Source organism: Mustela lutreola, chromosome X, assembly GCF_030435805.1.
Source record: "Mustela lutreola isolate mMusLut2 chromosome X, mMusLut2.pri, whole genome shotgun sequence".
NCBI lineage: Eukaryota > Metazoa > Chordata > Mammalia > Carnivora > Mustelidae > Mustela > Mustela lutreola.
In genome coordinates this window covers 14,207,419-14,343,033 of record NC_081308.1, presented here as the reverse complement: position 1 = coordinate 14,343,033, position 135,615 = coordinate 14,207,419, and the positions used below count along the sequence as shown (strand labels likewise).

At 39.5% G+C, this 135,615-nt stretch overlaps 1 protein-coding gene across 3 annotated transcripts; it reads left to right on the top strand.

Annotated features, from left to right (window-relative positions):
* The first annotated feature begins 28,020 nt into the window (after nt 1–28,020).
* On the top strand, nt 28,021–133,664 carry SCML2 (Scm polycomb group protein like 2). Of its 3 annotated transcripts, none has more exons than XM_059158004.1 (14): nt 28,021–28,122; nt 54,511–54,576; nt 60,804–60,874; nt 61,741–61,975; nt 66,520–66,608; nt 78,122–78,365; nt 111,971–112,179; nt 116,771–116,894; nt 119,069–119,272; nt 119,993–120,172; nt 126,344–126,454; nt 127,113–127,364; nt 130,698–130,849; nt 131,941–133,664. In XM_059158004.1, the coding sequence occupies exons 2-14, from the start codon at nt 54,516–54,518 to the stop codon at nt 132,067–132,069; spliced, it is 2,061 nt and encodes a 686-aa protein (XP_059013987.1). In that variant the 5' UTR covers nt 28,021–28,122; nt 54,511–54,515; the 3' UTR covers nt 132,070–133,664. The 3 variants fall into 3 exon arrangements, with proteins under 3 accessions (XP_059013987.1, XP_059013989.1, XP_059013988.1); XM_059158005.1 differs by having other exon boundaries at nt 28,022–28,122; nt 54,511–54,558; XM_059158006.1 differs by lacking the exon at nt 130,698–130,849 and having other exon boundaries at nt 131,941–132,034.
* Nucleotides 133,665–135,615: the final 1,951 nt, after the last annotated feature.

Sequence of the window (135,615 nt, the reverse complement as noted above, 5' to 3'; positions counted from 1 at the left end):
CTCTCAAACTGTCCTGGGCTGTATATAAAATACTCTGGTCATCCCACTTATATGTCTTTGTTTTGTATATTTTTATCCTCTTTATTTCTGTCTCTCTGTCCCTCTCTCCACGGGCGTGTGTACATATATACATATACTGAATGTTTTGTGTTCTCCCAAAATTCACAAGTGGAAGCCTGATACTGCAGGATGATGGCATCAGGAGATGGTACCTTTGAGAAGTAATTAGGTTTAAATGGGGTCATAAGGGTGGACCCCCCCCCCATGATGTGATTATTACCGTTTTAAGAAGAGGAAGAGACACCAGAACTGCTTCTCTGCCATGTGAGCACATAGCAAGAGGGAAGCTCTCTGCAAACCAGGAAGAGGGTCCTCACCAGAACCCAGCTATGTCAGCATCCGGATCTCAGGCTTCCAGCCTCCAGAACTGTGAGAAAGAAATTTCTGTAGTTTAAGCCACTGACTCTGTGGTATTTTATTACGACAGCCCAAGCTAAGTAGTACAGATATATATGTCCCATAGGACATTATTATATTGTTTCATGCAGTCAATATTCATTTAGATTTCCCCATCTATTTACCATTTCATCAGCCTTCAGTCCTTTTTGTATCTCTGCTTTTCCATCTGGGGCCACTGGGGAGGCCACTGCAGGGCTCAAACTCACAACCCTGAGATTAAGAGTGACATGCTCTACCCACTGAGCCAGCCAGCTGCCCCTGGGATCATTTTCCCTCTGTCCAGAGAATTCACTTTATTTATTTATTTTTAAGATTTTATTTATTTGATGGAGAGAAGGAGCACAAGCAAGCACTAGCAGCAGAGGGAGACATGGAAGCAGACTCCCTGCTGAGCAGGGAACCCAAGGTGGGACTCAATCCTGACCTGAGCCGAGGGCAGATGCTTAACCAAGTGAGACACCCAGGTATCCCCAGAGAATTCACTTTAGTATTTACTTTAGTGCAGGTCTTCCAGAAGCTCTTTTTCCCAGCTTCTGTTTGTCTTCAATCTTGAAGAATAGTTTCAGTGGGCGTAGAATTTTAGGTTGGCCAATATTTTATTTCAGCACATTGAAAAGGTCTGCCTTCCAGGTTTTTGTTTGTTTGTTGAAAACTCACCTGTCAGTCTAGCTACTACTCCATTGAAATGGTCTATATCTCATTTTCTTTGCTGCTTTTCAGATTTTCTCTTTTTGGTTTTCTGCAGTTTTGCTATGATGTGACTGCTTTGAATTTCTTTCCATTTATCTTGTTTAGGATTCACCAAAGTTTTAGAATCTATGGGTTGTTATCTTTCAACAGGTCCAAAAGATATTTAGCCAACACCTCTTTATTTATTTATTTATTTTTAGGGGGGGGAAATTAACATATAATGCATTATTTGTTTCAGGGGTACAGGTCTGTGATTCATCAAGCTTACACAATACACAGCACTCACCGTAGCAATACCCTCCCTAATGTCCATCACCCAGCCACCACATCCCCTTACCCCCCTCCCCTCCAGCAACCCTCAGCTTTTGTCCTAAGATTAAGACCCTCTTATGGTTTGTCTCCCTCTCTGGTTTCACCTTGTTCATTTTTCCCTCCCTTCCTCTATGATCCTTTGCCTTGTTTCTTAAATTCCACATATCAGGGAGATCATATGTTAATTGTCTTTCTCTGATTAACTTATTTTACTTAGCACAGTACCTTCTAGTTCTATCCATGTTGTTGCAAATGCCAAGATTTCATTTTTTGATGGCTGTGTAATATTCCGTTGTATATACCAGTATATCTTTTTTTTTTTTTTTAAGATTTTATTTATTTTATTTGACAGAGAGAGATCACAAGTAGGCAGAGAGGCAGGCAGAGACAGAGGGGGAAGCAGGCTCCCTGCTGAGCAGAGAGCCCAATGTGGGGCTCGATCCCAAGACCCTGAGATCATGACCCGAGCAGAAGGCAGCGGCTTAATCCACTGAGCCACCCAGGCGCCCCTATACCAGTATATCTTTAAATAATACATTTACCCCATTCTTTTTTCTTTCTGTCAAGAGCTATAATTAAATGTATGGAATCTTCTTCCTCTATCCTTTACCTCTCTTAATTTTTCTTCTATATTTTCCATCTTTTTGTCTCTCTGTGCTAAATTCTGGTTAAATTCTTCTGATGTTTCTTCTAGCCCAGGAATTGGCCAACTTTTTCTATAAAGGACCAAAGAGTAAATATTTTAGACTTAATAGGTCATGCAGGGTCTCTCACAACTTCTCCACTCTGTCCGGCCATAGACTATAAGTAAAGATATAGGTATGGCTCTGTTACAATAAAATTTTGTTTATAAACACAGGCAGGCCAGATTTTACCCACAGACCATAGTTTGCCAACCACTGTTCTATCCAAAAAGTCTTTTTTTTTTTTTTTACTATGTCTAATCACTGTCCAATTTGAGCTTTTAATTTCAGTTACTATTTTTTCATTTCTAGAGGATTTTTTATTATCTGCTATTCATTTTTTTATCTTTTTTTCTAGAGATAATTTAAAATTTATGTTTTTTTTAAAAGAAAGTAAACACAGGTTTGTTTGTTTGTTTAATATGCACTAGATGACCACACATCTGAAGTTGGTTTCTGCTGTTTTTTGTTCATGATTCTTATTTTCTTGTGTCCTTGATTATCTTTGACTGGACATTGGTTGGTGCCTCTGAATATTTATGTGTCAGGATTCCCTGACAGTCTAAGACAACAGAAACTCCCTCCGGTGAGAATTTGCTTTTCTTTTGTCTGGGGCTTAAGGGCATTTGGAGTCTAGTATCTGATGGTCAAAACCTATATTTATGACTTGAAGTTTTTGTGGACAGCCCAGCGATGTGAATTTGGGCTGCAATTCCCTGCATGGGTCAACTGGTGGATGAAACCTCCTTATCAAGTTTTCTACTCTTTTTTTCTTCCTGTTCTTTCTTGAGTCAAGGCAAGCACCGCTACATGCTCTTGGAGGTAAAAGCGGCGGCAGGTTTACTGCTGGTCCTTTTGTCCCAGTTTAATGTGGCCAGGGTCTCCTACTGGATTCCTCACCTTTGGTTTCCAAAATGAAATTCTGATTAGGCAACTTGATGTTTTGAGGAATGCTTTTTGTTTAGGGCAAAAGCAGCAAAAAATGCCCTGTTTACCCCCCTTGATTCCTCTTAAATTTTCACCTGATTCTGGGGCACCTGGGTCATTCGGTTGGGCAACTGACTCTTGATTTCTGTTCAGGTCATGATCTCAGAGTCGTGAGATGGAGCCCAGAATTGGGCTCTGTGCTCAGCAGGAGTCTGTTAGAGATTCTTTCTCCCTCTCTCTCTGCCCCTTCCCCCCCCATGCTCTCTGTCTCTCAAATAAATAAGTAAATTTTTAAAAGAATGTATTTAGTTATTTGAGAGAGAGAGCAGAGTGAGAGAGAGAGAGAGAGAGAGAGAGCACTAGTTGGGGGAGGGGGAAAAGGGAGAGGGAGAAGCAGATGCCCCACGGAGCAGGGAGCCTGACCTAGCTCCTGATTCTAGGACCCTGAGATCATAACCAGAGCCGAAGGCAGACACCCAGCCAACTAAGCCACCCAGGTGCCCCAATAAATAAAAATTTTTTAAGATTTTGTTTATTGGGGAGACTTGGTGGCTTAGTCATTAAGCATCTGCCTTCGGCTCCAGTCATGATCCCAGGGTTCTGTGATCCAGTCCCGCATCAGGCTCCTTGCTCAGCGGGGAGTCTGCTTCCTCCTACCCAACTCCCACTGCTTGTGTTCCCTCTCTTGCTGTCTCTCGGTCTGTCAAATAAATAAATAAAATCTTTTATAAAAAAGATCTTTTTTAAAAAAAGATTTTATTTATTTATTTGACAGACTGAGATCACAAGTAGGCAGAGAGGCAGGCAGAGAGGGGGGAAGCAGGCTCCCTGCCGAGCAGAGAGCCCAACTCGGGGATGGATCCCAGGACCCTAAGATCATGACCTGAGCGGAAGGCAGATGCTTAACCCACTGAGCCATTCAGACATCCCTGATTGTTTCATTTTAATTCCAGTATAGTTACCATACAGTGTTGAAACGAATGTTATAAATTTTTTTTTTTAAGATTTTATTTATTTACTTGAGAGAGAGACAGTGAGAGAGAGCACGAACGAGGAGAAGGTCAGAGAGAGAAGCAGACTCCCCATGGAGCTGGGAGTCTGATGCGGGACTCGATCCCGGAACTCCAGGATCATGACTTGAGCCGAAGGCAGTCGTCCAACCAACTGAGCCACCCAGGCGTCCCACAAATGTTATAAATTTTTTAAAAAGATTTTATTTATTTATTTGACAGAGAGAGAAATCACAAGTAAGCAGAGAGGCAGAGAGAGGGGGAAGCAGGTTCCCCAACGAGCAGAGAGCCCGATGCAGGGCTCAATCCCAGGACCCTGGGATCATGACCTGAGCCGAAGGCAGATGCTTTAACCCACTGAGCCACACAGATGCCCCTAAAATTTTTAAAATTGAGATATAACATACATAGAGTGCACAAATCTGTAACGTACAGCTTGGTTAATTTTTACTTGTGTCTACACTTGTGTTACCAGGACCCAGATCAATACACGAGATATTTCCAGAACCTCCGAAGTTCTTCTCATCTCCCCACTCAGTATCCCTTCTCCCAAAAGTAACTACTATTCTGACTTCTGGAACTATAGATTAGTTTTTCCTAAAAAAAATTAAAAAGAAGGGCGTGTGGGTGGCTCAGTTGCTTAAGCCTCTGCCTTTGGCTTAGGTCATGATCTCAGGGTTCTGGGATCCAACTCAGCATCATTGGGCTCTCTGCTCAGCAGGGAGTCTGCTTCCCCCTCTGTCTCTCTGCCTGCCTCTCCGCCTACTTGTGATCTCTTTTTCTGTCAAATAAATAAATAAAATGTTAAAAGAAAAAGCCAGACATCGCTGATAGTCTCCTAGTTACCTAAATATAGTGGAGTTTTCTCGGGGTTTGATTGGTGGATAACACCTCCTACTTGCAATTCCAACTTTATTTACTTATTTTTAAAGATTTTATTTATTTTTTGGGAAGGGGGACAGAGAGCAGGACCAGAGGGAAGGGCAGAGGGAGAGGCAGTCTCCCCACTGCGCAGCGAGCCTGATGTGGGACTCCATCTCCAGACTCTGGGATCATGCCCTGAGCTGAAGGCAGAGGCTTAACCAACTGAGCTACCCATGCGCCCCATTTTTTTTTTTTTTTAAAGACCGAGTTTATATTGTTTCTTGTCTAGCTTCTCTTTCTCCCATCCTCTTAAGTTTAGATGAATACAAATATCCCTGTTATTAATTTATTCACTCAGGGCTTCAAGGCTACCCTTTTCCCCCCCTACTTGGTAAAACTGGAGGGGGTCCCTGCAAACCACATTTTCTCCTTTGGCAGCGGGCTCTAGGTTTGGCTCTGTCAATAGGGGGCGCCGAAGGACTTTTCTGCTTCCTGTTTGCGTATTTGTTTCTCCTTCGCAGCGTGTGATAGGCTTGCCTGGCTCCCAGCGCAACTGGTCCCAGCAGGGTTCTGTGTCCTGGGCTGCTCCGATCGGTTCCGCGGAGCTAGTTTCTTCCTCTTGCGGTGGCTGGTGCGTGTTCCTGCAGCAGCGGTACCCACTCTGCAGAGGTCTGAATCTTAGCTCTGCGGGGTGGGGGTTGGGGGACTCCTGGAATTTTCTGAGGGACTTTGTTCCCTTTTCCCTCAGCCCTGCTCTTCCCGCAGTGGTTATTTCTGTTACACCTTTAAGGTCTCTACATTTCAGTAGTTAACCACCCTTTGCTTAGTTAACAATTCTTATATTCAGTTTTCACTGTTGGTATCACTGGTGTGGTTCCTGTTTCCTGCTCAGACCCAGAATCTTCTTTTGATCTAGCCTCCTCTTTCTTTGTATCTCTCCCTTGTAAATCTACCCCAAATCCATGACTTTGAAATTCATGTCTGCATTTGTACCTTTCTCTAAGATCCCACCTTGGCAAGATCAGTTGTAAGCTGGCTCTGATTTTCCCCCACCATCCTCTCCTGCTCTGATACTGTGATTTATAGTAAGAAGTATATATTTGGTCTTCATGGATCCTGGCACTGAGCTTCTAAAGCCCTTGGAATTTCCTGTGATAAGAGCCTCTAAAGGTATCTTTAGTTATGTTAATGAGTTGCTTTGGGAAAGCCCTTAGGTAACTGAAATGGGGGCTGGTTGCCAGGGGAACCAAACTGTGATTAGAGGGTTGGAACTTGTAATACCCCCCCCCCCCGCCCCCCAAACTTCAGGGAGGGGAGAAGGAGCTGGAGGTTCATGACCTCCAGTTGTGATGACCAAGCCTAGGTAATGAATCCATAAAAACCAAAGGGTGGGAGCACCTGGGTGGCTTGGTTGGTTAAGCCTCAGTCTTCTCCTCAGGTCATGATTCCAGGGGTCCTGGGATCAAGCCCCTGCATGGGGCTCTCTGCTCAGCGGGAGCCTGCTTTCTCCCTCCGCCTGCTGCTCCCCCTGCATGTGCACGTTCTCTCTCTCTCTCTCTAATAAATAAATAAATAAAATCTTTAAAAAAAAACCCCAGCAACCCCAAAGGATCGGGGTTCAGAGATCTTCCAGTTTTGTGGACATGTGGAGGTACGGAAATAGTGGTGCCCTGCAGAGGGCAAGGGAGCTCCGTGCCCTTTCCCCGCGTCTTGCCTCCATTGGGCTGTTCCCAACATATATCCTTTTATAATACCCCTGCACTCAAGTGAGTAAAATCTTTCCTGAGTTCTGTGAGCCTCTGTAGCAAATTAATTGTACCAAGGAGGGGGTCCTAGGAAACTGATTTATAGGCAGTCGGTCAGAAGTACAGGTAATGATCTGAATTTGCAGTTGGCTTCCTGAATGGCAGATGGTCGTTGGAACCTCCAGTTTGTGGCCGGTGGGGCCAGAAGCGCAGGTGGTTTTTCGAGCGGCACGGGAAGTGTGGTGGCAGGGTGGCGGGGGTGGGGGGGTGGGGAGGGGTGGGCATTCCTGTAGGACTGAACCCGTTCACCTGTGGAATCAATGCTACATCCAGGTACATCGTGTCAGGATCGAGTTAAATTGTACGATACCCAGCTGGAGTCCACACCATTTGGGGGTGTGTGTGTGTGTGGGGGGGGAATCTACCCACAAACATTGAAATTGATGACCAGAATCCTAATCATCTGAATTCCTTATTTCTGTCAAATATACAGTACTGGTTTGCAAGTCACAAACCTATGTCATCTATGAATATTGAAACCAAAGAAGAGGGAAGTGTCAGTTATGGCAACCTACCCTTTAATTCTGTCTCCTCTAGTACTCTTGTGATTGTCCCTCCCTTTCCCTTCCCACTGTGACCATTTTAAGTTGGCTGTTTATTACAGGTCTCCAGTATATAAACTCGACACATACTCCAGATACTGGAAAAGAGCAGCTGTAATCATACCATTTTTAAAAGCCTATAATGGCTCCCCATTTTCTAGTGAGTAACATCCAAACTCCATTGCCTGTCATTCAAGGTCCTCCACAAAATGGAATCAGCCCGCTTTTACCAGATCGCTCTGCTCTATGTTCTTGGCTGTAGCCAAATGGATTGATTTGCTGTTTCCTAAGCATCTCACCAATTTCTTCACTTTCAAGCTTTTGCCTGAAAAAGCCCTTTGGAGCTTCCCCCATGAAGTCTTCCCCATCCTTTTGTCTAGAAAGAAATCCCTGCTTCCTTTGCTTAACTCTCTGTGAACTCTTGACCTGTACCTGTTTCAGCATTTGGAGTCATAGCGCAGTATTCAGTGGGGACAGGGGCAGTTGTACCTGGCTGGCCGGGAGGTGGGGCCTGGAGCTGACCCCTCCCTAGCAGTGGGAGCACAGTTGGGGGGAGTTGGAATGACTGGAGAGTGGACATGTGCAGGAGCTTAAGGTCTAAGAAGAGTTATGGTTGAGTCGGACAGAAACGGGGCACTGGGGACCTAGGATGAATAGGAGTCATCCTTAGTAAGTCACAGTAATCCCAGGAAGTGCATACAGGTAGCATCAGAGAGTGTCATCAGGAAGAACTAACAAGCCTCCTTCTAGAAGCTGCCCTTCTGGGACAATTTGGGGGCAGTTTTCCAGTTCAAGGAACCCCAAACTAAAGAAAAGACATTATACTGTGAAAGTTACTAGAATCGGAAATGAGGGCAGAGGCCAAGGTAGAGTCCATTGATAAGGCCTGGAGCTCCAGTAGCAGACTGAGATGTTAAGCAAGTTTCCAGAACAGGAACCTGGGTGTAGTGAAAACGTCAGAATCCTATACATAAGGATTAAGGCTCCACAGCAGAACCAAATGAAGAGGAAAGTCCCCTGGGTGCTTATGTCCAGCCTTCCTGGGGCCAGAGTCTGTTAATTTCTTCCTGCCTTAAGTCAGATTCATCCTGGGATCTGAATCAATGTTGGTTTTATAGGTGTGGGCAAGACTTGACACATTCTTTTCTCTCTTATATTTACTTCTGCTATATATATTTATCTCCTCCACTGATCTGCGTGTTTCTGAGGCCAGGGTTTCCTCTGGTTCTCTGTAGGAGAACCATTTACCTAATTTCTGCATTTACCTAATTCAGCGCATTGCGCATAGTGAGAGGGTCTGGCAAATATTTGTTGAGCTAGGAAAGGAATAGACCTGGCTCTCTGGACTGGAAAGATGGGGAATGGGGGTGTGGTTGTTGGGGGATAAAGAAGGAGCTGTGGATTCAAAGAGTATAGTCCTTGGGCGCCTGGCCGGCTCAGTCCATAGAGCATGTGACTGTTGATCCCGGAGTCGTGAGTTCAAGCTCCCCTTTTGAGGGTAGAGTTCAAATAAAATGACATGTCATGACATGATATGAAGAAGAATACCCAAAGAGCATAGTTCCGGTCCCAAAGACCTGCACAAACATTGAGATGAGTTGAGAAACCAGAGCCAGGGAAGAGTGAGAGAGATGCCAGTCTAGAGGAGGGTAAGTTGTGTTGAGGGGATAGAAACCCTACTCTGGCAAAATGGGGAGAGAAAGGGACTTGCGTGGGGTCACCCTGGGTAGCTATGTGTGTGACGGAGATTATGTATATAGAGGTTTTTATGTGTGCGTGTGTACACACACACACACACACACAAACATGGAGTGAGAGATGTGAGAAAGTGGCTACAAGGGAAAACTTACTAAATATGTAAGTTAGAAGATAGTTACATGCACAGCACGGTGATTATTTACCTTCAGAAAAGATCTGTTATAAGGCTGCTATTAAAAACAAAAACAGGGGTGCCTGGGTGGCTCAGTTGGTTAAGCATCTTCCTTCGCCTCAGGTCATGATCCCGAGGTCCGGGGATCAAGTTTCGCATGGCTCCCTGCTCTGTGAGGAGTCTGCTTGGCCCTCTGCCTGCCACTCTCCCTGATTGTGTTCTCTCTCTCTCTCAAATAAATACAATGTTCAAGAACAAAACAACAAAAGGCAAGGTCTAGTAAGATATTTGAAATTTGATTTCAATACCAGTGGCAAAAAAAAAAAAAAATCTGTGTACGGTTTTTCAGAAATACATCCACAATTTCAGTGTGTTCTTATTTTCCCATTTTCTTTAATTATAAAATATTTGACATGGAATATGTTCTCAGTGGACTTTTGGCACACAGATTTGGATTAATTATAGTCCTTGGTTGAAGACAACTCTCATCATTGGTCCATTCATAACCCTTTCCAACTCTGTCTTTCTGTCTATCTATGTATTTATCCCTCCATCTATCTAATTAAAATTATAGATAAATAGGGGCGCCTCATTGTGGAGCACGAAACTCTTGATCTCAGGGTCTTAAGTTCAAGCCCTACTTTGGGCATAGAGCTTTATACTGAAGAAAAAATTACAAGCAGATAAGCACGAGTGAACCTATCACACACTGTGAAATCTACGACTTAGTCAACAATGTTCGTCCAACTGCAAGGTCTTCAACCATTTTATCACTCTGCTCCTGAGCTGAGGTAACCATCTGAATCCTATGTTAATCATTCTCTTGCTTTCCTTGACCTATCTATATTTAGACCTAAAAGTCCATCTTTAATTTTAATTGTTTTTAACTTCTTGTTAAGTTTTTTTTTTTTTTTTTTTAAGTAATCTCTATACCCAATGTGAGGCTTGAACTCATGACCCTGAAATCAAGAGTCACATGCTCTTCTGATGGAGCTAACTGGGAGCCCCAGTTGTTTTTAACTTTTAAGATTTTATTTATTTATTTGTTATAGAGAGAGCACAAGCAGGCAGAGTGGCAGGCAGAGGCAGAGGCAGAGAGAGAAGCAGGCTCCCTGCTGGACAAGGAGCCCGAAGCGGGACTCAAACCCAGGACCCTGGGATCATGACCTGTGCTGAAGGCAGCGGCTTAACCGACTGAGCCACCCAGGCATCCAAGGTTTTTTTTTTTTTGTTTTTGTTTAAAGATTTTATTTATTTATTTGACAGAGAGAGATCACAGGTAGGAAGAGAGGCAGGCAGAGAGAGAGAGGAGGAAGCAGGCTCCCTGCTGAGCAGAGAGCCCGATGCGGGACTCGATCCCAGGACCCTGAGATCATGACCTGAGCCGAAGGTAGCGGCTTAACCCACTGAGCCACCCAGGCGCCCCCAAGGTTGTTTTTAACTTTTAAAAGAATATTGAATTGTATGGAGTATTTGCGGACTTGATCTCTTAGTATTGTGTTGCTAAGACTTGTCCTTGTGAGTATGTGTTGCTGTAGTTTATTTTGACGGGGTATAATAATCCATTGTATGAATGTGCTATGGTTGGTCAGTCCCTTTTTCTGTCAATGAATATTTAGGTTGTTTTTGGATTTTTGCTATTGAGAACAATACCACTGTGATCATATGTGTATGTGTCTCCCAAGATAGAGGGGTTTCTCTGTAATATATTTAGGAGTAGAATTACTGGATCATAGGGAATGTGACTGTTGAATTTTGTGATATAAGATCAAACAATTTCCTAAGATGGTTATATTGATATGCTTCTAACAGTAATATATAAAGGATTCTCTTGATCTATATCCTTTTTGGTAGTTGGTATTGCCAGACTTTTAAAAATTTTTGCCAACTGATGGGTGTAAAGTAGCATCACATTGTGATTTTCCTGTGAATTTCCCTGATCATTACTGGTGTTTAGTATCTATTAACATGTCCATTGGGCGTATGTGTTTTCTCTTCTGCAAAGTGTCTGTTTATGCCTGTCTTAGTCCCTTCTGGCTGCTATAGCAGAATACCATAGACTGTGTAGCTTATAAACAACAGAAATGTATTTCTCATGGTTCTGGAGGCTGAGAAGTCCAAGATCAAGGTGCTGGCAGATTTGATGTCTGGTGAGAGTCTACTTCCTGTTTTGTATATGACCATCTTCTCACTGTGGATGGAAAGGGAGTTCTCTGGGATCTTTTTTTATGAAGTCACCAATATCGTTCATGAGGGCTCCACCCTCATGACTTAATCACCTCCCAAAGGCTCTATATCCTTATACCATCACATTGAGGGTTACAATTTCAACATTCAAATTTTGGGGGGACACATTTAGTCCGTAACAATGAATTTTGTCCATTTTCTGTTGGGTTGCTTGTGTCGTTCTTATTCACTTGTAGGGGTTCTTTATATATTCTTGTTGTCTTAATTGCAAATATTTTCTGCCAGTTTGTAATTCAGGAGGAGGACTATATCTGGGCTTGCTGGTCTATTCTAGTACCATATCATTGTCCTAATTACTATAACTTCATAATTAGTCCTGAGATCTGGGAGACCAATCTGTTCTACTTCAGAAGTATTCTGGCTATTTTTGGTTCCTTCCTTTTAAAGCTGTAAAGACGTTGTTCTCATCTGGGAATGATATGATATCACCCCCTCCCCCTGAGACATTGGCAGTGTCTGTAGTCATTTTTGATTGTCCAACCTGGGGTGGGGGACAGATTTGTCTGGGCATAGCTAGGTAGAGGCCAGGGATGCTGTAAGACATCCTACAATGCAACAGTACAACTCACCAGGACAAAGAATTATTTGGCCCCATTGTCAACACTGTCAAGGGTAAGAAGCCCCGATACAAAGTTTAGAATCAGCTTATCAGGAAAGGAACCCTCTGGATTTTTTTAAAAAAAAAGATTTATTTATTTATTTGAGAGAGCGAGAGAGCAAGTGGGGTGGTGGGGGGAAGGCAGAGGGAGAGGGAAAGAGAGTCTCCGGCAGACTCCCTACTGAGCGCGGTGCCGATGTGGGGCTCAACCTCACCACCCCCCACCCCCCACCAGATCATGACCCGAACAGAAACTCAGAGTCCAGAAACCAAGAGTCGGATGCCCAACCAACTGCACCACCCAGGTGCCCCCTGCCCCTACTGGAATTTTTATTGGAATTGCAATGAATCTACAGATACTAAGTATGTGAATCATTTCTAAGTGTGTTTCCTTTTTTTCCAAGAGCCAACTTTCAGCTTTGTTAGTCTATTCTATCTTTGTTTTTGATTTCATTGATATTCATTCTCACTTGCTTTTATTTTTTCTTCTGCTTTCCTTGGATTTATTCTTTCTGTTTTTTAACTTAAGTTGGATAATTAATTAATTTTAAGCCTTTCCTGTTTTCTACCCTAGGCATCTAGGGCTATAAAAGTTGTTATAGTGCATAACAATAAAATTAATATCTGGGAACTAAATACCTATCTTTTGTTTTCTGATTCTGAACACTTCCTTTTCATCTTTTCTTTTTTAATAGCATATTTTGCCACTTCTCTTTTTGTTACCCATTCCTGATCTTTACAGGACTGTTATTTCTTTATACGTGGTCTTTTGTCTGGGGGTTTCTTCCCCACCCCCCCAAGGATCTTAGAGAGAGAGAACACATGCATGTGTGAGGGGGAGGAGCAGAGGGAGAGGGAGAGAGAGAAAAATCTCAAGCAGACCCCACACTGAGAGTGGGGCCCAATGCAGGGCTCAACCCCATGACCCCAAGACCATTATCTCAGGTGAAATAAAAAATCAGATGCCCAACCGACTGAGCCACCCAGGCACCCCTTGTCTGAGCATTTCTTCCTTCCTTCCTTTCTTTCTTTCTTTCTTTTTTTTTTTTTAAAGATTTTATTCATTTATTTGACAGAGATCACAAGTAGGCAGAATGGCAGGCAGAGAGATGGGGGTGGGAAGCAGGCTCCCCACTGAGCAGAGAGCCCGATGCGGGGCTCAATCCCAGGACCCTGGGATCATGACCTGAGCTGAAGGCAGAGGCTTTAACCCTTTGAGCCACCCAGGCACCCTGTCTGAGGGTTTCTTATCTGCTTGCTGTTGCCATTAAAATACTGTGACTTTGTCATATCTGGGTCTCATTATTGGTTAGAGTCAACAAATATGTATTTTATGGTAGGAGTTATAGTGCTCAAAAAAATTAGAAAACCTCATTTTTATCCTCAAGGAGGTAATAATTTTATTCAGAAAGCTGATACTTAAAAAAAAAATAGATAACAAAACCAGAAAAATGACGTCTAGAATTCTGTCTAGTTATGTAAGCTAGAAATTGGCAAAATTCTCAGCCAAAACCTCACATCAATACTTCTTGTTTTGGTTCATGGAATGTAGAATAAGGTGATCTTTAGCTGAGTTTCTAAGATGCACAGACTGTTAGATTTACTTATAATGTCATTTCATTTTTCCTCTTTTAAAAATCTAATATTCAATTTTAAGACCAGAAGCAGTTTTGAGATAAGATCATTTGTAGAAGTGGTGCTTAACTTTGGCTGCCCATCAGAATCCTAGGGAGTTTTAAATACATATCAGTGCCCAATTCCAGGGTAATGAGAATCACCTAGAGTGCTTGTTTAACATAGAGATTTCCACACACCTGCTCTGAGAGTTAAATTTAGTAGGTTGGGGGCAAGGCCCTGGACTCTGAATAATTAGTGAGTGCTCTAGGTGATTCTTGGGATCAAGCCAGTTTGGAAAACACTGACTTTTTTTTTTTTTTAAGATTTTATTTATTTATTTGAAAGACAGAGATCACAAGTAAGCAGAGAGACAGGCAGAGGGAGAGGAAGGGAAGCAGGCTCCCTGCTGAGCAGAGAGTGGGGCTCTATCCTAGGACCCTGGACTCATGACCTGAATTGAAGGCAGAGGCTTTAACCCACTGAGCCACCCAGGCACCCCATGGAAAACATTGATTTAGACCAGTGCTTCTCAAAACTTTCATATGCACATGAATTGTCTGGGCCTCTTGTTAAAATGAAGATTCCGATCAAGTGGGTTTGTGGGGGGCATGAGAGTCTATGTTTTGGACAAACACTTGGATGTTGCTGAAGTTGCTAGGCCACCCTTTGAGTAGTGAGGATTTCGAACAATTTTGTTCGGTATGACTTGCTTTGAGATAGAAATGTTCTACACTGTCCAATACCACAGCCACTAGGCACATAGAATTGTACATCCCTGAAATGAGGCTAATAGCACTAAGGGACTGAATTTTAAAGTATTTTATTTCATTTTTTTTTTTTTTTAAAGATTTTTTTATTTATTAATTTGACAGAGAGAAATCACAAGTAGACGGAGAGGCAGCCAGAGAGAGAGAGGGAAGCAGGCTCTCTGCTGAGCAGAGAGCCCGATGCGGGACTCGATCCCAGAACTCTGAGATCATGACCTGAGCCGAAGGCAGCGGCCCAACCCACTGAGCCACCCAGGCGCCCTTTTATTTCATTTTAATTCATTGAAATTGAAATTGAAATAGCTACGTGTGGCTAGTGGCTACCATTCTGGCCAGATTTAGAACAAACATTCTTCAGGGGAAACTTGGTGAAAGAAGTCTAGAATCATTTCAGGCTAGTAAAGTTAGGCTCGTTAGTCAAAACTTTGGTTTAGAAATCAGTATTCTCATATAGTAAAAACTGTGGGTGTATCTTATTCCTGGAAGCCTCAATAGGCATGTTGTCTTTATAATGCACTTTCTAGGAAATTTCTATTTATCTCAGCCTTGGCAATTTGGCTAGTAAAATTTGTTTCAAAAATTTGTTTCTCATTTACAAAGTCTTCCAGAGTCCTCAACATTTAAGAAAGGGCACATCAGGATAACTCATTTATTGAAATAGTTGTTGTTGAGAAAAGTCCCCCTAAAATCATCCTGAATGTCCGATTCAGAACTGGTAAAACATGTTTGGGACTGTTGGCAGCTCTGTTTACCAAGGATTTAAAATACTTAAGGCTGTTCACACCAAAAAACATTTTCTGTCATTTCCTTAGAGAGGCCGCCAGAAAGTTGGCTCATCCTGCACTGCCAAAATGTTTTATGAAAATTGAGAGCTCGCCTGTTATTTGTGGAAACTGTGCTAGCAAATGGATAGACGACAAGGACCTGATTGTTCCTGACACTAAACCTTTAATGCATTGTGTCGTGCTTTGGAAGCTTGTGGACTCAGGCTTGGTATATTTTTTCCCCCTTTCCTAGCTGACACTATGTAATAAAAAAGGTTTGGCTCACTGGGTTTCCACAAAGCATCTGAACAAAACCACAGCTTTCCATCTTCTTTTCTCAGGCACCTGGATTGAGGTCCCTGGCACTAGAGGGGAGAAGAGAGGCCACTGAGAGCACCAGGGCATTCAAGACCTGCTGGACCCCAGGCTTTAGACCATGTGGTTAACTGACTTCCTCCCCCTAGATGCCTAGAGGCAAGGTTTGGAAAGATGGCTTGCTGAGAATGTGTGAAGAAGAGTGCGGTGGAAATTTCCAGAAGCCAGGAGCTATAGAACTTCTTTAAGAAAAGGAGGAAAATGTTCTCTAAGTGAATTTCACGTTAGCTTGTCTAATTTCACTGTGTCCTATATTGAAAGTTTGTAGGATTTTACATGAAGGGTTATTTTTATTCATTTATGTACACATGTAAGGGTCCATTTGCTCAACAAATGAATACCCATGGGTGCCTATAATCAATGTGTTAACCTCCCCGATAGATCGCTTGTTTGTCTGTGGACTGTATGCTTCTAGCACAGGACCTGGCATGTAGTAGGCTCAGTAAATACTTCTGGCCCGAATAAGAAATGAACGTGCAAGGTGTTGTGTAGCTGCATTACGATGCCAGATACTGGCTTTAGGCAGATTGTCTGGACCAGCCTGAGAGGGGTTATGGCTGGCTCACCGGTGGGGTGGTTTTCCACTCACTGTATAGTCCAGTGCACTTTAAATTAGTCACAGTCCCAGAAAGGGGCAGAGCCAAATGTAATCCAGATCGCCCAACTCCTCATGCTTTTCTCTCTTATTCTCTATTGAGGCACTGTGTACGTTGGAAACAGAGGTACTACTATAAAACATGTACGGAATAATTTGAACTGTGGTTGTATCTTTCTGAATTCAAGCCTTTGAATGCCACAGTGCCTAAAGCATTGCCTTTTATTCTTTCCATCTCCATGTTCATGAACTTGACATTACTGTTGCTCTCCATTTAAAAAAATCTTGACCAGAGGCTGTAGATTCTAAAGCATTCTTAATTTATCCTATTATTTCAAAGAAGTAATTTAAAATATTTTAAAAGAGTAAGGCTTTCTTTTCGAGTTTCTCTGTTGTGTTTTTTTTTTCCCCCATGGGTTTAGACAGTGTTTCTCGATCTTTTGTTTTCTTTTTCTTTTTATTGAGGTGTAATTGACATGTGATGTTATATTAGTTTCAGGTGTAAAACATAATGATTCAATGTTTGCATATATTGCAAAATGATCGCCACAATAAGTCTAGTTAACCTCCATCACCACATACAGCTATAAAATGGGTTTTTTTTTGTGATGCAAACTTTAAGATCTGCTCTCTTAGCAACTTTCAGATATGCAACATAGTATTAGTAACCAGAGTCAGTACACTGTACATTATGTCTCCAAGACTTGTTTATCTTATAACTGGAATTTTGCACCTTTTGGCCACCTTGACCCATTTCAGCCTTCCTGGATCCCTGCTCCACAGCCACCAATGTGTTCTGTTTATGAGTTTGGTTTTCCTAATGTGTGTTTTTCAATGAAGCGGTGTTGATTCCACATTTACGCCTTTTGAATTACTTAAAAAATATGTTTGCTCTTCTGGCTGCCTCTTTTGAGCATGGTCTTTTTTCTGGAGGTTTTTCTTTATTTTGCCTAAACCCTTCCGAGTTATTGTCAGTCTTAAATATCTGCTTTGGGCAACCTTGATGAACTAACAGTGAGGCATTGCAAACTTTAACCTTTATCAAAACCCCCTAGAGGACTTGCTAAAACTTGGATTGCTATCCTCCACTTCAGTGGCATTTCTGGTTTAGTGCATCTGGGGTGAGGCCTGAGACTTGGCCAGCCTGCCTTTTTTTCTTTCTTTCTTTCTCTCTCTCTCTCTCTTTCTTTCTTTTTTAAAGATTTTATTTATTTATTTGAGAGAGAGAGAGAACATGAGCAGAGAGAGGAGCAGAGGCAGAAGAAGAAGCAGACTCCCCACTGAACAGGGAACCCAACGTGGGGTTCAATCCCAGGACCCTGAGATCATGATCCGAACCAAAGGCAGATGCCCAACTGACTGAGCCACCCAGGTGCCCCAGAGACTTGGCATTTCTGACAAATTTCCAGATGAAGCAGATACTGCTGGTCTGAGGACCACACTTGGAGAACTGCTGACCTCGAAGATTGAGGCACTGCACATCATAAAATGAGAGACAACCAGGCATTATGTGCTTCCTGATGGAAGGACATAGTATGTACCACCCAGGAAGCAATCTTGCAGGGGGAAAGAAAAAAAGAACTTGAATCTTACCAAGCTCTAAATTACCAGTGTCTAGGAAATACAGGGGATAGAGTAACACATTAAACTATGGGGATGCAATTAGCAAAGTCTAGACCATGGGAAACCAAGATTGTTCAACTAATAAATTGCAAGAAAAAAGAGAGAAGAAGGAGAGACCTCAAAGGTATATCATTCAATTGCAGTGGGTGGGCCTTATTTGCATCTTTTTTTTTAAACCTAAGGTGTAAAAAGATACATTATATTTTATCCGACAACTGAGAATTTGAATAGTGAATGGATATTTGACGATGTTAAGAAATTCTTTATAATTATGTACTGAAATATAATTATTTTAAATTACGGTATTATGGTAGAGAGGATAATGCCTTTCCCCTACATCCTAATCCCTGGAACCTGTGAATATGTGGCAAAAGGGATGTTGCAGATGTGATTATGGATCTTGAATGGGGATATTATTTGGATTACCTGCTGTGTCCAGTATAATCACAGGGTCCTTATGAAAGAAAGAGGGGTTAGGAGAGTCCAAGTCAGAGCAGATGGGACAACTGAAGCGAAGGTCAGGGTGAGAGAGAGGGAGATTGGAAGATGCTACACTCTGGCTTTGAAGATGGAGGAAGCAGCCACAAGCCAAAGAATGCAAGTGGTGTCTAAAGCTAGAAAAGGCAAAGAAACTTATTCTCCTCTAGAGCTTCTGAGAAGAACACAGCTCTTCCTACCCATTTTGGACTTCTGACCTTTGGAATTATAATATCATAAACTTCTGGGGGTTTTCTTTGTTTTGTTTAAAGATTTGATTTTGGGGGTATCGGGGTAGCTCAGTTGGTCAAGCAGCTGACTCTTGATTTCGGCTCCGGTCACGATCTCCATCCTCCTGCACTCAGCGGGGAGTCAGCTTGAGGACTTCTCTCTCTCTCTCTTTCTGCCCCTCCCACTGCTCCTCAAGCATTCTCAAATAAATAAATCTTAAAAGGTTTTAGAGGTGCCTGGGTGGCTCTGTCGGTTAAGCATCTGCCTTCAGCTCAAGTCGTGATCCCAGGGTCCTCTGCTGCCCCTCCCCACTGCTTGCATGCTCGCGCACACTTTCTCTCTCAAATAAATAAAATCTTCTTTTAAAAAAATATTTAATTAATTTATTTGACAGACAGAGATCACAAGTAGGCACAGAGGCAGGCAGAGAGAGAGAGAGGAGGAAGCAGGCTCCCTGCAGAGCAGAGAACCTGATGTGGGACTCGGACCCAGGACCCTGAGTAAATAAAATCTTTTTAAAAAAATCTGGTTTAGAAAAAGATTTTACTTTTTAAAAAGTTTAGAAAAATGTTATTTATTCATTTGATAGAGAGAGAGAGAGAGAGCACAAGCGGGGGAGCGGGAGAGGGAGAAGCAGGCTCTCCATGGAGCAGGAAGCCTGTTGCAGGCCCAATCCCAGGATTTTTAAGTGATTGAGCCACCCAGGTGCTCCAAAAAGATTTTATTTTTAAATAGTCTCTACACCTAACAGGGCCTTGAACTCACAACCCCCGGATCAGGAGTCAGAGGCTCCACCCACTGAGCCAGCCATGTGCCTCTAAACTTCTGTGGTTTCAATCTGATAAGTCTGTGGTAATTTGTTATAGTAGCAATAGAACAGTAATACAGTTAAGTATAGAGAGTCCACTTTTACTACTTAAAAAAAAATTTTTTTAAAAGAGAGTGTGTGTGCACATGCATGAGCAGGGGGCGGGGAAGAGAGGGAGAGAGAATCCTAATCAGACTCCACGCTCAGCTCAGAGCACTGTGTGGGGTCCAATCTTATGACCTGAGCTGAAACCCAAAGTCAGATGCTTAACTGATCGAGCCATCCAGCTGCCCCTAAGGAGTCATCTTTTAGTGATACACAACTAAATGTTTACAGAATCAATGATACAATGTCTAGAATTTGTTTCAAAATACTAAGGGTCAGGGTAGATTACAGAGGGGTTTGGATGGGACAGGATTGTCCATAATTGTGGGCTCTCAGTGATGGGTGCATAGGGTCTATTATACTATCCTACTTTTGTGCATTTAATGTATTTATTTTTATTATTTTATTTATTTTTATTTTTATTTTTTTTTAAATTTTCTCCACTTCTAAATTTTTAAAAAATGTATTTATTTTTAAAAGATTTTATTTATTTATTTTAGAGGGAGAAAGGGAGGGCGAGTGGGGGGAGGGGCAGAGGGGGAGGGAGAGAGAGAATCTCAAGTAGGCTCCATGCCCGGTGTGGACAGAGCCCAACACAGGGCTCGATCTCATGACCCTGAGCTGCAATCAAGAGTCGATCACTTAACTGACTGAGCCACCCAGGTGCCCCTTTATTTTTAAATTTTTATATTTAAGTAATCTCTACACCCCACTGGGGGCTCAAACTCACAAACCCAAGATCAAGAATTGCATGCTCCACTGACTGAGCCAGCTAGGTACCCCTACTTTTGTGTATTTAAAAAATTAAACACACATACACACATAAGAAAAAAAATAAATGAGTCGAAGTATTATGACTTAAAAGACTAAGAAGACTTAGGTTGGTGAAATCCAAGCTGTACTAGGAGTGGTAACACAGCCAGAGTGAAAGTATTATTAAGACCAGTAGTGGGAGGGGCCATTTATCAGGGTGGCACGGAGACTGAAGAGGACCAAAGGAGACCAGCCCTGGAAAGACAGGGGATGGAAGGGGAATGAATGGTGTGAGACCCCTGGGAAGTGGAAGATGTAAACCAGCGAAGATAGCAGTATGTCCAGAAGAGCGAAAGAGTGAATTGAGCCAGTCAGGGAGCAAAGGCACTGAATACTTCACAGGGCAAAAAAAAAAATGCTGCTGTGTGCTCTTAGGCTCCCAATCACCTTGGCCTTCAAGTGTAGGCAGGTGACTACTTCTATCCATCATTTTTCCAGTGCTCTTGAATTCATACTCCCCCAATCGTACTCTTCTTTTTGTCGGATACCGTGGCCTCCTATATCCATTATTACCTATGTTAGTTTGCCTTTCAACTTTTCCAGTCAATTTCGCTTGGTTGTTTGCTTTAGTTTTCACTTGCGTGTTTTTGGCAAGGCAAGGGCAAGCAACAAACAAAAGCCCAAATCTGTGGGATATATGGAGTGCAAAGAGGTCTCCCAACTACCATGTTTTTGTTTTTGTTTTTAACAAATCTGTATTTAGACAGCGGACCCAAAAGAGAAGGGTCAGTAGTTTACCTAGACAGTAGCTGGCACAGGTATGAGGCGAAACCTGCCCTTGGCTTCGAACAAAGCAAAGCTTTCACTGTCAGAATAATAAGGTTTAACATAATTGGAGGCCAAATTACTGCCTTAAAGAGAACTCATCATAAGAAGAAGAGAAAATAATTGTAAGACAAATTACAGTAGCTTTAATAAAGAACAGCTTGGGGACGCTTGGGTAGCTCAGTTGGTTAAGCAGCTGCCTTTGGCTCAGGTCATGATCCCAACATCCTGGGATCGAGTCCCACATCGGGCTCCTTGCTCAGCAGGGAGCCTGCTTCTCCCTCTGCCTCTGCCTGCCTGGGCTCGCTTTCTCACTCTCCCTCTCTCTGACAAATAAATAAATAAAATCTTTTAAAAAAAAAATAAAGAACAGCGTGTGGAAAAGAGGGGACAGCGAGATTGTCTGCAAGACTTGGTAAGTATGAGGGTGGGGCTTCAACATCAGGGCCGAATCTTGGAGACATGCCTTAAAGTGAAAGAAGCCAGACACCAAAGAGGATATACCGTGTACCGTGTAAGTCCATTGACAAGATAGCCAAGAACAGGCAAAACTAATCTATAATAACATAAGCCAGAATAATAGTTACTTGGTTGGCAGGGGCGGGGGTGGGGGGAACAGGGGTTGTTCTTGACTGGGAGGAGTCATAAGATTTTCTGGGGTGCTGAAAATTATACCTTGATGTCAGTGTGAGTACATTAGTATGTAACTGTGTACAACTTAATTGAGCTGTACATTTATGATTTGTGCACTTTATTGCATGTAGGTTAAAGTTCAGTTAAAAAAAATGTCCAGGACAATACCATACTTGTTTTTTTTTTTTTTTAATTAAAAATTTTTTAAAAAAGATTTTATTTCTTAGAGAGAGAGAGAGAGAGAGAGAGCGCATGCGCATGCGAGAGAGCATGAGCAGGGGGCGCAGTGGGGATAGGGGCAGAGGGAAAGGGAGAAGCAGACTCCCCGCCAAGCAGGGAGCAGAACATGGGGCTGGATACCAGGGTCCTGGGATCATGATGGGAGCCAAAGGCAGATGCTTAACTGACTGAGCCCCCCAGGAGCCCTGCTAGTGGACTGGTTGGAGTGCCCTTAGGAGGTTGTCAGTCCAGCTGGCTCAAGTGCTTGCTCTGGTCCTCATCCGCCTCCCTGTGACCATCAAACCCTAACCGCTCTGACTGTTCCCAGCCTCTGCCCACTGCAGCCCAGGCTCTCCAGGTCGACGACTGGTGGCCCGCTACCACTTGCCTCATGTCAGGCTGATCTCAGGCTGCAGAGGTGTGACTTCGGTTGGGAGAGGAGAGCAGAACGTTCCCACGTTGCCGCAGCAGCTGGCGGAGTTAGTTGCAAGGATGTGCAACCCTCTACCACTTTTCTTTTCTTAAAAAAATATTTTATTTATTGATTTGACAGAGAGAGAGAGAGAGATCACAAGTAGGCAGAGCAGCAGACAGAGTGAAAGTGGGAAGCAGGCTCCCCGCTGAGCAGAGAGCCTGATGCGGGGCTCAATCCCAGGACCCTGCGATCATGACCTGAGCTGAAGGCGGATGCTTAACCCACTGAGCCACCCAGGGGCCTCCTCTACCACTTTTCTTAAAGGTGCCCCGTCATTCACTGAATAAGGTTCAAACACGTTAGCCTGGCCCTCAGCGTCCTCTCGAAACAGACTCCTTATTTTGTTTGGCACAATGAACCTTTTACTGTTCAAACACCAGGCAAGAACTTCATTACTTTGCACACATGCTGTCCCCTGTGACCTTCCACATCTCTTTGGCACACTTTTCATTTTCCCCTTTTCAGTTCAAATGTCACCTTTTACCCTCTTAAGAAAGAGGCACGTAGGGAACTAATAATTGTGGGGTGAATCAACAGGCGGCTTTTAGGTGCTTTTCATACATTTCCTTCTCTCACCTTCACTCTAAGACAGTTTCTCCAGTTCATTTTATCACTCTCATTTCACAGTATTGTAGCGACTTGATTCCATATAACGGGCTGTGAAACCTGTAGTTGCCATACACAGTGCCTTAAAAAAAAGATTGTATTTATTTTTTATCTGAGAGAGAGGGATCGAGAGAACAAGTGGGAGGAGGGGAAGAGAGAGAAGCAGGCTCCCTGTGGAGCAGGACCCTGGGATCATGACCCGGGCCAAAGGCAGTTGCTTAAGCGACTGAGCCACCCAGGCCCCCCACACAAGTGCCTTGAATATAAATTCTCAAAGGCCTTACAGAAATGTTTGCAGACCCTACCGTGTCATCTCAGTCGGTTGGCTCGATATATGAAAAGAAGCATTTCAATAATGGTCCCAGCAGGAACAGGAAGTACAGGCACATGCGATTTTGAAGAGAATTGAATGAATTATTTACAGACGTGTGGGGAGGTTTAAGGATCTAGCAAGGGATGCTGAAATTGCTCAGGGATTGGGAAAAACTGTTCCTGTTCCTCCCACTTCCTGAAGACCCAGTGAGGACAACCCCAGAAAGGGGAGCCTTTGCTCAGAGCTGTCACGGAGCCACTGCTGACTGCCAGACTGAGGTCCTAGGCAGGAAGTGCTTGGGAAAGAACTCTGCGCCTCCCTCCTCCCCAATTCGTGACTTCAGTTACTCCTGATGGTACATGCCATTGGCCAAACCAGCTGTGGAGTGTGATACACTACTGAAGGTTAAGTCCCCTGGTGCACAGAATAAGGCAAAGAAGGGTGGAAATTCATGGGGGTGGAGGGCGGCTCCAATGCAGAATAACCAGCACAGAAAGTATAAAATCAGAAGTAATAAATGTTTTAATTAAATATGCAAAGGACTGTCAACTGACCAGCTGCAATTTCATTCATCTAGTTATACAATATTACATGGGACATCTAAAAATGTTTGCTATGAGGCGGCTCGGTTGGTTAAATGTCCAACTCTTGGCTTTGGCTCAGGTCATGATCTCAAGGTGGTGGGGTCCGGCTCAGTGGAGAATCTGAATCTCTCCCTCTCTCTGCCCCTCCGCTGCACTCTCTCTCTCTCTCTCAAATAAATAAATCTTTAAAAAATGTTTGATATAATGAAGGGTGTGATAAGAGACCGTACTTTTGAACATCTTAAAATCTCTGTGAGCACTTTCTCTCTCTCTCTCTCTCTCTCTCCTCTTTGGACTGAGTGTTAAGATCCTGGAGTGTTGAATTTGTCTTAGACATTTTGGTATCCTCACCTGTAGCAGGGCTGGATACAACAAGCATTCAATAAATGTTTCATGTTTGAATGAAGGACTGAGTGAATGTAATAATGGCCAAGTGTAGTGTATAATGTTCATTGAGTTTATGCCAGTTTTCAGGGCATATAAAATACTTGACTTAGCCAAAGTCAGCTTCATATATTTTTATATATTTCATATATTTAATTGGTAAAAGGCTAATTTATGTTTTTTTAAAAAGTGTGGGATCGGGATGCCTGTATGGCTCATTTGGTTAAGTGTCTGCCTTCAGCTCAGGTCATGAACACAAGGTCCTGGGATCGAGTCCCACAATGGGGTTCTTGCTCAGTGGAGAGCCTGCTTCTCCCTCTCCTTCTGCAGCTCCCCCTACTTGTGCTCTCTTTCTCTCTTGCTCTGTCAAATAAATAAATAAAATCTTAAAAAAAAAAATGTGGGATCCATTAAGGAAAGACCATGTTCATTTGTTTTTTTTTTCTGATGGATTTGAATAGCACTTTCTCATCCGTGAAGTAAGTGTGACAGACTCTATTATCTTTAGTTTTAAAATGAAAAAAAAAAAAAAAAAGCTGAGGCATGGAAAGATTCTAAGGAAATCTAATTAGTGGATGATAAACTTAAGATTCAAGACAAGCGTTCAGATCTCCTGATACAGCTTTATCCTTCGGCAAGACCGTCTTGTTAGACTAGAGTCTTTCTTCACATCATGGACTTCAATGTTTTTCCAAGGAAGTTACTATTTTGAAGTTAGGAAAAGAGGTTTAATGTAATGATCAACAATAACACTAGAAACAACTTATATCTTACTGAAAAGTGTTATTGGTTTAATAGGGGGAAAAGGGCAATTTATTAGAAACAAGGATCTGAAGATGTTTGTCAACTCAATTACTATGCTAATTTGTTATTTAGTACCTACTATATGGATTTTTTTCACTAAAGTGAAAGTACGACTGGTGAGTTTACCAGGAATAACTCAGATCTCTCGCCTCTGCCAGGTTTAGTTAGGTTTCTGTGTTTTGAGGAGAAAGCAGTACATGAAGTGGGAAAACTAGAGGGAGCCTTCACTAATCATCCTGACACGTTAACTTTACCTATGCAATATCATTTCAGTATAAACAGGTGTGCTGACGGAAATCTAGATTCAATTTTGCTTATCTAGGAAAGAAGACCATCTTTTTATTCTGATGGACTACTATTAAATTCTAAAGAAATGTACAAAAGGAAGTAATCAAACGCACTTTCAATACAGGGGTATTTTGCTTTGGGTTTGGGCAGGGTGAGGATGACCTCTTTAAAGGTTGTCACACGTTTTGGGCTGAGTCAGAACTATAGGAGCAAATGGGCAGAAACAAATCTGAGACTTGAAAACTAATCATGAAAATTTGGATTTTATCTGCCTTAATTCTTATTCTTTCGTTCAGGTACTCTCCTTCTCATATTTTCATGGCAAAATTAATTGAATGTCCTAATAGTAAGTACTCATTCATCCATTCAGTCATTTAACAAATATTTACCAAATTGCTGTTATGTTCAAGGTGCTGCCGTATAATGTAAAAGAAACAGTGATAGTCTGACCTATGCTAACAGCATTAAAAAGCAGTCTAAAGTTTATTTTGGCAAAGTGGGAAAAGGAAAGGCAGAGTATAAGTACATAAAAGAATTATTATTAAGTGCTTATACACATAGTCTATGATGAAAATATATGATTCAGGACAGGGTAAAAGGGATAGGAAAGGTTTAGGTATGTGTATGTTCAGAAGCTGATTCGGCCGCTTATTTGCCTTTTAATACTCAATTTCCTCATCTATAAAATGAGAATAAGGGCACCTACCTCAAGACCACTGTGAAAGAATATGATGAGAATTGACAATTATGTATGTAAAGAGGCTAGCAGAATTCTCAGCACATGGTAGCTGTCATCATTATCAATAACTCATAGTTAATGTAACAGAGTTACACTTCTATACATGCTTTGATGAACATAGTTACTGATAAGATGTTCTGATACAATGTGAAATACGTTTTTAGAGAAAGGGCTTTAGTAATTTCTTATTAAAAACAGGAATATGGGAAATAGATGAGGTGCCTGTCAGATAAGCGATTGAACAGAGTAGTATTTCTACAACTTGATAGAGTCCATAGATGTAAAAAATGCGTAAGTGATGACCCAAGTCTTTCTAATATAGAATGTAGAGATGAATTTCAAATATTTCCATTGCATCAGGATTAGAAAGACAATGGCCAGTAGTTAAAAATTTAAGTCCCCTCATCCCTCCAAGCCCTGCTCTAGTCCATACTAAGGGTCTGCTTAGATTTAACCTGTTTTAATTTTTTTTCACTTAAAGATACCTTTCTGGCTTTTAAAAACATTTTTGAACCTTCATCTTGGACCATTTCAACATTCCCCTCTATATGGTATATATTACACAATCGCTGAGGCCAAATCTTTTTTTAATATTTGCATAACAGTGGCGTAGGTTTTCTGTTTCACTTTAAAGTTTCTATGAAATTTGCACTAACATTTATTTTGGCTGTTTGATTTTGTGCCAGTCGTCCATCCTTAGATACAATTAAAAAATCCTTGGGGCGCCTGGGTGGCTCAATGGGTTAAAGCCTCTGCCTTCAGCTCAGGTCATGATCCCAGGGTCCTGGGATCGAGCCCCATGTTGGGCTCTCTGCTAAGCAGGGAGCCTGCACGCCCCCTCCGTCCCCACCCCGCTTCTTTCTACTTGTGATCTCTGTCAAATAAATAAAATCTTTTAAAAAAATCCTTTAATTTGGCCTTTAATATAGCAAAAGTCCTATATGAAAATAATTTCTGTGTTGTGGAAAAATGAATATGTTTTGCTTTTTTTTTTTTTTTAAGTTTTAGGCTTCAGTTTCCTAATTATGACTTTAAAAATACAGTATGCCCTATATACTAAGTTAAGGCGCTCACAAATGAAAAGCCCACAGCCAGCTTTTCAGAGTTGGAGAGAGAAGGCCTGCCAATGGGTTACCTTTTGCTAACACAGCACATTGTATTATTTTTCAAACAAAAGTTTTAAATCTGCTTATATCCAACCTCACAACGAGGGATGTTTTTCTCGTTTTGTTTGCTACATTCTGTACTGGGAGAGTCATGGGCTGTTTCGGGGTTATTTTTGCGACCGCCCCTTCCCCTCCGTGCGACCTCCACCACCTGCACAACCGCTTTCCTCTGGGCAAGGAAGTTAATGCAGAGGAGACCCCAGAAGGCATTCTCGAGGACGCTCCCAAGCACTCTCAAACCAGCGAGCAAATTACTTCCCCCTCCGGGTTAACCTAGTCCCGTTAGCTCAAGCATGGGTTTAGAGGAACAACTAAATTCAGACTGTGGAGCTGGAGGGGAATGCGTGGCAAAAGCCCATGGGGGGAAAAACTGTTTCAAGGAATATGCGGCAGCCCGCGGAGGAGTGGCTTTGCTCAAGCTGCTCTAAAGTTGCATTTTCCTTGTTCATCGAACTTGGTTCAGTTCCTAGGGAAGAGCCTGGCTTTTCGGTGCGTGGCCAGTGTGGGTGGTGACCGAAGAGTCAAAGGCGATAGCCAAGGGGAGCGAGTTCCTGCGATGGAACTTGACGCGGACCCCGGGGTCTCAGCTGGGGGCCCATCATAGTCTTGGGTGCAAGCCACGGGCTTCTTTTTGGCGGGAGGGCAGATGGTGGGGGGGAGGATACAGGAAAACTACCCAGGGCTTTCCTGGGTTTGCAGCGTCCCCGTCGCCAGCCGCCGCTCACGCTGCCTTCCGGCGAAGCCCCCAGCTCGGGCCCCGCACGCGGCAGCGGTCATAGGGCATGTTTGCGGCAACCGCAGGGCACGCGGGCCAGCCGGGGCGGGGGCGGGGCGGTGGTGGCGGTTGCGGGGCATGCGCGGCTCCGCGCGCGGCTTCTCAAACATGGCGGCGGCGGTGTGAAGACCGGTACCGGCTCGCGGGACCAGTGTGACAATTTGGCTCCTTTCGCTGGCGAGACCCGAGGTGCGTGGCGACTCCGGGCCCCGTGAGGAGCAGAGAGGCGGAGCCGTGGCATCCGGTCTCTGGTCGTTGTCCGAGGGCGGGCGGGTGGCCGGGCGCCCTCCGCGGCGCGTCCCGCGCGAGTAACGCCCCCTTACCGCCCCGCGGGGTCCGGCCTTAGCTCGGCCCCGCACCCCAGTTGCCCACCTTTGGCAGCCTCACCCCAGAGGCCAGGGCTCCCCTGCCCCACCTAGCGCTCTCCACGATGCCCCACAGCTGCTTTTGCGCAGCCCCTCGCATTCCCCCGGGGCCCCGTCGCCAGTCGCGGGCCCATCCCTTGCGCGGCGTTTGGTTGCCGTGCTGCTCTCTAGCCGCCCCCTGCCCCGAAGCGCGGACTGCACGATCCTGAGCATCTTCTTGCTGTTGGAGAAGCTGGGCTGGGGGGCCGACCTGGGGCCCCGGGGCAGCGCGGGTGGGCGGTGGGGCTGAGGAGCAGCGATGACTTTGCGTGGTCTGGGCTAAAGCCCGCCGATTGCCTTCTGAGGAGTTGTGAGATAACTTTTGGAGTTTGGGAGGGAAACGTTAGCCCGGAAGGATGCGCCTGTGGCGGAGCGCGGGCTCGGTCCCGGTGCCAGGTGCCGGTCGGACTCGCGCCCCGGGGCTCTGGGCGGCTGAGGCTTGGGTGGGGGGTGGGTGGCGGCGCCTATGGCTCGCCCTGGGGGAGAATTGGGGTGGGGGGGGGACGGCCCTCCTTGCTTGTGTGTGTGAGGGGGAGGTGGGGCAGAAAGGGGGGGCTCCAGCTCTTCGGAGGAGCTACAGGGCAGCGCTGTGCTCTCGCGGCATGACCTGGTCTAGGGACCATTGGTGCTTTTAAGGCGCAGCGTTCTTGCTTTTTCCACCTGACTAGTGGTTGTGCTGCATCCTGGTGTAAATCGCCAAATCGCTAGAGGAAGAGCGAGAAGGCGAATTTAATAGATTTTACGCCTTGAGGTTATACAGAGCTTTGAGGTCTGTAATTTGCCCCCTCCCCCGAGCCCCAGTGTTTGGCCCGCACCGGTATTTACGCATCCCCATTTAAGACTATTGATGTTTTTAAAGATTGTAAAGCATTTGTTATTCTTTACAAGGTGTGATTATAATTTGAATTTAGCCTTTATCTTGAAGAATTAGATTAGCTTTTATGAATGATGTGTTAAGGTGACTTTAGGATATCTCTGGAAAGTGAATGGATCTGTGAGTAGGGGGAAGGTAAGGCAGGGAAAGTGGATACTTATGATCATATGATTTACAAAATTTTCAGGGATAGTTTCCTTTACCAAAACAACTGCACATGCTGCTGCATTTTTAATGCTCCCAGAGCTATTCATATTTCTGCTTTGGGGAAACAGTATTATATGATGTATATCATTTATGGAATAAAACTTTCTATGACAAGCAGTTGTATTATAACAATAGTTCATAGATTGATCTAATTCTTTTCAAAAGCAGGGCTTGGGATGTTCTTCAGTAATCACAATTTTGCCTTTCTTGCCGTTCTTTTTTAAAATTACTCATTAAATAACGTATTTCCAGGGATGAAATTTTTTTTGGTCAGTCTTTGGTTTTGTATATTTAATGGAAGGAATGCAAAAATAAGCTTTTGGAAAAAAGTCCAGTTGGGATTTTGAGAAAGGAGTGACTTTATGAGCACTCACCTGATGCTTTGTATTTGTTTGGCTATAGTTTTATCCACAGTCTTCAAAACAGTCTGAAAGATCTTTTTAAAAACGTAAACATATTTAAAACAGCTCTGAAACTTTTAAATGAATATCACATGTATCACACAACCTTATAAACTTAAGGATGTGTGCCTGTTTCCTTTAGAGAACCTGATTTGTTTTGAAATTGGAAAAAAAGATTAATGTAACTCAACTACATTATGTGAGGTTGCTTTAAAGCTAATGATGTCATAATATGTACAGAAATCATTGGAGTCAGTATTAAAGAGGTGGTATCAGTTTTTCTCATGAGGCAACTGGTTAGTCTTTTTGTTTCAATCAATTCATCTTTTTGAAGTGCCTGTGTTGTCTGTAGTATGGAGTTTAGTTCAAGGTGCATTTATTCAGAGGCTGTGAATGTTGGCTTCTGGGTGTTTAAGGCTACCCATCAGCAGTTTATTCCTGAAAATTTCAAAGTTGTAGCTAAGAAAATGAATATGAATGTAAAACAAGTAGTTACTTTGTTTCAAGGGCAAATTCAGGGAATCGGTATTTTGGATATAATTCTCCAAATAAAATTCTGGGTGTAACTGTGAATTATTTCTTACTTGGGTTGATATTAACTTTGTGTGTCTTTATGATTAAATAAAGCTATATATTTTCGTGAGATTATTTTCTAGGTCAAACATAAATACAATGTTTAGGCTTGGGAAGAAAAATGAATTATTGGTATAAATTGAAATCTGTGTGCTCTGGGGATTGAGTGTTTTTTTTTTTTTTTTTAATGCTAAACAACTTCACTTCTATGACCAAGTAAGTAGTTTAGTTTATAACTAAATATTAACTGACTCATAATTTAGAGCATTTTCTTTTTTCAAAATGTTTCAAAAATCTCTGAGCTAAAAAGTAACAAGGGTTAAGATGGCCAGCTATAAACCAGATGTGACTTTCATTTTATTTTGGGTTTGTTCCTTTTTAGCTGCCTGACTGTTCCCCCCAGATGCTTCCTATCTCCCCTCTTCCTGCCCCCCCCCCCCATTCCCTTTGCTGTTGGTATCTGTTTCCGCATCAGTGAAATGATCAGGGTAATCCTGCGCTGCCTCCTTGAGAAATAATTGATGATAATAAAGTGCCTTGAAAGGGCTGAGTAAATACCAAGTCTTTTGAATGAAAATGACGTAGCCTCTTGTTGCATTTAAGGAAAATCCAAATCCCAATTTTAGTTTGAGCTCTTGGTGGGGGCATTTCACTTGAGTATTTTATTGCCCTTCTCTTTTGGGTTAAATGGAATGCTTGTGTAACTTTAGTAACTGGAACACTGGAGGATGCAAGGGATCCTCTGCTATTTGAGTTATTAGTCGTCTCTAGTCTTTTTTTTTGCCAGGTTACCCTGTCCGCTCCCCTTTTCCCCTTTATGCCAGCTCTAGTCTGATTCCAGCTGTGAATGGAAATCTGAGATCATTTTTCTCTTTTAGTTCTCTCTTTCTGGAAGTTTCTTTGTCTCCTCATAGTCATATTCCTGGTTTATAGGATACACAAGATAGAACAACGTGAGCTCTGCCAGCCATCAGTGTTAGAGCTGTGAGGCTGTGGTTGTGAATATAGGTCTGGCATTTGTAGCTTGGAGTGAGTGAATCGAGTACCCCTAAGAATTTTAAGAACATTATTGATGTCTGAAAATTACTGCATAATATCTTAGGATTTGAAGGGATAGATAGTTAATTTCAGGAACCAAAATCCTGGAAATTTTGGAAATGGCTGATGTTGATGATTTTAAAAGAAAAAGTTCACCCTTCCCTGGCTTAGGGTTTTAATATTTGTGATCCTTTTTTCTTCGGGAAATAGTTGAAAGAAACCACTGCTGTTTATCTTATATTAGAATGGGTTGGTATAATTTAGTGGTAAGTGTTCTAAGGCTTTAACTAGTTTGGGCTTTGGTTACTCTAAGTAGAGAAATGCCTTTATTACAGTGATAACACCTCATTTTTAAAAAGATAGCAGAAGTGATGGTTCTTAAAGCCAGATAACTTGAAAAAAATATTAAAAACCATCTGAGATTTACAATGTGCATATATATAGTCTTTATTTTTTGTGAGTAAGGCATTTTTGCTTATTTTGTCTATATGTTGTCTGATTTAAGTAAACCTTGGCTACCTTGGAAATAATAATGCAAGTGATTTTTATGCTAAATGGTTTCTACTAGACATAGATCCCTTAACCTTCCCCTACTTTCATTTTTTGGGCATGTGGTGGAAAGGTTTTGACAAAAAATGAGGGATATCTTGTTGCCTGAGAAGTGAAAGATTTGAGAATCCTTTAAGCAGTTTATATGGTGGTGCTGTTCAATTTAATTTTGTACTCATTTCCTTAAGCTGGATGAAGTCCTTATTTAACCAAGGAGAAAAAAAAAAAAAGAATAAGCTTTTATTATGAGTAAAGAGCTGAGAAACATTTGAAGATAACATTTGACTACCTACTACTTGTGACCTGTGTTTATGGCTGTGGTTCTGCCCCTTCCTAAGTTTATAGGAGCAAATTGTTGTAAGAGCGGAAAGAGAGTGCCCACCTTTTGTGGTAATGCACCATTGTAAACTTCAGAAGGGACAGGGATATATTGCAATTCTAGGGCATACCTTTAGGGTACTTTCTTTTCTCAGGGAAAAGTTGGTGGCTGTCTTTGTTTTTTGTCTTCAGAATACATATTTGATTTTTCTCAGCCTCCGTTTCTCATAAGAATTAACGAGTGCAGAATTGTAGTCATAAAGAGCTTCATTTGCTTGGTATGTACCTTGTAACCTTGATGTAGTCTTTTAAATTCATTATTTGTAGTGAGAGAGTTCTTATTTTCTTTATCATTTGGTCAATTTTCTCACCTTTCATCATTCTTAGCTAGTTTAAGATTGTGTTTATATTTTTAGTTCTAAGTTGACTGTGATTGAATCATGTGTTTTTTCTGTTGTCTTGCTTCTCTGTACAGTTGTAAACATGAGGTTTTTGCTGTGAAACTGTTGTCTTTTTTCTTCCATTTGAAAGGTTTAAAGTATTATTTGGAGTAATTCTCAATATACTTTAATGTTATTTGAAAAATAATGATCAATATTATCTTTATTTTTTATTGACTTGGTAGAGTTTCATAAATCTATTCAAATGAAACACAGTATCTTTGGTAGTTATTAAAGGTATTAAAATGCACTACTTGATACTGGTAAGTACCTTTACATATTGTTTTGTTTTAGATTAGAATCTGTTTTGAGATTTTTTTGGGTTGAGATTTTGAGAGGTTCTAGAAATACTTAAATGAATAATTTACTGACACCTGCCTCACGTTTTAAGTATTGTCAGGGATGTTTAGTTTTCTGGTCACTTCAGACTGTGGTTTATTGCATGCTTTTCTGTAGTCTGTTGTCTAGCAGGGATTGTTGTTGTCATCATTTCCATTACTTCTTGTAGGGCTGGTGTTAGAAACCATAAATCTAGACTGCTGTGATAATAGGAACAGGCTGTAACCTGACCCAGTTCTTTTGTCAAAGTGTCGCACTGAGAGCTGCCTGTAGTAAATTGACATGCCCTGCTATTAACTTCAGTCCTCTGCACATGTTGGTGGGCAGCAGGTCTTTGGGACATTAGCCTGTGGCTGTGCTTTAAAACCTTAGGAATTTACAACTATAAACTGGGATTTGGGCAACCCTTGACTTGTCTTTCATTTATCTGTTTTCTGACATAACATACTTAAGTAAATGCATAACTTTCAGATAAATTGTTTTAAAATTGCAAGTAATTATTTCAATTGTAAGCTATAATTTTTGAGATAAATTAAATATTCTTAAAAATAGTTATTTTCTTGGGTTTGTTTTATAACAGAAAAAGATTAATTTCTAATTTTTGGGGTGCTCTTTACTAAAGCATAATTAAAATTGCTCCTCTAGAAATCCTAATTTCCTCTAGGAGGCTAGATTTGATGAATCCTCACTACCAAAAATGTTCATTCTTAATATTGGTTATTCACAATTCAGAGATGGAATTTTATTGTTAAAGGTAATTAGACCATTGGAATTGAGAGGTTTTTTTCCTGATTACTTTTATAGATATATCAGAGAATGGGAAATTTGATTATTTACTTGAGTGAATTGAGTGGGTGTTTGTGAAATCCTTAAGTAATGAATCATGTCCAATTCCAACAAGTTATATATGGCTATATAATGGATATATAATTTTTTTCCTATCCTCTATTAGGATAATAACTATTACCAGAAACAAAAAAAAAGTTAAAAGAGCCAGCTGCTCTTTGTAAAAGAAAAATATACAACTCTAATGTATTTCACTTTAATCAGTCTGAGTTTTTGCATTTAGGTAGAAATGTGAAGTACTTTTTGCAACCAAAGTAATAAACTATTTTCAAGTCAAAATGAAAAAGTTAAAGGTGCTATCTTAATGCAGTTAACTCAGACTTCCCTATCATTCTCTTATATATTGACTGGGCAGCAAAAAAGAGCTCTTTTGTTTGTTATTCAATTTTGAAAACAGTGTCTTTATAACAAGATAGATTAAGAAAGAAAAAAAAGTTCTACTTATGCTATTTCATTAGTATTTTCTGGTGAATTATGTGTGTGTGTAACTTTATCATTTATTCCAACATTTTCATTAAAACTACCAGCAAGCCTCTGTCAAATAAATAAATAAAATCTTTAAAAAAAAAAGGGAGGGCACCTGGGTGGCTCAGTCATTAAGTGTCTGCCTTTGGCTCAGGTCATGATCCCAAGGTCCTGGGATCGAGCCCCGCATCGGGCTCCCTGTTCAGCGTGAAGCCTGCTTCTCCCTCTCCCACTCCCCCTGCTTGTGTTCTCTCTTTTGCTGTGTCTCTCTCTGTCAAATAAATAAATAAAATATTAAAAAAAATACCAGCAAGCATATTTGTGACCCTTTCCTGGCCTTGAAACTTCTTATACTATTGATATACTCAAGGGAATATAATGAAATATTTATGCAACCAAGTTATTTTTTGTGTAGGGACAGTCTCTTTTCCTTTTTGTATGTGTGAATATTGGTTTAAACGATGTAGTTTAGTTCTGACTGTAATGTAATTGGAATTTATAAACTGAATTCTGGTACAGCATATATTCCTAGCTGTTCTTCTCCCTAAAAAACCACTTATAGTAGTGACCAATTTACACTAAGTACTGACTTTTTGAGAACTCAAATATCCTAGAAATCAAATTCAGAGTAAAAAATTAAAGGTTTATCAGATGTGGGGAGGGAAGATGATGTGAGGAATAGGGGACTATCTTAGATCTCACAGAATTTTCTCCTTGGCCCGTTGACCTAGACTTGTGTAAATTAGACCATAGTAGATTAAACACTGCAGGAAGCAACAGAGAACGACAGCCAGCACCGCCCCCGTCCCACACCTCTGCAATTTTTTTAAAACCACAATGTCCTGGGACTGTATGGTTTAGGTGTAAGTAGCCAGTAGCACAGCAGATTATATTTACCTATTTAACAAATATTTGGGGGGCCCTACATGTGAAAGATACTGTAGCTAGACAATGGAGAATACAAAGATGAACCAGACATAATACTGCCCCTAAAAGCTTGTTTCTACCAGGGGAGATAAAGCATGTACACAAATGCAGCAGAAGAAATTTTAGCAAAAATGGTTAGGTATTCAGGGACTTATGTCCAATCTAACTGGGTGATCTTGCAGATCTTTGAGCCTTGATAATCTTAACTTTCAAGTGGACATTAATAACAGTAACAACCCTACAGGCTTTAGATAAGACAAATGTATATAAAGGCCCTAGTAGGGTACCAGACACTTAGCAAGAGTTCAGTAAGTGCCAACTCATAGTATTTATTTTTACCATTTTCATCACTACCATCATTAGACCCTAGGGACCATAATTTTTATTTTCTTGTGCCTCATGGATCCATTCTATCCAAAGTGCATGGTATGTTTCTTTCTCCCTTTCAAAGCATGGACAGTGTATGGAAACCCTGTCTTTTGGGTTTGAATCATTTTTCTTTCACTTTCAGCTTTCTGATCTTTAAGGATCAGCAGAACTTGGTAATTGCCAAGATACTGGACAAAGGAAGAAGAAAATCAAAGATGACTTCTAATTCAGAAGGATTGGGTATTAGTAATGCTTATTAAAAAAGGAAGCAGAGGAAGAGTCACTTATTTTGAAAGGCAAAAGAGTTTGATTTCTTAAATATGTAATGTTTGAAGTGGCTGTGAGGCATTTAGACTGATGTTCAGTTGGCCAGACTAGAAATTTTGGAGAGAGTTTGAGATTAGAGTTGCTGATGTACATTTGTTTCTGAGCCTTTCTTTAAAGAAGTAATAATAAAATCAAATGTTTGAGAATTCAAAAAAAAAAAAAAGAGAGAGAGAGAGATGCTGATGTAGGAGTCATCCACATAGGGATGGTGCATCACCGTGGAATAGAATGAGAGTCTAGACTCTAAAATTACTAGCATCTAGAAGAAGATACTGACTAGAGAAGATCAATGGCTAAGGCAGGAGGAGGAAGTAGACATAGAGGGATAATAGAGGCAGGACAACCAGAGAACCTGGGGCTCAGAGATGAGAGGTGTCTGGAATGAGGGCTGACCTATCGCTCTTGAAGTGTCAAGAGAATAAGGACTGAAACACTGAAATGGGGTCTGATGCTTGGGAGGTAAATAGGGTTTTGGAAAGCAGTTGTGGGAAAAGAAGGAGGGTAGTGGCCAGATTGCAAAAAGTAAAGTATCCCAGCAAATCTTTGTATTTTGAGTGTTGTTATATTTATTACCAAAATCTTAGTTATCAGGAGACGGTTATTCTGGTAAATGTATAATGTAGTAAGTAGACAATCTTTTTTACACTGATAAAAATTTGATGTTGTCTCAATTTAAGCTAACTTTGCTCTTTCAGAAAATGTGGATTTTAATATCTGCCAGATGGGAGGTTCAGTGAACAAGTCTAATAATAAATGCTTAAGTTTGGACATTATGTATTCCCACCTATGGGACTTCTGTCTGGGAACTATGCAGCAAATTTTGCTGTTGGTAGAGGAACAAACTTTCTTCTTCAACTGTATTTTGTTTGTTTTTATACCTTCTCAGGTTGAAATTCCATATAAATTCCATCCATTTTATAACATCTGACCAATGGCTTAAAGTTGAAAAGGGCCCTGGGAGATTTTTTCCTTGTCAGACTTGTTAAGTTCCTGTCCGGGTCAAAATATTTATCCTTATTGACTCTTCACATAGTGGTCTCTAATTAGAGACTCAAGGTGTATTACCTTATCTTCAAAATGAAACAAAACAAAAAGAAAAGAAAAGAAAAACAATCTGAAACAAACAAGTAATGGAAAGGCTCTGTAATGGTAAAATTATAGACCTATTAACTTGCTAAATGTGCTAAATAGTTCTTTCTCGAAGAGAGAAAAATAACCACCTAGAACTTCCTCCAGAATCATATAAGATCAATGGGAATTTTAGATTTAATAATTCTACTGTTGGGGCGCCTGGGTGGCTCACTTGGTTGTGTCTGCCTTTTCAGGTCATGATCCCAGGGTCCTGGGATGGAGCCCCTTGTTGGGCTCCCTGCTCAGTGGGGAACCTGCTTTTCACTCTCCCTATGCCTGCTGCTCTGCCTGCTTGTGTGTGCTCTCTCTCTTTCTCTCTGTCATGTTAAAAACAAATAATTAATTAATTAATTCCACTATTATTCATTGTTTAATCGTACTGAGAAAATGGCCGAAGACAATGCAGGAATTTTTAAAGCATTTGTTGATCTCTTATCAGCTCTTAATTCTATAAGATACATTCTTCAGAACAAATGGTTTTATAAAAGATCCCAGAATATCAATGCTTGTTCAAAGTTTGCTTAGATACAGCAACTAGATTTAGTGTAACTGTGGTATGTTGGTAAAGGAGATGTCAGTGTCAGACACTTACTATAAAATAGTGCTAACCAGGGGCGCTTGGGTGGCTCAGTGAGTTAAGCGTCTGCCTTCTGCTCAGGGCATGATTCCAGGGTCCTGGGTTGGAGCCCTGCAGTGGCTCAGCAAGGTGTCTGTTTCTCCCTCTGCCCCTTTCCCTGGCTCATGATTGTGGTCTCTCTCGAATGAATAAATGAAATATTAGAAAAAAAAATAATGCTTACCCAATACTTTTCTTTTGGCTGATTTATATTTAAAAAAAATTATTTTTTTCACACAGTGGAGTTGCTTCCTATATGCATTCAGTGAAGCAACTTCTCTGTATGCTGGCAAAAAGAAAACAAAGCTTTTAATTTTTTTTTCTTGCCCAAATTTTCTTTCATATAACATGGAGAACTACTTTGGGAGTCTTGAGTCTTTCTTAAAAGTGCTGAAGCAGTTCAAAGTATACTGAGAACAAAATTAAGCTTTTCTGTTGTTTCCTGTGCAGACGATGACTTTGTGAGGCGCGTTTGTATTTCTAAAAGAATGTTAGGCTCTTAATTTTTTCCAGAAAGACAGCAGCTGTGCTATCTGCATATCTGGTATGTAAGTCATATAGATATGTTGTTAGCTTCATGGCATATCTTTATTTGTGGCACTGGGGATTCAACTCTGAGTTGATGCTAGCAGTATTTACCAGTAGACCAGTCTATTCCTTTGGCTTCTATCTATAATCTCTACCTTTGTATTGTGACAAAAAACATAGTTGAATTACAGTGAAGTGCTGGGGCATTTTAAGAGGGATAATAGAACTTTCATGTTTTCTTAAATTACACTCAAAAATAGTTTCTATTAAATTAACCAGCATTCCTTTACCTCAAGATCTCTACATATTCCTTCTAGTACTCAATCCTAGGAAAAGGTTTATCTTTCTCATTGAATTTGCAATTTTATCTTGTAGTAAAACTTATATAGACAAGAGAGAAATTAACCATTCAGGTTGAGTACTGATTTTTTTCCAACTAGTATCTTTTTATTTGATTTTTTTTTTTTAAAGGGGTGGGGAGGGGTAGAGAGAGAAAGAATCCCAAGCAGGCCCTATGCCCAGCACAGAGCCCAACACAGGGCTGGATCTCATGACCCTGAGATCATGACCTGAGCCCAAATCAAGAGTTGGTCACTTAACCAGCTGAGCTACCCAGGCGCCCCTATTTTCTCTTTTTAATAATAAAAACCCCATCTTTCTCTAAGTATGTTATTATGTTAGAACCACTAATCCTTTTTAAAAAACAGCATGGTATAGGGATCCCTGGGTGGCTCATTCTGTTGAACGGCTGCCTTTGGCTCAGGTCCTGATCCCCATGTCCTGGGATCAAGCCCCACAGGGAGCCTCCTTCTCCCTCTCCCTCTGCTTGCTGCTCCCCCTGCATGTGCTCTCTCTCTGTGTCAAGTAAATAAATAAGATCTTAAAAAAAATAGCATGGTATAGGACATAACAATTGTATAGAAATGGTGAAAGGTTTTGGTGATCAAACAATATTAAAAATGATAAATATGTCATAAACTTAAAAATTAACCCAATGCCCTAGTAAATATAACACCATGTAACTTGGTGTTTACCACTTTTTTTTTTTAAGGGGCAGGGCAGAGGGAGAAGGAGAGAGAAACTTCGGCAGGCTCCACTCCCAGTGCAGAACCTGTTACAGGGCTTAATCTCATGACCCAGGGATCATGACCTGAGCTGAAATTCAGAGTTGGAAGCTTAATGTACTGAGCCACCCAGGTGCCCCAGTGTTTGTCACTTTTTAGATTACAAAATAAGCACTAATTTTTCTCCTGTTTTGAGTGTAATCTTGAGAATAGTGGAGTTTTTCCTTAAGGCATGAACTTTTTTTTTTATTTTGAAGATTTTATTTATTTATTTGAGAGAGACAGAGAGAGAGAGAGCATGAGTGGGGAGGGAGAGAGAAGCAGACTCCCTGCTGAGCAGGGAGCAGATGCAGGGCTGGATCCCAGGGCTCTGAGATCATGACCTGAGCTAAAGGCAGATGCTTAACTCACTGAGCCCCCCAGGCACCCCAAGGCATGAACTTTTAAAAGGCATTATTGTCCAGTTTTTTTTTCTAAAAATATTGGCTTTATGAATTATAATATGGGCAGAATTTTATTAGATTGTTGATATATGGAATTTGGAAAGTATATATTTAAAAGCGGTTCAGGGATGCGTGGGTGGCTTAGTTGGTTAAGCATCTGCCTTCAGCTCAAGTCATGATCCCAGGGTCCTGGGATCCATTCCCACACTGGGCTCCTTGCTCTGCAGGGAGCCTTCTCCTTCTGTCTGCTTTTCCCTCTGCTTGTGTGCTCTCTCTCTTTCTCTCTCTGACAAATAAATAAATCTTAAAAAAAAAAGTGGTTCAAATGTATATTATGTATGGATTTACATATGTGATTTTTAACAGTTGAAGGGATATACACCAGATGGTTAACAGCAGTTACTGTTTTATGGTAAGGTTATAGGTGATTTTTTTTCTCCTTTTCTTATCTTACAATTTTATTTTATTTTAATTTATTATTATTTTTTAAAGATTTTATTTGACAGAGAAACACACAGGAAGAGAGGGAACACAAGCAGGGGAGTGGGAGAAGCAGGCTTCCCGCTGAGCAGGGAGCCCAATGCAGGACTCCAAACCAGGACCTTGGGATCATGACCAGAGCTCAAGGCAGACGCTTAGTGACTGCGCCACCCAGGTGCCCCATCTTATAATTAGAAAAAAAAATTAAAAATGAAGGAAGGTTAATCATTCATTTGATTTTACATCTAGTGCCTAGATTGAATGAGAATTTACACATTTGCGTGGTGCCTGGGTAGCTCAATCAGTTGAGCATCCTACTCTTTGATTTCAGAGGGTGCTCAGATTGAGTCCGCATTGGGCATCTGCACTAGGGGTGGAGCCTGCTTAAGATTCTCTCTCTCCCTCTTCCTCTGTTCCTCCCTTACCACTGCCCCCTGCGTTCCTCCCCAGCCCCACGCAGTGCACTCTCTTTTTTTTTTCTTTTGAAGATTTTATTTATTTGAGAACACAGGGGGAGAGAGAGAGAGAGAGAGAAAGAAAGAGCACAGGTAGTGGAGAGGGGCAGAGGGAGAGGAGTAGCAGACTCCCTGCTGAGCAGGGGACCCCCCCCCCCAACCCCAACACACACACACACACACACACAGGGCTCCCTCTGGGATCATGACCTGAGCCAGAGGCAGATACTTAATTGACTGAGCCACACAGGCACCCTTCTCTCTCTTAAAAAGAAAAAGAAAAAAGAATATATACATTTGCATTGCCAAATATAAACCTTTGATAGTAGAAATACTGGGGAGAGTTGGGAAGGAAAAGTGAATCAAGGAAATATATGAATTTCAGAATATTTGAAAAGAAATATTTTGGGGCGCCTGGGTGGCTCAGTGGGTTAAAGCCTCTGCCTTCAGCTCAGGTCATGATCCCAGGGTCCTGGGATCAAGCCCTGCATCGGGCTCTCTGCTCCGTAGGGAGTCTGCTTCCTCCTCTCTCTCTCTGCCTGCCTCTCTGCCTACTTGTGATCTTTGCCCGTCAAATAAATAAATAAAATTTAAAAAAAAAGAAAAGAAATATTTTAGAGTGATTCAACAGTTCCATACATCACCCAGTGCTCATCATGACAAGTGCACTCCTTAATCCCCATCACCTATTTCACCCATCCCCCTACTCACCTCTCCTCTGATGACCTTAAGTTTATTCTCTATAGCTAAGATTCTGAATGGTGTCTTCAAACAACTCACTGCACTTTAACACCATGAGGACTGAAAGGGAAAGCTTACTGAGTCCCTGACGCATGTACTCATAAACAGTTTGAGTTCTTTTTGTGTATTGAAGGCTTTATTTGGCATGACTTTGGACTTTAAAAGAGATATATCTGCTCACAGGTACTGAGTGACTACGATAACTGAAAAGGAAAAGTTCCAAACTCTGAAAGAGTTGATCTTATTTAATATGGCTAATCTCAAACTAAAGGGATCTGGAATTCTTCCAGTCTTTATCTGGGGATAAGTAGATAAGTAGATCCTTGGTCTGTGGTTCTACCTTTAAAATAAGTGGTTTGGATTCCAGAGCATTGGTTTTAAAGTTAAGAATATTTGCATTGCATTTAACTCCCAAGAAAGTTCTGTTTTTATAGAAGTACTTATTTTGGGGGCACCTGGGTGGCTCAGTTGTTAAAGCATCTGTCTTAGGCTCGAGTCATGGTCCCAGGGTCCTGGGATCAAGGCTGGCATCTGGCTCCCACTCTCTCTTGCTTGTATTCCCTCTCTCGGCTGTCTCTGTCTCTGTCAAATAAATAAATAAAATCTTTTTAAAAAGTTTATTAAAAAATACTTATTTTATGGGCACCTGGGTGGCTCAGGTCATGATCCTGGAGTCCTGGGATTGAGCCCCATGTTGACTCTGCACTCAGCGTGGAGCTTGCTTCTCCCTCTCCCTCGGCCCCTCCCCAGTCATGCTCTCTCTGTCACTGTCTCTCAAATAAATAAGTAAAATCTTTAAAAAAGTTATTTTATACCCACCAGCAGTGTATGAGAGTTCTAGTTGTTCCACATCCTCATCAATGTTTGGTATTGTCAGTCTTTTTAATTTTAGCCATTTTATGAGTTGTACCTCACTGTGATTTTAATTTGTGCTTCCCCAAATAGTAATGATGTTGACCATCTTTCACGTGCTTCACAGGCCATTTGTGTATCTTCTTTAGCAAAGTGATCGCCCAAATCTTTTGCCAATTATGTTTTTATTGGGCTGTTTGCCTTTTAAAAATTGAATTGTAAGAGTTCTTTATATATTCTGGATGCAGAATATATAATATATATTCTGGATGCAGATATATATAATATATCGGATACATATTTTGCAGGTATTTTCTCCTATTTTGTGGCCTATCCTTTTCTTAACAGTATCATTTGAAGAGCAGTTGTTAGTTTTGATAAAGACCAGTGTATCAATTTTTCCTCTGATGTGTTGTGCTTCTTTGTGTCATATTTAAGAAGTCATAGCTTAACTTAGAGTCACAAGGTCTCTGTTTTTTTCTAGAAATTTTATAGTTGTGGGCTTTACATTAAATTTGTTATCTTTTCTGAGGTAATTTTTATGTATTCACTTCTAAGATAAGAGTTGTTTTTCTTTTCTTTCTTTTTTTTTTTTTTTTTTTGGTACATGGAAATGTTTCAGTACTATTTGTTGAAAAAAGAAAAAAAAACCCAAACGTATCCTTTCTCCATTAAATTACCTTGGCACTTGTGTTAAAAATCTATTCACCATATATATGTGCATCTTTGGGGATTTTATTCTGTTCCATTGGTCTATATGTCAATCCTTATGCTAATACCACTGTTTTGATTAAATATTGCCTTTGGATACATTATTAAGTACAGTTTATTATTTTCTTTTATGGTTAGTGCAGTTTTATGCCTACTTAAGAAATCTTCAACTTATGTGCATGGTAGGTCGATTTATTTATCTAAGTCTTCAAAGATTTACTTTTAATCATTTCTATACATGTATCTTCACCTTCAAGGATTGTAGGATTACTTACTCAACTAATGGGAGCAAGGGATAACAGTTGAGATCAAGAATTCAGTTATGGGGGGTGCCTGGGTGGCTCAGTTGTGAACTGTCTGCCTTCGGCTCAGGTCATTGATTCCAGTGTTCTGGAATGGAGCCCTGCATCAGGCTTCCTGCTCAGTGGGAGGCCTGCTTCTCCCTCTCCCACTCCCCCTGTTTGTGTTCCCTCTCTTGCTTTGTCTCTCTCTGTCAAATAAATAAATAAAATCTTAAAAAAAAAAACAAAACCCGAAGAATTCAGTTAATGGTTTAGAGATTTGAGAGAAGGGCATAGGAACCTGGATGTACCCTCTGTGTGTGACGCATCCCTCAGTTTTTCAACTGAGCCCCTATGTATAGTAGTAGAACTTATTTTAATGTAATTCACAACTTTTTACTCTCTGACTCCCTACCTGGATTATAGCTCATTGCCCTTTACTTTCAGGATTTTCACTTTGTCTTCTTTTTCTGTTTTTTTTTTTTTTTTCCCTTTATCTTTTTTTTTTCCCCTTTGGCTTTGTTTCTTGTTTTCAAATTTTGTTTTTAAGATTTTTGTTTGTTTATTTGAGATAGAGTGAGTAAGAGGGAGAGAGCACGAGTGGGGTAGGGGGGCAGAGGGAAAGGGATGCTGAGCAGGGATCCCAATGTAGGCTTGATCCCAGGACCCTGGGACCATGACCTGAGCCAAAGGCAGAGGCTTAACCATCTGAGCTACACAGGCGCCCTCACTTTGTCTTTTTCTTTAGCCACTCCACTATGGTCTTTAATTGAAAACATCCTCACTCACAGTAGTATTGAATATTTAATTCATTTGATTATTTCAGTCTGACTTTCAGGGCTGATGTCTCAGAAGGGGTTTGTGGATCATCTCTGTACAGGTGGCTTCTGAGGGCATGGACCATGAGAGACTGTAGAGGGAAATAAGAGCTCAGTAGAAAACTGAGCAACTCTAGCATTTCATAATCAAATAAAGGAGGCAGGATCCTCTTTAGTGTCCACTCATTAGTGTCCACTCATAGTGTCTTCAGCCTGAAATTCCTCTCTTTGTCTTCTCTGCTCATTGAAATACTCATCTTTAAAGGACCAGTTCAAGTGCCACTTCTTTTGAAAAGGCTTTTATATTCCCAGTTAATTGTGTTTTTGTTTTCGCACAGAGCACCAATTTTACCTCTATTAATAGAGCTTGTATTTTATTCTTTGTTCAATAATTACTTGTTAATATGTCTCTCTCACTAGATTTCCAAGGTCATTTGTAGTAGATTGTGTTTCTTCTGTCTACATAGTACCAAGCTTATAGGAATTCTTTAAATATTTGTTAAATGACTGTATCACACCTGGAAACAGATGGTGGTGATATAGAAAGCACCAAGAAAGTCTTTAAGAAAGAGGTGGGATTTATGTTTGGTCTTAAAGGATGGATAGGGTTTCAAGAAGCAGCAGAAGAAAGGGTATTCCATGCGGATAGAACAACATGATGAGTTTTGAGCTAGGCCACAGGATACCTGTAGGTGGTAGATGATCAGGTGGCTTTGCAATTGTGAGGGACCTTAAATAGGCCCAGCAGAAGATTTTTTGTTCAATTCAGTACGCAGTGAAATCACTGAAGCAGGTAGATGATTTGGGCAGAAATCAGCTTAGTCCATATCTGACATGTATTGGGTAGGTCGTGGCGGGGAAAGACCCTTATGGGAAAAGAAGTTAGGTTACTATGGTATTAGACCAGGCAGGAGCTAATGAGCATATAAACTAGTTAGTGCCAGGGGGAAGAGATACAAGAGAGTGCATGTTGGCTACTGATTGAATGTGTGAGTGAAAGAAAAGAACCTCACACATTCAGTCATACCTGAGGTTTTAAATCCCAAGCACCTGGAATAGTAGTGTGTTGGTAGAAGAAACAAAAATGTCAAAAGGAGCATATTTTGAGGAGATGATGCTTGAGTTTTTAAGTCTTTAGAGTCAGAGATACAGAAGGTGTTCTGGGTAGCTTAATGAATGTATTCTTCATGGGCTTCTTTAAATAACAAATTATCTTCCATTATACACATTATCATGTTCTGACCACAGGCACACAGAGTAATGGGAGATGGATATCTTATTGCTATATTAAATATTTCTGTGTACGTACCTCTTCTATAGCTTTCATATTGTGTTTTATTCATAAGCCTATTTCTGAACGGATGGAGCGTTTGGAGGGCAAGGACAGTGTATTATTTGTCTTTGCTGTAGATTGCCAGGCATATTGAGGACATGCAGGAAAAGTCTGAATTAATGAATGAATTAATGGCTCACAATACATAGGTCTTTGAACAAGTAATTATCTTGTTAGAAGACTTGACTCTTATAGTTCTTAAAAGTTTTATCAACACAGTCATGATTCTTCCACCTCTCCATAATATGGGCTTATTAAGTGGGTTTTGGGATAGGCCTCAGATTAAATCCTAACTCTATCAATTTACCATCTCCTCTTTTTAATTCATTTAACCATAAAATTCACCCTTTTGAAGTGTTATAATTCATTTGTTTTTAGTGTTTTCACAAGGTTGTATAACTATTACCACTATTTAATTCCAAAATATTTTCATCACCACAAAAAAGAGACCCCCTAACCCATAGCCATTAGTAGTCACTCCCCCAGTCCCTCTTTTCCCAGCCCCTGCCAACTACAGATCTGTTGAACTAATTTTTATTCAAGAGAAATAAATTAAAATGATCTAAATCTATAACCGATTTCTAATAATAATGCCTTTCAGAAATAAGCTAAAAGGAGGCATTAATTGATCTTTCTCCTTATAGGAGAGTACCAGAAAACAATATCATGGGGCAAACAGTGAATGAAGGTTAAGATTTACTTTCTAAACATGATGATTTTTTAGTTATTCATTTGGGATGAGTACCTTCTGCTAGACTAAACTTTTGAAAAAGAAGTCCTTTTATTTTTTATATATTTTTTTAAAGTTTTTTTTCTTTTTAAGATTTTATTTATTTATTTGACAGAGAGAGAGAGATCACAAGTAGGCAGAGAGGCAGGCAGAGAGAGAAGGAGAAGCAGACTCCCCACTGAGTAGAGAGCCTGATGCGGGGCTCGATCCCAGGACCCTGAGATCATGACCTGAGCCAAAGGCATTGGCTTAACCCTCTGAGCCACCCAGGCGCCCCAAGAAGTCCTTTTAGAAATAAAGTTATAGGAGGCGCCTGGGTGGCTCAGTAGGTTAAGGCCTCTGCCTGCCACTCAGGTCATGATCCCAGGGTCCTGGGATCAAGCCCCCCATCAGGCTCTATGCTCAGCAGGGAGCCTGCTCCCCCCCGCCCCGCCTGCCTCTCTGCCTACTTGTGATTTCTCTCTGTCAAATAAATAAATAAAATCTTGAAAAAAAAAAGAAATAAAGTTATAAGAGATGTTAGGTGCTTACAATTGGGATTTCAGAACTGAGTAGCTATTAAAGATAATTTTGTTTTTCCTTCCTAGTTTTTTTAAATAAGATTTTATTTATTCATTTGGCGGGGAGAGAGAGAGAGAGAGAGAGAGAGAGAGACAGAGACACACAGAGAACAGCAGGGGGAACAGCAGAGGGAGAGGGAGAAGCAGGCTCCCCATTGAGCAGGGAGCCCAATTTGGGGCTTGATCCCAGGACCCTGGGATCATGACCCAAGCCGAATGCAGATGCTTAACCAACTGAGCCACCCAAGTGCCCCTTCTTCCCGGTTTTATAAGTGAGAAAACTGACACTCAGGGATTTTAAGTGAACAGGTCATACAACAGTCTGTGATAGAGTCAAAATCAGAATCCATATATTCTAACTCTAATACGATTGGTTAAAAAATGCTTCATCCTGAGGTGCCTGGGTGGCTTAGCTGCTTAAGCGACTGAGCTTTTTTTTTTTTTTAGAGAGAGAGACAGAGAGAACAAAAGCTGGGGAAGGGTCAGAGAGAGAGGGAGAAGCAGACTCTTTGCTGAGCAGGGAGCCTGATGTGGGGCTCGATCCCAGGACCTAGAGATCATGAACTGAGCCAAAGGTAGATGCTCAACTATCTGAGCCACCCAGGTGCCCCAAGCGACTGGCTCTTGATTTTGGCTCAGGGCACAATCTCAGGGTCATGAGATTGAGCCCCATCTTGGGTTCCATGCCAGGCATGGAACCTGCTTAAGATTCACTCTCTCCCTCTGCCTTTGTGCCTCCCCGATAAACAAACAAATAAATTTAAAAAAAATGCTTCATCTTGTCTTGCTTTAGTGAAAAGTCTGCTCACCTTGCCTTGGATATACCACAGTCATTTTCACTCTCTCTTTTGTGTCGTGTAGTTGGCCTTTGAACAACATGAGTTTGAATTGCATAGATCCACTTAATATGTGGTTTTTTTTTCTTATAAATATGTTAGGAAACTTTTTGGAGGTTTGTGGCATTTTGAAAAAACTCCTAAATGAACCATTTCTAGATTATTAGTAGTTAAGATTTTAGGGAGTCAAAAGTTATTTGTGGATTTTCGACTATAGGTAATAGGTACCCCTAACTTCCATGTTACTCAAGGGTCACCTGTATTTTCTTTTGTATAATACATCCTACACACCTTTGCCATCCTAAATCCTGTTCTTCCTTCAAGACCCAGTTCAAGTCCTGTGTCTCTTATCAGCTTTTCTGTGGCTGACTGCTAAATGTTGTCCTCTGCTATTCTCAGTTTTGTCAGGTGTTTAGTGTAGTCTCTAACTAGATTCTCAGCTTCTCTAGAGCAGGAACCATGCCTTTACGGTTTAACTTTCTCTCCTATTAGAAAGTCTTGCTGTAGAACTATTTAGTAAATACAACTCTGTACTTTCTTTGTACATTTAATTTTTGTACATTAATTTTATACATTTAAACTTTGTACATTCAAATCGTTTAAATAGAAAGCACCTTATATATCCGTCTTAAATGTTCATACATCTTGAAGAGGCGCACTGAGTCATAACCAGAAAGTAGATCTGTTACCTTAAATTGTATACCTGGTATCATTCATAGATCCTTCTTTGAGAAGCTTGTCGTTTGACAATTTGGGCATCAGTAAGAGAAAACAGTGATAGATTGGCAACACATTAAGTGTGGTTAAATTCATGAGCTCATGTTTGAGCAAAACAAAACTCACTGGTCATCTGTGGAGAATGCTTGGGATCCAGCTAATTATTTTGAAAATTAGAAAGTAAAGGAAAGAAAAGAAGTGTTGCTTGTGACTTTCCTATGTGATATGTACCTCAGGTAATTGAATATTTAAAGAGGAGAGGTTTCTTTCTGTTTAAGTTTACTGACTAATAAAGACAGGATGATAAAATTAGAATATCTCCATTTTGTAACCATTAATGAACTAATGGATCTAGGCAGTAGCCATCTGTGGCTGTTTAGATCACAAAAAGAAAGAGAGCTAGATATTAGGAGCTTCTTGTGAGAAGTACCCAACACCACCTGTGAAGTCACCTTCTTCTCTCCTCTCCGCAATAAAGCCAAATATCGCCCTCGACCCACAAGGACGACAAGAAGCCCCAGTTCGGATGCATCTTCTCTCTCCTTATTTCCGCAAGTCTACACACTTATATACGCTTACATGACCAATCAGCAAGCAGGGTACAGGAGGGAACGAATCAGGCTGTGCACCTAAACGAACAACTTCGCTAGCAACCAATGCTGTTTACTTCCTCTTTGGGCGTTCCGCTTAGTCTCACGAGGCAATCCTAACCTGGCAACTAGCCAGGCGCCATCTTTTAATGGCGGAGGCTGTCCTGGCCAGGGGCCTGCCTCAGACATCTCCCCCTTTTTTGTTTTATGGCAGGGATCGTGCCTGTCTTAGGTTGTCAGTGGCGGGGAATATCCTTACCCGTCATCAGAGGGCAGATATCAATGATCTGCATCCTGTCTTAGGTTGGTATATTTCCCCCACCAATCTTACCCGTCGTTGACTACCGATCCAGCATACTTAGCCACACTTGGGGGGATGTTCCAGCCTCGATGGCTAACAAGGCCTGCACCATGGCTTGCTGTTGCCTAGGTTGCTGTCGCCTCCAAATTTGCAGTTTCCTTACTAGCAGAATCAAGCCCACTACGAGGATTGTCATCAGACCAATTACGCTAGCCCATTGTTTCGCAAAGGTTAACACATCTTGCAATGTTTTGATTATCTCTGGGAGGGTTGCAAGCTCAACTCTGGTGTTATTTATCCTTGTTATGCCTAGTAGCAGGTGCTGAGTATAGTTTTGGAATTCTGTGGACTAATTCCCCCGCAAGTATTGGGAGAGCTGTCGGGAGACATTCTGTAAGTCACTCATATTAGTATAGGCTATGGGAGTTACATAAATTGCCGGGAAGGGTACTATACATCTCAGTCCCAATAGGGCCCCCCATATGTCCACTTGTTCTTGAACCAAATCCACTCTCTGGTTGACTATCAGGATTCCTGCTTGCAGATGTGCATTGATCTGAGTCTATGTTTGAAGGGCAGCCGCCGTTCCTTCTGCAAGGTGTTCACAGCTTCCTCAGTGGGTATAGTTGCAGCAAGCGAGACTGCTGCTGCTGTGGCAGCTGCTGTAGATATACCAATGCTGTCACAATGGCGGCTGTGATACCAAAATCTCTCTTCTTTCTGGATAGCACCACCGGTAACTTGTCCTCTGGAATGGAAACTGGGATAGGAACATGGGTAGGGATACACATAATCACAGCCAACTTGAAGGCCGTAACATTCCAGCACTGGGAAAGACAGCAATTCTTAGTGCAATTCAACGTATCATTCAGCTCGCTAGCATTTGTTACGAGGAAAAGGAATGGTAGAGAGACCCATATGGGAGTGGGCTGATAAGTAATATTATTGGGACAACACACATTAACTGTTGTCTCAAAGGTACTAGAGTCATTTTGTTTATAAGAACAGTTGAGGAATTTGCCACCATTTAACATGGACACTGCTGAGATATCAGTACATGCTCCTAGCAAGTTACAGACCTGCCATGCATCAAAGGGAGAGGAGGGAATATGAGAGAAGAGTTAGTCACTGGTAAAGGATATGGCCATGCTTTAAGCACTGCTCACAGCTCTCTGGTTTGAGTCTGCCGCAGGAGGTGTAGCATCCCCAGAGTTATCATCACCATCTTCAGCATCATGACTGGTGTTTGGAGGCAAGGCTGCACGCACCAGCCGCTCTGGGATCCAAATTGGAGCCTCCTTTTCCTGTGGAAAAACACATACAGACCCCCTATTCCATACTAACACTGGATCTGGTCCATTCCACTTTCCTGTGAGGATGTCCTTCCAAAGTACTAAAGGCTTAGGGGGAGCAGCAGCATCACTTGCATGTCTGTCTGCAGCTGATTTACCCGTTTTGTCCAATGTTAAAAAATTCAAAATACAGAGAATGGTGTTGAGCTTATCTTTAGGGGACCTGAAGGTGTCCCCTATTCCCCCTTTTTGTTTATAAAGCGCATTTTTTTAAAAAAAAGTATTTATTTTTTTATTTTTTATTTTTTTAAAAAATTATTTATTTATTTGACAGAGAGATAGATCACAAATAGGCAGAACAGCAGGCAGAGAGAAGGAGAAGCAGGCTCCCCACTGAGCAGAGAGCCCAATGCGGGGCTCGATCCCAGGACCCCGGGACCATGACCCGAGCCCAAGGCAGAGGCTTTAACCCTCTGAGCCACCCAGGCGCCCCTAAAGCGCATTTTTTATTGTAAGATGCGCATGCTCCACAACACCCTGTCCTTGTGGGTTATAGGGTATTCCATGTATCAGGTGAATGTCAAGTTGTTGTAGGAAGGCTTTAAAGGGTTGTGAGGTGTAGCCTGGACCATTATCTGTCTTTAATTGGCGTGGCTTTCCCCATGCCACGAAAACCTGTAGGCAATGGGCGATAACATTTCTGGATCCCCCCCCCCCACCCCGTATGCACTGAGGCGAAAATTATTCCAGAGCAGGTATCTATAGGAGACATGAACATATCTTAACTTTCCAAATTCTGAAACATGTGTGACATCCATATGCCATATATGATTAGGTAACAAACCCTTAGTATTAACCCCCAAGGAAGGTGCAAGTAGTAAGATCTCGCAATTTCTGCAGGAGACTACTATGTCCCCTGCCTGTGCTTTTGTTATGTTAAATTTGAGGCGAAGAGTTAAAGCATTCACATGGAACAGCTTGTGATAATGTCTCGCCTGTTGCACCGGGTCCTCAATGGCAAAGACAAATTCTCCTCTGGTTAAGGAGTCTGCTAACCGATTACCTTTTGTCAGGGGGCCTGGTAAGGTTATATGAGCTCGTATGTGGCCAATATAAAATGGAACCTTCCTTTCCCAAACTAATGTTTGGATTTCTTGTAATGCCTTAGAGATAGTAGACCTGGCATTAATAGAACCCACATTTTCAATGATAGAGACAGCTTGCACCACATATCTACTATCTGATAAAAGGTTGAAGGGTTCTTGATGAAACATTTGAAATGCTTTTATCACTGTGAACAGCTTGGTTTCTTGGGGAGAGGAGCTTTGAAATAGGAAGGTCCAACTCTCTTTGGTAACTATAGCTCCTACAGGTGTCCTGGCTTCTTACAGTAATAGCAAACTCCAGGAGTACCCCTATGTTTCTATTGTTGAGCTCCCTGTAATCCTTGTAAACCTTGAGTGATAGCTGCAGCCATAACCTGCCCTTGAATAACACTGTCGTTGATATCCCTGCAAACTTTAATATATGTACTCAAGTCTTTGCTTTTCCAAGGTCTGATGGCTTCTTTATACCATTATTAGCCTGCTCATAAGCCAGCTGTTTTATCAATGGCATGGCTGTCTCTACCTCCCAAATATTCGACCAGCTGTTTGCATCAGCCTCGCTACAAAATCAGCATATGCTTCATTTGGTCCTTGTATTACCTTAGACAGCTGACCCTGTAAATCCCCACTGCCTTGAAATGTCTTCCATGCTTTAGTGGCCGCCGCGGCTATTTGCAGATACACCACAGGGTTGTATTGTATTTGGGCCTGCTTTCCCATATACGGTCCTATTCCCATTAACATTTCTAGGTCCCACTGAGGATTTCCAGCCGCTGCATTACGGTGGGCAGTGTCCTCCAAAGAACTAAGGGCTTCGGGGAAGAATCCATCCGGGCTGAATGTCTTTCAGCTGCTGCTTGACCGTTTTTATCCTAGCAGTTTTCGTTTTTAACGGCGTGCCATTGGCCTTTAGAAGGTCCTTTAGGGAACCCTCTAACCTCGACTTTGACAGTCCAGATCCCATAATTAGAATCCCAACCTAATGGCTGTTCCGCGTATACTCGCCGCTAGATCCCGGCTCTAAGGCCGCCCCGCTTCTTATTGCAGACTTGCTAAATCCGGGCTCTAAGGCCGCCCCGCTTCTTATTGCGGACTTGTACAAGATTCCCACCACTTTGATCGTGGTCCCTTCCCCGCTTACCTGCGGTTTCGATAAGAAAATCCCGGCTCTATGGCCACCCCGCTTCTTGTTGCGGTCTTGTACAAGTTTCCCACCACCTTTGTCGTGGTTTTACCCTGCTTACCTGCGGACTTCTCCCTTGAAAGGTTTTTCTATTTTTACTCCCCGCTTTACCGCGGAATTCCCACTTTTGAACGTGGCTAATGTCCCCGCTTACCTGCAGACCTTTACTCCCTGCTTTCCTGCGGATTACCTTGCAAGATTCCTTTATTTAGTTCCCGGGTGCCGACGCCATTTATCACCCTCGACCCGCAAGGACGACAAGAAGCCCCAGTTCGGATGCATCTTCTCTCTCCTTATTTCCGCAAGTCTACACACTTATATACGCTTACATGACCAATCAGCGAGCAGGGTACAGGAGGGAACGAATCAGGCTGTGCACCTAAATGAACAACTTCGCTAGCATCCAATGCTGTTTACTTCTTCTTTGGGCGTTCCGCTTAGTCTCACGAGGCAATCCTAACCTGGCAACTAGCCAGGTGCCATCTTTTAATGGCGGAGGCTGCCCTGGCCAGGGGCCTGCCTCCGACAGCCAAACCTGAATCTGATTAAGCTTTTCTGAATCAAAATACTAGTACTGTCTATCTAGCTAGTTTTCTATTTAAGATTTTATTTATTTGTCAGATAGAGAGAGCACAAGCAGGGGGAGTAGTAGGCAGAGGTAGGGGGAGAAGCAGGCTCCCTGCGGAGCAAGGAGCCCAATGTGGGACTCAATCCCAGGAGCCTGGGATCATGACCTGAGCTGAAGGTAGACGCTTAACTGACTGAGCCACCCAGGTGCCCCACTAATACATTATATTTAGAGAAAAGATAAGGACCAGAAGAACCTGCACCACAGGAGCTAGTCAGCGCAATCCAGACTGTAAAACTAAACTGATACCATGAGCAAAAAAAATTCCCAGAGGAAGAGGGGGGAAAAAAGAGGGGGAGGAGGAGCCTATAAGTATCAAAAAAACTTAAGACATTTATTAGCCAGTTCTATATATGGACTTTATGTGGGTCCTGATTCAAAGAGACATACTTAAAATAAGACATTTGAGGAAATATGAACACTGACTGCTTATTTGATGTTATTAAGGAATTATGGTTAATTTTTTTTAGTATAATAGTATTATGATTAATTTTAAAAAATGAGTCCTTTAAGATTTGTAAAGTCACAAGGTCTAGTGCTGTTGGAGTTCCTCAGCTTGGGACAGAGAAAAATCTCTGCCTAGTCTATTGAATTACATCATATTCAAGTTTCCCTCCTATGTTTTAAACTCTTAAAAGCATGCAGTTTATTTCTAGGGTATGTTAATTCTTTTTTTTTTTTTTAATTTTAGAGATGAGGTAGAGGAGGTTATGCTCCCTTTTGGAGCTTACATTTGAGTCGAATGAGACATACAATAAACAAAATAAATGATCAAATTGTAGGATACACAGTATGTTAGAAAGTAAAATCCTATGCAGAAAATGAGGATATTAATTATAATATTAAATCTGGGTCCTGTTAGAAAATAGTTTTAGTTTATATGTTTTATAGGACAAAGGGAAAGAATCTCAAGCAGACTCCCTGCTGAGCACAGAACCTGATGCAGGGCTCGACTCCATGACCTGTGAGATCATGACCTGAGCCAAAACCAAGAGTATGACACTCACCCGACTGAGGCACCCTAATTTATAGGTTTCTTAAGAGCTCTTTTAGACTTTTGCTATGGCCTTCCAATGTTGATCACTAATTTCTTTCATTTTTTAGGTTCAATGGATGTCAAGAAGGAAAATCAAGAGAAACCTCCTCACTCAGGTACTTCTGTGCAAAATGGTAGGTTTTAAAGTAGTTCAGTATAATATATTTTTCTTTTCACTCAGTGTTAATATGAACTCATCTTGCTTTCGGTATAGTCTATGTATAGTAAACTCCTGTAAATATAAAATCTGAGCAATAGGAACGGTAAAAGATTTTATTTTGAAAATTTTACTTTGGCTTTATTTTAGACATAAATTGGTATGGAATTAAAGTAAAAAAAATCATACTTTTCAGTATAATTTTTGCCAAATTAAAGATACCTAGCTAGTAATTACCATTTATTAACAATTAAAAATGATACTTTGATTATTTTTTTTATTTTTATTTTTTTTTAAAGATTTTATTTATTTATTTGACAGAGAGAAATCACAAGTAGTCGGAGAGGCAGGCAGAGAGAGAGAGGGAAGCAGGCTCCCTGCTGAGCAGAGAGCCCGATGTGGGACTCGATCCCAGGACCCTGGGATCATGACCTGAGCCGAAGGCAGCGGCTTAACCCACTGAGCCACCCAGGCGCCCGATACTTTGATTATTAATAGAAACTCTTCTTCTAGCATTAGAATCAATGTGAAAATCCTTTTTTTGATGGTCAAAAGGTAGTTCATTGGATAAAAGCTGAGGCATTGGGAGGTCTGAGAGACCTGTTCTAGAATCCTGACTTCATTTTTTACTGGCCTTTTGACCTTGGGCAAATTACTCAATGTTTTTAGTCTCTTTTTCCTTTTCTGTAGCACAGGGATGATACTACTTATTTCATGGGACTGTTGGAATTAAAGAAAATGAATGTAAAGCACCTAATATAATGCCTGGCATACAGTAAATTTTCAGTAAATGCTTATTAACCTTGAGTTATTAATTCATGTTTTAAATTTCATATCATGTACAGCAAGTGTATAGCACTGCATCAGAGACTCAGAAGGTAGGATCTGACCCATTGTACCTGCTCTTTTTTTTTTTTTTTAAAGATTTTATTTATTAATTTGACAAAGAAAGAGACAGCAAGAGAAGGAATACAAGCAGGGGGAGTGGTAGAGGGAGAAGCAGGCTTCCTGCTGAGCAGGGAGCCCAACTTGGGGCTCAGTCCCAGGACTCTGGGATCATGACCCGAGGTGAAGGCAGATGCTTAATGACTGAGCCACCCAGGCATCCCACTGTACCCGCTCTTAAGGAAAACAAAAAAATTAGTCATATGCACACAAAAATCTGAATAACAAAAATAACAAATTTACTGTGTTTATTGGAGTTTTCCAGGCAAACCTTTGCCCCTTGTTTTTCTGTTGTATCTGTCCTGCCAACCCCACTCTTGGGGTAGTTCACCTGTTCCTACAGGAAGGTTGCCTGGAGAGGTAATCTGCATAGAATCACTCTTTCTCCCTGTGGCTGGACCCCCAGTGCTTCCTTAGCTCCCCTTTTCCATTGACCTTATTTGTTCTTCAGCAATTCCCTCCAACCCCCAAAACCCTCCAAGGAAATGGAGGCCATTAAGGTAAAATGTTCTTCCTTATCCCTAGAGATTCTCCATCTGTTTTTTTAAATCATTTTACTGAGCTATAATTCACATACCATAGAATTCACCCATTTAAAGTATACAATTCATTGGTTCTTGGTATCTTCACAGACTTGTGCAGTTATCACCACAATCAGTTTGACAACATTTTCATCATCCTAAAAAGAAATCCTGTGCCCAGTTAGTAGTCATTCCCTGTTTTTCCCCAATACCTTTTCCTTCTCTTAGCTCTAGGCAACCACTTACCTGCTTTCTATCTATAGATTTGCTATTCTGGACCTTTCATAAAAATAAAGTTTAAAAAATATATTCTTAAAGATTAAAACTAGTAACTTTTCAAAATTCTCAAACTTGATTGGAAAAAAAATGAGATTACTTAATCAAATTGACAGATACCTGTGGATATTTCTCAGGGCCCTGACCCTAACATCTCATCTTACAGATCAGTGACAGTTGGAAGTGTACATGTGTATACCTGTCTCATGAACAAACCTGTCATTTGCCAGGCCTCTTTTCTGAGGGAGAATAAAGTTCCTCTGATCCAGTCTGTCCATTAGGATAAGATGCAGAGGCAGACTGGGTCCTCAGGTTTGGGTAAGACTTTCTGACGATTTTGGCTCTGGGTCAAGAATTCCAGCTGTGGTATTATTGAAGATATGTCAATCTAAATTTCAGTGAATCTAAATCTAAATAAAGCCTTTTGCTATGTGTGTTTCCCCTGTGTTATTGGTAGGGTCTCAGCATGTGGGCAGCCAAACTGAACAGTTTTGGGGACTGAAAATACTGCCTCAAGAATAAAGAAAAAAGTTAAGGCTCCAACGGTTAAATGCTACATAGGATCATTAGCTAGCAATGTGATAGAAAATGATCATATTGCAGAATACTCGTATAAAGGATTTGCTAGCTCAAACTGTAGCCCATTCAGACACAATTAGTGATAAAATATTTAGGAAATTGTGTTAAATGAATTTTTTTCCAGTGTTGTTGAGAAATTTTACAAATGCAGCTGGTTTATTTGAGGTATTATTGTGAAATAATTATAGTTTCCCTGTCATTATCTTTACCTTACACTCCTTTCTTCCTGGAATGTTGGCTCTTTAATGATATCATAGTCAGATTTCCTCCTCCATTTGTGTGTGTGTTTTTTTTTTAAAAGATTCATTTATTTGAGAGAGAGAGAGATGAGCAGGGGGAGGGGCAGAAGGAGAGGGAGAGAGAGAATCCTTAAGCAGACTCCCCACTAAGTGTGGAGCCCAATGTGGGGCTTGATCCCACAACTCCGATCATGACCTGGGCTGAAATCCAGAGTCAGGAGCTTAACTGACTGAGCCACCCAGGCACCCCTGTTTTAAAAAAAATATTTATATATTTTGTTTGAGAAAGAGAGTGTGAGCAGGGATAGGGGCAGAGAGAGAGGGAGAGAATTCCAAGCAAGACTCTGTGCTCAGCATGGAGCCCAACGCAGGGCTTGATTCCATGACCGCGAGGTCATAACCTGAGCTGAAACCAAGAGTCCGATGCATACCCAACTGAGCCATCCAGGTGCCCCTGTTTTGTTCTTTCTTTAATACTTTCCAAGGTCATATGATAGTAGAGCTTTAGTTAGAACCTTGGGTTTCCTGATTGTCAGGTTAATGCTTAGGAGGTCACTGAAATATTCTGGTTAATTTTGGAACCATGGATCTCCCATTTTCACTATTTTATTTTATTTATTTTAAATATTTTATTTATTTATTTGAGAGAGGGTGAGAGCTAGAGAGAGAGAGAGAGCGAGCACACACAGAGGGAGAGGGAGCAAAAGAAGCAGACTCCCTGTTGAGCAGGAAGCCTGATGTAGAGCTCAGTCCCAGGACTGGGATTATGACCTGAGCCAAAGGCAGATGCTTAACCATCTGAGCCACCAAGGTGCCCTACATTTTTCCCTTAAAAAAAAAACTATATATATATATATAAAACCATATTTTATTTATATATATAAATAAAACCATATTTTGTTTATATAAATAAATAAAATCATATTTTTTATCATGGTTATTTATTTATTTATTTGAGAGAGAGTGAGCGGGTGAGAGAGAGAGCACAAGCCGGGGGAGAGGGGCAGAGCGAGAGGGAGAAGCAGATCTCTCACTGATCAGGGACCCCTGATTTGAGATCATGTCCTGAGATGAAGGCAGACACTTAACCGACTAAGCCACCCAGGCACCCCAATTTTCACTTTTGACAAAGCTATCCAGTATTAATAAATTTAGGCAAAACTATGACATTTAGTTTTAGAATAATAATGCTCGCCTTTTACTCAGGGACATATGTATGCTACATCACTTAATTCTCAAAATACCTTGTACTGTGTGTATTACTTTTCCGCATTTTGTAGATGAAGGAACTGAGGCTGAGAAACTGAAATGACTTTCTTAGGTCACATGGCTTGTAAGAAGAAGAGCCAGACTGGAAAAAGGCAGGTTCAACCTCAGAGCCCATATTCTTGACATTCTTCTGCATGCCATTCAGCACTTCTTATCATCTACAAGCAGAATTAAACCCAGGATTTTTTAAAAAAATGGAACAATCTTGGGGCACCTGGGTGGCTCAGTGGGTTAAAGCCTCTGCCTTCTGCTCCAGTCATGATCCCAGGGTCCTGGGATCGAGCCCTGCATCGGGCTCTCTGCTCAGCAGGGAGCCTGCTTCCCCCTCTCTTTCTCTGCCTGTCTCTCTGCCTACTTGTGATCTCTGTCAAATAAATAAATAAATAAAATCTAAAAAAAAAAACCAAATGGAACAATCTATTAGATTTATTGTTAAAAAAGCAGGGTATATAGTACTATGTATGACATGCTTAATACCATGTATAATGTGTGTACATATACATATAAATGCATAAACACACATAACAGTGGTTTGCTGAAGCCGGCTCACACCAGCTCGGGAGAGTCACTTGTGCGCATCTCTTCCCAGCTTTGTAGTTATCGACTTTACTTTGTCACCTTCTGATTAGCCATGGTGGTAGTATTTATACTACTATATACACTTTATACTATTGTAAACACTACCAGTCAGGCTTTTTATTTGTATATTCTGGAAAGCTGACTGTTAAACATTTAATAGCACTCCATTTGTGTGTATGTGTATGTGTGCATAAGTATTCTACCCTTTGAAGGGTGTATAAGATCCTGGTTATGCAGATTCCCCTAGGAAGGGAAACTGTCAAACCCAATATTTTTATAGTAAGGAAATTAATCAAGAGCATAGGTGGTTGATGAGAATTCAACTCCATATGAATTGTGGGGTGCCTGTGTGGCTCAGTTGGTTAAGCATCTGACTCTTGATTTTGGCTCAGGTCATGATCTTGGGGTCTTGGGATCGAGCCCCAAGTGGGCTCCCCACTCAGCCGGGAGTCTGCTTCTGTCTCCCCTCTGCCTCTCCTTGCACACAAACCTGCACGCATGCGCACACACATTTTCTACCTCTCTAAAATAAATAAATAAATCTTTAAAAAATAAACCAAAAAAGCTTTGTCTGAATTAATGGTACTTTTGATACTGCTATCAAGTATTTTTCTTAGTGTCTTAGCAGTCTGACTGGAACAACAATTGAAGAGTGCAAGCCAGGCAAAGTACACTGCTTTATGACCTTCAATACCATTGTAATACATCATGAAGACTGAGTGAGAGAAGGGACAGCAAATGTTGGTAGAAAATATAGATCATTAAAATAATTCATATCAGTGACTGTACTGGACTGGTTTACTGCTTTGTTCTGCCACCATATTCTTGATACCATGTATGTAGATCTAAAAGTCAATTGAGAGGCAACTCTGGTTCCCAGATTTTTTTCTTTCCATAAAGCATTACAGAGGTAAGATTCTGTTAGACCCCATACCTAAACACCTTTAGTTCTCCATGAAAAAAGAAAGAAGTGTCTTTATATTAATGGGATAAAATGGTCTTGAGTATATACAGTCTTTTTTTTTTTTTTAAGATTTTATTTATTTATTTGACAGAGAGAGACCGCGAGAGAGGGGAACATAAGCAGGGGGAATGTCAGAGGAAGAAGCAGGCTTCCTGCTGAGCAGGGAGCCCAATGCAGGGCTCTATCCCAGGACCCTGAGATCATGACCTGAGCTGAAGGCAGATGCTTAACGGCTGAACCATCAGGCGCCCCACACATGTACTGAGTAAATTTATATTAGAGACAGATGAGTAGAATTTGCTATTACTTGATAAAAATTTCTTTAGTTGTTCTTAGAGTCTGCATTTTTAGAATCATTGTGCTAATTCCTTATTACAGGGAGAAGATCTGGAGTATAATTGTATCAGAGCCATTATTATCAGAAAGTTGTCTTATTTTTTATTTCTATGCTGATAATTAAATGCAGATCAGGAAATTTGAATTCGCTCTTTAGGAAGTCTTTATTTATTTATTTAAAAAAGATTTTATTTATTTATTTGACAGACAGAGATCACAAGTAGGCAGAGAGGCTGGCAGAGAGGCAGGCAGAGAGGGAGAAGCAGGCTCCCCACTGAGTAGAGAGCCCGATGTGGGGCTCGATCCCAGGACCCTGAGATCATGACCTGAGCCGAAGGCAAAGGCTTTACCCACTGAGCCACCGAGGCGCCCCTAGGAAGTCTTTTTTTAAAAGAGATAAGGAACTAAAGCCCTATTTTACCCCTGAAAGTTAGTATACATATTATATATACTAAAAAAACACCTATTTTGTATATGTGTTCTTTTTTTTTTCCAGATGATTTCCACTGGGAAAATTACTTGAAAGAGACTGGATCTTTGAGTGCCCCTTCGGAGTGTTTCAGACAGGTATGCCAAAATTCTATAGATGTTGTATATATTAATGTGAACGGTTAATTTGTTGAGGGATGTCTGTGTGATTGTTAGGTTCTAGCAGTGTGAGGAGATAATGGGATCGTGGTAGTGCCACTTAAGGGCCAGATGGTTTCTTTGCATTCATTCATTAAGAATTTACTCTATGTCTGGTATACTTAGCCTTCGTGATTGTCCATCTGGAGGGAAAGACAGACATGTAAATAATTAATTATGAAAAGTATGATAACTCTATACTGGGAGTGCTCACAGAAGAGGTGACATCTGAGATGGCTGGAATGAGGGGAAGGATATTCCAGGCAGGGAGAACAACCAGAGCAAAGGCACATAGGTGTAGAAGAACCTGAGTGTTGAGGGATAGCATGGAGCACAAAGTGGGTAGAGGTGATAGTGTGGGCATAAGGTTAAAGGTGTGGGGGCTCTTAAACTGTATTGAGGACTTGGACTTAGGCAGTGGTGAGCTACCAGTTGGTCTATTCAAAGGGGAATGGCCTAATCAGGTTCTTATTTTAGAAAGCTACTCAGGGTACATTTTATAGGCTGTATTTGGGTTGCCTGGAAGTGGGCAAAGGAATAAGATCAGAACAGGCAGTATTTTTATGCCCATAGAAAGAGAGGGTTTGGAGATCTTTTCCTTGACCTTTATAGTTCTTTTGCCCACCATCTGCTATGATTGTTACTTAAAACATTTCACAGGTATTCTGGTAACATAACTGACTGTTCGTTTTTCTTACAGTTGATGCATTTTAACAAAACTTTATTTGTGTGTGTGTGTGTGTGTGTGTGTGTGTGCGTGCGCATGTCTATACACACACGCACACACATATCTGTAACATATACAGTCCAAGGTTCCACCAGCTAATGACTTCAAAGTTGGTATGAAATTGGAAGCCCATGACCCTCGCAATATGACTTCAATATGTATAGCCACGGTCGTTGGAATTACTGGTGCCAGGCTACGTTTAAGATTGGATGGTAGTGACAACAGAAATGATTTTTGGAGACTTGTCGATTCTCCAGACATACAGCCTATTGGGACATGTGAAAAGGAAGGGGACTTACTTCAGCCTCCACTGGGTAAGGATAAACAGTTTTTAAAATAACATATTTTTACTAATGTAATATTCAGTAGAAAAAGTTTCAAGTGGCCTTTCATTTATTTTGAAGATTTTATTTTTTTAAAGATTCTATTATTTATTAGAGAGAGAGAGAGTGTGTATGAACAGGGGGAAGGGCAGAGGGGGAGGGAGCTCTGCACTGAACACCGAACCCCATGTGGGGCTTGATCTCATGACCCAAGGTCAGGACCTGAGCCGAAATCAAGAGTCAGCTGCTTAACCAACTGAGCCACTCAGGCATCCCAGATTGGATTTTTAAGTAATCTTTATACCTAGCATGGGACTCGAACTCAAGACCCCAGGATCAATTTGCATGATGTATGGACCAAGCCAGCTGGATGTCCCGAAGTAGCCTTTTAGAAATCTCTTCTAGGCATTTTTGCAAATAGATGGTTATTGTGGAGAACGTATGAGAGATCAGCTTAGTACCATATGTTACAGAGTTTCATGTAAATACATATTTGGTATATATGTGCTAAAGGTTCTCCACTCCAGGGCAAGACATATGCTATCTTCAAACGTGACATGTCAAAAGCAGCTCTACCAAGTCACACATGCAGATTCAGAAACCCTTCTGGGGGAGAAGTTACTGAGTCACTTCCTCCCTCATTATTGTCTTTTGACCCATTCAGCATTTTCATCATGGGTGGGGGAACAGGGGAAAGGTAGGATTCCACATCCAGACCCCAGTTTCAAACCTGGCAGTTTCATTATAACTGCAATGAGAAGAAATCATAGTAAGAGGAGGAGGGATCAGGACCTTTAGATCTTTGAAAAGGAGGAGATTGATGGAACGTTATAACAAAGGTTTCTAAGGACAAAGCTCTCAATTTTGACCAAGTTATTGAAAGCTAAAAAGTATGTGACTCCAGTTTTGGAAAAATTGTTTTCTTTTAATATTTACTTATTTTAAAAAGATTTATTTATTTTAAAGAAAGAAAAAGCGTGCGTGTGCAAGGTGGGGTGGGATAGAGAGGGAGAAAAACTTTAGCAGACTCAGTGTTCAGTGCAGAGCCTAACGCAGGCCTCGATCCCACAACCCCAAGACCACCACCTGGGAGGAAACCAAGAGTCCAGCAGTACCATCCAGGCATCCCTGTTCTCTCTTAATATTTATTTAGATGTACTCCAGGGGTGCCTGTGTGGCACAGTTGGATAAACATACAACTGCTGGTTTTGGCTCAGGTCATGATCTCAGGGTTGTGAGACTGAGCCCTATGTTGGGCTTTGTTCCCAGCACAGAGTCTGCTTGAGACTCTTTCTCCCTCTCCTTCTGCTCCTACCCGCTGCACTCACGTGCACTACCCCCAAATAAATAAATAAGTTTGAAAAAAAAAAAAAGCCTGGGGGCACCTGGATGGTTCAGTCTGTTAAGCGTCTGCCTTTGACTCAGGTCATGATTGCCAGGATTGTGTTGGGGTTGGGGGGGGAGTGGTTCCTGGATTGAGACCTGCATCAGGCTCCTTGCCCATCTCCCTCTGCCTGTTTCTCCCTCTCCCTGCTTCTTCCTCTCCCTCAGCGTGCTGCTCCCCTTGCTTGTGTTCTCTCTGTCAAATAAATAAATAAAATCTTTTTTTTTTAAAAGCCTGGTCTCCCCAAATATTTAGATGTCCTCTGATATTCTGTAGAAAATAAGTTATTTCCTTTATTACTTCTACAGTCTTTTTTTAAAAAAAGATTTTATTTGTTTGTTTGAGAGAGAAGGAGAGAGCATGAGGGCAGGATGAGGGGCAGAAGGAGAAGCAGACTCCCTGCTGAGCAGGTAGCCCCATGCGATGCAGGGCTTGATTCTGGGACTCTGGGATCGGGATCATGACTGGAACCAAAGGCAGATGCTTAACCAACTGAGCCACCCAGCATCCCTGTTACTTCTGTAGTCTTGAGTGAATGGTATATATTAGTTTTTGTTTCTTCTTTACAATGCTGAAAATGAACATTCTCTGTTGTAAAGCACAATGAGAGAATGGATTTCTTTTTTTTTCCTACTATAGTTAAAAATACCCTGAGATCCCCAAATTTAAGATTTTAATAATTACCACTCTTTCAGCAATATATTTTTATACTTTTCTTGCTCTAATTGTTAATTATTCCTAATTTGGTTTAACATACTAAAAAGTAACTAATTAGAGATATGTTATTCCAAGAAGGTGGTTTGGGGTGTGTGAATTTTCTGCCTTTTGCCTTCTTTTCTTTCTTCATATCATTTATATTTTAAATAGCTCTTAAATCATATAGAATTCTGTACGAGATAGAAGTGTAAATCTGAGGCATAGTGTTTCCCTGTTTGGATTTGATTTCTGTTTACAAATGATAATATGTTTGTGAATTTTGTTTAAAGGAAGTATAACTGTTGTGATTGCCAACATTTCAAACACATAGCCAGATTTATGATCATTCTTATTTCAAATTACTTTTAGAGTTTTTTAATTAAAAGTATGAAATACTTAGCAGTGCATGATGATTAATACGTATTTTTTTTTTAAGATTTTATTTATTTATTTTACAGCGATCACAAGTAGTCAGAGAGGCAGGCAGAGAGAGAGGGGGAAGCAGGCTCCCCGCTGAGCAGAGCCGGATGCGGGACTCGATCCCAGGACCCTGAGATCATGACCTGGGCCGAAGGCAGAGGCTTAACCACTGAGCCTCCCAGGCGCCCCGATTAATACGTATTTTGACAATACATACTAAAAATGCACAATTTTTGCCAATTTGCTCATTAGGTGCTTTGAATAGTTTATTTTCCATTTTAATATAACACCACTTACTTGGTTTTCTTTTTTCAAAGGTTACTTAAACATTAAAGGTTATTATTTAGAAGCTTTTTTTAAAAGTTTTGGCATGCAAACAGAAAAATGTGTAATTTGTGAGTGTACAGGTTATAAATTAACACATCCATATAACCATAACCCACATCACGAAACAGAATATTATTAGCACCCCAGAAGCCCCACTCCTGCTGATCCCTAGTCATAAACCTCCCAGTCCCAAAGGTACCACTGTCTAGACTTCCTAACATGACAGATTAGTTTTATCTGTGTTTGAATTTTTATATGCCCTTTCATCTGTTTTTGACCTTTTCATCTCTGTTTTACTTTAGGCAACTAAAGAATTAAGAAAAATGTCAAATTAAGATGATGATGATGGCAGTGATGATGATTGCATGATGTAATAGGATAAGATGGGGGTTAAGAGAAAGGCACAAGGACCAGAGAATTATTTTTATGCAATATTCTAACCACAATGTGGTGAATCCATGTTGTGGTTGATTATTTATTAGATATCATTGATAATACTGATATAAGGGAGCATATAATAAATCCCCTCTCCCCCCATTTTTTTTCTCTCAGATTAAGGGGATTTTGGTATAGGATTATTATAAGATGACATTTTGTCTGGACTTTTTTGCATGTTTAATCCTACTGGACCCAGTGCCAGTGATTGCCAGTGATTCCTGTGCCTCCCTATCTTAATGCATGTATCCATCAGGGATGCATGTCAAGTTCTCTTTAATTCTGGCATCAGGGCAGGCAAGTGGTGTATGAAACGGATTGCCCCCAGAAAGCAATAAAACTAGCAGACCTCTGCCCCCTGTTGCATGTGCCAGATGCTGTGATATTCACCATTAATTGATGAGATCTTGAAAAAAAAAGACATCCGATGAGTGTATTTTGATTTCATCTGATACAAATTCTAAGAGAAGATCTTGTTTAGTGTCTGTAAAGATTGCTAAAGTAAGACCTATCTTTTTTCCCAATATTACATGAAAAATTTCAAACATACAGAAAAGGTGAAAATATTTTACAGTGAACATCCACATACCCACTACCTAGGTTCTACCACTGTTATTTTACATGCTTGCTTTATCACTTAACTATCTGCTCTTCTATTGTTTCATCAGTTCATCTTAGTTTTACGTGTATTTCAGAGGAGGTTATTGATGTTAGTACATTTCTCCTAAATACTTTAGCATGGATGTCATTAGTTAGGGTTCAGTGTATTTTTTTTTTTTTTAATTTTGAGGTGAGGTTTTTATACAGTGAAATACATCATAAGTGTACGTTTGCTGAGCTTCACAGAAAACTGTCTTTCTGAAAAGAAATAAGGCAGGGATTCTAAGGAAAAAGAAGGGGTGGAAGTCTGCAGCCTTTGCTGTGCTTGTGTGGCTGTTGGTAGGGACTGGAAGCTCTTGTGGGTTTTAGCTTGGTTCACCCCTAGTATTGGGGCCCATTCCTAACGTACATATGTGTATGTTGGTGAACTCTAGCTAGTGGCTTCTCTCAAATGAGAGTTTTTACTCCAACTGTAGCATTGTTGCCAAATAGTGCAGTGGGGACAGTGGAACTGATCAGAGGGTGCATCTGCTTCTCTTAGCTATTTCCTTAGTTTCTCAATAAGAAAGTCATTCTCTGGGGAAGAATGGTAAACAAAACCTATTTTTTTTTATACCAATTTGCTCTAATATCACGGAGAGACTTTTTCATACTGATTTATTTTATAAAATAGGGTATCAGATGAATGCGTCATCTTGGCCAATGTTCCTCTTACGAACACTGAATGGATCTGAAATGGCACCTGCAACAATCTTTAAGAAGGTAAGAAAGATACAAAAATCTTCCATCAACTTGGGCTATAGCTTTATTATTTTAATGGGGGCACTTAAATGTTTCATCTTCTTGGATATGGGAAAAAAAATTCTTTTTAAATTACTGGATTGACACGTGTGTTAATCTGCTAGGGCTGCCTTAACAAAGTACCATGGACTGGGTGGCTTAAACAATAGAAATTTATTTTTTTTCACAATTCTGGGAGCTAGAAGTCCAAAATCAAAGTGCCATCAGGGCTGGTTTCTAGTGAGGCCTCTTTCCTCAGCTTATAGATGACCACCTTTTCGTTGTGTCCTCACATGGCCTCTTCTCTGTGCCTGTGGGGAAGGAGAGGTATCTCTGGTTTCTCTTCCTCTTATAAGGACACCAGTCCTTTTGGGTTAGGGCTCCACCCACATGACCTTACTTATTAACCTTTGTTACCTCTTTAAAGGCCCTGTCTCTGAATACAGTGACATTGGGGATTAGGCTTCAGTTTACAAATTTGGGAGGACATCATTCAGTTCATTACAGTGACTTAAACAACAGAAATTTATTTTCTTACAGCTCTGGATGCTAGAAGTCCAAGATCAAGGTATCAGCGGGCTTGGTTTCTTTTGAGGCTTCTCTCCCTGACTTGTAAATAAATGGCCGTCTTCTCTTCCTGTCTTCACAGGATCTGTGTGTCTGTGTCCTCCTTTCCTCCTCTTAGGAGGATACCAGTCATTGGATTAGGGCCCACCCTAGTGACCTCATCTTAACTTAATTAACTCTTTAAAGACCCTGTCTCCGACTGAAATCACATTCTGAGGTACTGGGGTTAGGATTTAAACATGATTTTGGCAGGGGTAGGGACACAATTCAGCCCATAACAGCAAGTCATTAAAAAGTCTCAATTAGAATCACCCACTAGTCAAAATGAATTTGTATCCACTTTCTTCACCTTAGATATGAAAGGAGTGCTCTACTGGAAGCAAATGTTCATTGCTATTTTTTCTTTACCTTCAGAAGTGAAGCTTCCCCTCACTTTGCTGTTTGCTGTATTAGTCATCTTTCGACATTGGAGAAATGATGATGGGCCAGAAAACCACTTGAAAGTTACTTAGATTTGGTTTCAGAAGTAAAAGAATGTTAAAAACAGTCATCAGAAAGAATTTGTTATAGGGAAATATTTGTTATATAACAAAGAGGGAAAATTCCAAAGATAGTTTATGCTCTTGAGAAAATGTTGAAAGAGTACACTATGTTAAGAAACAGTGAATAATAGCCAAGTTCTAGTTAAATTATGGGTCAAAATATTTCTTTCTCACCCTCTGTCCTGATTCTTTTTTCAGTCACTTAAATTTTATTACAGTTATTCATGTCAAGAATGGTAAATATTGTAGTTTTTTCTTTAAAAAGGATTCAACAATTCTGTACATTTCTCAGTGCTTATCTCAAGGTAAGTGGACTCTTAATCCCCTTTATCTATTTTACCCCTCTCCCCGCTCACCTCCCTCTGGCAACTACCAGTTTGTTCTCTGTTTAAGAGTCTGTTTTTTGGTCTCTTTTTTCTTTGTTTTGTTTCTTAAATTAACCATGAATGAAGTCATATGGCATTTATCTTTCTCTGACTTATTTCACTTAGCATTTTACTCTAGCTCCATCTATGTTGTTTCAAATGGCAAGATCTCTTTCTTTCATGGCTAATATTCCGTTGTATATATATGTGTATGTACCACGTCTTTACCCATTCATTTATGGATGGACACTTAGATTGCTTGCATATCTTGGCTATTGTATATAATACTTCAGTAAACATAGAAGTGCATTTATCTTATCAAATTAGTGTTTTCATTTCCTTTGCATAAATACTCAGTAGTGGAATTACTGGATCATAGGGTAATTCTATTTTTAATTTCTTGAGGAAACTCGGTACTGTTTTCCGCAGTGGCTGCACCAGTTTGCATTCCCACCAACAGTGCACCAGAGTTCCTTTTTCTCCATATCCTCACCAACCTTTATTATTTTTTATCTTTTTGACTTTAGCCATTCCGGCAGGTGTGAAGTAGTATCTCACTGTGGCTTTGATTTGCATTTCCCTGATGATAAGACGTTGAACATGTTTTCATGTGTCTTTTGGCCATCTGGATGTCTTTTTTGCAAAAATGTCTGTTCAGGTCCTCTGCCCATTTTTTAATCAGATTATTATTATTATTTTGTTGTTGTTGTCGAGTTCTATTAAATTTTTTGTATATTTTGAATATTAACCCCTTATCAGATATATCATTTGCAGATATCTTCTCCCATTCAGTGAGTTGCTTTTTTGTTTTGTTGATGGTTTCTTTTGCAGTGCAAAAGCTTTTTATTTTGGTATAGTCCCAGTAGTTTAATTTTGCTTTTGTTTCCCTTGTCGGAGGAGGCATATAAAAACATAGAAAGATGGAAAAACAGAAACACATAGAAAAATATTTCTATGGCCAGTGTCAAAGAAATTACTGCCTTTGTTTTCTTCTAAGAATTTTATGGTTTCTGGTCTCACATTTAGGTTTTTTGTTTTTGTTTTAAGATTTTACTTATTTATTTGAGAGTGAGAGAGAGCATGAACAGGGGCAAGGGCAGGGGGAGAAGCAGACTCCTCGCTAAGCAGGGAGCCAGACGTGGGGCTTGATCCCGCGACTCCCGCAGATGCTTCACCGACTGAGCCACCCAGGCACCCCCACAGTTAGGTTTTTAATCCATTTCAAGTTTGTTTTTGTTTAACAAAGTGGTCTAGTTTTGTTGTTTCACATGTAGCTGTGCAAGTTTTCTAGCACCATTTGTTCAAGAGACCCTCTTCTCCTCATTGTTGTAAATCACTTGACCATATAAGTGTGGGTTTATTTCTGGACTCTGTTCCATTGGTCTATGTGTCTATTTTTGTGCCCATACTATACTATTTTGATTATTACAATTTTGTAGTATATCTTGAAATCTGGGATTGTGATACTTCCAGCTTTGTTCTTCTTTTTCAAGATTGTTTTGGCTAAGGTTTTAAAAGTTTTTGGAGAACCTTAAAGACATAAGGATGTAAAACATCAATTAATATGATTCTTGCATTGTGAAGAAAAATACTTTGAGTGCCGCTTCAAGTAGTAAGAGTGCCTGAAAGTGGGTTAGCCCTACCACCTCCCAGTAGGGACACAGGCCCTTTGGGCCGTGTGTAAAGCATATGTGAGAAAAGTAACAAAAAAGAGAGATGTTTAGTAGTAGTCTTTATTAAACACTACTAGTTTGGGCTGTGACTTTAGAAAAGCCATCAGACTTATTTTACTTATTATCAGATTGCTTTATTAGCTAGTTACATGCCACATGTCACACATTATATCTTTCATTTTTAAAATTATGAAAGTAATTCGTGTTTGGAGAGGGGATATCAAAATACATACTTAGCTAGACTAAAGGATGCATATCTTTTTATTCATCCCATCTTTTCCTCCTTTCCAACCTTTTTTCTCTAAATAGAAGTTTTCTTTGTGTTCTCTCAGACTTTTTTTCTGTGCACTCACAAACACATATGGGCTTTTATTTTTTTAAACATAAACTTGAATATATTGTGAATATTGTTCTGTGATTTATTCTTACCCATAAAATATGTATATTCTAGAAGTCTTTCCATTTTGCTTCGTATATGTTTTAGGTTGCATTTTACTATTCTGTGGTATAGATTACCATAATTGGTTTACTCTGTCCCTAAGGATGGATATTTAGGTTGTGTCCATATTCTTGTTTAAGTCATCTGTAGTATAGAGCTTTCTGTGTAAGTGTGAAGGCTACATTTTTAGAAGTAGAATTATTGGTTCAAAGGGAATATGTGCTTTAAGTGTTGATATATATACTATTAAATTGCATCCCCAAAGGATGTTTCAAGCTATGCTCCACTATTATTGTATAGATGTTTCTATTCCCACATCTTCACTAGCATCGAGTATCATTCATCTTTAAAAATTTTATATATCTTTTTTGGGGGGAACTGGGGTGGGTGGGGATGGTATCTCATTGCTCTCATTTACACTGAACCAATTACCAGTGAAACTGAGCTTTTAAAACGTGTTTAATGGCCTTTTATTTTTCTGTGAATTACTTGATTATAGCCTTTGCCTGTTTTTCTGTTGGATTTCTGTTCTTACTCATTGATTTGTGGGTGCCCTTTCAGCCAAGTTTGAAACTTTGCCAAGAACCATCTTAAATCACCACTCTTTCTTGACCCTGGCCTCTGAAAAGCCATTTAATTAGGAAGGCCCACCCACTTAGCTTCCTAATTATTTTTTTCTTCTACCACTGCCCCTTGTGCAGGCTTTCCTCTTGCCTGAACGGTTCAGCTAGCCTTATAACTGCCTCTAACCTTCACCCTTCCACACAGCTGCCAGAAATATCTAATATAGGAGCCTTAACCACATCATTTCTTGCTTAAAACTCTTGAAGTTACCAGTTGCACTCAGAATGAAGTGTAAGTTTGTTACCTTTAAGGTTCTGTATGATCTGGATTATGGTGGCCACTCCTTCCTTGCTTTATACTTTATATTTTAAATTGCTTCTGATAGCCTGCCAATACGATGTTCCTTTTTAGAGCTGGTTATCTCTGGTTAGGGCTAAGATTCTAGTTAGGCATTAAATCCTCCAGTGTCTCTTCCCTAATTCTCCCTTTGTATTCTTATACTTCTTTAGCACCTTGTGCATATTTCAATCTTTATAGGAATTGGATTACATTATTATTTTCATTGTCTCTTTCTAGACTGTGAGTTCCTTTTGGAACAGTTAACTGTCTTTGTATTCTCAGTGTCTGTCATAGGTCCTGGTACATACTTGTTTGATAAATGAAGAAAGATGGAGAATATAGGAAGATGAATACATATAGAGGGAGAGAATGGGTTTTGTTTTGGATATGTCAGTGTACCTCTGGGAAATTTGAGGAGGGATGACTATTAGCAGACTGTTGGACGTAAAGTGTTTAGAACTTAAAAACAAGGTTTGGCTTGTGTACGTGGATATGGGAGTTTTTTAGTTTAAATGGTAACGATGGAAGCCTTGAGAATGAATAAGCTAGTCCAGAGAGTATACCTAGGAGAAGAGGGGAGTGTCAAGGTTAGAACCTTGAGAAATACCCATTCAGCTTTATGATATATGAGTAGCTATATGAGGTAATTACTAAAGGTCAATTGAGAGGAAAGCTGATTCTTGACTATTTGGTGGATAGAAAGTGTGGTTACATTAGCAAGAACTGAAGACCAGGTGAAAAGTGTCCTCAGGTAGAGTTAAATCTGTAGTTGTGGCGACAACATCGATAGTGTTCATTCCTGATGGCCTCAGTTTACTTTGTGAAATAGGAAACTGACGAAGGCTGGGAGGGAAGGATTCATACATAGATTGAATGTCTACTGTGTTCCAGCACTGCGGTAGAGAACTTACTTTCTGGTTGAGAAGAAAGTTAATAAAATAATAAATATATAATGAGGATACATAAAATTTGTCTTAAAGTGAATGGTAAATGGAACAGCAGCTATATGAGATGGGAAAAGGAATGGCCTAGAGAAAAAGAATGGCCTAATGTAAAAAATGATAATATTTTGGAGGGTTCAGCTAAGGATGAACACTAAATATATGGTACTACATGTAATAAACATGTGGGACTTTACTCCAGTAGTGTCAAGCAACTAAGTATAAATAGGTAAGTGGTCGGCGATCTTTTTTTGTTCAAAGATTTTATTTATTTATTTATTTATTTACTTACTTATTTACTTAATTACTTGGAGCATGAGCAGGGGGAGGGGCAGAGGGAGAGAGAGAATGTCAAGCAGACTCCATGCTCTGTGTGGAGCCTGTTATGGGTCTTCATCTCATGACTCTGAAATCATGACCTGAACCAAAATCAAGAGTCAGACACTTAACTGACTGAGGCACCCAGGCATCCCATGGTGATCTTGAATTAAGGTTTAGAGATAATAAAATGACAGTGGGATAAGTTGATTTTGGGTTGACATGATGTTCTGTAACCTGGATGTGGAAAAGTATTATAGAATGTTAGAGTATTTGGTCCCCTTCACTTTTTTATCTCTATCAGTGGTTCTTAACCTGGAAAGGGGGTGATTTGCCCCCCCCCCCCCATGAGACGTTTGGCATATCTGGGGACATTTTTGTTCATCACAATTGAGTGTATGTGGGGAGCTACTTACATCTAGTGGGTAGAGAGCAGGGACACTGCTAACCATCCTAACAATGCACAGAGCAGCTGCCACAACAGAATGTTCTAACTCCAAATGGCAATAGTGCCAAGGTTGAAAAACTCTGATCTGTATTAATTTCTTGGTGATCTCATCTAATTTCTGGATTTTTTTTTTTTTAAGATTTTATTTATTTATTTGACAGACAGAGATCACAAGGAGGTAGAGAGACAGGCAGAGAGAGAGGAGGAAGCAGGCTCCCCGCTGAGCAGAGAGGCCGATGCGGGGCTCGATCCCAGGACCCTGGGATCATGACCTGAGCCGAAGGCAGAGGCTTTAACCCACTGAGCCACCCAGGCGCCCCTAATTTCTGGCTTTAAATACAGTTTATGTGAAGGTGACTTTCAAATCCATATTTCCAGTTCAGGCTTTGCTTCCAACTCAGGCTTGAATATCCACTCATCAACCCCATTTGGATGTCCAACAGACATCTCAAACTTCCGCCTGAAGCCTTTCCCATCTCGAAGAGTGGCAACTGTTACTCCAGTTGCTGGGGACAAAAACCTTGGTGATTATTTCTTGCACACACTACATCTAGTCCATAAGGAAATCCTCTGGGCTTTACCTTCAAAATATATTGAAAATCCAACTACTTTTTAACATCTCCCTTGCTATCAGCTTGTGTAAGTTGCCTTTATCTCTCACCTAGATTACTTCAGTAGCTTCTTCATTGACCTCTTTATTTGTAAGCTTACAGTTTGTAATCAATACAGTAACCAGAATATTCCTTTAAAAATATAAATGAAATTATATCACTTCTTTGCTCAAAATTGTCCAGGGGCTCACCATTTTACTCAAAATAAAACTCAGAGTACTTATAGTGGCCTCCATGGTTCTACATACGACACCTCATTATCTCTCTAACTTTGTTTCCTACTGCTCTCCCACTTGCATACTAAATTGTAGCCATACTCACTTCCTTGTCCTTTGAACATGTGGACACATCTCCTGCTTTAGGGACTTGGCGCTGGCTGTTCTCTCTGCCTGTAGGTAACTGCATGGTTAATAATCACCTTTAGGGTTCTGCTCACATGTCATCTTCCATTTGAGGCTTGTTCTGATTACCCTATTTAAAGTATTTCTTTGTGGGGTGCCTGGGTGGCTCCTTCGGTTAAGCATCTGCCTTTGGCTCAGGTCATGATCCTGGCTTCCTGGGATGGAGCCTCTCATCAGGCTCCCTGCTGAACAGCGAGTCTGCTTCTCCCTCTCTCCACCCTCCCCTCAACTCATGTGCTCCCCCACCCCCTCTCTCAAATAAATAAATAAAATCCTAAAAAAAAAGGTCTTTCTTTTTAAAATTGTTTATTTATTATTATTTTAAAAGATCTTATTAGAGAAAGAATGTGTGCCGGAGGGTAGAGTGTGGTGGGAAGGGCTGGCAAAGGGAGCCTTAAGCAGAACCTGCACTGAGCATGGAGTCCATCACAGGGCTTACTCTCACGGTCTAAGTTGAAACCAAGAGTTCACCCGGTTTAATCGACTGCGCCATCCAGGTGCCTCGCCCTGTTTTAAGTTTAACACAACCCCTCCATACATTTTTCTCTGGATCTCCCTTATTCTGCTTTACTTTGTTTTTTGCATAGCACTTGTCATTTCTAACTTAGATAAATATGCTTATGTTATGGTGTTTCTCATCTTTCTCTTTACTAGCATGTGAATACCACAAGGGGGAGATTTCTGTCTGTTTCTCTGCTTAATGTTTATTAGGAGCCTTCAGTAGTGTTTGGCATTAGTAGGCACTTTGTACATATTTGTGAATAAATAAATGAAGTTTAAGGGACTAAAATTTTTGATGAGATCAAAGAAGTAGTCGATTAAAAAAGTAAGGAAGTAGAAGTTAAGGATAGAAGTCTGTGGTCAGAAGTAGACTCTGGGAATACAGCCATAAACAAAACAGTAAAAGAGCTCCTGTCCTTACGGAGCTTGCCTTCTAGCTGGGGAAATTCATAATAAACCATGCAAAGTAAATAAAGTCTATATTATGTTTGATGGTTGTACCTGCTAAGGAAAAGGGAGGGTGACATTTTAGATAGGTGGCCAGGAAGGTCTTGCTGAGAAGATGCCATTGGAATGAAGATCTGAAGAAAGGGAGAGAAGGAACCATGAGGTTACAGGGGTAAGAATATGGTGGCAAAGGGGTAATGCAGATGATGCTCACACTAGCTTCAGAATCTGTGGGATATGAGAAGAAATAGCCTTTAAGGAGAGCCGTATTGTATGTAGGTAGGCAAGGAGAGGGGTTAAAAGAGCATTCTTTACTATCTTCTATACTACCTTCTAAGAGAATAATTTTTTTCTCACAGTGAAAAGAATGAGCCCTTGTTTTTTTTAAGCTCTTGCTTTCGCAAATTATATAGATATAAATATAAATATATACACACACACACACATATATACATGTATATGTATATATATAAGTTTATTTATTTATTTGTTTATCTATCTATCTGAGAGAGAACAAGAGAGGAGAGAGGTCATCAGGAGAAGCAGACTCTCTGCTGAGCAGGGAGCCGGATGGATGTGGGACTCCATCCCAGGACTCCAGGATCATAACCTGAGCGTAAGGCAGTTGCTTAACCAACTGAGCCACCAAGGCGCCCCCACCCCAATTTTATTTTTAAGTAAGCTCTCTGCTCAACGTTGGGCTTGAACTCAGGACCCTAAGACTAGGATTTGCATTCTCTACTGACTGAGCAAGCAAGGCACCCCTACAAATTATATCTTTGTGTTTAGGAAGTCATTCAAGAACTGATGATGACAAACCATATTCTTGAAAAACGTGTTTAAAAGCAACTTTATATCATTACCTTTCGTGGACAGCAGAGGGAACCATTTTGCCAGTTATCTAAATCTGGAGGTAGCTTGTTTTGAGATAAAACCCTTTCATTTATTTATGAAAAAGGAGCAGTTCCTTTGATTTTTTAAAAATCAATATTGGTTTTCTTCCAGAGCTCTGTTAATATTTGTTTGTATGGCTATACTGATGTAAGTAGCTTTGATAGCGTATTCATGAAATGTAGAAGAATTAATAAACAATATGAAAATCTTAGAGAATAAATTGCATTTTGTCCATAATCTTTTTTTTTTTTTTTAACCTGTCAGCTAATAGTGGCATTGATGACCTACTGTTGCATTTGGGTTCTCTTTTTAGATTATAGCTTGAATCTTAAAATTCTCTTTCCTGCTCATTCCTGTCTTAATTCTGTTTTGTAGCAGAAAATGTATATTGCCATTTGAATTTAGTTCATTTTGCCACAGAAAGTCTTATTCTTATTTGGTTATATGATAGTGTAGGGCCCTAGGAACCTTATGTGTGCCTTGGATATTTCTTCCATTCTGTGCACATGCAGCACGAGTTTATCAACTGCCAAAGTTATCTTTTGTTAAATCCACCTCCTTTTTTTCCTTCCTTATGTAGTAACTGTTAGTTAACCTTTAGACCCTTCATGAAGTGGCAGTGATTCTGCTTCTTACTTACCAGCTACTTATTTATCAAATAACTTTGATCTTTGATCAAGCTGACTTTTGCCCTGCTGACTTTTGGGTGTTTTTTAAGAATCAAATCAAGATTATGTAATTAAAAGGACTTTGAAGACTTATAATTAAGGAACTTTAAGACTTCAAGGGTATAAAGGGTATCACTGGAAAAGTACAGGACAATGAGTGGGTTTAAAGGGGACATTTGAAAAGGGAATCAGCCTACCAGATATATTATTAAATTTTATCTTAGTGAAAGAATTAGTTTAAAGCTTGTTCTTCAGGTGATTACTTGGTTAATTCATTTTTTCTTAGAGAATAGATCTTGCTGTTGAGTACTCTGTTGGAAATAATATGAATAAGGTATATCTTCTTTTGAGAATCCCTTAGTCTCAGTGGAGTAAACATATTTCAAGAGTAGTTTTGCAATTGAAGGCAAGAGCATCTCCACTAAGGGGCTGTAGGAGTAGGCAGGAACTGGCCAGGGAAGCCTTAAAGAGACCAGAGGACCTGGGCTTTGAAGTGGATCAGTGGAGTTGTCCAAGCAGTTGATGTGGTAGGATGTTCCAAAGAGTTGTCTGCCTTCGTTTAAAATCTAGCTCTGATACTTCTGATATATTCGTAGGCAATTGTGCATCAGTTTTATCATCTATAAAATGGGGATAATAATTGCATTGACTTTATAGGGTTGTTGTGAGAATTAAATATATGAAAAACATTTAGAACAGTGCCTGGCATATACTAAATGATTGAAAGTTGACTTTTAATGTCATTATCCTAGCGATCTAAGGGATAGAATTGGCAGGTCTTGGTCTTTGAATGTGAGTGTTAAGGGAATAGGATGTGTCTAGCACAGTGGTTCTCAGCCTTGGATGCACATTAGGATTACCTGGGTAATTAAAATGTGCTGATGTCTGGGCCCCACTCCAGACCAATTCAGTCAATATCCTGGGGGTGTGGCCCCAAGTGATTTTGATGTTTAGTTGGACTGACAACCCCTGGTCTAGGACTATTTCCAGTCTTTTGGCTTGGATGACTAGGTCGATGATGGTGCTATTTACTAGAATAAAAAGCAAATTGAAAGAAAAGGTGTTGCTTTTAACATAGCACTTATGTTTTCTAAGAATTGGGTTAGCATTTGCATGCTTTAAATTTTTATAACTAAAGTATGCTTTTTAAATATTGGTTTCTGGATTGGATATCATAAGTGACCCCAGATTATATGATTTTCATGATCTTGTGTCTGCATTTTATACTTGGAGGTGGTTTCTTTCTTTCTTTCTTTCTTTCTTTTTTTTTTTTTAAGATATTCTCTTTTGCTGTTTATTCTCCTTGGACTTAGCAGCTTTCAACATACACTATAATTTATACATTTATTAGGTATGTATGAGTCCCTTTTTCTACATTTCTTGTTGATTGCTTGTCTCTTTTTCCCCTATCCGCACCCCAACCACTACCACCACCACCACTAGAAGGTAAGCTCCACCAGAGCAGGGATCTTTGTTATTTTTTTGTTCACTAATGAATCCTCAATTTCTGGTATAAACTATATAACACATATTTCTTAGATGACTGAATAAATTACTATCAGTCTGGTTTTGTTTCCTTCCAGGTTCTTGGCTCTGCTCCAGAGTAAGTGACATGTAGAGCAGAGTTTCAGAGAGATCTCTGAGAAAAGTTGTCTTCCTGTATTTAATTGATAAACATGGAGTTTAATTTTTGATTGCTAAAAGTTGTGAGATAACAGTTGAGCAAATGCTTCTTATAACATCTTAACAAAAAACTTTTTTTTAAATGTTTTGGTAGGAACCACCAAAGCCACCTCTAAATAATTTTAAAGTGGGAATGAAACTGGAAGCTATAGACAAAAAGAATCCTTATCTGATCTGCCCTGCAACTATTGGAGATGTTAGAGGAGATGAAGTTTATATCACATTTGATGGCTGGAGTGGAGCTTTTGATTATTGGTGCAAGTACGATTGTCGAGATATTTTCCCAGTTGGGTGGTGTCGCCTGACAGGAGATGTATTACAACCACCAGGAACTCATGGTAAGATAATAAGTGACTATATACTCTTTTATTTTATTAAATTTAGTTCTCACTGCTTTTGGCATTGAGGTTAGGACTTTTGCTCAGCTGAAGCAGCAGACAGAACAGGAAGGGCACTTTAGGCTAGAGAAGTGGAGGTAGAAGATGGGAAATGATTAGAATTTTTGAGAGCCACCTCAGCATCATAATCTGAATTAATAGTCCACATTGGAGAATATGGGCAAGCTACAGGTCACACATGGACCATTGAAACCTTGCTACTGTAAGCATTTTGGGGTGCTTAGCTATCTTTATAGTTGATATTCAGTTTAAAATTACATATCGTATTCCATTGTGTATATCTCAATGGTAGTTTTTAAAGGGTAAGGCATAACAACTGTTATATACATATTTTGCACAATTTTGGTCAGTTTTTTCACGTTAAACTGATACTTTGATAGTCTTAAGTAAAATCTACCTGTCTGCATATGAAAATTTTATTTATTTATTTATTTTTTAAAAAGATTATTTGGGAGAGAGAGAGAGAGAAAATGTGTGAGTGAGTTGGGGGAGGGGCAGAGGGAGAGACTCTCAAGCAGGCTCTCCGCTGAGCACCGAGCCCAGCATGAGACTCCGTCTCATGACCCCGAGATTATGACCTGAGCTGAAGTAAAGAGTCGGACATTTAACCGACTGAGCCACCCAGGTGCCTATGTCACTGAAAATTTTAGACTATGGAAGATAAACATGTTGTTATAGTCAGTTGTTTATCAGTTGTAATGCTGTGCTTCTTCCTAAATTGAATTCTATGATCACCTAGGTATTTTCTTTCTGAAAAAAAATCATCAAATACTGAGGTTCCTTAGGGACTCTTCCAAAAGCTTAGACATGCCTAACCTGGTCTTCTGAGATAGAATAAGTGCTGAGATTTAAGTGGGATCTAAGCATAGAACCTAATCATTGGCTTAAGTTAAAGATAAACTTATTAGTAGAATCAAATGTAAACATACTTAAAATTTATCCAACTAAAATTTATTTACACCGGAAAAAAAGGTGAGTGTAGAAAATGTGTAAGTAATGTACGTAGCACGAGAGCAATGGCTAGATAAAAGCATATAGTCATATTCTTGTAACTGCTGTTAGAATCTTTTTGGATTTGGGACTTTAATACATCCCATTATATTACAATGCTACATATGATGTTGTCCTTTTCAGGGACCTATTTTACCAGTTCCCTGCTGCCATAATTCTAGGAAGTAGATATTAATGGATGATTTTTGTAAAATTTAATGTGTTCCAGATCTTATGTATGTATGATACTAAGGCAGTCTCTGCCCTCAAGGAGTTTACCTTCTAGTCAAAGAAGGATAAATGGAAGAATAGGCTTTAAAAAATATGTATATATGCAGAACTAGCAATGCAAAAATACAGATGTGTGCTAGATATGAAAGGGGCCCAAAGACATCCAGTTTTTTTAGGCTGAAGGGAAAAGTGGTTGGGTAAATGAATTCTTAACAGAAAGACACATGATATGAGTATTAAGAAAGGAGGAGTTTGCCAGGCAGAATAGAGATACAGGTAGGGCAGACACATCACAAATGTATAAAATCACACAGTTTACTCTGAAAATGAGGTGGTTCAGTTTCGAACATGGTGACTTTGGAATGCATGGCCAAGAATTCTGTTGTCTTCTACTATCTGGTCTCCCTTTTTTCTTATAACACAGTTTAGCTGCCTAACATGCAGACTACTTTTACAGCCTCCCTAGCAGTTATATATATATGGCCACGGGACCAAGTCCTGGCCAATGGGATAAAAGTAGAGCTAGTATGTTCTACTTATAGGAAGTATATTAGAGATGAATGTACCCTTCTATCTTCCTTCTTTCTGCATCTGTCCTGCTGCTAGTTATGTGCTTGTTTTGGGTGGAGTTCCATCCTGAACCATGAAATGGGGACCATCTTCTAGGCATAGTGGAGTGGAAAGCAGAAAGGAGCCAAAATCCCTGAGACTTTTTGTGGAGCAGAATTTTCATACTGGCCTGTTCCAGACTGTTATTGAGAGAAATAAACTCCTGTGTTCTATGAGTAAACCACTGTTCTTTTAGGTTTTTCTGTTACTGTTGGCTGAACTTAATCCTAACAAATTCAGGGTCGGACACCAGGTGCACATACAGGTATGGAGTCCAAAAGAGATAGGTCTTAATTGACAAAGCAGGTTTGAGAGCCATCATGCTCATTCAAATAAATATGCTTTGTGTCAGGTAGGATTATAGGTGCTGTCTGGGGCAGAGGCCCATGGTAGACAGCTTACACATTCAACTGATAGCAGTAAGTGGGGGAGGTTTTGGGTGTGGCGTTAATTGTGCATGTGTAACAGAAGTAGAAAAGGACCAAGGACAGAACCCTGTGGGTAAATATTTAAAACAATTTTCACACTTGAATCACTTTGGTGGGGTGGGAGAGGGAACTTATTCAAAGGCTGATGCCCTGGAACTCATACCCAGGAATCAGTGGGTCTGGAGTAGGGCTCGGGTGTTTCCTCTGCACATGGTTTGAGGCCCAGACTTTGAGAAACACAAAAATAAGGAATGACAAGAAGATAGAAATCAATTCAGGACACTGAGAAAAAGTATACATAAATGTAGGAGATTAATAGGTTGGTTTCCCTAACAACAGGTGATGAGAGATTTTAAGAGGTATTCAACACTGTCAAGTACAGCATAAACGTCAAGAGGAGAGGAGAGCTCATTAGTGGCCTTAAGTAATAGCATGGTTAAAAAAAAAAAAAATAGGATGGTTACTAGACTACTTTTGAAAAGCCAGATTTAGAGAGCTGAGTAAATAGATGCAGAGCATTTTTTAAAAAATGTGGTTTCGTGGATACTTTCTGAGATCTGCCTCCTCTGTCCTTTATCCCACTAGGCATTTCACTAGTTAAAGTGAAATTTAGAAACTTTACTTCCGTTTATATCTCTTTACCCTCCCTCATTCATAATAAAATTTTCTTATTTACATTCATTGAGAATGAATTAATTAGACAGTGTTACAATTTTTGTTCAACTGTTAAACATAATTAGAAAATTCAGGAGAAGTAAAGTAGTATATTTACCCACATTTTTGCCATTTCAGTTCTTTCTTCCTGATTTTCAGATTCTTTTTTTTTTTTTTTTAAATCATTTCCTTTCTGTTTCAGAGAACTTTTAGTCATTCTTCTATGGTAGGTCATCTGGCAACAAATTCTTAGTTTTCCATCATCCAAGAATGTCTTTATTTCCCCTTCATTCTTGAAGGATAGTTGCTGGATATAGAAGAATTCTGTGTTGAAAGTTCTTTTCTTTTCTTTTCCATTTATTTTTTATAAACATATAATGTATTTTTATCCCCAGGGGTACAGGTCTGTGAATCGCCAGGTTTACACACTTCACAGCACTCAGCATAGCACATACCCTCCCCAATGTCCATAACCCCACCCCCTTCCCCACCCTCCCTCCTCCCAGCAACCCTCAGTTTGTTTTGTGAGATTAAGAGTCACTTATGGTTTGTCTCCCTCCCAATCCCATTTTGTTTCATTTATTCTTCTCCTGCCCCCTTAACCCCCCCATGTTGCATCTCCACTTCCTCATATCAGGGAGATCATATGACAGTTGTCTTTCTCTGATTGACTTATTTCGCTAAGCATGATACCCTTTAGTTCCATCCACGTCGTCACAAATGGCAAGATTTCATTTCTTTTGATGGCTGCATAGTATTCCATTGTGTATATATACCACTTCTTCCTTATCCATTCATCTGTTGATGGACATCTAGGTTCTTTCCATAGTTTGGCTATTGTAAACATTGCTGCTATAAACATTTGGGTGCATGTGCCCCTTTGGATCACTATGTTTGTATCTTTAGAGTAAATACCCTGTAGTGCAATTGCTGGGTTCTAGGGTTGTTCTATTTTCAACATTTTGAGGAACCTCCATGCTGTTTTCCAGAGTGGTTACACCAGCTTGCATTCCCACCAACAGTGTAGGAGGGTTCCCCTTTCTCCATATCCTCGCTGGCATCTGTCATTTCCTGACTTGTTAATTTTAGCCATTCTGACTGGTCTGAGGTGATATCTCATTGTGGTTTTGATTTGTATTTCCCTGATGCCGAGTGATGTGGAGCACTTTTTCATGTGTCTGTTGGCCATCTGGATGTCTTCTTTGCAGAAATGTCTGTTCTTGTCTTCTGTCCATTTCTTGATTGGATTATTTGTTCTTTGGGTGTTGAGTTTGCTAAGTTCTTTATAGATTTTGGACACTAGCCCTTTATCTGGTATGTTGTTTGCAAAACTCTTCTCCCATTCTGTCAGTTGTCTTTTGGTTTTATTAACTGTTTCCTTTGCTGTACAAAAGCTTTTGGTCTTGATGAAATCCCAATAGTTCATTTTTGCCTTGCTTCCCTTACCTTTGGCGATGTTCCTAGGAAGACATTGCTGCAGTTGAGGTCGAAGAGGTTGCTGCCTGTGTTCTCCTCAAGGATTTTGATGGATTCCTTTCTCACATTGAGGTCCTTCATCCATTTTCATATGTGGTGTAAGGAAATGGTCCAGTTTCATTTTTCAATCTATTTTCATATGTGGTGTAAGGAAATGGTCCAGTTTCATTTTTCTGTATGTGGCTGTCCAGTTTTCCCAACACCATTTATTGAAGAGGCTGTCTTTTTTCCATTGGACATTCTTTCCTGCTTTGTCGAAGATTAGTTGACCATAGAGTTGAGGGTCTATTTCTGGGCTCTCTATTCTGTTCCATTGATCTATGTGTCTGTTTTTGTGCCAGTACCATGCTGTCTTGATGATGACAGCTTTGTAATAGAGCTTGAAGTCCAGAATTGTGATGCCACGAACTTTGGCTTTCTTTTTCAATATTCCTTTGGCTATTCAAGGTCTTTTCTGGTTCCATATAAATTTTAGGATTATTTGTTCCATTTCTTTGAAAAAAAAAAGGATGGTATTTTGATAGGAATTGCATTAAATGTGTAGATTGCTTTAGGTAGCATAGACATTTTCACAATATTTGTTCTTCCAATCCAGGAGCATGGAACATTTTTCCATTTCTTTGTGTCTTCCTCAATTTCTTTCATGAGTACTTTATAGTTTTCTGAGTATAGATTCTTAGCCTCTTTGGTTAGGTTTATTCCTAGGTATCTTATAGTTTTGGGTGCAGTTGTAAATGGGATTAACTCCTTAATTACTCTTTCTTCTGTCTTGTTGTTGGTGTATACAAATGCAACTGATTTCTGTGCATTGATTTTATATCCTGACACTTTACTGAATTCCTGTACAACAAGTTCTAGCAGTTTTGGAGTGGAGTCTTTTGGGTTTTCCACATATAGTATCATATCATCTGCGAAAAGTGATAGTTTGACTTCTTTGCCAATTTGGATGCCTTTAGTTTCCTTTTGTTGTCTGACTGCTGAGGCTAGGACTTCTAGTACTATGTTGAGTATCAGTGGTGATAATGGACATCCCTGCCGTGTTCCTGACCTTAGTGGACAAGCTGAAAGTTCTTTTCTTTAAGCCCTTGAAAAATGTACTGTATCTTCCTTCTGGTTTCCGCGGTTTCTGCTGAGAGGTTTGGTGTTACTCGAATTGTTTTTCCTCTGTAGATTCCATTATGATTTTAAGTTTGTTTTTGCACTAGTTCTTCTAGTGTTTGCTTTATGCTTTATCTATTTTTGTGTCTACATTATCTGGTATGTACAAATTTTCAACTGCTGTAGTGTCCTGGTCAGTTGAACCTGCTGTAGTAACCCTCTTTATGGTGACTTTTTTTTTTTTTAACCTTAGAATCTGCTTTATCTTATATTAATGTAGTTATACCAGCTTTTGTTTGGTTGGTGTTCTTGGTCTCTCTGTTTCTAATGTTCAACATTTATCTAGTCTTATCTAAAAAGATTCATTTCTTGTAAATATTTGGATTTTGATTTTTTGGCTAATCAGCCAGTCTGGTTTTTTAACTGGAGCTTTTAAACTACTTATATTTATTGTGATTACAGACATATTTGTTCTTGCTCGATGAGCAAGGAGCCTGATGTGGGACTTGATCCCAAGACTCTGGGATCATGACTTGAGCCAAAGGCAGATGCTTAATGATGGAACCACCCAGGCATCCCTGTGGCCTTTTTTTTTTTTTTTTTTTTTTTTAAAAAAAAAAAAAACAAGAACATGCTGTAGGTTACATTTGTACTTTAAAATAATTACTTTTATTTTGAAAATGGATTATTCTGCATATTCTGGTTTTTTACCTACTTTTTCATGATACAAGGTGATTGTGTTCCCATGTAAAATATATCCCTACAAAATTATATTTCTGTGTTGTATTACGTCATATAGGTATACCATAATTTAGCCAAACTTCTATTTTGTTTGACATAGATGATATGATGAATATATCTTTGCATACCTCTGTTTCCGTAGAATAAGTTTGCTGGGTTAGGGGATATGTTTGTTAGGTTGACAAATACCCATTTCCATTCCTGTTAGAGGTGTGTGAAAGTGGTTTTTTCCTTCTCTGGTCATCTTTGGGCATTATCTTATTATTGTTGCTAATTAAAAAAAACATTTTTAAGGGACGTCTGGGTGGCACAGTTGGTTAAGCATCTGTCTTTGGCTCAGATCATGATCCCAGGGTCCTGGGATAGAGTCTGCATTGGGCTCTTTGCTCTCTGGGGAGCCTGCTTCTCTCTATGCCTGCTGCTCCCCCTGCTTATGTGTGCTCTTTCTCTCTCTCTGACAAATAAAATCTTTAAAAAAAGTTTTTAAAATTTTCATTTCTTAAATTGTTAGATTTGATCTTTTTTTCCCCCCCATGTACCTTGGCCATTAATATATATTTATATTTATAATATATTTATATTTATATTTATATAAATATATATTTATATATATAAATATATAAATATATATATTTATAATATATTTATATTTATATTTATAATATTCCTGTGAATTACATTTCCCCCTTTTTTCTTATCATTTCCTTTCTTGTTGATTTTTTTTTTAAAGAATTTATTTATTTGACAGAGATTACAAGTAGACAGAGAGGCAGACAGAGAGAGGAAGGGAAGCAGGCTCCCCGCTGAGCAGAGAGCCCGACATGGGGCTCGATCCCAGGACCCTGGGATCATGACCCTAGCCGAAGGCAGAGGCCTCAACCCACCCAGGCGCCCCTCTTGTTGATTTGTTTTGAGTGCTTCATTTATTGCACATAGCAATAAATGTCAAAAAGTAAAAAAATAAAAATAAAAATAAAAAGTTAATCATTTGCTTTTTTTCAAATTATAGTATAGTTAACATAAAGTGTTATATTGGTTTTAGGTGCATAATATAGTGATCCAATAAATCTGTACATTATTCAGTGCTTATCATGATAGGTGTACTCTTTTCTAATTTATTTTTTTATTTTAAAGATTTTATTTGTTTGAGAGAAACAAAGCATGAGGGGGGAGGAGCAGAGGGAGAGGGACAAACTGCCTTCCTACTGAGTGAGGATCCTGATGCAGGACTTGATCCCAGGACCCTGAGGTCATGATCTGAGCCAAAATTAGATGCTTAACTGCCTGAGCTACCCAGGCATCCCTATGATAAGTGTACTCTTAATCCCCTTCACCTATTTCACACATCCCCTCTGGTAACCATCAGTTTGTTTTCTATAGTTAAGAGTTTGTTTCTTGGTTTGTCTCTCCTTTGCTCATTTGTTTTATTCCTTAAATCCACGTATGAGTGAATCATATGGTATTTGTCTTTCTCTGACTTATTTCACTTAGCATTATACTCTCTAGCTCCATCCATATTGTTGCAAATGGCAGGATTTCATTCTTTTTTATGGCTGAATAATATCTCTCTGCTCTGTGTGTGTGTGTGTGTGTGTGTATACACACCACATCTTTATCCTTTTATCTATTAGTGGATACCTGGGCTGCTTCCATATCTGGCTATTGAATAAATAATGCTGCAATAAACCCAAGGTGCATATATCCTTTTGAGTTAGTGTTTTTGTATTTTGGGGGCAGGTACTCAGTAGTACAGGTTACTAGATCATAGGGTAGTCCAATTTTTAACTCTTTGAGGAGCCTCCCTGCTGTCTTCCAGAGTGTCTGGCTACACCAGCTTGCATTCCCACCAAAAGTACACAGCGGTTCCTTTTTCTCCACCCTTACCAACACTTGTTGTCTCTTGTGTTTTTGATCTTAGCCATTCTGACGGGTGTGTGGTGGTATCTTATTGTGGTTTTGATTTGCATTTCCCTGATGATGAGTGATGCTGAGCATCTTTTCATGTGTCTGTTGGCATCTGGAGGTCGTCTTTGGAGAAATGCCTGTTCATATCTTCTGCCCATTTTTTAATTGGGTTATTTGTTTTTGTAGGTGTTGAGTTGTATCAATTCTTTATTTATTTTGGATACTAACCCTATATTGGATATGCCATTTGCAAACACCTTCTTCCATTCTGTAGGTTGTCTTTTAGTTTTATTGATTGTTTCCTTTGCTATGTAGAAGCTTTTTATTTTGATGTAATCCCAGCATTTTTTTTTTTTTTTTTACTTATCTCCCTTGTCTCATGAGAAATATCTAGAAAGATGTTGCTAAAGTTCATGTCAGAGAAATTACTGCCCGTGCTCTCCTCTGGAATTTTTATGGTGTCAGGTCTCACATTTAGGTCTTTAGTCCATTTTGGTTTTAATTTTGTGTATGGTGTGTAGTGTCATAAAGTAAAAATTATTTTCTCAGTCATTTGCTTTTTAATGTTATTTATGGTCTTTAAAAATATGCAGAAATATTAATTTTATTGGCTTGAATATTATATAATATAAGGGTCTAAAATAAGGTTCTTAGCTAAATAATTTCAAAAGGCACACAAATAATGTTTAATGAATTGAATTTCATAAATTTTAAAAAATCTGCATTGTTTTTGTCCATTTTGAATATTTCTTTTTTTTTCATTTGAATATTTCTTAAACACACTGGAAATGTTTGGTGTTCAATGTTCATATAACTGCTTTTCCAGCATTTTTTACGGATATTACACTTAAAGCTTTTTCAAATACTTAATGACTAAAGATAATTCACTTGCATAGCTTCTTAAAGAAATGTAATGAGGTATCCATGAATGCCACTTGATTTTACTTTACATTAAAAAAACTACTTATTAAAGCTTGACTGGCTTTTTTTTTTTTCAAGAATAGTGAAGTTTATTTTTTTTTCTCCCTGTGTTAACACTTCTATAATCAGAAACAGCCAAGTTCTTTTTATGCTTATCATTGGTAGAAAAATTCACTGGGAAATTTACCTTGGGTAGAAAATTCAGCAAGCTACGTGTCTTTTTTCCCTCTTGTTTATTTAGGTTTTCCTTTCTTGGCCCTTGTTATGACCCCACAATCTTTCAAAGCCCCTCACTTCTGGTTGGTGCTGTCACTGCTCATCAGATTTATTCTGGAGACCTGTACAGGGTATCTGGTGAGAAAAAGGAAAGAACTATGTGTGCTACTATGTCCTTGACAACTTAAAGAAGGCTGAGTCAAGTAAACTAAAACAAGGCCCATTGTAGATTTTTTTCTTCTTGAAGAATTTATCTGATCTTGCTGTTTTCTGTTTCAACTTGTTCCCTACCTCCTTTGTATTTTATATCTTTGTTCTCTCTGAAAAAATGATAGAAATTTAAGAATGCTCTGTAAACTCTTGATTTTTTCTCACATTGCCCTTGTTTTGTCTCTGGCACATATAGTTACAGGATTTATAGCCAGTCATCTCATTAAAGTCCACATATTAAATACATGAAAGAGCAGTACCTGGAATCCAGCAACTTAGAATCAGAACTGGAATTACCACGATTTTAAAGGCAATGTGTGGGTTTTTAAAAAATTTAATATTTAAATTTTTCCTTTATTTGGGAAAGCTTCTAGACAAATAGATTACTATTTTGTTTCTTTAATTTTATTTATAAACACAAGAAATGTAGGTTTCTAGTCTTGAGAAATTAGAAATACTCAGAAGCAGAGGATTCTTTTTTTTATTTTTTTAGATTTTATTTATTTATGAGAGAGCTTGGGGGGTGGGGGTGGGGAACCAGAGGGAGAGGGAGAAGCCTGCTCCCTACAAACCCCTGTGGAGCTCAAACCCCCTTTGGAGCTCTGAGATCATGGCCTGAGCCAAAGGCAGATGCTTAACTGACTGAGCCACAGAGGTGCTCCCAGAAGAAGAGGATTCTTAGAAAAATTTGCCCTAATACTAACTTTATTCTCATATTGTGGGATATTCAAAGTTGTTGTTTAGGCATCTGGGTGACTCAGTGAGTTAAGCCTCTGCCTTTGGCTCAGGTCATGATTTCAGGGTCCTGGGATCGAGACCTGCATGGGGCTCTCTGCTTGGCTGGGAGTCAGCTTCCCCCTCTGTTTCTGCTTCTCTGACTATTTGTGATCTCTCTGTGTCAAATAAATAAATAAAATCTTAAAAAAAAGTTTTGTTTATAAATTGCTACGTTGGAAACCATTCTACCTGGCTTTAGAGGTACTTAAATACTTTTAAAGTTAACTATGTAAATTGAAGTTACATAATTCCTAAAACATTAATGAATTAGTTTTATTTAACTTAGCTTCATGCATCACTGATTATAAATTAATGACCTACATTGGTGCGAAGTGTCATCTTGTAGCCTAATTTTTTAAGCAATTGTGACCACACAGACCAGGAAGGAGGGCAGCAAACTTCCAGATGCTTTGAGTATAAAGTTGCAGGATCCCAAGGGTTTAGAGGAATTCCTCTGCTCCAAAGGGAACTGTGGAGGAGGGGAAAACCTAGAATCAAGAAGCATTCCTGTCTAGTGGTACTAGAGGCCATCAGTGACTATCTTAACTCATTTCTTGATAAAATCCTTCAACTACTGGGTTTCCTGCCCCCATCTCTCACAGAAAAAGCTTTAATTTCTAGGTGGAACTCAGAGGTAACATGGCATTTCTTGCACAACTTTGTAAAACACTTTAGATGATGTTTGATGAAACTGGCATATTAGATTTTCTTTGTTGGTAATTCAGACAAAATTTGTGTGAATAGGAACTTCCTTCTGAAGATTCAAGTGAAATGTTTCAAACAGATTTTTAAGTCTTGGGCACTGTCAGCTGCTGCTTTGAATGCGGGCTTATTTTGTGGGGTGTGTGTGTGTGTGTGTGTGTGTGTGTGTGTGGTGTATATCTATGGCTTAGGGGTTTTTTAAATTAAAATTTTAGGGGTGTGGGTTTTAAAATCTAAACTTTTGATCTTTTTAAAAATTGAAACTAGTCATTTTATATGGTGGCCGTATTTCGTAAAGTCCTTCCTATGGAGCATTTTCGTATCGAACTGTTTCAAAGTTAGTCTTTTGAGAAGCATTTCAAAGCTTCCGTTGAATAAACAAGTGCTGTATTCCCCACCCCCACCTCATTCTCATTTTTTTTAAGAAACAAAAGAAATTATGGCTGCTTTTGCTTTTTGTGCAGATGTGCATAGAGTTGTATGTGGTTCCTGTAACTTGGGCTTCACCTTTCTCTAAGTTTTAAAATTGAGATTTTATAATTTTTAAAACGTATCTTTACCAACTTTTCCTCTCTTTTTATAGGATTGTTATATTTAGTAAAAACCACATAAAACTGCATTTTTCCTTTATGTTATAGTGGGTCAAAAGTAACAAGAAATACAAATAATTAAGGCTGTAAAAAGTTCAAGGGATGTCAGTCCCACTGGCTTCTGAATGAACACTTAAGCATTTGTTTAGATTTTTGCCCTTAAAGTAGCTTATGGTAAAATACAGACTAATATACTTAGTTTATTTAGTATTCTTCTTGTTTAGTATAAATGAAATAGAAATGCTATCAACCCAAATTACTTACTCAAAAGCCATGAAATTTAAAACAGCTGATATTTTCTTTTTGGTACTAACAGCTTGGAACAAATGTTTTGCTTGTGCAAATGAGATGGCTATTGTGATGCAAAAAAGTATCTTGGAGAAAAAAGAAACCCAGCAATTGTCCTTTCTCTGTTTTGAGTATTTCAGCTAAATTATATGGCAATAATTGCAAGCAGAGCCTGGAGCTTCTTTCTTGTTTCTGTTCTATGATATATTTTAACAAATTCTCTTGAGACTTTTGAAACGTCTTGATTTTTAGGACGTGTGGTCCAACGGGGATAACTTTGTCTACAGACGCAATGGGTTAGCAGTTAGATTTTGCATGTCTTCTCATTTCTTTCCAGATTCTCTGACCCAGGGTAACCTTTGGTTCTTCTCTGAAGGCAGGAGTGAAGGGAGTTTGAGTAGGTGACTGATGATCACTGTCCATACAGCCCACAGACAATATGGGAATTACTTTAACAGTCTTCTTAGGCCCTCCTCCCACACCTCCTCCCCTTAAACCAACAAATGCAAATAGCTTCATCCCCATTTGCTAGAAATTCAGGCTTGCTCTGGCAGCATGGGCTTTGTTGTTAACTCGCTTTCTGCAGAAAGGCAGTTTTATTTCTGGTAAAGGAGAAAGGCTATCAAGCGGAACCCAAGACACCTTAATGGTAAATCTAGCAACAGCTTGTTCCTCTGGAATATTTCTAAAGGTAGGAATTACCCCTAAAGTTTCTTTATATTGTAGTTAAAGTATGGTTAAGGAAATTCATTGTCTGCTTTGTTAGCTTTTGTATACTAAATATTCCAAATTATCTCAAAAAATTCTTTTTTGTTCTAAATATTAATTATTGAAATTATTAGTACTATTATTTGATCAGTCATTTCTAAAAACTGTTATATAGGACAAGAGAAAAGTTAGTCTTTGGTTATTTCTAGCATAAAAATGGTTTAAAATAAAAAGGAACAACCCTATTGTAAGTCAAACTTCATGATTTAAATCTCCAGTTTGTGATGAGCATTGTCAAGTATTTTTCTATAGCCTTGAGGAATGTGACATGATTTTTCACTAGTGTTATATGAGACTTACTAGAAGTATTTTTATGATACAGAAATGTAGATAACATTTTGCTAATTAAATATTGTGTCAATACATTTAATATGTTTTGTGGAAATTATAGCAGTGACTGCTATGATTTTTTTTTAACAGCATAATGGAAGTCACTCTAGAGAAGTAGTTTGGTAAGAAAAAAGATGCTATGATTTAAAAATTGAGTGGCTTTTAAAAGCTCAGAATTGTTAGATGAGTTGTGAATTGGCCCCAGACAGCTGAAGTTGCTTCTTTTTATGTGAACTTTCTTCTGAAACTATTAAAGGTTTTGGAAATTGTCATCTTCTTTAATGTCATTGTGACCAAAATCTTGGTTTCTTTTGAAGTTAACAGATAGGAGTAGAGATTGTGAAATATAATGGTCTTCATGGGAAGCACCCCCCATGAAGCTGAAGGGAGTAGTTCACAAAGCATCTGTGATCAGCAAGTATTGTTAAAAGAACACTCTTAAAACCCTTCTAAAATTTAACTGTGATTTCTAGCTGCTTCTTGGCTTTTTAAAATTTCCTTTCTAGGCTGAATACTTACATAATTATATAACAGGTTAGGAGAACCTTATAAATGCCAGTAAATTAGATTTTATTTTAATTTAGCATGTATGCCAAGAAAAAAGGCAGTGTCATTTAGGTATGGAGATAAGTAACTTCGACTGGACTTTTGTATTTTGTTTAAGGTAGCAAGCTATACTTTGACTTTTTAATTGCATTTGGGGTATTTTTCCCAATAGCATTTTTATAAGTTTTCAATAACCTTAAGAATGAGTATTCTATGCAGATTAAGATATATTTTGTAAGGTGTACAAAGTGTTTCTTCTCTCTTCTTGAATCTGTTTGTCTTTGATCTCCAAGCCCTGTATTGAAACGGGGGAGACAAGAGCAAATCAAAGCTACAAAGCCTCTCAGTATACTGGTTTTGGTTCAGTTATCCAGATGTAATTTTTAAAAGCTCCTAGAAAAGACATAGCAGCATTTCCAAAATGGGGTATGCTCTGTCAGACCCCCCAAACAAACTCTTTTAAATGAGATCTCTACTTTTGTGAGTGAGTGGTTTATTTGTTTTTTATATGTGGGAATTACCTTTTATTGTATGTTTAAAGAATTTTTATTTTTTAAAAAGATTTATTTATTAGAGAGAGAGCGAGAAAGAGAGAGAGAGTGTGTGAGCATGAGCAGCAGGGTAGGAGCAGAGGGAGAGGGAGAAGCAGACTCCCTGATGAGCAGGGAGCCGGATGTGGGGCTCCATCCTAGGACCCTGAGATTATGACCCGAGGCAAAGGCAGACGCTTAACCAGCTAAGCCATCAAGGCGCCCCTAAAGCATTTTTAATACTGTAAAACTGTGGCTCTTGATTTTGAGAGGGAAACCTACTTGGGTCACCAATAAAACTCAGAAAGGACAATGGAGGAGCCAAGGCAACAGGATTGGGCTTGTTCACACTATTGGATGCCCGCCATGCCAACTAAACCATCTCTTTTTGGTAAATGAGCAAGGAACTGGGCAGAACATCCAAGTTAGAATAGGTCCAACAGTGGTTAAAATATGAAAAGACAGTGCCATTGTCATTAAAACTGGGGACAGCTACCACTAAAAATTAGAGACCTTTTTTTTTCCTTTATAACTTTTCCAGTGTTTGCCATCCTTTTTCCATGTAATGATTCGTTGTAAAACAAACTCTGAAAATGAAGTGGTAGGTAGGTAGAACTCTTACACTTGTTTTAGGCATAATAGAAAGTGAGAAAAGTGAAAAGTATCTTAGAGGTCTTTAAGGTCCTGTGGGAGGTGTCTGACCAAGACCAAGAGCACCCCTGCTACTGTGAAATGAAATACAGACCACGTGTCTCTGCTGGTCAACTGCTTGGGCAATAGAGATGCTTTTACAGTTATATTCTGCTGTGTCAGCCTGTGCTACTGAGGGGATTTACTCTTTAATTCTGAAACTGCTGGAGACAGGTGCAGATTCTAAAGATCACTGCCAGTATGCAGGGAGGCTGCATGGGTATCCCTACTGTTATTTTTAGTGGATTCATGTATGCTTGTACAAGTTGTATGGCTTTTTATCAAAATAAAATATTATAATGCTTATGTTGAATAATTGCTTTCTTTAGGGACATCACTTGTTCTGTTATTCAAAAAAGTGGCTAGGTTTATCTTTGTTGGGGCATTTTTATATTTTTAATGACAAAATTGGTATTGTAGAAAACAAAGATAAGTGGTAAGAGTAAAATCTAAAAATTGCTTGTATTCTTGCCATCTGCTAATATTTTGGTATATAAACCTCACAATATTTTAATTAAAAAATCAAATGTTAATTGCCAGTTGTCATTGAGACCAACTGATGATGTCTTCAGATGCATATGTTGTATTCTGTTCTGTGTATACAGAATTATATTGCTTTGGTCCCAGCTACTTAAGTATTCTTACTGTGTTATTCTAGTAATTAATAGACATGAAACGTGTTCAGGTTATTAGATGTTTGATTTTGAGAAAATTCACAAGAAAATTTAACCCACTGAGCTATCCAGGCGCCCCTCACAAGAAAATTTAGAGTAAAGAAGGTGTTCCTCCATTATTTGATGCAATTTTTTCTGAAGGGTTTATTTAGCCAAGAGAATTGAAAAAAAGAAAAGCCCCTAAACATTGGATTATTAAAGGCATGTTGATACTTTGTAGTACTACTTAAGAAATTTAAGATTTTATTTATTTATTTGACACAGAGAAAGAGATCACAAGTAGGCAGAGCAGCAGGCAGAGACAGAGGAGAAGCAGGCTCCCTGCTGAGCAGAGAGCCCAACACGGGGGGGGGGGGGGGGGGGGCTCCATCCCAGGACCCTGAGATCATGACCTGAGCCAAAGGCACAAAGGCAGAGGCTTTAACCCACTGAGCCACCCAGGTGCCCCTACTTCAGAAATTTTTATTTGTGATTTACACATAAGTTCCTTCAAATTTGAACTTGAAGAAATGTTAAACCAACTATTTAATTCTGTATCTTGTTTTGCTAAGTTTAGAGAAGAAAATATTTTAATTGGAAGACATCTTTTCATTATTTCCCCTCACTAATTAAAAATAGTATTCAGTTTCAGCAAAGAGCATGGGCTTTTGGGTCAGACAGTCCTGAATTTGAATCCCCTTTCTTTATTTTTTAAAGATTTTATTTATTTAGAGCGCCTGGGTGGCTCTGTCGGTTAAGCGTCTGCTTTCTGCTCAGGTCATAATCCCAGGGTTCTGGGGTGGAGTCAGATATGTCATTTGCAAATATCTTCTCCCATTCCGTATGTTGCCTTTTGTTTTGCTGATTCTTTCCTCTGCTGTGTAGAGCTTTTTATTTTGATGTAGTCCCAATAGTTTATTTTTGCTTTAGTTTTCCTTGCCCCAGGAGACAAATCTAGAAAAATTTGCTATGGCCAGTATTGGTAAAATTACTGCCTGTGTTCTCCTCTGGGATTTTTATGGTTTTAGATGTCAGATTTAGATCTTCAAGCCATTTTGAGTTAATTTTTGTGTATTGTATAAGAAAGTGGTCTAGTTTCATTCTTTTTTGTTTGTTTCATTACTTTGCGTATAGCTGTCCAGTTTTCCCAGCACCATTTGTCTTTCTCCCATTGCATATTCTTGCCTCCTTTGCTGAAGATTAATTGACCACATTAATTGTGGGTTTATTTCTGGGCACCCTATTCTGTTCCATTGATTTATGTGTTTTTTTTTTTTTTTGCCAGTACCATACTATTTTGATTGCTACAGCTTAGTAGTATATCTTGAAATCATACCTCCAGTTAGTTCTGTCTTCTTTTTAAAAATTGTTTTGACTGTTCGGGGTCTTTTGTGGTTCCATACAAATTTTAGGATTATTTTGTTTAGTTTTATGAAAAATGCTGTTAGTATTTTCATTCGGGTTGTATTAAACCTGTGGATTGCTTTGGGTAGTATGGATATTTTAACAATATTGGTTCTCTGAGTCCCTGAGCATGGACTATCTTTCCATTTGTTTGTGTCATCTTCTGTTCCTTCCATCAGTATTTTATAGTTTCCAGAGTACAGGTTTTTCACCTCCTTGGTTAAGTTTATTCCTAGGAATTTATTATTTTTGGTGCAATTGTAAATGGGATCGTTTTCTTAATTTCTCTTTTTACTACTTCATTATTAGTGTGTAGAAATGCAATGGATTTCTGTACACTGATTGTATATTCTGTGACCTTACTGCATTCATTTGTCAGTTCTAGTAGTTTTTTGGTGGAATCGTTAGGGTTTTTATATATACTATCATGTCACATGCAAGTAGTGAAAGTTTTAATACTTTATTATCAATTTGGATGCATTTTATTTATTTTTTGTTGTCTGATAAGCTGTGGATAGGACTACCAGTACTATGTGGAATAAAAGTGGTGAGAGTGGACATCCTTGTCTTCTTTCTGACCTTAGGGGAAAAGCTCTCAGTTTTTCATGATTGTGTATGTTAGCTGTGGGTTTTTCATGTATGGCCTTCATTGAGTTGAGGTATGTTCCCTCTGTAACCTACTTTGTTGAGATGAAGTGTATTTTTCCAAGAAAATTGTAAAATGTTGAGATCAAGCCACAGTGGTCAATTTGATGTGTAAACTACCTGCATTGTTTCTATGGGAATATATGACCAGAGACAAAACTTGGATATTAAACATTTATTCATTTAACAAACATTTATTGGAAGCCCATTATGTGGCAGGTCTCAGACCAGATGTTAGAGGTATAATGATGGTTTGAACTTACATAGTTCCTTCCCCTAAAGGAATTCAGTGTGGTGGGACAGACAGATATGTAAGTAAAGATAAGATGTAATATCTGTGCTGCCAGAGGTGCATGCAGTAAATGTGGTTTATGAGTATTAGATCCTATGGTGTGCCTGGGAATTTAGTGCTAGAATTTTGCAGGGCTGATAATTGAGCAGAGTTTCGAATGTGTAATAGGTAAGCCATTGACAGGGGAAGGGAAGGCCTTTCTTGGATCAACTTCTTCAAAGGCAGTAAGGGGGACCTATTTAGGGACCTGAAATGATGATTATGGCTGAATATAATGATAGTTGGAGAATAGAGGAGATGAGGCTGTGAAGATATATAGAGGGCCTTGGACACCAGACCGAGGAGTTTAGATTTTAGCCTATGGATAATGTGGCATCACTGAAGATTTATTTATTTGAGAGAGAAGAGAGAAACCATGTGCAAGTGGGAGGAGGGGCAGAGTGAGAGAATTTTCAAGCAGACTCCCCACTGAGCATGAAGACTGATGTGGGGCTCAGTCTCAGAACTCATGAGATCATGACCTAAACCAAAACGAAGGGTTGGATGCTTAACTGACTAAGCTACCTAGGCATCCCTGAAGATTTTTAAGACGAAAAGTGACATATCACAGTTTGGACTTCATTTTATTTTTTTAAAGTTTTTTATTTATTTAAGTAATCTCTACACTCCACATTGGGGCTCAGACTCACAACCCTGAGATCAAGAGTCACGTGCTTTTCAAACTGAGCCTGCCAGGTGCCTCACATGGTTTGTATTTCAGAAAGATCATGATAATGTGCTATTGAGTATGGATTGGAAAGGGCAGCCAGGAATGCCAATTTAGAGGCTAATGTCATAGCTTACGGGAGAAGTCACGAGAATCTGAACCAAGTCATTTCATGAGCATAAAGAAGAATACAGTTAGGAAATACTTAGGTAGGCTTGGTTAAACATGTGGATGGAGGAAGAGTACTAAAATGTCTTCAAGATTCCTGACTTTTGATAGTTGGGTGTAAACGGTAATGTCGTTCAAGATAGAGCATATCGGATAAGCATGGTATGTTCTGGTTTTGGACATGTTGAGTGAGAGATGCCTATTTAAAGATTTATTTATGTATTTGAGAGAAGGAGAACATGTGCCCATGAGTTGGGAGAGGGGCAGAGGGAAAGAATCTTGAAGCAGACTCCCCATGAGTACAAACAGAGTTCAACACAGGGCTCGGTCCCCCAACCCATGAGATCATGACCTGAGCCAGAACCAAGAGTCAGATGCCCAAACAACCCAGGCTCCCCAAGAGATGCCTATTCAGAGTATCTAGTTGGGTCTTGAAAACACAGCTCTGGAACTTGAGAGAGGCTTATGATGGGTGGGGGGGTGGGCAGGAAAATATGAGAGCAAGTGGTTTGGCAGTCATTATTATATGTAGGCAGTAGCTGAAGTCAAGATAGTAAGCTTAAAGCACTCGAAACTGAAGTGGGGGTAGGGAGAAGGTGGCTAATCCTGGGGAACACCACAGGAAAAGTGACAGGTAGAAGGAAGATCAGGAGAGCGTGGCTGGCTGTGTGAGATCCAATAAAGAGTTTAAAAAAGAAAACACTATCAAAAGTGCTTAGTGCTGTTAGGGGGTTGTGGGTGACCTTAGCACCCAGAGGTTCCCTAAAAACAGTTGTCTGGAAGTGTAATTGCAGACGGTTGAAAATAAGAAAATGGCAGTAATAGTGAATGTGGGCTAGTCTTTCAAGAAGCTTGGCTGTGAAAGGAAGGAGTAAAGGTATTAGCTGGAGAGAAGTAGGTAAATAGGAATTCCTCTTTTGGAGAAAGTTTTTTTCTTGCATTCGATAGACGTTGACAACAAGATTTCCCTGATACCCTATCCGTTGATAGAAGAGGGCCAGGAGCACGGTAATGGCCTGGGAAGGGTGAGTGAGAATAGCGACAGGGCTGATGGTGGTGGCGATGCTGCTGCTGTGACTTAACAGTTAACATTTATTGAATATATCTACCATGTACCACATGCTGAATTTAAATAATTTGTCCAAGGTCTCATGGTTATTATGTGGTAAATCTGGATTTCAACCTAATTAATCTAAAAGCAGTGTCCCTGCTATAGATAATGAGAAGCAGAGAAAGGAATAGGTATAACAAGTGGTTGGTACCAGAGTCCCATGTCCATCTGATATTTACCCTGCTTCTTCTGAGAATTCATAGTCCTCAGCTGGCTTCTGGCTTCCACATGCCTGCTGTGGTGCCTTTCTACTAGTAACTACCCCCCTGTGGTTTCCTTTAAGAGTTTTTCTTAGCTTAATTGAGGTTTTCTAAAATGATTTTTTTTATCGCTAAGAATCAGGAAATAAACATGCATTTATTTATTTATTTTTTTAAATTTCTTTTCAGTGTAACAGTATTCATTGTTTTTGCACCACACCCAGTGCTCCATGCAATACGTGCCCTCCCCAATACCCACCACCTGGTTCCCCCAACCTCCCACCCCCCGCCCCTTCAAACCTCTCAGAATGTTTTTCAGAATCCATAGTCTCTCATGGTTCAGCTCCCCTTCCAATCTCCCCCAACTCCCTTCTCCTCTCTAACTCCCCTTGTCCTCCATGCGATTTGTTATGCTCCACAAATAAGTGAAACCATATGATAATTGACTCTCTCTGCTTGACTTATTTCACTCAGCATCATCTCTTCCAGTCCCGTCCATGTTGCTACAAAAGTTGGGTATTCATCCTTTCTGATGGAGGCATAATACTCCATAGTGTATGTGGACCACATCTTCCTTATCCATTCGTCCGTTGAAGGGCATCTTGGTTCTTTCCACAGTTTGGCGACCGTGGCCATTGCTGCTATAAACATTAGGGTACAGATGGCCCTTCTTTTCACTACATCTGTATCTTTGGAGTAAATACCCAGTAATGCAATTGCAGGGTCATAGGGAAGCTCTATTTTTAATTTCTTGAGGAATCTCCACACTGTTCTCCAAAGAGGCTGCACCAACTTGCATTCCCACCAACAGTGTAAGAGGGTTCCCCTTTCTCTACATCCTCTCCAACACACATTGTTTCCTGTCTTGCTAATTTTGGCCATTCTAACTGGTATAAGGTGGTATCTCAATGTGGTTTTAATTTGAATCTCCCTAATGGCTAGTGATGATGAACGTTTTTTCATGTGTCTGATAGCCATTTGTATGTCTTCATTGGAGAAGTGTCTGTTCATATCCTATGCCAATTTTTTTCATATGATTATCAGTTTTGTGTGTGTTGAGTTTGAGAAGTTCTTTATAGATCCTGGATATCAACCTTTTGCCTGTACTGTCATTTGCAAATATCTTCTTCCATTCCGTGGGTTGCCTCTTTGTTTTATAAACATGCTTTCAAAAGACTCTCAGGGATGCCTGGGTGGCTCAGTCGATTAAGCATCAGACTCGGTTTCTGCTCAGGTCATGATCTCCAGGTTGTGGGATCAAGTCCTGTGTCGGGCTCTGCATTTGGCATGGAGTCTACTTGGGTCTCCCTCCCTGTCCCTCTCCTTCTGCCTCTGCCCCTCTCCCCTGTCCCTACTCATGTTCTCTCCCTCTCTCCGAAATAAATGAGCAAAATCTTTCAAAAACAAACAACAAAAGACCCATTTGATGTTAAATGTTTAAAAAAACAGAAGACTATCAGCTCGTTTATTATGGAAAGGGAAAATAACTCTTATGTGACAAGAAGAGTCCTTGGGGATTCTAAAAGGCTAATTTCAGAGGAAAAGCAGACTCTGGCTATTATGAACATTTAATTTCTGAAGCAAGGTTAGGCTTCTGGGATAGGATGGTGGCTCCTCTGATACAGGTTGGGAGAGAAGCGAGCACAAATGGGACAGAATTTGAAAACACCTGTCAAGGAAGCCAGTGTGATGGCATGGGCTGGCAGTAGGAGTGAATGAAGGAAGATCAGGGGTTTACACCTGACTTACATCCCCTTTGCTCTTACTGTGACCCAAGACTAGTCAGTTTGTGGCATTATGAGCTCAGTGAGTCAGGGGGCCAAGTTTCCAGATAAAGGTATTGGGCACTTCAGCCAAGCTTTTGTGAATACCAGGCCTCAATGTTGGATAATGATCATGTAAGTGTAACCATCTCTGTTGGTATCTCTGTATTTTTCACTGTTGAGGTTTATATTCTTTCTTTGGGTTTGTAGTTAGCACGAAAGATTTTAGTGTAAATTGTACATACAGTTTTAAGAACAAGGAAGATGACTTGCAAAATATTTCTAAACATGAAAAAAGTTCCAAAATCAAATGTTTATAATGACAGATTTTTTTTTTTTAAAGAGTTTTGGTTTCTCCAGACCATATCTTACTTTTCTGTTTTGGCTATTCAGAATTTGATTTTGTTTATTTCTTGCCTCAAATTCAAGGAATATATTTTTATAGTAATTTCTGCTCTTGTCATATGGCTACATATGTAGCATTCAGTCTATTTGAGGAGAAGGAAATCATATATCATCTATCTACTTAAGGAAATGGGAATTTTATGGATCCACAAATATATTCATGGGAGACATGAGTTATATGACTGGGACCATATTTATTTCTTCCGGATTTCCTAGATTGCCTCAGCTGGTAAAAAGTACACACTAAGTATTGAGTAAATAGTGGATGAAAAATCTGGAGAACACTAAGCAACCATTCCTCTTAAGTCTTTATAGATCAAAAGCAAGATACATATTAATTTATATCTCCGATCCATTTTTGTTTAGGTTCAACTCAGCTTTGTTTAAGCTAAACCAGCACATATGTAACAGTAGCTGAAAATAGGAAGTTGCTGTTCATTTCTAAGTGTATTTCCTTTTCTGTGGTAATTGTATGTGCAGGTGTCTTTTCACAATTCAGAGAAGGCAAGCACTGTCTTTCAATAATAAAACATCTTCATATGTTAGCAGAAATGTATATTTAATGAGTGTTATTTGGAAATAAACACTAAATAAGGTTAAATCGCCAGACATGAAAAGTTTTACCAGCATGTTTTTTTCTGTACTTGTTAATGTTTTCTCTTTGTATGCCTCTACATCTGTTTTTTTAAAAACTGAAGACTCCCTCTGTCAGAGAGCACCTATGGACTCTAGTGAAGGATCTCGTAGGAATTCACAAGGTTGTCTTTTGTCCCTCCTCCTGCTTTTTGTAAACATGTGCACTGTGACTCAGGGGAGTGCATTTAATAGCCTGTTTTGCTGAAAGCAAGGCAGCATATAAGAAAAAGTATGCACTTAGGAGACCAAACTCTCTTAGCCAAATGGGTAATCTTGGCTACATTATCTAACCCCACAGAGCCCAAGTCTCCTGACATGTAGAAAGTGGGGAAATGATACCTACCTCATAGGATGTTTGGGTGGATGATGTGGGATAGCAGTAATAGAAATGCCTAGCATGTAATGGGTAGCCAGAAAATACTGGCATCTGTTTCCTTTCTGGAGTTCCCCTGTTCCAGGCTTCCAGGCCTCCTCTTGACTGCCTTCTGATCATTTCCCAAGATTTATTAATTTCTTTTGCATTTCCACAATTCACTAACTTCTCATCTCCTGGATATTTTTCTTAGCTGAACATTCTCTGTTCTATCTGAAGATAAGCTGAAGAACCAGGTAGGTTTTGTGTTAGGTATTCACATAAAAATTTTTATTAAAGATGGTTAGTATATCCTTCTATATATTTCACATACTTTTGTCAAAAAAGGTTTCTACTCACTTTGTGGCCACTATGAACACACGGTTATAGTGCTAGATATAATTTGAACCTTATCATTTAAACAAATTTATTTTGTATTGGAAATAATTTAATTAATACTTAATAGAGTTTCAGCATAGTGTATATGTTATATGATTGCTTTTTGGAGATAAATACATGTATAATGTATAGTTTAATTTTGATGTCTAATATATTGGATGATTACTCTTTCCTCTTTAGTTAAAATATTTGAAAAAGTATTTTGTTCTAGGTGCTGAGGACATGACAGTAAATGAAACTGAGTATTTGCCTTTGAAAAGCTTGCTTTCTAAAGTGAAAATTTCTTGGGGCACCTGGGTAGGTCAGTCATTGGGCATCTGCCTTCAGCTCGGGTCCTGTTCACAGGGTCCTGGGATTGAGCCCCACGTTGGGCTCCCTGCTCAGCGGGAAGCCTGCTTCTCTCTCTCTCACTCTGCTTGCTTGTGTTCCTTCTCTCACTGTCTCTATCTCTGTCAAATAAATAAATAAAATCTTAAAAAATCAACAAAGTGAAAATTTCTTTTTATACACAAAATTTTTTATAATGCTTTTTCTTATTTTGCTCATACATGTGTATATACTATGAATTAAGGAGCTCATATAGAATATTACATTTTAGGGGAATATTTGAAGCTGTAGCTAAAGTATTTGTGTCCTAACATTTATTAATTTCAAATGCCAAATTTCAAATTTTAAAACACCAAAATTCTTAGATCAAATAATGATTTCATTATAGTTGCCATGTTCCAACAAGTTACTGTTTTATTCATTACAACTTAATTACATATTTTATATAGAATATACTGGTTTTAAAGGAATAACATTGGCTTGCAGGTTGAAAATAGTTTTTGTTCATTCAGCATTTTTTGAGGACCTTCTATTATCTTAGGTTCTGTCTTAAACCAGCCTGGTGCAAGAATTTGAACTCAGGTCCAAAGCCCAATCTGTTTCCTTTTCTTCATGCCATGTATTCAGAGGTGGAGACCAGAACTGTGGAGATAAACAGATTAGTCAAGACAGTGAGGATTTATTTGGATTTAGTAACTAGGGAAGTGTCATTACTGACCTGGGAAAGAATTTCCTTAAAATATGTTTGTAAGAAGGAAAGCTAATTACAGGAGGCTAAGGAGACTCAGAATAATAAGGAAATTGGAGTATTAAGTATAGGTGCTGCTTCTTGGTATTTTGGTAAGGACTAGAAGGTGATTCATGCAAGGGCTTGAAAGTATACCAGAAACTAGGAGAACTAACTTCAAAATAAAGGATTTATGAGTGTTGTAAGAATAGTTGGGGATCAAGTGATTAAATACTGTGAAGAAAGAGGAGGATATAGAAACCATAATGTCTCATGGGAACCAAATAAGATAATTATTAGGTGATAAGTAAAGGGGATTGACTGGACTTAGAAGAGTAGAGGCAAGACTTTTCATTTGGTGCAAGAAGAAGAGGTGAGAATGAATGAAAATAAAAGCATTTTAAAATGGAGAAGTGAGATGGTTATGATCACTCCCAAAGATACCCTTTAATCTTCCCATAAAGTAGAAGGTAGGGTCATTTGCTGAATGGAATAGAGTAAGAAGGAGATGGAACCTTTAACAGGGAAATGCATTCTGTTGTGGAGCATCCTTGGAAATTAGTGAGTTGCAGCAGTGACACCCAAATTGAAGTCAGTGTGGATTTTATAGCAATAATATTCCTATGTTCCGAAGCAAGTGTTGGCAAACTGCAACCCAAGGGCTAAGCCACATCCAGCCCATGTAGCCTGTGAGCTAAGAATGGTTTTTATATTCCTAAAGGATTTAAGAAAACAAACAAAGAAGAATGTGTGGTGGAGACTGTATGTGGCCTTGAAAGCCTGAAACATTTACTATCTAGCTCCTTATAGAAAAAGATTGCTGACCCATGTTCTACAGCTCAAGGCCAGGGAAAGCAAATGATAGTGTGCCTCAAAGGTGGAAGCCAGCATGCTAGACATGATCAAAGATCAAGGGGTGATAAAGTAAGGGATACTAGTTAGGGGGATATTGCTAGAAGTGGATAGGAGGTCGATAAGGAGTAAAGTAAAGCCAGAAGAAAGTTAATAGATTGAATGAAAATAGAGAGGGTTTGTGGCTAGATCTCATAACGAGCAAAAAAGCCTGGTCAGTTGGTATGAAGCAAAGATGACAGGTAAGAAAATTGGAGGTAAAGAAAGGTATCGCAGTGGTTGTCTTGGAGATAGAAGAGTTCCAGAATAGCTAAGTATAACCATTTTAGGGAGGGGTTGAACTGTTGGTGATGTCAGAATGATGAAGCATTGAATTATGATGTTTAAATTTCTGAAGATGATGACAAGGAGACTGTGTAAGAAGAAATAGTGTGAATTAGGTCACTGAGATTACTGAAGAAAGCAGAAGTGAGGGTGGAGTATGAGGTAGATGATGGTAAAGAGGTAAGAAGACTGGGGTAGGTACAGGAATTACTGTAAATAAGGGGAGAAAGCGGTGGTGGCAGTTAAGTTTTCTTCCCTTTGCTCTGGCAGCTGGGAGAAGACTGTTTCTCCTCTTGGTTTGGCAAGTAAAAACCTTGATTAAAAAGGCTACGGGGAAGATGTGGTATTCTCCATTGAAGGTCAGATTCATACACAGTCTTGGAGTGTGGGAAGAGCAAAGCTGTGGATTAGTTTCAAGTTGTAAAATGGAGCCCTCAAAAAAAAGTAGTTGAATTTTGCATAAATGTATAAATGTTGTTTTTTTTTTTAATTTTTTATTTTTTATAAACATATATTTTTTATAAACATATATTTTTATCCCCAGGTCTGTGAATCACCAGGTTTACACACTTCACAGCACTCACCAAATCACATACCCTCCCCAATGTCCATAATCCCACCCCCTTCTCCCCAACCCCCTCCCCCCGGCAACCCTCAGTTTGTTTTGTGAGATTAAGAGTCACTTATGGTTTGTCTCCCTCCCAATCCCATCTTGTTTCATTTATTCTTCTACCCACTTAAGCCTCCATGTTGCATCACCACTTCCTCATATCAGGGAGATCATATGATAGTTGTCTTTCTCTGCTTGACTTATTTCGCTAAGCATGATACGCTCTAGTTCCATCCACGTTGTTGCAAATGGCAAGATTTCATTTCTTTTGATGGCTGCATAGTATTCCATTGTGTATATATACCACATCTTCTTGATCCATTCATCTGTTGATGGACATCTAGGTTCTTTCCATAGTTTGGCTATTGTGGACATTGCTGCTATAAACATTCGGGTGCATGTGTCCCTTTGGATCACTACATTTGTATCTTTAGGGTAAATACCCAATAGTGCAATTGCTGGGTCATAGGGCAGTTCTATTTTCAACATTTTGAGGAACCTCCATGCTGTTTTCCAGAGTGGCTGCACCAGCTTGCATTCCCACCAACAGTGTAGGAGGGTTCCCCTTTCTCCGCATCCTCGCCAGCATCTGTCATTTCCTGACTTGTTGATTTTAGCCATTCTGACTGGTGTGAGGTGATATCTCATTGTGGTTTTGATTTGTATTTCCCTGATGCCGAGTGATATGGAGCACTTTTTCATGTGTCTGTTGGCCATCTGGATGTCTTCTTTGCAGAAATGTCTGTTCATGTCTTCTGCCCATTTCTTGATTGGATTATTTGTTCTTTGGGTGTTGAGTTTGCTAAGTTCTTTATAGATTCTGGACACTAGTCCTTTATCTGATATGTCGTTTGCAAATATCTTCTCCCATTCTGTCAGTTGTCTTTTGATTTTGTTAACTGTTTCCTTTGCTGTGCAAAAGCTTTTGATCTTGATGAAATCCCAGTAGTTCATTTTTTCCCTTGCTTCCCTTGCCTTTTGCGTTGTTCCTAGGAAGATGTTGCTGCGGCAGAGGTCGAAGAGGTTGCTGCCCGTGTTCTCCTCAAGGATTTTGATGGATTCCTTTCGTACATTGAGGTCCTTCATCCATTTTGAGTCTATTTTTGTGTGTGGTGTAAGGAAATGGTCCAATTTCATTTTTCTGCATGTGGCTGTCCAATTTTCCCAGCACCATTTATTGAAGAGGCTGTCTTTTTTCCATTGGACATTCTTTCCTGCTTTGTCGAAGATTAGTTGACCATAGAGTTGAGGGTCTATTTCTGGGCTCTCTATTCTGTTCCATTGATCGATGTGTCTGTTTTTGTGCCAGTACCATGCTGTCTTGATGATGACAGCTTTGTAATAGAGCTTGAAGTCCGGAATTGTGATGCCACCAACGTTGGCTTTCTTTTTCAATATCCCTTTGGCTATTCGAGGTCTTTTCTGGTTCCATATAAATTTTAGCATTATTTGTTCCATTTCTTTGAAAAAGATGGATGGTACTTTGATAGGAATTGCATTAAATGTGTAGATTGCTTTAGGTAGCATAGACATTTTCACAATATTTATTCTTCCAATCCAGGAGCATGGAACATTTTTCCATTTCTTTGTGTCTTCCTCAATTTCTTTCATGAGTACTTTATAGTTTTCTGAGTATAGATTCTGTGTCTCTTTGGTTAGGTTTATTCCTAGGTATCTTATGGTTTTGGATGCAATTGTAAATGGGATTGACTCCTTAATATCTCTTTCTTCTGTCTTGCTGTTGGTGTAGAGAAATGCAACTGATTTCTGTGCATTGATTTTATATCCTGACACTTTACTGAATTCCTGTATAAGTTCTAGCAGTTTTGGAGTGGAGTCTTTTGGGTTTTCCACATATAGTATCATATCATCTGCGAAGAGTGATAATTTGACTTCTTCTTTGCCGATTTGGATGCCTTTAATTTCCTTTTGTTGTCTGATTGCTGAGGCTAGGACCTCTAGTACGATGTTGAATAGCAGTGGTGATAATGGACATCCCTGCCGTGTTCCTGACCTTAGCGGAAAAGCTTTCAGTTTTTCTCCATTGAGAATGATATTTGCGGTGGGTTTTTCATAGATGGCTTTGATGATATTGAGGTATGTGCCCTCTATCCCTACACTTTGAAGAGTTTTGATCAGGAAGGGATGTTGTACTTTGTCAAATGCTTTTTCAGCATCTATTGAGAGTATCATATGGTTCTTGTTCTTACTTTTATTGATGTGTTGTATCACATTGACTGATTTGCGGATGTTGAACCAACCTTGCAGCCCTGGAATAAATCCCACTTGGTCGTGGTGAATAATCTTTTTAATGTACTGTTGAATCCTATTGGCTAGTATTTTGTTGAGTATTTTCGCATCTGTGTTCATCAAGGATATTGGTCTATAGCTCTCTTTTTTGGTGGGATCCTTGTCTGGTTTTGGGATCAAGGTGATGCTGGCCTCATAAAATGAGTTTGGAAGTTTTCCTTCCATTTCTATTTTTTGGAACAGTTTTAGGAGAATAGGAATTAGTTCTTCTTTAAATGTTTGGTAGAATTCCCCCGGGAAGCCGTCTGGCCCTGGGCTTTTGTTTGTTTGGAGATTTTTAATGACTGTTTCAATCTCCTTACTGGTTATGGGTCTGTTCAGGCTTTCTATTTCTTCATGGTTCAGTTGTGGTAGTTTATATGTTTCTAGGAATGCATCCATTTCTTCCAGATTGTCAAATTTATTGCCGTAGAGTTGCTCATAGTATGTTCTTATAATAGTTTGTATTTCTTTGGTGTTAGTTGTGATCTCTCCTCTTTCATTCATGATTTTATTTATTTGGGTCCTTTCTCTTTTCTTTTTGATAAGTCGGGCCAGGGGTTTATCAATTTTATTAATTCTTTCAAAGAACCAGCTCCTAGTTTCGTTGATTTGTTCTATTGTTTTTTTGGTTTCTATTTCATTGATTTCTGCTCTGATCTTTATGATTTCTCTTCTCCTGCTGGGCTTAGGGTTTCTTTCTTGTTCTTTCTCCAGCTCCTTTAGGTGTAGGGTTAGGTTGTGTACCTGAGACCTTTCTTGTTTCTTGAGAAAGGCTTGTACCGCTATATATTTTCCTCTCAGGACTGCCTTTGTTGTGTCCCACAGATTTTGAACCATTGTATTTTCATTATCATTTGTTTCCATGATTTTTTTCAATTCTTCTTTAATTTCCCGGTTGACCCATTCATTCTTTAGAAGGATACTGTTTAGTCTCCATGTATTTGGGTTCTTTCCAAACTTCCTTTTGTGGTTGAGTTCTAGCTTTAGAGCATTGTGGTCTGAAAATATGCAGGGAATGATCCCAATCTTTTGATACCTGTTGAGTCCTGATTTAGGACCGAGGATGTGATCTATTCTGGAGAATGTTCCATGTGCACTAGAGAAGAATGTGTATTCTGTTGCTTTGGGATGAAATATTCTGAATATATCTGTGATGTCCATCTGGTCCAGTGTGTCATTTAAGGCCTTTATTTCCTTGCTGATCTTTTGCTTGGATGACCTGTCCATTTCAGTGAGGGGAGTGTTAAAGTCCCCTACTATTATTGTATTATTGTTGATGTGTTTCTTTGATTTTGTTATTAATTGGTTTATATAGTTGGCTGCTCCCACATTGGGGGCATAGATATTTAAAATTGTTAAATCTTCTTGTTGGACAGACCCTTTGAGTATGATATAGTGTCCTTCCTCATCTCTTATTATAGTCTTTGGCTTAAAATCTAATTGATCTGATATAAGGATTGCCATTCCTGCTTTCTTCTGATGTCCATTAGCATGGTAAATTCTTTTCCACCCCCTCACTTTAAATCTGGAGGTGTCTTCGGGCTTAAAATGTGTTTCTTGGAGGCAACATATAGATGGGTTTTGTTTTTTTATCCATTCTGATACCCTGTGTCTTTTGACAGGGGCATTTAGCCCATTCACATTCAGGGTAACTATTGAGAGATATGAATTTAGTGCCATTGTATTGCCTGTAAGGTGACTGTTACTGTATATGGTCTCTGTTCCTTTCTGATCTACCACTTGTAGGCTCTCTCTTTGCTTAGAGGACCCCTTTCAATATTTCCTGTAGAGCTGGTTTGGTATTTGCAAATTCTTTCAGTTGTTGTTTGTCCTGGAAGCTTTTAATCTCTCCTTCTATTTTCAATGATAGCCTAGCTGGATATAGTATTCTTGGCTGCATGTTTTTCTCGTTTAGTGCTCTGAAAATATCATGCCAGCTCTTTCTGGCCTGCCAGGTCTCTGTGGATAAGTCAGCTGCCAATCTAATATTTTTACCATTGTATGTTACAGACTTCTTTTCCCGGGCTGCTTTCAGGATTTTCTCTTTGTCATTGAGACTTGTAAATTTTACTATTAGGTGACGGGGTGTGGGCCTATTCTTATTGATTTTGAGGGGCATTCTCTGAACCTCCTGAATTTTGATGCTCGTTCCCTTTGCCATATTGGGGAAATTCTCCCCAATAATTCTCTCCAGTATACCTTCTGCTCCCCTCTCACTTTCTTCTTCTTCTGGAATCCCAATTATTCTAATGTTGTTTCGTCTTATGGTGTCACTTATCTCTCGAATTCTCCCCTCATGGTCCAGTAGCTGTTTGTCCCTCTTTTGATCAGCTTCTTTATTCTCTGTCATTTGGTCTTCTATATCACTAATTCTTTCTTCTGCCTCATTTATCCTAGCAGTGAGAGCCTCCATTTTTGATTGCACCTCATTAATAGCTTTTTTGATTTCAACTTGGTTAGATTTTAGTTCTTTTATTTCTCCAGAAAGGGCTTTTATATCTCTCGAGAGGGTTTCTCTAATATCTTCCATGCCTTTTTCGAGCCCGGCTAGAACCTTGAGAATTGTCATTCTGAACTCTAGATCTGACATATTACTGATGTCTGTATTGATTAGGTCCCTAGCCTTCGGTACTGCCTCTTGTTCTTTTTTTTGTGGTGAATTTTTACGTCTTGTCATTTTGCCCAGATAAGAGTAAATGAAGGGGCAAGTAAAATACTAAAAGGGTGGCAACAACCCCAGGAAAATATGCTTTAGCTAAATTAGAAGAGATCCAAAATCGTGAGTGGGGAGAAAGAGGATAAAAAGAGGTTCAAAAAGGAAGAAAGAAAAAAAAAAAGAAAAGAATTTAAAAATAAAGAAAACACCTAAGAAAAATATAAAAAAGAAAAAATATATATATTAAATAAACTAGTAAAAAATCGTTAAAAAAGAAAAAGGTAACAGTTAAAAAAAATTTACACGAAGGCGAGAAAAAAAAACAAAAAATGAAAAAGAAAAATATTAAATTAACCGCAAGACTAAAAAAAATCACAGGGAAAAAGCCATGAGTTCCGTACTTTGCTTTCTCCTCCTCTGGAATTCTGCTGCTCTCCTTGGTATTGAAACCGCACTCTCTGGTAGGTGAACTTGGTCTCCGCTGGATTTCTTGTTGATCTTCTGGGGGAGGGGCATGTTGTAGTGATTCTCAAGTGTCTTTGCCCCAGGCGGGATTGCACCGCCCTTACCCAGGGCCGGGGTGAGTAATCCGCTTGGGTTTGCTTTCAGGATCTTTTGTTCCCTGAGCGCTTTCCGTAGAGTTCCGGAGGACGGGAACACAAATGGCGGCCTCCTGGTCTCTGGCCCGAAGGAGCCGAGAGCCCAGGGCCCCACTCCTCAGTGCGCCCTCAGAGAACAGCGCCCAGTTACTCCCGTCTGCCTGACCTCCGGCCGCGCTCCGAGCTCACCGAGCCTGCGACCGGTTCAAGGTAACACGGAGCTGCGAGCTTACTGTCGGCTCTGTCTCTGTAGCCGGCTTTCCCGTTCCAATACCCGCAAGCTCTGCGACACTCAGACACCCCCGATCCTTCTGTGACCCTGCGGGACCTGAGGCCACGCTGACCCCGCGTGGGCTTCGCCCCGGTTTAGCCTCTGGAGCGATGTCCCTCAGCGGAACAGACTTTTAAAAGTCCTGATTTTGTGCGCGGTTGCTCCGCCGCTTGCCGGGAGCCGGCCCCTCCCCCCGGGGTCTATCTTCCCGTCGCTTTGGATTCACTTCTCCGCCGGTCCTACCTTTCAGAAAGTGGTTGTTTTTCTGTTTCCAGAATTGCTGTTCTTCTTCTCTTCAATCTGTCGATGGATTTTCAGGTGTTTGCAATCTTTAGATAAGCTATCTAGCTGATCTCCGGCTAGCTGAAGCAGTCTCAGCTTGCTACTTCTCCGCCATCTTGACTCCTCCTCCCTATAAATGTTGTTCTTACACATTCTTCCTGTAAACAATTTTTGACATTAGTACTTCTTACTATATAAAATTCATGTTTTTTATAATAATAAAATTATTAGGAGATTAATACTAATAACATCTCTTTTTATTTGACTGTGAACATCGAGAAAAGTAACCTGGCAGATAACGTTAATTTGACATGCTCAGACTGTCTGGATAGGGCTTACTCGCATATGATAGTGGTCCTTCCATGACAGTATTAATGTAGAGTCTACATTGTGGTATATGAAGCTTCAGTACTAGACATACATATAGGAACATAATGAGCTTGAACCATTAAAAATCAAGTGTAGGGAATTCCTCTGGCCTCTGAAAGACGAACTACGAGTTGATAGTGGTTTTGCTGTGTTTTTCTATATTGATGAGAAGAGTGATTCCTGCATACATTGTGGTTAGATATTTTGGCCTGGTATTTTCTGAAGGGAAAACTCTTTTCTGGCTAAGAACTAAAAATAGGAGAAGCAGACAATGTAAATTGCTAGAAATTATCACTATGCTAAGTTTGAAGTTACTGGTTTGTCTTATAAAAGCCTCTTCATTTTTTTTTTTTTTTCTGGAGAATTTGACTACTTGCTGATAATCTGAAATCTTAAATACCTAAAATTTCATTTTATGTATGTATGTATGTATGTATGTATGTATTTAGATTTTATTTCTTTAATAGGAGAGAGAGAAGGCACACATGTGTGAGTGGGAGGAGGGGCAGAGAGAGAGAATCTCAAGCAGACTCTTGCTGAGAGTGAACTCCCTATGGGGCTTGATCTCATGACCCCTCAGATCACGACCTGAGCTGAAATCAAGAGTCAGACACTTAACTGACTGACCCACTCAGGCGCCCCCTGAAACTTCACTTTAAATGGTACTTTTAAGTGGTTTTTAATGAATAACCTTTGGAATATTTTTAAAGGTTGAGTTAAATTTCTTTAGAGTCCTAAGAAGGCAATACCTGTGTCATTTACTTTAGTTTTATTTTTATGTTGTGTTTTTTGTTTTTCTCAGTGCCCGTTACAAAGAATATAGCAAAAACACAGTCTTCTCTTTCCAAAGCAACCCAGCATTCAATGCAGTCTCCACAGAAAACTGCTGTAATACTACCAACACAGCAGATCAGGAAATCAGGTCGCATTAAACCACCTGGGCAAACTTCAGTCCCTAAGAAGGGAAGTGCTGTTAAAAATATCACACCAAGGAAAAAAGGCCCAAAAAAGGTGAGTTAATCTCCTTCTAATTTGTATTATAAGTCTCTGCAGTGCCTTTTTTATAACATAGGGTTTAGGTTTTACTAAGAGTATGATGAAGTCCTTGAGCAATGTACTGTACGAAGAGCATATATAATGCTTTTTAAAGCTCACATAGCTGGCTATCAAGATTGGTATTTCTTTTCTTGGGTAATCTTTAAATTTTGAATAGTGTTCAACTTTCTCAAAACCACATTGGAAATACTATGTGGGTATATTTGTGTTTAGGCCAATTTATTTAAAAGTCAGTATACTTTGAAGTGAGTTTTACTGTACATAAATTATACCTCAATAAAGCAGGTTAGGAAGGGGAATCAAAGCGATAAATTCAATGGTGCTGGCCACCTAACTGACTTCTCCAAAGAAAACAACTTTAAAATCTAGAAATAATAGAAAAAAACAGCTACTTGAAGATACTGGAGAGTGAATGGAAGCAGACATACTGTCGTTGGGGGGAGTACGCACAGAAGGTAGGGGTGTTATAAAGATTTCTGTATCTGGCAAAAATACTCTTCAAGAGTGAGGTAAACTAAAGATATTTTCGATAAAAGCATACTTAGAGAATTCCACACTGGCAGATAAGCACTTTAAGAAATCATGAAGGATGTTTATGTCTGGGTAAATGTAAATGATTTGTTTTTTGCTTTTTTTCCTCTTAATTTCTTTATACTAATGTGACTAAAGCAATAATTATAATATGGTCTTGTGGGGTAATGTAATATAAATGGCATGATATAATACATCATTACATAACATCAATACATAATATGATGTAATGCATATAACAGTATAAAGGCTTTGAGTGGGGATATGGATTTTTGTTATTGGAAGGTTTCAACATTTTATGTTAAGTAGTAGAATATTAACTACGTGGGTTATACAGTGTAATCCCCAGGGCATATTGTAAAAACACAAATGCAAAGAAGTCTAGCTAAAAAAGCCAGTAGGAAAACTAAAATGGAATTCTAAGGAATATTCAACAAGTACTTAAAAAAAAAGGAAAGACTGAATGGAGAAATAAAACACAGAGGAGACAAATAGAAAGGAAATAATAAAGGAGGGTCAGGGAGGGAGAAAAGAAAATAATGAGGGTATACCCAGACCCCAAAATATTAATAATTACTTTAAAAGTTAGTGGACTAAATTTTCCAATTAAAAGACAGAGATTATAAAAATAGATTTAAAAAATACCCAAATATATGTGTTCTACAAGAGATGTATTTTTTTCCTTTTTTTACATGATATATATATTTTAAGATTTATTTATTTAGAGACAGAGAATGAATGAGCAAGCAGGGGGAGGGGCAGAGGGAGAGGAAGAGAGAGAAACTTCAGCAGACTCCTCACTGAACTTGGAGCCCAACCCTGACATCAGGACCTGAGCTGAAACCAAGTGTCAGATGCTTAACCAGCTGTACCACCCAGGGGCCCCACAAGAGATATATATATATATTTTTAAAGATTTTATTTATATATTTGACAGACAGAGATCACAAGTAGGCAGAGAGGCAGGCAGAGAGAGAGAGAGAGAGAGAGAGAGGAGGAAGCAGGCTCCCCGCTGAGCAGAGAGCCCGATGCGGGGCTCGATCCCAGGACCCCGGGACCATGACCCGAGCCGAAGGCAGAGGCTTTAACCCACTGAGCCACCCAGGCGCCCCAAGAGATATATTCTTAATAGAAGGACATAGAATCTTCCTAGATCTTATTAGAACTAAATTAAATTTAAGCAGTAATAAACATTTCTGAGTTCAGCCATCTGGTATCATATATATGACATTTCTGTTTTGTTTCAGCTAATGTTTATAGTATGGAGCAAAATGACAATTCCATTTTTATTTTATTTTATTCTATTTATTCTTTTCTTTAAGAAAGAGAGCAAGAAAGCACAAGCAGGGGAAGTGGCAGAGGGCACGGCAAAGGGAGCGGCAGAGGGAGAAGGAGAAGCAGGCTCCCTGGGAGCCTGATGCTGGGCTCAATCCCAGGACCCCGGGATCACAACCCGAGCCGAAGGCAGACACTCACCGACTGAGTCACCCAGGCACCCCTGATTTTAAAATGCTTAAATTAATACTGGTATTTTTATTTCAAAAAGCATTAAAAATTTTTAAATAAAAATTAAAAGTAACAGTGGATATATTACAAATATAAAATCATAAGCATTAAAAAATCAAATAAGCAGGTTATTCTAATGTAAATCATTAGCAGATTAAAGTTCAAATTCAAAATAAATTGCATAAAATTAACGAAGGTTGTGATACTTAAATGGAAATAATGCTTTATTTTAAATGCATTTTGAAAACTGGAATGTATTGAGGATGTCATTGATGCATTTTTTTAAGGTTTGTTTATTTGAGAGGGAGAGAGAGCACAGTAGGGAGGGGCAGAGGGAGAGAGAGTCCCAAGCAGACTGCGATGAGCATGGAGCAGGACTTGGGGCTTGATCTTATGACCCTGAGCTCACAACCTGAGCTGAAGCCAAGAGTCAGAGGCTCAACTGACTCTGCCACCCAGGTGCCCTTGATGCATACTTTTAATGTTTATTTTCCAGCTACTGAAAAAAGTCTTTGTGATTATTTGGTAGAATGATGAAGATTTAAGTCCATAAAGTTTCTCTTCACTCCTTTATTTTTAAATAATTCCAGTGCTAATTTGACAATTTTTAAAAAGGTGTTTTTGAAAATATTGTTTAGAGGTGCCTGGGTGGCTCAGTCATTAAGTGTCTGACTTTGACTCAGGTCATGATCTCAGCATCCTGGGATTGAGCCTGACATTGGGCTCCTTGCTCTGCAGGGAGCCTGCTTCTCCCTCTCTCACTCCCCCTGCTTGAGTTATCTCTCTCTGTCAAATGAATAAATAAAGTCTTTTTAAAAAAATATTGTTTATAAGGTGGTAGGGTGGGGCACGAGACAGAGTCTGTAATTTTTTTTTGTTTTTTTTTTTCTCTATATTTTTTTTGGATAATTGTTTTTTGTTTCGAAGGAAGAATTTTAGTTCACCATCTTCTTAACTTTATTATTTCATCATGAAAGGATGAAGAGTCTCATGGATTTATCGATATCCCTTTCTCAGTACTGTCGCACCATAGTTTAATGATTTTTTAAAAAACTTTTGTTTATTTATATGGAAGAGAGGGTGAGAGAGTGAGCAGGAGCAGAGGAGGCATGGAGTGGGGAAAGGAAGAGGGAGAGGGTGAAGCAGGGAGCCTGACATGGGGCTGCATCCCAGGTCCCCGGGGTCATGACCTGAGCTGAAGGTAGATACTTACCTAACTGAGCCACCCAGGTGCCCCCATAATTTAATTATTTAGGAAGTCTTTGAACTAAAGTACAAATAATTCTTGCAGTAGACTCTTTGTCAACTGTCCATGTACCCCCCCCTCTTTAAGGATTCTAGAGGTACAGAAGCACATTTTTCAAATAAATGTCCCTTTATTCAATTTACAGTGTTAATAGAAGCATACTGTCTTGGTATGTCTTAAGTCAAAAGATTCAGATTTTTAATATCTGAAAGGATGAGAATGTATCAACACTATAATTATAATTCAGTTCTTAAAAAATAACGTGATTTTGGGATGCCGGGGTGGCTCAGTTGGTTAGGCATCTACCTTTAGCTCAGGTCATGATTCCAGGGTCCTGGGATTGAGTCCTGCGGCAGACTTCCTGCTCAGCAGGGAGTCTGATTCTCCCCCTCCCACGCCCCCTGCTTGTGCTCTCTTTCTCTCTGACAAATAAATAAAAATCTTTTTAAAAAACCACGATTTACTAGAATACAGTGAACCCAAATGACAGTCATTAATTTAAACAAGGAAAATACAACATTGAATGTTATCCTATTTTATCCTCCTTTGTCCCTGCTTTTAAAATATCCTCTATTATTACCTTTTCTAGGTACAAGACCCCCTTCTCTGACATTGGAGAGCCGTGTTTGAAGGTAGCTCCAAGAAAACCTCAAAGTTGATATAAAATAAATAAAAACACTAGTGATATTTAAGAATGTCCAGAAGACATCTGTTTCTTATATACAATAGGCATAATTTTATATGGACTTTAGGAAACCACTTGTAATTTTGTCAAAATTATCATACATAATATGGAGAAATGCAGGCCAGATGCAGTAAAAACCAGATGAGTGACTGCTTTGTAAAGACAAAGTCCGTCCGCTGCCTTGTTAAAGTTCCCCACCCCCATTTGATGTGTTGCTGAATTGGATTTGCAGACTTTACTTTAGCAGTGTGAAAAAAACTTGCCTAACAGGGAGCCTCAGAAAATAAAAACAAGTTTTGTAGAGTGAGCTATTTGGCTAAGGTGTGACCTGTTGGAGGAGGGGTAATGCTGGGAATCCCATACTCCTGGTCTCTTCTCCTGCCTGACTGGCTCATAGGCCTCTCTGAGGAGCAGAGTTCGGAAAGTACTGTAATTTGTGACACACACAGGGGTTTCCAACCGTAAGGACTTCTGACAGCTGATCATTTGTGACCAGTGATGCTGACAATTTTCTAACCTCCTTATCTAAGAATCTTTAAAAAATGTATAATATATGCCTGTGCTTTTTTTTTAAACAGGAAAAATATTTTCCTGTTTTGTGTTCTACATCTTCAGCTTCTATAAAATCCCTGGCAAGAGACCGTCGTGTTTCATATGATAAGGATGCCACTCCTGGTACATCTAAAATAGTGATGTCAACAGGTAAATTAGTATTTTTTTAAAAGGTGTAAAATTACTAATCTTTCACTCTGTGTTATTTTAGTGTCTTTGAATTTGAGGAATAAAATAAGAGGAAAAAAGATGATAAGACACGTTTTTGGGGTTTTTTCTTAGCATTTTTCGTATTAAAGTATTTTGAAATTCTAGTTCATTTTGATGTTAAGGAAAAACTGTTTAAATACACAAGTCACTTGAAATTTCACTATTCTTAAAGTATTTTATTTAACTTGGTAAGATTTGCAAAATTTACAACATTGTCAAATCTATTTTTCTTTTCCCTTTGTCTTATTTCACAGTGTCTTTTTGTCTTGTATGTACTTTTAAAGCTACTTCCAATGTTTTTAAAATGTCTTTTAAAATCTTGACATAGCTTTACCTGTCAAGGGGCATGATGACTTTAAATTATTCTCAGTTATGTGAAGAGTATGAAATGACACTAACCTAGACTGAACAGATCCCCCTTTTATTTGTCATCTCTTCTATGTTTTCTTGTTCCCTTCCTATTTTTTTAAAGCAGGTAACACTGCTTTTTCTCCTAGTTCTTTGTCTTTCTTACACTCTTCTGTTCCTTGGACCCTTCTCCCCAGTTTTTTTTTCCTGATTAAAAAGAAATTATTTTTTGAAATCGAAATCACTTACAGATTATCAGTTTATTATTCCTGATTTTTTGTCTGTTGGCAGGAGAGACTAGCTAAATAAGTATAACACAAAGGAGATAAAACATTGAAATCTTTGTTTAGCATCACTTGTGTTCAGTAGGACTTTGTCCATCCCATCAGCACCATGGGTTTTTATTTTTTTAAAAAAGATTTATTACTTATTTTAGAGAGAGAGGGAGAGAGAGAGAGAACATGAGCTGGAGGGGTAAAAGAGATTCTCAAGCAGACTCTGCACTTAGTGTGGATCCCAACTCCAGGCTTGATCCCACAATCCCAAGACTACAACCTGAGCCAAAACCAAGAGTCGGACGCCCAACCAACTATGCCACCCAGGCACCCCCTGGTTAAGTTTTTAACAGCCCTTTCATTTCTGTGACGGAGTCCATCCTTTCTTTGGCTATTGCCCCAAGCTTAAATTATCTTGTATTTCAGCATAGTGAAAGTGAGATTATTGTACTGAATATCGACCATGTAAATGTAAAATTTGGCAATATAAATTAGGTAATGGATAAAAATCACATGCTTCTTGATTTGAGGGGATAGTATATTTTATGTTTGGTAATAATGTACTCATATTGTTACATTGTATGTTGATTTATATTTATTGATTCTCAGTGAAGAAATATTATGGAAATGTGACATTTGTGTGATTACAGATGATTGCTTCTAAGTCATATGCTATTATTATACGTAGGAAAGTGTTATTTTTAAATTTTCTTTAGTGAACCTTGGCAGTATATAAAGGCCATTTTTATTTTCCTTAGGTTAATGAAAAAAATTATTCTAGGTCATTAGAACTTACTGTGTGACATGTATCTTAAATTATTTGGTTACTTTAGAAAATACACTGAAGGTGCAATGTTGGTGGTTTAAAATAAATTCAGTCCAAAGAGTATATTAACATGACCAGTTTTGACAAAATTCTTGTACTGTGTATACAGTTAAAAGGTGAAAGTATTTATCTTTATACCATTTTACATGGTGTGGGAATGTGTGAAGAATGGTTTTGTGAGGGGCTCCTGGGTGGCTCAGTTGGTAAGCATCTACCTTAGGCTCAGGTCATGATCCCAGGGTCCTGGGATTGAGTCCTGCATCCGGCTCCCCGCTCAACCCTCCCCCACTCTCCTTGCTTGTGTTCCCTCTCCCACTTCCCTGCTCGTGTCCCTCTCTATCTCTCTTTCTCTCTCTCAAATAAATTTAAAAAAATCTTAAATTATTTTATGATGCTACTAAAAGTTGGATAGGTCTTATTATTATTTTAGGCAGAATTCTAGAAAACTGAATAGGCATTTGGATTATTTCTAGATTTAATATCTTTATACAAATGTAAAAATTAATTACATATATACTTTTAGGTAGCAGAGATGATTGTTGATAGTTTATATTTGGGTTCTCTTTGAGTGAAGTGTGGCTAGTGGGATATAGTGAATAATCACGTAGTGTTTATGTTGCTTTTAACCAATCTTTGTTGTATTTATATACACATGTTTCCTGAAGTCTGTGTCTATGTAAACAAACATGGAAACTCTGGTCCTCACCTGGATCAGAAGAAAATCCAGCAGCTTCCTGACCACTTTGGCCCGGGCCCCGTGAATGTGGTGCTCCGGCGGACCGTGCAGGCTTGTGTCGATTGTGCCATTGAAAGTAAGACTGTTTTTGGATTTCTTAAGCCAGATCATCGTGGAGGAGAAGTGATAACTGGTATGCTCAGCTAATCCTTTATTCAGCTTTACTTATGAATTGATTTTAGGTTTGAAAAAGGCAAGGATTTTATAATAAATAGATGATCTTATTATACTTAGAGTTTATTAACTACTTATAATATTGGCATACTTACATTGATATAATTGAATATTTATAATAAGTGCCTGTTGATAGACTTTTAACTCTGGGAAAGTTTAACTTTACATTCAAAGTAGACAATGGTCAGAGTCATACTGTAAATGGAGGTAAAATATTTTTTTTTACATGCTTTATTAAGTTCACTATAGGCAAAATACCTTGGTTGATAATATATTTTAATGTTTTTAGAAAAAAGACTGATCTGTAAGAAGCTGTAAGTGAAAATGTGACTCAAGAAGTGCTTATGAGATAAGATACAACTGCCTTTCCTGACTGATCAGATACTACATTTATGCCCACAGAATGCTTAGAGTAGCCAGAAGTGCTATAGATCACTGGGTTGCTGCTGCTGCCCTTGATGTTGTTTGCCTTATGAATATTTGTTAAATGAGAATGCTTTTACCAATATAGGCTATTGTGTTCGAATGAGAAGGGCCTTCGTAATTTAAGAATATTCCTTTACAAATTACAAAAACCGCAAGTTAGATTAATCCTACATTTCCAAAATTGATACTTGTTTTGATGTTGTAGTTTTATCTTTCTACGAGGTAACTCTGACATCTCTTTTACCCCCAATAGCTTCCTTTGATGGGGAAACCCACTCTATCCAGCTCCCTCCGGTGAATAGTGCATCATTTGCTCTACGCTTTCTTGAGACTTTATGCCACAGCTTACAGTGTGATAACCTTTTGAGTAGCCAGCCTTTTAGCTCTTACAGAGGTAATACTTCTAGTCCTGCAGAGCATGATAAAAAATCAGGTGAGAGAAAATGTAAAATTTTATACTGTGCTTCTATTTTATAATTAATACGAGAATCTTGTATACTTTAGTGCCCTCCTCAAAGTAAAAGTTTTAGCCACCATGAACTAATTAGACATGTATAATATATAGTTGTTTTTGTTCATTCAAAGTGGACAAGTAGTTTCTTATATTCATAATGAAGTTGAGTCTCAAAACATGAAAAGTATCCTGTGGTTTGACTTGCATTTCCCTAATGGCTGAGGTTAAGGATCTTTTCATGTGCTTATTGGCTATTTGTAGATCTTCTTTGCAGAAATGTCTATTTAAACCCTTTCTCTATTTTTATTTGGGTTCTTTGTCTTTTTACTACATAGAAATAAAATATATTTGTGCTTCTTATATATTATGTTTTTTCTGTTATAGTTATATTCTTTATATATTCTGGATAAAGTTCCATATCAGAAATATCCTTTGCATATATTTTCTTCGTTCCGTAGGTTGTCTGTTCACTTTCTTGATGGTGTCCTTTGAAGCACAAAAGTTTTTAATTTCATGAAGTCCAACTTATCTATTTTTTTCTTTTATTTCTTGTACTTTCGGTGTCATACCTAAGAAAATATTCCTTAGTACAATTTTACAAAGATTTACTCCTATGTTTACTCCTAAGATTTTATAGTTTTAGCTGATATATGTATAGTTATTGATCTATTTTGAATTAATTTTTCTATATACAGTGAGATAGGGTCTAATTTCATTTCACATGTGAATATCTAATTGTCCCAGCACCATTTGTTGCAAAGACTACTCTTTTCCCTATTGACTTGTCTTGGCACCCTTGTGAAAAATCAGTTGGCTGTAAATATGTGGATTTATTCCTGGATTTTATTTTTCATTGATCTGTATGTCAATCCTCATGGCAGTATCATACTACTCTTTTTTTTTTTTAAAGATTTTATTTATTTGACAGAGAGCACGCAAGAAAGGGAGTGGGACCCTGAGATCATGACCTGAGCCAAAGGCAGATACTTAACCAACTGAGCCACTCAGGCACCCCAGTACCCCATGATCTTGATCACTGTAGCTTTTTGTAGTAAGTTTTGAAATTGGGAAGTGTGAGTTTTCCAACTTCGTTCTCCTTTTTTCAAGACTGTTCTGGCAATTCTGAGTTTCCATATGATTTTTAAGTTCAGCTTGTCAATTTCTGCTGGGATTTTAGTAGAATTTATGTTCCATCTGTGGATCAATTTGGGGATTGTTGCCATCTAATAATATTGGGTCTTCGGGGTGCCTGGGTGGCTCTTGATTTCAGCTTAGGTTATGATCTCAGGGTCTTGGAATTGAGCCTTGCATCCACTTCCATGCTCAGCATGGAGTCTGCTTGTCCCTCTCCCTCTACTCCTCCCTTGCTTGCATGTTCAGTCTCCCTCCCAACTCAAATAAGATCTCTTGAAAATTAATATCACATCTTCTAGTTCATGAATATGGGATGTAAATGTATTTAGGTCTTCCTTTATTTCAGTAGTATTTTGTAGTTTTCAAAAAGCACATCTGGGGGACGCCTGGGTGGCTCAGTTGGTTGGACGACTGCCTTCAGCTCAGGTCATGATCCCAGAGTCCCGGGATCGAGTCCCGCATCGGGCTCCCAGCTCCATGGGGAGTCTGCTTCTTCCTCTGACCTTCTCCTCGCTCATGCTCTCTCTCTCACTGTCTCTCTCTCAAATGAATAAATAAAATCTTTAAAAAAAAAAAAAAGCACATCTGGTACTTCTTTTGCTAAATTCATCTCTAAACATTTTATTATTCTTTAAAGATTTTATTTATTCATTTGAGAGACAGAGAGAGCGCAAGCAGGGGGAGAGTCAGAGGAAGAGGGAGAAGCAGACTCCCCACTGAACTGGGAGCCCAACATGGGGCTCTATCTCAGGACCTAGAGATCATGACCTGAGCCAAAGGAAGATGCTTAATGACTGAGCCACCCAGATGCCCCAGTATTCTTTAACTTTTTATGTGGATTTGAGTCACTGTTGAATGTTATTTCATTTCTTGTAGGTAAGCTGTTCAAGTGAGGAATTTTCCCACTTTTTTAAGAAAATATTGTTTTGAAGAGTTTATTTATTTGACAGAGAGCAAGGACAAGCAGGAGGAGCAGCAGGCAGAGGGAGAGGGACAAGCAGGCTCCCTGCAGTGCAGAGAGCCCTACTTGGGACTCAATCCCAGTACCCCAGTATCATGACCTGTGCCAAAGGGAAATGATCAACTGACTGAGCCACCCAGGCGCCCCAAATTTTCTCACTTTAAAAAAAAGGAGTATTTTAGGGAGAGAGAGAACAGGGGGAGGGGCATAAGGAGAGAGAGAATCTCAAGCAGACTCCCCTCAGGGCAGAGCCTGACACGGGGCTTGATCCCACCACCCTGAGGTCATGATGTGAGCCAAAATCAAGAGTCAGATGCTTATCCAGTTGAGCCATCCAGGGGCCCCTCACTTTTTATTTGTGAAGAATTTCTTATTTCTCCTTCATTTTTTAAAAATAGATTTTTATTTATTTATTTGACAGAGATCACAGGTAGGCAGAGAGGGGGCAGCAGAGGCTCCTTGCTGAGCAGAGAACCTGATGTGAGGCTCGATCGCAGGACCCTGGGATGATCTGAGCCGAAGGCAGAGGCTTTAACCCATTGAGCCACCCAGGCATCCTCTCCTTCATTTTTTAAACTCTAGTTTTGTTGGAGGTAGAATTCTTATTTGACTGTCTTTTTTTTTTTTTTAAGCAATTTGAATATATCATACTACTTCCTATTAGCCTCTATAGTTTCTTTTTTTAAAAAATATTTATTTATTTATTTGACGGAGAGAAATCACAAGTAGGCAGAGAGGTAGGCAGAAAGAGAGAGAGAGAGAGGGAAGCAGGCTCCGTGCCGAGCAGAGAGCCCGATGTGGGACTCGATCTCAGGACCATGAGATCATGACCCGAGCCAAAGGCAGCGGCTCAACCCACTTAGCCACCCAGGCGCCCAAGCCTCTATAGTTTCTGATGAGAAGTCAGTTGTTAATCTTATTGAAGATCCCCTGTATGATGATTTGCTTTTCTCTTGCTAATTTCAAGATTCTCTTTGTCTTTTGCTTTTGATAGTTTGTGTTTTTTCTAGGTGTGGATATCTTTTAATTTATCCTCATTGGAGGTAGTTGAATTTTTTGGATGTTTGGATTAATGCTTTTCATCAAATCTGGGAAACATTTAGCCATTACTTTTTCAAATAGTCTTTCTGTCCCTTTCTCTCTGTCACCTCTCCTTCTGGAAATCTAACATTATGTGTATTTTGGTGTCCTTGATGGCACCCCACAGGTCTCTGGGGCCTGTTCATTTGCCCTCATTCTTTTTTCTTTCTGTTCCTTAGACTTTATCATCTCAGTTGACCTTTCTTTTAAATTTGCTGATTTTTTTCTTCTGCTAGTTCAAATCTGCTCTGGAGCCCTTCTTTTTTTTTTTTTAAAGATTTTATTTATTTATTTGACAGAGAGATTACAAGTAGGCAGAGAGGCAGGCAGAGAGAGAGAGGAGGAAGCAGGCTCCCTGCTGAGCAGAGAGCCCGATGCGGGACTCGATCCCAGGACCCTGAGATCATGACCTGAGCCGAAGGCAGCGGCTTAACCCACTGAGCCACCCAGGCGCCCCTCTGGAGCCCTTCTAGTGAATGCTTCATTTTATTTATATTACTTTTCAACTCCTAAATTTTGATTTTGTTCTTTTTTGTTATTTTTATCATTTTATCGATAGTCTCTATTTGATCAGACTTTGTTTGCATACTTTCCTTTAGTTCCTTAGACATGATTATTATTTTTCTAGATCTCTGAACATAAACAGCTGATTTAAAGTCCTTGTCTGGTAACTCTAGTATCTGTACTTTCTCAGAGGCAGTTTCTATTGATTGTTTCCCCCCTTTTTATGGGCCATACTTTGATGTTTCTTGCATGTCTCCTAATTTTTAATTGAAAACTGGACCTAAGAGTGTAAAGCAGTAACTCTGAAGATCAGATTTTACCCCTTCCCTTGCTGGTGCTTTGGTATAGTGACTTTCCTGGACAATCCTAATGACTTCCTAGGCTCATTTATTGTATGGGGCCACTGAATTCTGCTCATTTAGCTTAGTGTTCAGCAAATGATTGGATAGGGATTTTCATAAATGTGTGCAACCAGTATGTCTCCCATCCTTTGCCACAGAGTTTATGTATGTGTTGGACTTTACCTTGAACATTCCAGGAGGCAGTTTATGAGTCTGCTTTGTGCAGAGCCTCAAGGTCAGCAAGAAATGAAAGACCTAAGTTAAGGTCTTAGGTCTTTCCTGGGCATGGATACAGCCTTATGCATACATATGTATGCCTTCTAGATTCCCAGGAGTATATCTGTGGTTTTCAAAGTCTCCCAATGGACATTTTATTCTCCAGGTTTGTTTTTAAAGCTTTTGGGTCAGTTTCCTGTCAGCGCCGACTGGGCAACTATAGTGTTAAACAATTACTACTGTGGATTTTATTTAGTTTGTTTGCTTGTTAGAGCAATGCCTTAGAAATAGGACTGTTCACACCGAGGACGCTCTGATTTAGGTCCAATAAAACAAGCCCTGAGAGCAGAGCTTTCTATTGAGCTTCAAGGTTGGTCAAATTGTGATGGTTCTTTGGGGATAGGGCCTTTTGAGAGCTCCAAACCCATTGTGTTCCCTCCAGTAACTGCTACGATGTGGGGGTTTTCACAGCCACAGTAGTTATGAACCTGTTGGTTTGCAAAGCTACTGCAAAAACAGTGAAGGGGATGATGGTAGGGAAGATAAAATGCCACAGAGTTTGCTGTTCTTTTGGAGATTCTGCCACTATTTTCTGGAACAAATGCCTTTTTGATTGTTGTAAGCCTTTACATAATGTCCAGAGTTTTTGAAAAAATTAATTTTGCTGATCTCTTTGTTATTTTTATAAAGAAGTGAATTTTTGGAGGTCTTTAGTCAGTCATCCTGGAAGTGTCTCTCTATGAGGACTTTTAAAGTATTTTGTAAATTATTTGGCTTTCTCTAGTTATCTCTGCAGGAAAAGTTTTGTGCCTGAGCTTCCTACAATACCCAGAAGCAGAAGTCGAGAGTCATGTTTATGTTTTATCAGCCTCAGATAGTAGACCATACACCAGCTTCATTAACTTTGTAAGAAAGCATTAGAATATTATAAGTAAAAGAAGACATTTTCTGATCTTGCTAAGGTTCTGAGGTAACGTGTATCTATAGAAAACTATACATTAGGATTTGAATTTTCTGTAGCATTAAATGAGTATGAAAAAAGTCAATTCTTTTCTTTATAGGAATTTAAATGTCCTAATTGTAGAAATATTTGCCATTCACTGAAATATGTTTTGCCTATTGGTTTTTGTAGTCCGTGATTAAAAATAAAACCAAGTGGTAAGAACTCTCTTAGACTGTTTAGTAATCAGCCAGTAACCAGATGGCAGATGATCTTAAGAATAAGCACACCTACGCCTGGCCCCCAGCTATTTTGAACCAGTTGAAGTTTGACTTTGGTACTTTCTCATTGCAATCTTTCTTCTCACTCAGGTTCTGTTATCAGATTTTTTAGATTTCTGTTACACTTAATTTTTCCTTTTAGTTGGAGGTTAAATCAAGATACTGACTGATATTTAGAGTCTAATTAATAATTTGAGATGTGATTACTTTCAGGATCATACCTTAAAGAGTGGTCCTTTAGGTAAAAATGCATTTGCTTTAATAATAAGTAAGCTGTAGAGCTATAGTAAGGGTAGCTCTGGGCCAGGACTATTGCCTATAAAGCGAGATGTCCACTGTACACTGCCTCCTCCTTCTCTGAATTCTTAACTTTATTTTTTTCATGGGAACAGTTTTCTCAGGCCTTTTTAGACACATTATAATTGATCGCCTCACTGCTTCCTGAGATATTTAGAGATATGTGATGACCCTCGAATAAATGATGCCTGGATATAATGCTTTTAGCTCCTGAATGGGATGTCACTGGAAATTTAATGGGATGAAATCAACAAATATTATTCATAAATAATCAAATAATTGATAAATTGTTGAAGTTACAGTAGGCAAATGCGTTAGAAACAGAAGTGTTATATGCTGATGATCTGAAAATGCTCAAAAAATGTTAGTTATAACAAACACCTTTTTTTTAAACAGTTAAAGAAGATATAACACAAAAAAGCCCCAAACGGCCTTCTCAGGAACCTCCACCTTATGTTGTTCCTGTGTCACCTAAACTCCCCAAAACAAAGGTGTATGCCTCTAAAGGTAAATAGTATTTACATGTTCCTGGAATGGGAAGAAAAGTCACTCGACTACCATTTAACTATATGCTTTTGGGTGGGGGTGTGTATTTGCCCAAATCAGTTGAGCATTTAGGCTACTACTACTTCATCAGTTTTCTTGAGCATTTCATTCCCTTCAGAAGTACACAATGGTCATTTCTCCTTAGATAAAAATGAAACAATTACAGTAACATTTTCCATTCAGCTCTGTATTGCTAAAAGCTGATAAACAGTGAATAGAAAAACTAGTGCCTTTCCCCACTGGAATTTTTGAGTGTCCAAGTAGTAAGCAAATGTTAGAAGCCAACTGTATGATCATATTATAATAGTTGTGAAGAACTGCATTCCTAAAAATGAATGCTTTAGTGAAGTGTTTACAGCCTTAGGTAGCAAGATGGGGAAGGGACAATTGCCATGAGAAATACAGGAGACATAGTGGAATCAATTTGGATTTTAAGACAGTGTCCATTACTGTAAATGCCAAGAAATGGAGGTGGCCATGTAATTTATGTGAGAGGTTTGTGGTTCAGTATAGCTTGGCTTAAGTGAACTCTTGAAGCTTTGGAGATGTTTTGAACTTTTAATAGTATTTAAGCTATAAGTCTACTGAAGATCATTGTCTTTGTCTTTTTTTCTTGTAGAAGAACAACTGTCTTGTGAGGGAAGTGGCATGCCCAAAGAGGAAAAGCTTCCTGAAGATTCCGAAAACTCACCACCAAATCCAGCAAATTCTTTAAGCCCTACCAGCAGAAATCCTGTAAGCACTCATGCTGCAGTCTCCTGGAGTTTTTCTCCGAGTGCTCCAAGCACCTCAAGTTCAGCACTAGTGGGGACCAAATCTACCAAGAGCAGTCACCATGAAGTTAAATTCCAAATGCAGAGGAAAAGTGAAGGTATATTTAAAAACAGTGATTTTCAACCAATGTGTTTCTTTCTCCTTAAGGTTTCTTTGCCTAACAGCATCCTCTGAGAGTGTATCACATTGGAGAAAGTGCCAACATTGAGGAGTTTTGAGTCCTCCCTGTTTTCGTTGCTGTCAATAGATGCTCTGATCCTCATGGCAGCATAGAACTGTCCCTGGGGATCTGGGTCACCAGCCACGTCTCTCACAGAGACTTCGTAGATCAGTTGTTCTGATTAATGGTTCCATTGTAATCGATCATTTCACTGGATACCGTCTGGACTCAGAAACCTCCTGTGACTCTGAGGCCTGGAAAGATGCACTTCCTCTCCTCTCTGATGTACTCTCTTCCTTGTCTCTCTTGAGACTTTTCCTGACTCCAGCTTGCGTGTGGCTCCCAGCTCTGGCTCTGGTACTCTGTTGCTATAGCTGTTTCCCCATTCTCCATACCTTCAGTTATTCCCTCTGACCCACCAGGAGTACACAGTATGTGTACACAGGGCAGCGTCCTGTTGCCATCTGGAAAAAGCCAGATTAGTTTTCCATGTGCAAAGATAGCTACCCTGTACCCTTTCAAGGATGAAGGGGGTGGGGCAAGGTGGGGTAAGGGTGGGAATGTGTTTTGTCCCTTTTTTCCTGGTAGGCATCTAGGCAAGGTGAGTATTGAAGGCAGTAGGAACCATCCAACTTGATTGCTTTTCTTCATGGATGTTTTCTATGGGCAACTGCGCTGCATACATGCTGACATATTGAATGTCATCCCCCCATCTCCCACCTCATGTAGATCGTCTCCGCTTTCAGAGTGATGTGTGCGAGGAGTCTGGTGGTAGATGCGTATCTCATGAAGGGGTAGTGTGTCCAGAATTTTTAGGTATTTTCACAAAATAAGCTCTGAAGACAGGTCTTCTCAGTAAAAGGCTATAAAAGGTTATCCCTGATACTGAATGTCTCACTTTCAAATGTATGACTAACACTGCTATGCCAAAGTAGCCTGTACTTGGGCTTGAGAAGCCAATATTTTGGTATTTCCAGGAGTGGAAAGACTAATAGTAATAATATTACTTACTGGTAATTTACTTATTAGTAATGGAAATCAGCATCATCCTCATCGCTATCTGACATGTGCCAGGCATGTAATATTTTATATGGCCTTATATGGTACATCTTTACAATAATTCCTTAAGATGTAGATGCCGGTAAACACTTTCATGTGAGAAATCTAAGAAGTCACTTGACTAAGGTCCCCAGCTAGAAAGTGGCTGGGTTAGTCCTTGAATCCAGGCACTCTGATTCCAGGCTGTATGCTTAACTGCTGGGATGCTTCCATCTCCAGAGAATAGGTAAGCATTTCACTTGGAAACTGTATCGAGGTGTCATTCAAGGTATTGGAACTGTTACTTAAAGCTGAGTCCGCCCCTGATTGCTGGTGATGCTCTTACAACCTCCTGTCCTGCCCCATTATTTTAATGAAATAAACTGTTCGTTTTTATTATAGGAAAGAAATCCAGTAATGTTGTGGATAAAATCAAATCACGTTTCTTTATTTCAGAAACACTTAACTGATATTCTAGTGTATGTAAAACAGAGCCATTCAGGAGAAAAGCACGACTGGACTTTGATTGTTTTTCACATATAATTATTTGAATAACACTAATGTTTGCAACTTCTCTGATTGTTCTGAAGATATGGGCCCAATTAAATGATTTCTCCATAATGAATTAAAAATAGATGATCTTACAGTTTTTATTTTTAAGATAAAATTGTAATTTTATACCATAAAGTATATTTTTGCATATAGTTTTTCTGTAGTAACCTATAAAACTGGTTACATGTTATTTAAGACGTAACTATACCAGGTTCTGATGACATAAACCAGGAACCCCACAAAAAAGTTAATTAGAGGTATGATTAGCTTGATTAGCTTTGCCAATAATTTTTTCATCTTAAATTAAGTCTTCCTTAGAACTAAAGGAGAAGACTTTCTGTCTAAATTATTAGACTGCCTTCAGCATGGCATGATCTCTAACATCATCATTTTCATTTGGGTTGAAACACTACAGTAACATTTCTTAGTAGATATGACCAACATTTTTATCTCTGACAAGAGAAAGGGAAAATATGTTTTAGTAAAGAGTTTTTGTTTTACATCAAAGCTGTGACATTGAAAGAGAAAATAAGTACACTTTTGAGCTTCACACAAAAAAACTTACCATTCTGAGTTCCTTTATCTTGTTTTTCTTTGCCCTTTACCTGGGTAAATACTCAAAATGGCCTTAAAATGGCTAGAGCCCAGATGATAGGAAAGATAAAGTATATCTTTGGTTAATTCACACCAGAAAAGACCAAATTTGTGTTGACGGTCCTGGTTTAAAGAAACAGATCTTCCTGGCAATTACAAAACTCACTTCTCTTATTACACACTTACTTTTGTGAGACAAGCACTCTGGTTGAGTAAAATGAATACTTGTCTGGACACAAAGAAATTACAGCACAACTTGGTGAATAGCACAGCTAAAACTTTTTGAGGTATCAGTACTTACTTTATTCTATGTCTCAAATTATTATTATTTTTTTACCTATAAACATTCAACCAGAATATTACTATGCAATTAAACTCGAGAGAGGTATTCAGTATAATGTTAAAATTACTTTTGACCTAGCCAAGCAGAAAATAATCCTTTTTTCTTCAAAATTCAGATAGGCATTTAAGCCTTAAGAGACAGGAATTTAAAGAGTAAAGTGGTGCTAACAATATCCATATTGAATACATGGGAGAGATTCAGTAGAACTACTTTGGTTCTCAAAGATAATGGGGTTATTGAAATTCCTTGATTAAAGTGAGTAAATTTAAGCAACTATAAAACTAAATCTGGAGACTTTCCATTGTATTTAGCTAGTAAAAGAAACCTAATCCAGACAGACCAAGATAAGAGAGATAGAGAGAAATTCACTGAAATACTTAAAGAGTAATAGGTTAGTTTAGATTAACCTAATTTAACCCAAGCAACAGATCTTTTGCTGTCTTTGCCTGTGGCCAACAAGGCCTCAGATTTGATCAGTCTGCTTTATGATTTTTGACGCTTTAATGTAAACTCTGAAGCTACTTTTGTTGTTTGGGGGAGGTCAGATGGGGTGCTCTCGGGTAGCCATCCTCAGGTCATCCTAATCTACGCTTCCACTGGATTCTTCGCTCGGAGACCTGAGTCCTTGCCGGGGTGCTTAACAGAAGGTTCCTGGAATGGGACCAATTCTCCCTACCTAACATCTCTTCTTTCAGGATAATGATCAGGTCAAGTATGATTTGTCTTTTTTCCCCCCATTGAAGCTCCAAGTTATATAGCTGTACCTGACCCCAGTGTCCTGAAACAAGGCTTCTCTAAGGACCCTTCAACCTGGTCTGTGGATGAAGTGATACAGTTTATGAAACATAAAGATCCTCAGATATCAGGCCCCCTCGCCGACCTCTTCAGGCAACATGTAATGTATCTTTTGATCCGGTTTTCCTGCCGTAATGCCTTTCAATGACCTCTGTGCAGGCCCTTCAGTTGGATGGATGCTGATTGGTGTGGATGGTGGGGGAACCCTATCAACTGATTTTTTCATATGTGAGAAAGGTTACTTGACCCAAAGTTAGATTCTTAAATGGTAGAGGCTGGATCTGTGCTTTAAATTGGTACCCGAGTACCTAAAATACTACAAGTCTTCAAGTTCTCAAGAGAAGATGATTCAGCATGGCCACTCTCAGATGTCTTCTCCCACAAGGATCCTCCTCCCCACCTGCTCCCTGCTCGGCCCCAGGACCGTGAGTAGGAGGGGGTAACCACAAGCTGTGACAGGGTGTCCTCCCTGTTAATGATGCCCAATGAATCCAGCAACTGTGTAAGATTAAGTGTAGTTTTATTTTAAATAGGAGCTCATGAATACCAATTACTATGGCTTCTCTGACATAAATTGGTTAATTAAGGAAATAAAAAATTTTAGGAGGATGCCTTGTGTCTATTAAGTAATGTTTATAGTCTTTTCTAAGAAATCGGTGACCAAATGTCTTCTGTCCTTTTCAGTATTCTAAAGGAAGTCAGTAATTAGTTTTAGCATTTAATTAGTTTAGCTTCAGACAACTAACCGATTAGCTTTCAACATAAAGACAACACTGTGTAACACATTTACAGTTTGCATTGATGCTGACATCCTCATATCCCCAGCCTTTTTAAATAAAGTTAGTGACCGTCTGAAATTTGTTTCTACAATTCATAACTTTCTAAACTTTGTCATAGATAATGTAGTATTTTATTCAACACACAGTATTTAAAACCAGATAGTTTGGTGCTTAGGCCAATTTTGAAAGATACTGGATTAAATTTCCTTTTTCTTAAAATTTGAAGTGAACTTAAAAACTATCAAATGATATCTTACTGTATGAATTATACTTTTAATAGTTTTCAGGAAATAAATACATATTCAGAGACTATATATCGAGAATGTACAACTGCTCTCGATTTTACATGTTTTTATATACAATTTGATAAAATATGAATGCATTACTCATTGTAATTTCTTTCTCTCTGTAGGAAATTGATGGGAAGGCTCTGCTACTACTCAAAAGTGATGTGATGATGAAGTACATGGGGCTGAAGCTGGGGCCAGCATTAAAGTTGTGTTACTACATTGAAAAACTTAAAGAAGGAAAATACAATTGAAAAAAATGTGTAAGTTTAGATTGGACAGAATTCTTTATTGTCCTGGTAACTTTTAATTTAAAAAATATTTTAACTCTCTTAGAAGCTTTCATTTGGTAGACAGTTCCTCTAAAATCTGTGATATCCAGAATTGCAGAACAACATGATAGTCCAATCTACTTCTTTAAAAACCATTTACATGTTAGTATTAGCATATTCAAATTGGGAGTTCTTTATGTCTTTCCATCATTTTCTTATACACTTTACAAATGTATTTTCATGCTGGAAACAGAGAAACACCTTTGATTTCAGTTAATGTTTATATATAGAACCAAAACAGCTAAATCCCAAAGGGGGAAGTATCAGGGACTGACAAGTTCTCTAATGAAATCTGTGAGAAGTTTTCCTTAGAAGAAAATTTAAAGATGCAACTGTAGATACGATCTCTTTCTCCAAATATTTTGTGTCTGTTACTGCAAGTTCTGTTTCTGTTCTGCCAGTTTCTAGAAAGGGAAAGCCATATAAATTATTATCCTTTTGTTATTATTTCTCTGTATGTTATATTTGTTCATATTTAAAGAAAAAAAGCAAGCTTATAAACTTTCATAAAGTGTTCTTAATCAGTTTTTAATAACTTTTGAACAATTGTACGATAAATAGAATGGTTGTTTATGCAGGAGATATTATACTACAAGGGTGGTTTGGATAGAGTCCGATTAAATTTTTTCAATAATATACCTATTATTTTAAAACATTACATATTTTCGCTAAGTGTAAACATTTGACTGGGCAGTCATTTCTCACATCTCTATATGAAGACACCTGTGCCCAAATTTTTTAAAGATAAATATTTTATTGTCTGTGCTTATTCCTCATATGGATACTATACCCTATTTATATATTATTCCATACGTGTAGGTATATAAACAAGTAAATCTGTTCTTTTTTGAATTTAATATGGCACTTTGTACTGCCACAGAGGTAATGGTGAACTATTTATATAGTTAGAGGTCTTTATTCTGTAAAAAAAATATGTGCATCATTTGCTATTATTATTACCTCTCAGCTTTGTCTTCAGGGGATAAGAAACAATCCGTAGGTTGGTTTCCATACAGGGAAGCTCTCTGTCCTATGCAATGTTTCTACTTACTTTGCTTAGCTCTGAGCCATTTATTCTGCTAAATTTTGGAAGATGCATTAAATCTGACTTATCATTTGGGGCTGTATTTTTAAAGTTAGAACTTTCAAGGGGAAATGGTGCTATATGTTTATAGTAATTGCTTTGTCTAAGTTTGGTAATGTTGATAAGCTATGAGAATATGTGCTAAAAGTCTTAGCCATTTGTTGTAAATGCCAATAAAATATACACCAGGGGCATGAATGTACATTTTCTTTTTCAGAAAACCAAATGTACTTTATATAAGAATGAAACTATTTAAAGGATGGTTTATCTATGTTATTCCTTTTGTGTTAGGAGACAAAATCGTAATTTAAACCTAATCTTTTTTCAAATTGTTTGTATAAAGATGCTGTGCCCAGTTGAACAGTCCTCAGGTGTTTGTATGAATACTATGTTTTACAGTTTTCAGATTTTAAAATATAATAAAGTTTTAAAACCACAATAATGTCAATGCCTCAGATTTTATTTTGTTTGCTTTCACTGCATGACATTAATATGCAAATTTATTAGAGTTGATAAATGCTACTGGGGCACCTGGGTGGCTCAGTTGGTTAAGTGTCAGCCTTGGGCTCAGGTCATGATCCTAGGGTCCTGGGACGGAGCCCCACGTCGGGCCCCCCACTCGGCGGGAAGCCCATTTCTCCCTCTGCTTGAGTGCTCACGTTCTCTCTCTCTTCCTCTCTCACAAATAAATAAAATCTTTTAAAAAAGCACTACTAAGCTTGTGGTTGTCTACGTGCACGTCCAGATAGTCGAGTGTTAACACTTGCCCTCATTCTACAGGTACGCAGGTCGCTAGCAGCGAAGGGCTGATCTCCTGTAGGACCTTAAACGAGCCCCCAGGGGAGCAGCACGAAGTTCCATCCACGAGCTGTGTCTGTGCTCAGCACTTGCCGCTCGCAGTGGTACCGAGGATGCGAGTGCACTAGAAGAGGCCAGGGCTCCCGCATATCTTGTCCCCGTCCCCAAGCTCCTACGTCTGCCTGGTGGTCTGGCTGCTCTTCTGTCACCGGGGCCCAGGAGCCACACTGCCTTTCTGCCTTCAGCTCTCCCAGCTTACGGGGTGCAAAAGCCTTAGAGGCTCAGGATGGGGGCTGCGTCACCTTCGGCACCTGACCCCTTGCCCCTCTCGGCTACGCCAGGAACTTCTGCTCCACACCTTCAGGCCCACAAACTCCTCCCGCTGCAGCAGCACGTCTGCCGGTTGACAAGGTCCCCACCGAGCCTCCAGGGCTGATGCTTTAGTGGTGGGAATGGGGTGTCACTGTGCTTGTCTGGGACTTGGGTGATTCAGACCCGCTTGCTCTCAGCCCCGGTTTGTCAACTTGTAGTCCAGACACGGTCTGACGCGTTAGGCTCTCAGGAACTCTCTGGGCTTTTAAAATGATCTTTCCTCTGGTTCTGCCTCTCAGGCCATCCTTCCAACACCAGCAGGCAGAATTCTGCAAGCTGACCGTGGCAGCCTCTGGGCGCATGGAGCATTTGCTTTCGTCTTTGCATGATTTCTGATCATTGCAGCGGCTCCGGAGTGTGTGTCCAGGGTGGGACTTCCCAGACTGAAACCCAGGCCCCCTCTGTAGGCATGAAAAAGACATGCCCTTCTGTAATACGACTAGAAAAGAACTGAACCGCATGACGAGGAACGATGTAGTTGGGAGGAAAAGCCCCGCTTTCCGAGCCACGAAGGCGTCGCATTCACAGTCGGCTGAGTGAGTGAAGTACGTTTGAACTTCCGGGGCTGCTGGTTCGCTGGGATGCTGGGACTCGCTTGTATTTCGCAGTCCTCTGAGGCTGATCCAGGGAACGAGGGAGCGAACCAGGGAGGGCTCTCGGGCACGGGGACGTGCGGCCCGGGGCCTACGTTCAGAGTGCATGGCAGACGGGGTTCCGTCCTCGACCCCCCGACGTTTCCCATTTTGTCCTGAAGGTTGATGAAACTCACCTTGAAAGCAGCTCTCCACGGAGAGTCCTCAGCCCAAGCGTCCCCACTCTCCTTGCTCTTCTAGAGGCAACTCCGGACATGCGGGACCACCTGCTTCGGCTCCAGGGGCTCTGGCAACCCCGGGGGGGGGGGCATAAGGAGTAAGAGACCTACTCCTTGCCACAAGCTGCTTCCACCATACGTTGGTGACCCAGCATTCGTGGAAAGGAGCCTCGGGAAGCTCATGATAGCGCACGTGAGCCAGTTCCTGGCAACTGTGAGGGCTCAGTGCCTGGACTGCCTGCTAACTGGACATACTGATGACAACAGTGCTGAGGAACTTCAGCTGTGTTATTATGTCATACTAAGCAAACTGCCTGAGGCAGATATGGTTTTGGTCACCATGCTCGGATTGGTCCAAGTACCCCAGGCTCTGCTGTAGTAACAAACAGACCCCGACAGCTCC

What these genes read in the sequence shown, in the direction of transcription:
- SCML2 (XM_059158004.1), top strand. Translation starts at nt 54,516, where the DNA reads ATGGATGTCAAGAAGGAAAATCAAGAGAAACCTCCTCACTCAGGTACT. An exon ending in CTTACTTCAGCCTCCACTGG is followed by an intron (nt 61,976 to 66,519) that starts GTAAGGATAAAC and finishes TTTATAAAATAG; the next exon opens with GGTATCAGATGAATGCGTCA. An exon ending in AAAGGTGTATGCCTCTAAAG is followed by an intron (nt 126,455 to 127,112) that starts GTAAATAGTATT and finishes TTTTTCTTGTAG; the next exon opens with AAGAACAACTGTCTTGTGAG.